Source organism: Lycium barbarum, chromosome 9, assembly GCF_019175385.1.
Source record: "Lycium barbarum isolate Lr01 chromosome 9, ASM1917538v2, whole genome shotgun sequence".
In the NCBI taxonomy this organism is placed as follows: domain Eukaryota; kingdom Viridiplantae; phylum Streptophyta; class Magnoliopsida; order Solanales; family Solanaceae; genus Lycium; species Lycium barbarum.
Genome location: NC_083345.1, coordinates 30,867,123 through 31,011,301, shown reverse-complemented (window position 1 = coordinate 31,011,301; position 144,179 = coordinate 30,867,123). Strand labels below are relative to the sequence as shown.

At 35.6% G+C, this 144,179-nt stretch overlaps 8 protein-coding genes, 2 long non-coding RNA genes and 1 other non-coding gene across 31 annotated transcripts; 6 read left to right on the top strand and 5 right to left on the bottom strand.

Annotated features, from left to right (window-relative positions):
* Positions 1 to 1,086: 1,086 nt before the first annotated feature.
* LOC132611011 (uncharacterized) lies at positions 1,087 to 19,029 on the bottom strand. 3 transcript variants are annotated; one of them, XR_009571428.1, is made up of 17 exons: positions 15,313 to 15,469; positions 13,154 to 13,305; positions 12,178 to 12,261; positions 12,036 to 12,098; positions 11,776 to 11,898; positions 11,544 to 11,693; positions 7,660 to 7,779; positions 7,269 to 7,318; positions 4,835 to 4,997; positions 4,588 to 4,725; positions 3,995 to 4,117; positions 3,814 to 3,912; positions 2,650 to 2,739; positions 2,399 to 2,483; positions 1,992 to 2,122; positions 1,662 to 1,914; positions 1,087 to 1,579 (listed from the first exon to the last, which is right to left on the bottom strand). XR_009571428.1 is itself a non-coding variant. In XM_060325423.1 (16 exons), the coding sequence occupies exons 1-16, from the start codon at positions 18,787 to 18,789 to the stop codon at positions 1,777 to 1,779; spliced, it is 1,803 nt and encodes a 600-aa protein (XP_060181406.1). In that variant the 5' UTR covers positions 18,790 to 19,029; the 3' UTR covers positions 1,087 to 1,776. The 3 variants fall into 3 exon arrangements, 2 of the variants coding, with proteins under 2 accessions (XP_060181406.1, XP_060181405.1); XM_060325423.1 differs by lacking the exon at positions 15,313 to 15,469 and adding an exon at positions 18,696 to 19,029 and having other exon boundaries at positions 1,087 to 1,914; XM_060325422.1 differs by having other exon boundaries at positions 1,087 to 1,914.
* A 1,638-nt stretch (positions 19,030 to 20,667) lies between these two features.
* LOC132611009 (uncharacterized) lies at positions 20,668 to 39,056 on the top strand. Of its 17 annotated transcripts, none has more exons than XR_009571419.1 (8): positions 20,669 to 20,845; positions 28,727 to 30,689; positions 30,791 to 31,241; positions 33,851 to 34,134; positions 34,218 to 34,579; positions 34,762 to 35,346; positions 37,478 to 37,623; positions 38,345 to 39,056. It is a non-coding gene; the product is annotated as an uncharacterized LOC132611009 (long non-coding RNA). The 17 variants fall into 17 exon arrangements; XR_009571416.1 differs by lacking the exon at positions 38,345 to 39,056 and having other exon boundaries at positions 33,851 to 33,929; positions 34,005 to 34,134; positions 37,478 to 37,791; XR_009571415.1 differs by lacking the exon at positions 38,345 to 39,056 and having other exon boundaries at positions 34,218 to 34,347; positions 34,489 to 34,579; positions 37,478 to 37,791.
* Positions 39,057 to 40,279: 1,223 nt separating this feature from the next.
* Positions 40,280 to 40,385, bottom strand: LOC132612471 (small nucleolar RNA R71). Its single transcript, XR_009571829.1, has one exon. It is a non-coding gene; the product is annotated as a small nucleolar RNA R71 (small nucleolar RNA).
* Positions 40,386 to 61,931: 21,546 nt separating this feature from the next.
* On the top strand, positions 61,932 to 64,600 carry LOC132611826 (uncharacterized). Its single transcript, XM_060326194.1, has 5 exons — positions 61,932 to 62,341; positions 62,666 to 63,216; positions 63,320 to 63,520; positions 63,641 to 63,930; positions 64,160 to 64,600. The coding sequence occupies exons 1-5, from the start codon at positions 61,932 to 61,934 to the stop codon at positions 64,598 to 64,600; spliced, it is 1,893 nt and encodes a 630-aa protein (XP_060182177.1).
* A 943-nt stretch (positions 64,601 to 65,543) lies between these two features.
* Positions 65,544 to 69,751, bottom strand: LOC132611825 (uncharacterized). Its single transcript, XM_060326193.1, has 12 exons — positions 69,551 to 69,751; positions 68,911 to 69,366; positions 68,712 to 68,825; positions 68,020 to 68,208; positions 67,526 to 67,711; positions 67,252 to 67,425; positions 67,032 to 67,106; positions 66,809 to 66,926; positions 66,646 to 66,698; positions 66,265 to 66,563; positions 65,942 to 66,172; positions 65,544 to 65,766 (listed from the first exon to the last, which is right to left on the bottom strand). Exons 1-12 carry the CDS (start codon positions 69,749 to 69,751, stop codon positions 65,544 to 65,546), a joined length of 2,319 nt encoding a protein of 772 aa, XP_060182176.1.
* A 2,201-nt stretch (positions 69,752 to 71,952) lies between these two features.
* LOC132611007 (small nuclear ribonucleoprotein SmD1b-like) lies at positions 71,953 to 78,127 on the top strand. The gene is made up of 4 exons (XM_060325417.1): positions 71,953 to 72,094; positions 72,174 to 72,250; positions 77,586 to 77,777; positions 77,903 to 78,127. Exons 1-4 carry the CDS (start codon positions 72,081 to 72,083, stop codon positions 77,962 to 77,964), a joined length of 345 nt encoding a protein of 114 aa, XP_060181400.1. The 5' UTR covers positions 71,953 to 72,080; the 3' UTR covers positions 77,965 to 78,127.
* Positions 78,128 to 88,262: 10,135 nt separating this feature from the next.
* LOC132611004 (probable F-box protein At2g36090) lies at positions 88,263 to 94,159 on the top strand. Of its 3 annotated transcripts, none has more exons than XM_060325412.1 (2): positions 88,263 to 88,527; positions 90,478 to 94,159. In XM_060325412.1, the coding sequence occupies exon 2, from the start codon at positions 92,862 to 92,864 to the stop codon at positions 93,990 to 93,992; it is 1,131 nt and encodes a 376-aa protein (XP_060181395.1). In that variant the 5' UTR covers positions 88,263 to 88,527; positions 90,478 to 92,861; the 3' UTR covers positions 93,993 to 94,159. The 3 variants fall into 3 exon arrangements, with proteins under 3 accessions (XP_060181395.1, XP_060181396.1, XP_060181394.1); XM_060325413.1 differs by having other exon boundaries at positions 90,464 to 94,159; XM_060325411.1 differs by having other exon boundaries at positions 88,264 to 88,527; positions 92,847 to 94,159.
* Positions 94,160 to 98,516: 4,357 nt separating this feature from the next.
* LOC132611002 (protein trichome birefringence-like 10) lies at positions 98,517 to 103,812 on the top strand. Its single transcript, XM_060325410.1, has 4 exons — positions 98,517 to 99,380; positions 99,936 to 100,325; positions 101,545 to 101,703; positions 102,663 to 103,812. Exons 1-4 carry the CDS (start codon positions 98,917 to 98,919, stop codon positions 103,039 to 103,041), a joined length of 1,392 nt encoding a protein of 463 aa, XP_060181393.1. The 5' UTR covers positions 98,517 to 98,916; the 3' UTR covers positions 103,042 to 103,812.
* Positions 103,813 to 109,197: 5,385 nt separating this feature from the next.
* Positions 109,198 to 113,140, bottom strand: LOC132610606 (aluminum-activated malate transporter 13-like). Its single transcript, XM_060324921.1, has 6 exons — positions 112,839 to 113,140; positions 112,583 to 112,723; positions 111,656 to 111,925; positions 111,124 to 111,233; positions 110,842 to 110,985; positions 109,198 to 109,882 (listed from the first exon to the last, which is right to left on the bottom strand). The coding sequence occupies exons 1-6, from the start codon at positions 113,113 to 113,115 to the stop codon at positions 109,550 to 109,552; spliced, it is 1,275 nt and encodes a 424-aa protein (XP_060180904.1). The 5' UTR covers positions 113,116 to 113,140; the 3' UTR covers positions 109,198 to 109,549.
* A 6,352-nt stretch (positions 113,141 to 119,492) lies between these two features.
* LOC132609028 (uncharacterized) lies at positions 119,493 to 119,968 on the bottom strand. Its single transcript, XR_009570650.1, has 3 exons — positions 119,874 to 119,968; positions 119,679 to 119,786; positions 119,493 to 119,601 (listed from the first exon to the last, which is right to left on the bottom strand). It is a non-coding gene; the product is annotated as an uncharacterized LOC132609028 (long non-coding RNA).
* A 10,606-nt stretch (positions 119,969 to 130,574) lies between these two features.
* LOC132611824 (uncharacterized) lies at positions 130,575 to 130,940 on the top strand. The gene has a single exon (XM_060326192.1). It carries the CDS (start codon positions 130,575 to 130,577, stop codon positions 130,938 to 130,940), a length of 366 nt encoding a protein of 121 aa, XP_060182175.1.
* The last annotated feature ends 13,239 nt before the right edge of the window (positions 130,941 to 144,179 follow it).

Genomic DNA, 144,179 nt, shown 5'->3' with positions numbered 1-144,179 from the left:
TTTACATAAAGGCCTAACTTTTGTACGAATAGGCCTAATTTTGCCACGAAATTCTGCCTTGCGATTTTTTTTAACTGAGCCGGATTCGAACCCAGAGTCTCGGGGTATTAGGTGACGGCCAAAAATTAAAGACTAGCAATTTGAGGGACAAAAATAAAAGACCACCTCCGAATAAGGACAATCATGCAAATTCCCCTATTTTCATCAAATAAGCAACAGGAACAAAAATTAAAAATTAAAAATTAAAAATCAAAAATCACAAATATGAGGGACAAAATTAAAGACCAGTCCGTACAAAAATTTGCCTAAAAATCTAATACAAACATACACTCCACTTTTCATCCACATTGTGAGAACTGCTGGAATTTTCATCCGAGTAAAATCCACTTAGAGAAGTGACATTGTATTCTCCCTGAAGTTAGATTGGGGAAGAAGTTATTTCATGATTAAAATATGAGAATTAAATGATGACAAAATTATTTAATGAATATATTTTTATTTGTAGAGGTTTGAGTTATTGGATTAAAATAAAATATATGATGCATTACACAAAATACATGGTTGCTTTAAAGTGAATAAAATTGGGATAGACATTTATTTCCAATTTTAACGTTGTCTTTCTTAGAGACCCTTAGCAGAAAAGCTTTAGAAAAGGTCTAGTGTATTATTCTATTATTTTATTTCAGCATTGTCATCACACGGTGGTATAGAAATTACACCACAATTGCAATATAAATAATGGAGTAAAAAACTGTATCAAATATAGAATAAACCAATTCCACATTTGATCAAAGAACTATAATCCCTTGTCCCACCAAGGCACCAACCAAACGAACTATAATCCCTTATCCCACCAACAAACAATACGTAACACTAAAGGCAATGGAATAACAAACGCATTGTCAATCCTTGCACTGTTAGCAAGAGAGAACCTTCTGCAGTTCTAGGATTCAGCTCTAGCATCTATGCTCTTAGTAAATCATTTTTTTAAATTTAACTGTTTTCTATTATTCTACTGATTTGTACCAAAAAAAAAAAACTAGTTAGGAGCATTATGACATAGCATCCCTGCGCCTGAATAAGCTAGGTTACAGAAGTTAATATTTCTTTACAAGATCACAGCTCCAACATGTGACTGCTATTAATAGCATCCCTGCGCCTGAATAAGCTAGGTTACAGAAGTCAATATTTCTTTACAAGATCACAGCTCCAACATGTGGCAATCATTGTACAATATCCTTTCCTTTTGCGGCATCTTACAATAGATACATGAAATCACAACAAGGGTCGACTTTGAGCAATAAATGTAAAAGGAAAAAGAAAGAATAACGAGAAAATGTGTTGCACTATTTTGCGCTAACTTTTCCTAGTATACTTTGCAAACACCACCTAGACCTCTTATTTGTTATTGCCTTAACATTCCCAGAGCTCTGATGGATTGAGCAAACAAAAATTTTATGCCCAATACTTGCCTCCATTATAACACAGATACAGCCTACATTTATCACTCGTTCAACTTGGCAAATCCGAATATGAGAAGAAAAATCCCCCGGAATGATGAATGACGACCGCAAAGAACCTGCAGTCTGTTTTAATTAGACTAAATTGTTACTCTTTCAACTTGGAAAAACACCGAATGACGAATGACAACCGCAAAGAACCTGCATTTTTAACTAGATTATGACCTCCTCCTCCGCCTCCCACCTCACCCTCAATGGTGAAAAAGAAAAGATAAATTGGAGAACAAGCATATCGCAACAAACAGCAGCAAATCCCTCACTGCCTTCTCCAGACATTCCTAAAAGATCCACTGCGATGCTTTACCCAGTCAGCGTATATAGGTAGACTTGCAACTTTATCAATCTCATCCAACAAGATATCCTCTGTAAGATTGCCCTCTATGTTGTGCTTTGCCTGTCCATAAAATGTTTCTTCAGTCAATAATAGTTGGAAAAGCTGTAAACGAAGGATGATATTGCTATATGACAAACCTCCTCATAGACACTAATATAATCTGGGTTTGATTTGTCTGTTTGGATCTGCACAAAGATCCAAGCATTTTCATGAGAGTTCCAGGAGCACTCAATTATCCTACCCGAGTACAACGATAAATCTGATCCATCTGCACGAGAAAGTACCAATCAGACCAAACTTAGTTTCAAGAAAACCCGAGACAGCAGCCATATTATCACCACCTTATTTTTAAGAACAATTAAGCAAAGAAATCTGCTAAATATTTCCCAAGAGAATTCAAGGGATAGATCGTCACATTCTTACTGCCAGCTGGAACAGACGAGCCTTGCCAATAAAGGGAAGAAAAGGAGAGATCTTTTTGCAAATGGAAACTCTATACGGAGATTGAGTTCAGAGAAGGGAGATGAAGAGCAGATAATCAAACCTTTAAACATCACTCTGCAACCTTCAATTGGTTTCTTGTTTCCGTGTTCTTGCAGATAAAACAAATTGTTGCCGTCAACTCCCACCTGCCAATGCCAACTTGTTAATCAGATTACCCCGGTACTAAAGTTATCACAGCCATTATGTGATGTTATCTCCTACTGTTAATGTGCAGACAGGAAAAAGCTTGAGCATATGTACACTACAATAAACAGCAGTTTGAGAGCTAAAGATGACAGAAAATATAACCACCTCAAAGAGAAAATCAACAGTATTTGTTCCAGGATATTTCCATTTCAAACGTCCATCATGTTCCCGAGGCACATAAGTTGCATTCCAGGCCTGTGTTACAAAACCATCAGCAGCCAGATAAGCAAAGTTACAAGCAATTTGCTGTCTAAACTCTACAGCACATATTAGTTTCAGAATGTACCAACCATAGCAAAGTGATTTTGCTGGGTCCAACAACTTCACATAAAACAAAAACACACACGCAGACACCTCAAGAGGGGGCAACAAGCATGTAAGTGAAGGTAATTACACTAAATTGTGGTGGATAAAATTAGTCCTGTCGAGTCAGACCTATGAGAGTGAATCACTTGAGTGCATTTGCAGAAGAAATCATTCCAATTTCTCTTCAAAATATCATTCTCTTACAATTTCTCCCTTTTTCTTTAGCTCCAGATCCTATCAGGTTTTGATTCTTTCTTTAGATTTTGATTATCTCTCTGTTCTCTATTCATTATATTCCATTAAAGACCACAACTGGGTCTCCTTTTTTCCTATTCTTTTCCTTGCTATCTTAGAATTTTCATGTGATCCAGATTCAGCTTCTTTGCATATAAGTCAAGTTCTGCATTCCAGCATGTGTCCTTGAAAAATTGTTTTAAGTAGCTCCCTTATCTGAATTGACTTCACACACACACACACACTCTCACACAGTGAGCAGTTCTAATGAGCTAAATCTCTGTCAATGAAATTAATTGATCTCCAATATTATCGACTCCATTCAGTTCATTAAATTGAATTATTTAGCTAAAGTAACAGAATACTGCAGGCCTGAAGCCCAACAGATTTTCCCAGGCCAAATGACAAGCTTGATCTATCAAATTCCAGCTAAATGTCCCTATGTCTCACTGTCCTCATACTTGGATGAATGAAATTGCAGAGCTCACTAGCACAATTTTAAATGCACTGGTATCTAATGAGATACAAACATGCTGGCAGATTATGTTAAGAAAAATTAAAAATAAATTAAAAAAAGACTCTTGACACTTCTGATAAAGGTTGTGCCAAGATTTCTTTAAGCTCCAGTAGGGGATACTAAACGTCACAATTTAAGTTGTATCAAAATGATCTTGATATGACAAACTTGCTTGTTAATGTTAAAGCAGACACAAGTAGCTTCCATAGCACCTGAAAGATAAGACCATCAGCTGAATGTGGAAGATTTGGCATTATATCTTTGATGAGCTTAGAAGCTGCAGACAGCAAATAGAAATCCTTCCTCCTCACCTGGCATGCACAAAACAATCATCAACACAGAAAGGATCATAAACTTACATAAACGTAGAGTCTTTATTGAGATCATACATACTTCAAATGGTTCCAGGCCATATTGGTAGTACGGATTTACACATGTGAATAAAAATTCACGTTCATAGTTACGGGGCCGGATCACCTCGTCTTCAATTAGCATTAATCGATGATGGAAAGGTAGCTGCAAAAGTATTTGGATGCACAAGTCATAAACTAAGCAACTTTTCAGGAAAACCCAACCAAATTAAAAATTCCAATATGTGCCAAAGTGCTGACTGTTGAAAGAAAAAATTAAGGAGCTTGCCACAGAAGGCAAATCTGCACATAAATGAAGGAAAAGATGAAAATGCCTGTGAAAGAATAGTTCACATATCTAATACCATAAAACTACCCCCAGTAAACCTGTATTCTTGAACACTATTGATTGACTGCAGAAGTCTGAGGATTGATGATCCTCATGACATTCTCAAAATAGATAAATTACAATCTAAAAAGAAACTATTATTCAACACTCTTTTGGAAATGTTGATTGTGGCCACAGCACTATCCATATTTGCATCTCATCCTGGTATCATACGAGGAATGCAAATATAAATCACGAAAGATTAGTTCAAGTCATTTTGGCCAATAAATATGTAAGCCAAGACATACCTCTGTAATAGAGACTTCATTAATTGATATCATATCATGAATGAGGAAAGTATTCCTCTTCACTTGTGTCTCTGGCTGAGTCTCGGTTATCAATTCACCATCAAGCAACGTGTAGTGATGAGTAATGTCAGCTCTACCCTACAGGAAACTTGTAAATCTTCTACAGCAGAAAAAGACTGAAATCCTAAAGCTGCAGAATCAGTATCCCTCATGATGGAGCACAAGAGGTCCTAAATGGATAAAGTACCTCATAGATATATTTGCAAGGAAACCGCAATTGGACCTTCCTGAAATAGAACTGTGGATCAATCAAATAACAATTCTCCCTATCTATTAGCATCATGTATCGTGGCCCCTCAGCACTCCAGGTGACATGGTAGAGTTGTCGGCTTAGAAGATGCAATTTGTCCCTACAATTTGAAGTAAAGCATCAAATTCCAGAAAATGAAATCAAGAAACGGGTAAATACTGTTTGACACATACCCAAATTTATGCTTTCAGTACCCTGGAAATCTAATACTCTACTTCAGACAACAACAACAACAACATACCCAATGTATTCCCACAAGTGGAGTCCGGGGAGGGTGGAGTGTACGCAGACCTTACCCCTACCTGGGCAGATAGAGAGGCTGTTTCCGATAGACCTTTGATGTGCCGCGGATTTGTGGCACATTCGACGCCTTTTTACTGTGAATTTTGGTTGTTTTCAAGTAAGTCTGGTTCTCGTTAATATGTTTTTGTTGTGTTTTAGGAAAACAATGGCCCAAAAGCAAAAAGCAAAAAGCAAAGAACAAAAGAAAAATTGGCCAGAAATGAAGAATCGACGGTCCGTCGATCAGCCGACGAACCGTCCTTTGAAGCGTCGATAAGCTCGATTTTCCAGTGATGACAAAGTTGAAGACGACGAAGGACGGAAGCATCGACGAAGCGTTGAACTGATCGACGATTCGTCGTTTGTGTCGTCAAGCAGGATCTCTCAACAAGAGGAGAAAAAGACGGAATACTCGACGGAGCGTCGAACTGGTCGACGACACCGTCAAATGGAACACATTGCTGAAGGTACAAAGGACGGAGAAATCGACGGATCGTTGAACGATCGACGGTCTGTCGATCTCGCTATCGGGGGCAATTTTGTCAGTTTCTGCTGTGCGTTTTTGGAGCCTATTTAAAGAACATTTTAGGTTTTTCTTTGCATCCAGATTTTATTATAACCACTTAAAAAGTTCCTTTGGTGGGTGAGCATTGAATACTCCCCTTTTGGAGCTTAGTGAAGACAACAAGATTCTATTTTCCATCATCTTTATTACACTTTGTAAGCTTTATGTCTCATTTATTGCTTACTACTTTTGAGACCATAATGTGTGAGTAGTTTCTTTAATCAAAGTTGTGGACCCAAAATGATGGGTGCTATGTAATGGGTATCTAACATTGTATATATATATAATGGGTTGTGATGTGTTTTATTATTTCTCGCATTCATTGTTCTATAAGTGGTTGCAAACACTTGTTCATGCACAAACCCTAGTTTATTTGGAAAGATGAACTAGGGTGTGATTTGAAATAATATAACAAGGACTCGGGGTGCTAACCCTCGTTTAATGAACTCGCTTAGGGATAAGATGAGTTCTACTTGGCATATTTAATCAACCTTATTTATAACTTTTCTGCATTTGGGAAAATCATGAAAAGAAATACTTTCTAACTATTGGAAAATATTAGAAAGTGTATTAGAGATTAAGTGCATACATAACCTCGACCCATTAGAAATATATCATATTGACACCCATAGCATAACATTTAATCATCGCGGGGACACAACTTTGGTTCTCAAAATCTAAACAAATTCTAAACACTTCAAAATAGCTATTCCAAACCAAATCTCTTTTTAAAATATTCGGAATAGGATTAAAAGTATCGCATACAATTAGTACCCTTTTCTCTCCATATTCCCTGTGGGATTCGACCCCAACCTTGTTTGGGTTACTATATTTGACAACGTCCGCTTTACGCCATTAATAGGTGTAATTTGAGCGTATCAACTTTCGGCTCAGGCACAAAAGTACATTAATTTCTTAATAAGAAATAAATGTTATCATGTCCAAAAGGCAACAAACCATAACACTACGACACTCACCCTTTGCCACCTAAATCGTAATAATATATTATGAGAACAAAGAACCAAAAATGAAAAATAATTCTTGAATAGCATCTTAACCATGCTCAAAATATCCCTTTCCCAGTGCAATTAGTAAAATCACTGATCTATGCTTCAACATTATATAAAGCATGCACAGTTTTTGTGACGGGCACATGCAGATGAAACTACTTGCCAATCCTAACGCGTACAGCTCAGCAGTAGATCAATCTTCCAGTCAATTGAAGACTTTCCAGATCTTTTGCACCGCATGCGATTTTTTTACTTCAAGGGATGCTTTAAAATGCTTAATAACGAGATTCTCTAATCTAGAAAATGCTGTTATTCGCATGAAGATGACATTCAATCAGAAAGGAGATGTCATCAAATCCTAAATTATCATCTATCTTTGGAGTACATCGTGTAGCTATTTCAAGCCGGTGTAAAGTATTGCCGATATATTATAATAAAGGCAGGTATAAGACGCACGGTTTGCCAAATTAGTCTCTTGTTAAAATATATCCAAAAAGAAGAATTTATAATCAACCTGTCGAGAGAGACCGGGTGAGATCCTGGTATTCCGGTATTTCTTCTGGCCTAAGGACCAAAAAAATTCAGTTATGCACCAAAAGAAATAGTAATAATAAACATTATACCAAAACGCATATCAACCGCCTAAAGCAAAGAGGATAATACTTGGACAGTGCAAAGCAAGAACATGACTATCATTCAGGAATTGTATGTGATTTGTTTCATCTGGGATTTGGAGTAAATATCTGGAAGAATGTTCAAAATTAAAATCGATACTACAGCTCTACAAGCAGGCAAATGTTCCACGAGTACAAGCAAACAAGATCTTTCCAATTCATTTAAGATATAGTTAAGTATTTAAAATAGAGATGTTATGATGTGAAAATGAGCTTTTCAATAACTCGAACCTGTACATCCAAATTGAGCACTTGATTGCAGAAGTTCCTCATCATCTGAACCTCAGCAAATGGGATACATTCGTCCCTAAAATCTGCATCTGACACCGCTCCTGCTCTTGTAAGATTCCCCTGCAATAATGAGGTTTTGGCACTTTGAACAAAGATGAGGAACAAAAAGAAAGAAAACAATGGGTACATACATAAATACTGATTGGTGAGCAAATACAGCATGCTGTTTAATAGGCAGATTATATTTTAATTAACCAGATCAATCTAAAAGAGAACTATCAGCAGAACAACGAGAAAGCCAATCCAAGCAATACAATCAGCAATACAAGGTGAATGATTAAGGGACACATAATCCTTATTAAAGCCATTTTCCTTCAAGGAGTAACAAAAGTCAGCACAAGAATGAAAACGTGATTGTTTGAAGAAGCAGCTTCACAATACCTTATCACAAATTTTAGGTTTCCACCAAATCCAAAAAACTTTTTACTCCGTGATCTGCCTAAACAAATTAAGCAGTGGGATACTTGTTTCATTATGTCAAGCTTTTGTTAAGAATATTATGCATATTAGTCAGTATCAACTTAGGAAGATAATGTTTCTTGTAATTAAGTCTTGATTTCTTTTCTAGTTTTGAATAAGTGTGTGCGCTATTTAAACACCCAATATCTTGCGAGGATAATCAATATTACAATCTTCAGTTTTTTCTTCCGTGTTATATTTCTCACATGGTATCAAAGCCAGGTTAAGGATTAGTCATTCTGCAATTACCAGCGACTTCGGAAAGAAAAAAGATCTTTGTCGTGCAATTTTTCAGCAACCGTAAGTGATGGTTCAGTGTTTCCATTCTTTATGTGTGTTCTGCATAAACCAGCATCACCATGAAGTCAAGCTTATTTCTGCGAGCAAAGCCTAGCCATCCCCACAGGAAAAAGAGCTCTCATGAGCTCCAACATGCGCCAGTAGAAAAGGAATTTTCCGGCAAGATCTCTCCCACGCGTGCCAACTTCTGCCAATTTTAAGACTTGCAGCTTTGGTCCTTGGGAGCCACTCAGCCATTCTGATGCTACACATCACTTTTTATGTTGTGTCCAATCATCATAAGTACTTTTTCTAGCAGTAATGACATCTCTCCCTTTCTTTTGCACTCTGTGGTTCAATTAGAGCATGTGGTTCACCACATTCACATGTGGTTCACCATATTCAACCTTCATATTTTCCTATGAACTTCCAGCAAATTTTTCAACATCAACAGCATATTCTGGGTGATGCAAGAAGTCGAATAATTTCTGTGTCTGATTAAAAGGTGTTTCTTAAGTACAAAGAGGAAACAAGCATCATCACAAATCACAGCGGTTGTTTAAACTTGTAATTTGTAGCTTATGTTTCTCATTGTTCTAACCTTGGACCTTGCAGCATTAACTCAGGAGCCTCAGATCATATTTCTGCAGCGAATGTCTTTTCTCTTATATTTCATATTCTCCATCTCCTTACTACTGTCACATTGACCAATAGCTCACCAATCATGGCAACTGGAGTCGGCCCAAGTTATCCTATTTCCATCTATTACTTTAGACTCACTTTTTTATGTTCTTGGTTGCCCTTTCAATGTTAATGATAAGCTGGAGGTCTGGAGACGGAGCCTAGAGTCTAAAGGGTTTAGGTTGAGTGGGACTAAGACGGAGTACTTGGAGTGCAAGTTCAGTGACGTAACTCACGAGGCTGATGTGGAAGTGAGGATTGATACTCAGGAGGAAGTTTCAAGTATCTCAGGTCAATAATCCAAGAAATGGAGAGACTAACGATGATGCTACACATCGTATTGGAGTAGGGTGGTTGAAAGGAGGCTCACATCCAGTGCCTTGTGTGATAAGAATGTGTCACCAAGACTTAAAGGTAAGTTCTATAAAGTGGTTGTTAGATCGGCTATGCTGTACAGGGCGGAGTGTTGGCCGGTCAAGAACTCGCACATCTAAAAGATAAAAGTAGCGGAAATGAGGATGCTGAAATGGATGTGTGGGCCTACAAGTAGAATTAGGAGTAGGAGTGGCTTTATGGAGGACAAGATAAGGGAAGCGAGGCTGAGATGATTCGGCCATGTGATTCGGCCAAGTTATCCTATTCCCCACTATAACTTTAGACTCACTCCATTAGTCTCTTGTCTTAATCACTTAACTGTTTTGTAATGTTTCTCAATAACTCTGTAGTTATAGGGGAATCTAGTAGGGGACGAGTCATTGGGTACCGAGCGTGAGTTAAATGGATTTTACTACCTTAATCCGTTAAGGTCATCCACCACAACCTATCCCATTATCGACTCTCCTGAGTTGCTTCAGAAACTACTAAGACATCCCAATTTCTAAACTCTAGAAAATGTTCCATGGTTTGTCTCAGTTGTCTACCTTAGAATGTCAGTCATGTCAACTTGGTAAGCATACTCGTGTTTTCTTCCCTAGTTGTACTGATAACTGTGTTGAGTATCCTTTCTCTTTGGCTCACTCATGCCAGAAGTCCCATTTGAGTCAACTCTACTTTGGGATTCCATTATTCGTCAGTTTCATTGATAATTGTTCAAGATATACTTCAATTTTCTTAAGTGAAGGATTTTTCAGAGTTATTTTCCATTTTTCAAACCTTTTGCGCTGAAATACAGCTCAATTTGGGGTTACCAATCAAATCTTTCGTAGTGACAATGCACCAAAACATTATCCTCCCAAATTTATCAGTTTATGAACTCTAGTAAGACAACATTACCATTCTCAAAAATGAAGTATCTTGAAAAGCAAGAAACTTAATATGGTTTATGGGTCCAGTGCAAAGGCAAAATCTCGGGCAATGGCTATGGCAACTTGGGAAATGTAACTGGTTTGGATCAAACAGTTGCTCAAAGAATTGAAGTTTGAACAAATTAGTCAGATGAAACTTGTGTGTGATAATCAATCGCTCATGATGCTTCCAATCTGATGATCAATGAGAGAACTAAACACATAGAGATAGATTGACACTTTGTTAGAGAAACAATATTCTCTGTAGACATTGTCACAAAGTCTTGATGTCAAATTATCAGCTTGCATATATTATCACTCAGTCCCTTACTGGTCCACGAATTAGTTACATTTGTAACAAGCTTGGTAATCAACTCAGATGGACCAGCTTGAGGGGAGAGAATATTAGTTATTGTCAATTAGGAAAATATTGTTTATTTTGTAATTATGTAGCCTTGACTTCTTCAGAGTTAGGTGTATGTACTAAAACACCCAATAGCTAGGGAGAATTATCAAGACATACATTCTTCATTTATTTTTTCCATGTTATATTTCTCACAGCCTAATACAAAATGTTGGAAGCATAGAGTTCATGTTCCTGTCAGACTTGGCAGATATGAGTGCAAGACAAATAGTGGTGCTAGCTTGTTTTCAAAAACTTCCTGTAGTCTTTAAATATAAACCGCAATATCCTGAGGAATCAGTTCTTTTGGTAATCATCAAACTTATAGAATGATAGTAAATTATGAAAAGTGAATCAAATTTCTGCAAATAATAGCAAACAAAATGTGGCATTTCCCTAGTTAACCTGCAGCCTTAGGAAAGACAACTCAAGTAAAAACCTCAAGCAACAAACTTCATTAGTTCCTGGAGTTTGATATGCCAGACCGCCCAAACAATTGCGACTCATAACTTATGCAGTGTGTGATTGTAATGTCGTACTAATTTATGTACCACATTCACATCTATAAGCAGATTCCTCTTCGCAGTAACTAATAATTGCTTCACGCACGATCTTTCATCATTTCAAAGTGCACTAAGTGCTCCGCTGTTGAACCTTTGAGAATTTTCGGATATCAATGCAGCAATTGTTCACCAAATGATCTCAAAAGAACTACTTACATTATCTTGATCAGAGTCTCTCTTCCATTCGGGAGTTTGGGGACAAACAAAAAGTTCAGGCTTCGATTGGTGGTAGAAGTCATATAATGCTTCCACATACTTTGGTCTGTATATTCCAGGAGGGCGTGCTTGGGCAAATTTTGCTATTGCCTGAAGATAACACAAATTTTCTAGATTATGTTGGAATCATAAGAAGAGTAAGATTTGGTGTAAGATGAATAAGATCACTAACCTCACTAACACTGAGTGACTGATTACGTACAAGAAGATGTACAATCATGTAGCCAGTTCGGTTGTGGCCATGAGTGCAGTGGACAACAGCATATTTACTTGCTTGAGATGTCAATTGCATGACCTGCAATCAATATAAGTTCTGAAGATGAGAAACTCAAAGTAAAAAGTAATTATCACACTGCCATATGCACCCTTCCCAGATATGTAGAGCATGACGAAAGATAGATGACATGCATGTGACAGCAGAATGAGAATTACCTCAGAAATAAATCTATCTACAGACTCAGCATCAGGTACAGAGTCCTGCCCCGGGCATCGAATCTGAATAAATAGAACATAACATATAACGGGCCACTTAACCATGAGATCGAATAGGATATATAAAACTGCTCATATTTACCTTAACATGTCTAATACCATGACTGGTCCAATCTGATTCTGGATAGTAACGATCAGTGTTTGTTAAATCAACCACCAGTCCGATCTGCAATAGAGTGTTAGTAATTCCAGACATGGATGGCGGCTATTCAGCTAAAAATAAGATGATAATTAAATATATAGGACAAACATTGAAAATCCAACTAGTAAGAAGATTAGTTGTGGGAAAGACTAAGAGGTGATGACACAAAGAAAAACTGATATAGATGCACATTCCTTCTTTTTTCTGTTTCTTATTTTGCTAACCGGAAAATCCCCGCAGGCCAGTGGCGAACGGTTAGTAAAATGGTGGATAATAGGCCCCCCTCCACCCTTCTCCACTTAAATACCAAGGTTTTTGCCTGTGGAAGGATTCAAATCTGTGACGTACGCCTAACCCACACATTATGTATTGCAATCTTACCACTAGACCAAAGCCGTGAGGCGATGTAGATGCACTGTCAAAGGAAATAGTGAGTTGGCAAACATATGAGCTCCCCTCCCCTCCCCTCCCCAAAATATAAAAAACAAAAAGCAAAGCTAATAAAAGTAAACATACAGAAATACATATTACCCATTGTCAAAGCAGATCAAAATAAAATCAGTTTGAATTTCTCAAGAATTAACCAACTTAGAAACAAAATGCCACTAAATAAAGCATGACTAAAACAAAAAGCAACAGAAGCGGTTAAGGCGTATGTTAAAAGAGTGTAACAGATAAGAGAGAGACGGAAGAGAGAACTACAATGTAATGACTCTTCCAATGGCAATTAAGGAGACAAATTGGTGCAGAAAGATATCGTTTATACATACAATAAATCAGCACAGATAGTCTGTCAACTGTCAAGATAATTATCACCAAGTTAACCTTATTTGTAAGTGTCAAGGGTGGGGAGGGACAAATGAAGCAAATAGTAAATGTGATAACCAGAAGAAAATCTTGTCACCACACCACTTACTTCTCTCCCTAAACTTCTTTGCTTGTCGATTAGTTCTTTTGGGGTGTATCTTTCTCCAGGAGGGATATTCTTATTGAATGATTCACTTAGAGGCACTTTTGATGGGATAATAAAGCCTATGTTATCACCGTATGGAGGGCAATATAACCAACCTGTAAAAAACACTCCTATCAGGATAACGTTAAAGAAAGGTTTATGTGAATGGAAAAGATGTTTCTCTTTTGAAAAAATTAAAACTAAGCAAATGCAACCATTCATGGAACAAAACAAGATGAGAGCTTATGAACACAAAAGACCCCAAGCTTATCACACGGTAACAAGTTATTGGACATGCATGCTTGTGGAAACAATCAGATGACTGAAGATGAAATTAAAGAACTACACCCCTTCCGTCTTAAGACAGAAACAGCTGGCATAAAATGACATGGAAGGAAAAAGGGACGAAGTTATCAGATGGGTGTTTAATTTTTACACACCAACAGTGGAACATCTTTTATTTACAACTACATAGAAAGTAAAACTATCTAATTGTAAATACTAAATACTTGATGTTCATAAGCTATCATCATGTTGTTGACAACTACAGGTAAACCTAGAAAAGAAGTAAATAACCTACTATAATTGGTGAAACTATACTTTTATCCAATAACCATTGTGTCCAGGCCTGCATGCACGCACCTCGACTAATTCCACGGGGTACCTGCTACCTCCCACCAATACAGGTACTGGGTAACTCTGTCCACTAAGGCGTAGCTAAGCTTAGACAGATGGGAAGAAATCACCAAGGATTTTTATCTCCTCTGAAGTTTGAACATAAGACCTCATGATTCTCCAACTTTATTAACCACTAGGTTACACCCTTGGGTGCTTAAACTATATTGCTACAAACTATAATACAAAAACTTTTTACATGTTAATAAAAAACACTATACTGTAAAACTTTTTACGCTGTCAAACAAGTCGTTGTCGTATAGTGGTAACTTGATTAAAAAAAAAATGACACTATCAATGTACACTTAAATCCGCTCATAAACTTTTGAAGCTACAAAACTACCTACCACTAACAGCTTACTTGGAGAAGCAAAATTTAAGCTGGAGCTTAAGACACAAACTAAATGTGATCAGAAGTAAAACTGATGGATAATGTCTTTAGTACTCAAATCAAAACCAGAGAACATGTATATAGGGAGTTCATCCGAATTGAGCATCTTCACGTATCAGTGGAAGCCAAATAAAACTTAGATTATATGAAAAGACAATTTTCAATATCTATTATGCTCGTCTGGTATAGATGCTAACTTACGGGAGTGCCATAGAATGCACTTCCACAACATGAAGTACTCGGAATGCAATACTTGAATTCCACAACCTAAATTTAGAAATACTTGGCTATCATCCAGAAAGATGTATTGGGGAAGAATTAAGATATATAACATGTTATTTACTTTTTTCTAGCTATATATACTATCTCTAGTTCCTTTAAAGCAACCTGATTGTAATACAAGGACCCGTTTGGCCATGAGAATTATTCATTTTTTTCCGGAATTTTAATTCACTTTATTCGAAAAGCAGCGTTTGGCCATGAAAATTCTGTTTGGAATTTGGAAAACACCTAAAATCCTGTTTTCACTTTTTTCACTTTCAGTTCATTCAAACAACCAAATATTCTTTGCAAAAACTATAACCAAACGCAACTCCATCTCCAACTTCAAAAATTCCAAATAAAGTGATAATTATCTCATTTCTATGGCCAAACGTCCACTTAAACTCTGCAATTGGTCAACAGCCTGAGGGTTCACATTGAGTAATAGTAGTAATAAATAGCAAAATTGACAAAATTTATGGAAGGCAAATGTGAACTGAATGTAAATCTGAGAAGTTAACCTGCAACTATATGTTGGTCCTTGTACCACAATTATCGTATTTATCTGTGGTAGCTACTGTTTCTGTTTTTTCATACTGCTTTATCATGGCTTTTTCGCTCTCGTTAGTTTCATTTTCGTATGGCTTTGAACTGTTTCTTCTTATCTGACCTTTTCTCATCATGTTTTCTCTTGAGCCGAGGGTCTTCCGGAAACAGCCTCCCTATCGTCTGAGATGGGGGTAAGGTCTGCGTACATTTTACTGGGTATGTTGTTGTTGTTGTTGTAGAAGTTAACCTGCGGGTAGGCTGTAACGGTCGAAAAATTTGCGAGGTTTATTATTGCTGGATCGCCAATGATCTATATATGAGGACGAGACGTGCATTGAATCTTGGCCAAGTTGCTTCCTTTTATTCAATTGTTGTCCTTCCACTTCCATTTATGCCTTTAGCGGAGTATGTGGAAATCGCCACCGTCAAGGACAAAGTGCAAACCTGCTAGGTTTTATTGCAAGTTTGCAACACGAGGGAAAGCAGAATGAAGCTCGATGAATTTTACTATTTTAGGAGTGAGTAAGGCGTTACTTCCTAGGCCTTGTAAGATCTTTAGTACTTCTTGTGTTACTCCCTTGGTCTCAAATTATAAGTCGTGTTTCTCTCTTACAAGCCTCTTAAGAAAATATTACTCCCTCTAATTCAAAATAAGTGTTCACTTAGCCTTTAACACACCCTTAAGAAAATATTGACTCCTAGGAAAAATAGGCATTTTGACTCAACTACCCTTGATTAATAAGACTCTTGACTACTTATTGCACTGAGTAAATAAGGGCAAATCTGGAAAATTAAAGTTAACCCCTTCTTGATTATGTAAGTGGACACTTATTTTGAACCGGAGGGAGTAGTAATTAGGAAGATTTCAACTATTTTATCTATATTTATGTCTTAAGCTATAATCTCTCTTCAATTAATATTCACTTTATTTATGTGTCATCTCACCAGTATTGAGGTGTTTGTAGTCTTCAAGAACAATTACTACTAAGGCTAAAATGGAAAAAAAAAAAAAAAGTTTGTCTTGAAGTTCTAAAGTGACAAATTAAATGAGAAAACTATTTTTAGAATGTACGATAGATAATTTGGGGGGGTGGGGGGGGAGGGGTGGGGGGTAAAGTATTACTACTCACTCTGTTTGAATTTGTTTGTCTTAATCTCTTTCCTCCTTTGGCTACTCTTTAATTTCAACATCCCAAGTGGTGTATTTAAGGCCCCGTTTGGACATGATTTGAAATCGGGTTGATTTGAACTTGAAGTTTTGTTTGGACATGTAATTTGAATTTCTTAAGTTGTATCTTTCTCATAAACATGAAAACCCCACAAGTTGGAAAAACTATGAAAACTTCCCCAGTTCTTATACAATCTTACCAAATGAGCAAACCATCATTCATAACAAAGTTAATAAGCTACCAGAAGGCCTTTCTAAGAAATTTAACATCTATTGATCGAACTTTAGTTCAATAAAAAAGAAAGTTGAACATGAGTTGTAGTGTAACTACTCTTCCACATGGTACGGACAATCTCTTCACGTTGAGCATGTATTTTTTTATTTTTTTTTTGAGAAGGTAACATAGTTGAGCATGCATTTTCCCGAACAGATGACCGAGAATACGAACCACCATTTTTACTTTAAGTCAAGTTTTACATTTAAAGAATATATTTACCACTTATGGATATTTTATAAAAAATCGAAATCATAATTAGGAATCACAAATCCTAGTTTTTGGAGAATTTGTGATTTGAAATCATGATATGAAGTTGAAGTTGAAATCTTGTGCAGCAAATTTCATAAACGAACACTGATTTTTGAAATCAAAATATGAAATCATGTTCCCAAATCCTATGGCCAAACGCCTACTAAGACCACAAGATTAAAGGGCATTTTTATATATTATACATATCTTTACTTTAAGAACATAGGATTCAAAAATCTCCTTTACTTTCTTAAAGTCCGTATCAAGTCAAACTAAGACAAATAAATAATCGGCCCTTTTGTTGGGCACATTCATCCCTCTCACATTCCAACTAATGATTTTGCAATCTATCAACATACTTCTTTCTTCCCTCCCCCCAGGCCCCTACCCTACCCTCAATATCCCCGCTCGCTTCCTTATTTCTCCATTCATACACCACAATTTCCCTCACTTTTGTTCTTCAACAGGTAGCTTCTTCTTCCCCGCCACTTCTTTAGCATCGCCTTTAGCCTCATGATCAATGCAACACAACAAATCAATTACTTTATCCTCCATCCCCTAATAGAAACCCCCCAAGAACTTCCCAAATTTGATATATTTTTCTTCCGCACATTTCGAAAGCTTCTGTTCCCCCTCCAAAATGGCCCATGGTTGAGGCTCATCCACTGCTAACCCTGACTGTAAGACTTTTTACACTATCAACAAAAACTTAAAAGACTCAAAAACTTTTGAAGCTACATAACTACCAACCAGTAATAGTTTACTTAAAGAAGCAAAATTTAAGCTGGAGGTTACGACACAAACTATATGTGATCAGAAGTAAACTTATTGGATAATGTCTTTAGCACTCGAAACAGAGAGCATACACATAGGGAGTTCATCTGAATTGAGCATCTTCATTTATCAGTGGACGCTAAATAGAGCTTAAGTGCTTAACCCTGTAGTGACAGATAGATCATACGAAAGGACAATTCTCAATATCTATTGTGCTCATCCAGGATAGATGCTAACATACTGAAGTTCGGAAAAAAAATGCACTTCCCCATATGCCCCACAAAGGGAGGGGTAAGGTTTGCATACATCTAACCCGCCCCAAACCCCACTTGTAGGTTTACATTGGGTATGTTATTGTTGTTCTTCCGCATATGCTTATAGTTTTTCAACATTTGTCATGAACTGCTCGGGATGCAAAACTTGAATTCCACAACCTAACTTTTGAAATACTTGGCAATCATCCAGAGAGTTAGATTGGGGAAGAATTATGCTATATATCCTGACAATATTAAATAAGGGTAGCTTAACTGCTTTTGACATGTCGTTTACTTTTTTCTAGTTCTATACTAGTTCCTTTCAAGCAACTTGATTGTAATATTAAGCCCTGTAATTGGTCAACGGAATGGGGGTTCACACTGAGTGCATAAAATAGTAAAACAACAACAACACAACCAGTGAAATCCCACACAGTGGAGTCTAGGCAGAGTAGAGCGTACGCAAACATTACTCCTACCTCGTGGAAGTAGAGAGGTTGTTTCCGAGAGACCCTCGGCTCCAGTGGCGTATCTAGCCTTATAAGTGGGGGTTCAATTAACTTTCGACGGGGAGTATAAATTTATGTGTAAAATATTATTAAAATTGTAATATATAGTAGAGACGAACTCATAACTTTTAAAATATAATGAGTTTCAATACTAAAAATGAAGCAATAGAATTTAAATCCTGGATCTGCCCTCTGCTCGGCTCAAGTAACGCATATCAAAGCAGATTTAAAAGGAGACGTGGCAAATAATAGGGGAAGCATTCAGAGAAAATGCAGAGCAAGCAGAGTGCATAAAATAGTACCTAGCAAAATTGACAAAAAATGATGGAAGGCAAGTGTGAAGTGAATATAAATCTGAGATGTTAAAAAATAAGTACATGAAGTGAAGTTAACTAGTACCTGCGGGTAGGCTGCAACGGTCGAAAAATTTGCGAGGTCTATTATTATTATTATTATTGCGAGATCGCCAATAATCCTTAGATGAGGCGTGCATTGAATCTTGCTTCCTTTTCTCTAATGGCTTCAAAAGGAGTTCTTCTCCGGTTAACTGCCGCCGTCAAAGACAAGAGCAAAGTTTGCTGGGTTTTATTGACAGTTAGCAACACGAGGGAAAGGAACGCGTTGAATTTTTTACTTTACGAGTAATCGTTGCTCTGGGTTTTTACCCTTTTTCTTTTACTTTTAATTCTTCGCCTAGTTTCTTGTTAGGCCTGTAAGATATTTTGTACTTCGCATCACTTTAACATTTTACCCTCTCAATTTGTTTGTCTTACTTTCTCTTTAGCATACTTCATAAATAATAGGCCTAAATAATAACTCCTCACACTTTAGTATGCTTCGTAAATAATAACCCCTCAATTTATGTGATACAGTTTAATTAGGTATGAATTTTTTTTAAAAAAAACTTTTAAAACTTATGGTCTAAAATAATTTATAGATATTTATGTGGTTGTAAATCATTTTATTAAGGGTAAACGGGAAAGTTTCAAGTTAAATTATTTCTAAATATAGAAATGTTTCATTCTTTTAGAGACAGACTAAAAAAAAAGTGTATCACATAAATTGGGACAGAGGGAGTATCACTTTCTATATTAATTAACTTCTTACACAACATCCAACCTAACATATTTAAGATTACAAGATTGAAAACATATTTTGGTACACTATACACATTTTAAGTTTAAGATTACACGATTTTAAATTTTATATATTTTTTAGAAAAGAAATTGTGTCGAGTCAAACTAAAACAAACAAATTGAAATGGAGAAAGTAATAAGAAAAATTGAATCTTATAATTTAGATATGTATAATACACTAAAATATTCTTTGAATCTCATAGTTTTACGTATCATGTAGGAAGTGTTATTAAGGATAAAACGTGAATGCTAAAATTAAACAATTATAATAAAAAGAGATTATTTTTAACAGACTTAAAAGGTAAGTAAACCACATAAATTACAATGGATAAATTAAATAAATGTGAGGAGTTAGTAATACCCGAGATTACAACATTACAAGGTATGATTCTCTTATCAAAGAAATTTAATTCTCTTCTTAGTTCCTAGATAATCCAAAACAGTTTTATTCATATCAAACATACTTTTAATTGTCTACGCTTTTCTACTATTTAGAAAGAGAAAATAAGATTTATGTTCAACATGTCCGTTAAATGTCAATAAAATTTCGATAGAAGGATAATTTTAAAATTTCAAACACTTTGCAGGATTACCTTGCTTATAAAGTTGTCCTCTCTGCTTTGTTATTTGAATCTTATCAACAACTTCAGAAAAAGTCTACTCTTTGATCATGTCATCATTACATTTCTCCAAGACAATCAGTCCACATAGGGTCTATTTGTCCGACTATTTTATATCTTCGTTATTTTCCAAAATACTAGTTTTTTGACATGTGAATTGTACGTGTATATTAATTCATGTAATAAATAATTTTATAAAATAAAATCAATATAATTAAATCCTCTACCTATCATTCTTGTACCATTACATACAAGTCATTTGAGGGTCCACATTTTTAATTAGCATTATAGGTGCCTTTCTTAAAAACTAACATGTTCAATATGATAAATATATTTAATATCTTGCTGGTGTTTGTAGACACAAACATAAGCATGAGAACTTCAAAAAGGTTGATTGAGATGTCCCTGAACAACAACAATAGCCGCCGAACTCATCTGTTAACTAAGGGAGATGAGACCAAAAATCATATTTACTTTTACTTTTATTATTATTTTACTATATAAAAATGGGAGTTTAGGAGACCAACAGGGACGAACAGGGGTATAAAAGAAATTACAAATATTTATCAAGGACAATTTTATATTTAACCCTTTCATTCCATTCAATTTCCTTACACGTGTGGCTTCTTTAGACTCAGTTAGAAGCTTCCACTTTCTTCTCAGCAATTGTATATCAGTGATTAGAATGAAACTCTGGAACGATCCGCATTTCTTTTTCATCTCTAACCAGAAAAAAAAAAAATAACACATGCAAGCAACTCTCTCGTCTTCTTATCCTCATCGGTGACGCCAGGTATGGTTTCTTTTTAATTTTTGCCCAAATTTCTTTCCGTGGTCTTCAGTCTTTTCAAGTTTTATTTTACCTTTGTTAAACCTGTTTTGTTTTTGCCCTATGTTTTCTTACTATCTCTGTTCAAACAAAATTAACAAGCACTCAAGTCTTATTGCTTCCATCTCATTCTATAAGTGCTTTTCTGGTAAGTTTCTCTGTACGCTCTTTGAATTTCTCCGATGTTTCTACTAATTGCGATGATAAAAAATCCTCTTTTTTTTGTTGGGTATTTTATTCCACTATTTTTTATGAGTATATGATAGGTTTTTTGGTGGTTTGGTAGTTTATTGTATAACTTTGTACTTGCATGTTCCTAATTTGGCTATTATGCTGATTTTCAGTAAGTTGGGGTTCATAGCAATCTTAGGTTTCTTCCAATTTTTCAGTTTATGAAGAAAAAGAAAGGGCAACACCAGTTTAAGAAATTGGATTTTTTTCCTTTGTTCAAGATTTTTTCTGAATATGTTGATATTAAAACTTTCCTTGCTTTTATTAAATGACACTCCTTTTAAATTCAATCTGTTAGTTTGATGTCATTAGCTTATACTCCAACTTCTTCTTTTTTGTGACTAATTTAACTGATTATGATAAAAAAAAAAAAAAAAAAACCTGTTTTCCTTATTGGGTATATTATTCCACTACTTTTGATGGGTATATGATAGGTTTCCTGGTGGTTTAGTAGTTTATTGTAGAATTTTGTACTTGCATGTTCCTAATTTGGCTAGGTTTACTCATGGATGTTTGAAAATTGGTTTTTCCCCTTCTTATTTTGCTTGCCTTTTCCCCCGGGTTCTATTTGCTTATTTTTGGTGAATCCTTCTCCACTTCTTATTTGTTTGTTTCACTGATCTGCTAATAATGAAAATTGGGTGAACTTTCCTTAGGTGTCTTCCAGTTACAAAAAGGAAAACCTTAGACATTAATATAGTGTTTAGTTAGATTCTTAACTCAATGTCTGTATGATTTTCAAAGTTATGTGATTGGATAATCGAATGGATACATTAGTGTGAAGATACAAAACAGCTTAAAGTTAAACTTCTCTAGATTGATCTACAGATATTGATGCTGAGGCAAAGGATACTCAAGAATAACATAAAATAAGTCTTTGTAAGCATCAAACATAAGTGTTACTGTATTAGCTTTTCATTAGTAAGTACCTTTTTTTTCCCCAGTCCATATTTCATTAGTAATTGCTACTGTAAACACAACCGACCAACCCTGTATTTTTCTAACTATTTAGAAGAGTGAGTGGGCACTTTTTCGTTGTCCACCCACCATTTTTTCGTCATCCGTTTGTGGGCCCAAAAAAAATTGTGGGCTCACATAGTTTAAACAACTACTAATATTTAAGGAAAATTTACTTATCATAGCTACTTCTAAGACCTATTTATGAATAGTAACTACCTTTTATTTTATTTATTGTTCATAACTAAAATATTTTCTTAAATTACACATCATAACTAGTGTCCTGTATTTCACAAATTTCTCTTTTAAATTGGTTTTCTCTCACCTCTCAAATCTATTTCTCCCTCACCGTTCTCTTTCTCTCTCTCCATTTCCTCTCCTGCCTCAGATCTTTTCTCTTTACACAAATCCCTATGAGAGAAAGATTTTATTCGACCCTCCATGTTTTTTTCTCTCAATTTTATCATTAATCAATACCCAAATGAAGGTCTCTTACGCAATTTTGTTTTCTAACGGGAACGGAAGTTAGGTCTGTGTTGTTTCACAATGTTGATAACCCGGTCCGATCCATTCCCAAAATTTCATCTTTCACCTGCTCTTGTGGTGGCCAATGGTAGTTCCAGGTGCCTGAGCCAAAAAAGTCGACCACCTGCTCTTGTGGTGGCAAATGCTTTGGTTCGAATGTGTTTTTTTATGGAGAGAGATGAAGTGGGTATTCCGTAATTAAGATGGTTGATGCCTTTTGAAGTGGAGAGAGGTTGAACAACCATTTTTTGTTGTAAGACTCTCTGCTCCAATTTTGAGAAAATGGGTTGAAAGTTTGCAACTTTTTGGTTGGGACGATGAGAAGATGATAAGAAACGACGACGTTGCGTTACATTAGCCTCTCATTGATAACCCGGTCCGATCCATTCCCAAATTTTCGTCTTCTGCTCTTGTGGTGGCCAATGGCAGTTCTAGGTGCCTGAGCCAAAAAAGTCGACCACCGGAAAGAGGGATTGGAGCCATTTCCAGTGGGATTGGAGCAAGAAAAATCTAAACTTGAATTTTAGAATTTGAATAATTTGTTGCATGAACTTGCCGGCTCAGACCAATCCCTTTACCGATGAATTTCTGGCGATAAAAGACCCATCAATCAGCTTGAATCAAAGAAATTAGGAAAAATTACAAACAAAGACAAAGAAAAAGAAAGAAGTACCAGAAACCTCCAGGTCTGGAACCACACCATCGTCTTCATCTTCGGGAAAATACCACCATGACCGCCACCCCGAAAACTCAAAGCTAGGTCGGAAGCCCATTAAAATCAGTACTTTCTGTGTTGTTTCACAATGTTGAATCTCTTCTCTCATTGATAACAGCGCAATTCTACCGCCCCTCCGGCATGAATCCAACGCATACTCCACCGATGAGAGTTGTGGAGCTTCATGCTCACCAAGTGTTTGATAAAACGTTTCAGTATATTTCAGTGTACTGTTTCAGTATATTTCGTTGTATTTCAACGTATTTCTAATTTATGAAACAGTTTCTGATATATTTCATTATATTCCATTGTATATACGCAAACTACAATTTTATATTTCTTAAACAATCAGCCATATTTTATTGTATTTCAGTGTATATTTTTCTGTATTTGGAAGTATTTCTAAAAGTTTGGAATGGAGTAATTTGGAGAGAGAAACGTGGGTTGTTATGGAACTTCAACAGTTATGCGTGATACATGGTTGATTTAATTTGACTTACCATTTAAAATGAAAGAAGAGAAATCGTTCCATAAATACAGCCTATTTTTACTCTGCCAGATTTTGTATTTCAGTGTATTTCAAAAATACGAACTCTGCCGGATTTTATATTTTCGTGTATTTCCCCGTATTTCACTATATTTCAAAAAAATGAAATACACGCGTTTTAACTGAAAAATCAGCTATGCTTAGTAAATAACAATTTTATAGCTATTTCTTGTTACAAGCTACTAAAAGGTAGCTATTTATGTAAGTTTACCAATATTTAAAAAGAAAAATTGTGGCCCACATATTTTAAACAACTACTAATATTTAGAAATTTAGAAGAGTGAGTGGGCACTTTTTCGTCGTCCACCCGCCACTTTTTCGTCATCCGTTTGTGGGCCCAAAAAAAATTATGGGCCCACATATTTTAAACAACTACTAATATTTAAAAAGAAAAATTGTGGCCCACATATTTTAAACAACTATTAATATTTAAAAAAAAATTGTGGGCCCCATATTAAACACCAACCAATAATAAAAAAAAGTGGATCCCATATTAACAAAATCAAACAATATTAAAAAAAAAAAAAGTTAATCCCATATTAAAAAAATGAACAATGTTAAAAAAAAGTGCTTAGAAAATCAAACAATTAAATCAATAATGATGGATTCATTGACACATGCGTATCAACCCATTAGAGGGAGCAAATGAAATTATTGTACAGTAACATACTTAAAATACAAAAATGCTTAGAAAATCAAACAATTAAATCAATAATGATGGATTTATTGCCACATGCGTATCAACCCATTAGTGGGAGCAAATGAAATTATTATACAGCAACATACTTAAAATACTTATATATATATCCGTTTTCCAATTTTTGAAAAAAATATTGTGGGCCCATATAGCCTGATGGATTCATTGACACATGCATATCAACCCATTAGAGGGAGCAAATGGAATTATTGTACAGCAACATACTTAAAATACAAAAGTGCTTAGAAAATCAAACAATTAAATCAATAATGATGGATTTATTGCCACATGCGTATCAACCCATTAGTGGGAGCAAATGAAATTATTGTACAGCAACATACTTAAAATACTTTAAAAAAAAGTGTGGTCCCCATATTAAACACCAACCAATATTAAAAAATTCAAAAAAACACCAACCAATTAAGCATTTAAAAAAAAAGTGTGGTCCCCATATTAAACACCAACCAATATTAAAAAATAAAAAAACACCAACCAATATTTTATTTTATTTTAAAAAGAAGTAAATAAAGTGGAACCCACCATCTCCAAACTCACGGGAACAAAAAAGGTGGACTCCATATTAACAAAATCAAGCAATATAAAAAAAAAGTGAATCCCATATTAAAAAAACAAACAATGTCAAAAAAAAAAAGAGTACAGACTTTGTATTCGTAGCAAACACTAATATAATAAAATTTTAGATACGGAGCACAAACTACAATGTTATATTAATTGTGTTTTGAACATAGTATCTCATATTAACAAAATCAAGCAATATAAAAAAAAAGTGAATCCCATATTAAAAAAACAAACAATGTCAAAAAAAAAAGTGCAGACGGGGTGGGGCTCATACTAAATAACACCGAGCAATAAAAAATAAAAGCAAGAAAAAAAATAGAACTCACCATCTCCAAACTCATGGGGAAAAAAAAAAAGTGGACCCTATATTATCAAAATCAAGCAATATCAAAAAAAAAAAAAAAAGTGAACCCCGTATTAAAAAAAATATAATGTTAAAAAAAAGTGCAGACTTTATATTCGTAGCAAACACTAATATAATAAAGTTTTAGATACGGAGCACAAACTACAATGTTATAGTAATCGTGTTTTGAACATAGTATATATATATATGCATAAAAATAGTGCAAATTAATAATGTCCAAAAAAAAAAAGTGCACCCCCTATTAAAAAATCAAACAATATTCATGTAATTTCCAATGTATCTCATTAAGTCAATAATGATGAATTCATTACCACGTGCGTGTCAATCCATGAAATTGCTTTTCTTCAAAAGGTTAAGTAGTCAAACCATACAATGTTCTTTCTTTTTTTATATTAGCCTGAGATCTAATCTAGATATTAAACTGTTGTATTTGCTATTCCGCCATGTCATTTATTTGTTATGTTTACTAAAATAAATATACTTAAAATATTTATAATTTAAAATAAGATAGAATTTAATTACTTTTTTATTTTTATTCTTACTCTAATAAATGTGAAAAGAAATTAATGTCGTAAAAAAAATATATCAAATGCAGATCAAATAATGAATAAGGTAAATTAGTCAAATTATAATTCTAATCGACGTTTTCCTAAAAAACCATGCAAAAGACGACATGACAAGTAAAATGAGCTAAACCGAGAATATTTACTAAAAATTAAAAAATAGTATTTCTTCGTTTAAATAAAAAATCAATTTCTACTTTGTTTTGTTTTAAACATGTAAAATTAATTTAATAATTTGAATTAGAATTGTCCAAATAAAAATTTGATAAAAAATAATAAGTATTTTATACCTTTAAATTAATCAAATTAAAATTAAAAGTATCAACTGGTGCTTAAATATTGCTATTGTTTTATCTCAAAGAGAAGAAAATAGTTTCCTTTTAAACAAGTCTTCTCTTTTAAAATATATTAATAAATTTGTCGATTTTGTGTTCATAGCAAACATTAATATAATAAAATTTTAGATACGGAGCACAAACTACAATGTTATATTAATCATGTTTTGAACACTATTAAAAAACAACTACATACACATAAATGCACTATAATCTAAAGTGTTGGGCCCGTGCGCAGCACGGGCATAGGCCGTCTAGTGGCTACATAACAAGCAATTTGAAATTAATATATTCCTATACCAAACCAAACCAAGTCTAGAATCGTAATGATGACTCATAACAAAAGCTATAACGACTTATAATGATGTATGCTTCACATTCTGTCCAAGTATAATTTGCTAAAATAATATATGTGTTATAAAATGAAGCTAAAAGAGTAATAATATTAAAGGATGAAAACTATAAACATAGAGTGAAAGAGGAGAGATTTTATTATTCTTCCAAAATGTGTTCCAAGTACATTACATATGAAAACTTATGCCTCTATTTATAGTGCTACATATGCATTCAATATATGAGATAATGGAAGAACCATTAATATGCTGGAAGATAATGGAAGAGGCATTATATTTGTGTAGTGGACATCCATTCTATATTTCATAACACTCCCCCTTGGATGTACATAGATGATGTGTATCGTTAAAAACCTTATTAGGAAAAACCCTGTGGGAAAAAGCCTCAATGAAGGAAAAAGAGTACACATATCTAGTAATACGCTTTGAGAGCTGCCTCATTAAAAACCTTACCAAGAAAACCCAATGGGACAAAACTTGGTTAAGGAAAAAAGAGTACAACGCGTATTTCACTCCCCCTGACGAAGACCAATATTCAGATGTCGGAGCCTTCGCATTCCAATCTTGAATATCATCTTCTCAAGAGTTGAAGTTGGCAAAGATTTGGTGAACAAATCTGCAGGATTGTCACTTGAACGAATTTGTTGCACATAAATATTACCTTTCTTCTGGAGATCATGTGTGAAAAATAACTTTGGTGAGATGTGCTTCGTTCTATCTCCTTTTATAAACCCTCCTTTTAATTGAGCTATGCATGCAGCATTATCTTCATATAATACTGTGGGTAATTTTGTATCACACTTCAAGCCACAACTTTCTCTGATGAAATGTATCACTGATCTCAACCACACACATTCTCTACTTGCTTCATGAATAGCTAGTATCTCAGCATGATTCGAAGAAGTAGCAACAATGGACTGCTTTGTAGATCGCCATGATATAGCAGTACCTCCGCATGTAAACAGATAGCCTTTGTTAGTATAAAACAGACCCATATCGCTAGTTCCCTTCAGATATCGCAATATATGCTTAACTCCGTTCCAATGTCTTCGTGTAGAAGAAGAGCTATATCTTGCTAGCAAATTAACAGAGAACGCTATGTCAGGTCTTGTAGCGTTAGCAAGATACATAAGTGCACCAATTGCACTAAGATATGGTACTTCAGGACCAAGAAGCTCTTCATATCTTCTTGAGGTCGGAACGGATCTTTACTCACTTCAAATGAGCGAACAACCATTGGAGTACTTAAAGGATGCGCATTGTCCATGTAAAATCGTTTTAAAACCTTTTCGGTATAAGCAGATTGATGGATAAAGATCCTATCTGTCAAATGTTCAATCTGCAAACCAAGACAGTTTTGTTTTTCCTAGATCTTTCATCTCAAATTCTTTCTTTAAATATTCAATCGCCTTTTAGAGCTCTTCTGGAGTTCCAATTAGGTTTATGTCATCAACATAAACAACAATTATAACAAACTCTGATTTTGTTTTCTTAATAAAAACACATGGACAAATGGCATCATTTATGTAACCTTCATTTACCAAGTACTCACTGAGGCGATTGTACCACATGCGCCCTGATTGTTTTAGACCATACAACGATCTTTTTAATCTGATTGAATACATCTCTCGAGACTTTGAGCTAATTACTTCAGGCATTTTAAATCCTTCAGGGATTTTCATATAAATTTTGTCAAGTAAGCCATATAGGCTGTGACAACTTCCATCATTATAAATAATGTGACATTTTCTGATGTTTGGACTGCTGGCCCAATAAACATTACGTTTACCAAGATGCATCATTTTACTTGGTAATTATTTCTACATCAACATGCTTTCAGAGACGTAGAAATCAAATCCTCACAACCTTATACAATATTGCGCGTTATATTGTATCAAAATATTGTCGACAAGATATCATGTTGTATCGGTTCGCAATTCGACATAACTTACTGAGATCTCATCATTCATTATTTTCAGGTACCTGAACCTCGCATAAGGTTTAATGAAGTGTTATGTCGTAGGCTCTTCAAGAGCACTTTGTTTCCTTATTATGATCATTTGATCCTCCCTTTTTTCAAGGATTATTATATTTGGAACCGATTGGTCTACCATGCTCCATGCATGTTGTAGACTCTGTCCTTCAGGGACATTAGGAGCATTTTGCAGATAAAATATGAAATAGTTGGGTCAACAAATGCTTCCAGCATTTGACTTGAATTATCTGAGGATCATACTGATGATAATTCACAACATATTTCTTAGCTGCTTATTCTCTCCCCCTTATTTTAGTGACATATGTCTCCATTTTCTTTGGGAAAATCCATCTGTGTGCATCATGGTATATCCATTAATCATGTACCGCACATCAAATGCAAAAAGATGGAAATATCTAGTTCCTGACCCTGAACCAAATTTGAGGGGAGAATTTATCAAAATTTATTGATCTGAAGCATACAAGTGTTGTTGTATGCAATATATCATATCTCAGACCAACATCTGAAACTTTGTTCTCATAAGCAATGGTTTAGCTGTATTATGGAGTCATCTAATGCCAAACCAACTTAGATATAAACCAGCATTATCAAGATGATTGTCTTGATTACATATTCTGAAAATTGTGCTTCCAACTCAATCATTTTGAGCAAGCAACTTCGTAAATGTCAAACTGCCAGTTGACAATAAACATACATGTGACCGTCTCATAGATGCATCTATTTAAGACATTATATAAACGGTAGAATTTTATATAAATATAACAAATTGGTACTACTTACCTTAGGAAGATCATGGCTCTAGCTTTGCTGGAATAGTTCCAAACAATCTTATAAAGCCACCATATCATCAACATTAAAGGACATTAATGATAACATCTTAGCATCTGTTTAAAGGACATGCTCAAGGTGGCAGAGTCTTTTAAAGTATTTGCTCGAGATGGCAGAGTCTCGTGCTGATAACGTGTTATAAAATGAAGCTAAAAGAGTAATAATATTAAAGGATGAAAACTATAAACATAGAGTGACAAAGAGGAGAAATTTTATTATTCTTCCAAAATGTGTTCCAAGTACATTACATATAAAAACTTATGCGTCTATTTATAGTGCTACATATGCATTCAATATATGAGATAATGGAAGAACCATTAATATGGTGGAAGATAATGGAAGAGGCATTATATTTGTGTAGTGGACATCCATTCTATATTTCATAACAATATGGTCTTTTTCCTCCTTTTCACTACAAGTATATAAGGCTAGCTACTGTTTTATGTCAACCAACCTACTTGAGAATTGAGATGGATTATACAAAATTGTGCATTTTTAGTGATCCTAGTTCAGTTGGTTTGCATAAAAATTAATATAAGAAGATGAGGAAAGAAGATAGTAATAACTAATCACTGGTGGAAGCTGCCAGAGATTCTTGCTAGATCACATAAACTCTTAGGACTAATTTACTTGATGGAAATGGATAATTAGTTCATAAATATGTTTTAGATGAAATGATGGATACAAAAAAAAATGGTAGATGAAAAGATAAGTACATATTCAGAATAAGGTTCTGGAGTGATGTTAGAATCTTTTTTAAGCCGAAGTTGGATAGCTAAAGATGCTTTATGTTATTCTACCAGAGTAGTAGTATATATAGATGTAAGATACCTCCAATATTTCTGAAAGTTTCCTTTTTTTCCTACCCAGGACTTCTTACTTTATCACACTGAAAAATAAGAACTCTCTTTGGTATAGACATGCGATATTAATTATTTGTATAACTTTTCCTGATAGTACTATTGTAAAGTTATACATTTGACAGACACATGGCACCAAGATTAACATCGATTGAATAACAACTGACACGCCAAATTGGACTTCCAAAGTCCAAATCGTGGACATGAGCCGTGAGCGAAAAAGTCCTGAGAAGAAAATCAGATTTTGGGGATGAAGAGGTAATTTTATCTATAGCATTATCATTTAATTTGCTTTATATGGAAGTATAATTTACGTGCATCTGAGACACATACTGAACTCTACATGAGCAACAAATTAGGGCCGTTGTGTATGGTGATGATATTGGGCATTATGCAGAGAAGCTTTAAATCTCGAAGACATCTGATTTCCACCGCAAGAGTTCGAGTTTCGCTCACTTTATACGGCAAACCAATACACAAGTTTTATTGGATACTCGACAAAGAAACTATAGTTGAACATATCAAGCCAACTGACGAGCATGAGAAACCACTTCTATCATCAACTAAGCTGGATATCACAACTTTTGACCTCATTGCTTATATGACTTCTCATTCTTCTGTAGAAATTGTTATACCACTCCTATCAATTACTAGCATGCTTAATTATATATGCTTATACATGTACGCACTCATTATATTCCCTTATATCTTACTAGCAGACATACTAGGAGTCGTCCTACGTTGTGGCCCTCCAAAATATGCAGGTCACAATCAAAGCAGGTGTCGAGAGATTATTGTAGTTGACAATCAGTAAGTACAACATTCATTTCAGATTATATGTCTGTCATGCCCCAAACCCCCCTCCCCCCCCCCCCCCCCTCCTAGACGTGACCGGCATCTAACGTCATGAACAACATCGGAAGAACCTAATAGATGCAATAACAACACTTGAACCCACCAGGTTCAATATTCACCTCCAACAGTTTATAAAATAAATACAATCAAATCATGATATATGAATTAAATCAGTGGAAGTCTTTAATATTATAAAACTTAATCAAAATGTGACAAATACCCAAGAGTTAAACAAAACTCAACTACTACCCACAAAAATGTGTACTATGGAGCTTCTAAGATAAGAGAGTAATTGTCTGACACATCGGGACGCAACCCGAAAAAACTAGAATAGTAAATAAATATGATAAAGGGTGTCCCACGAATGCACATGTGGGCTCACCAAGTCAGCAGCAACAACAAGTCCTTCCTAAGCATTTTGAGTATCAAGAACCTGCTCTTTTCCGTTACCTAACATACCATCAAAAACAACGTATGCCTGAGTACTTTGTACTTAGTGAGTGCCTCGGGGATAACAAGTAATATAAAAATAAAGTACAATAATACTTAAAGAAATCAATTCTGAGGATAGAATGAGACAACGTGAAATCAGTTATTCAGCTTGTGTATCTCAATAAAAATTATCAAAACTGATTATAAAGCCTTTTGTCAAGTTACAACTTTCCAATATGCTTTTTAAATTGATCATGATTATCAACAACAGTTCCATAAAAGGATAAAGATATCACACTTGCCAATACAGGCCCAAGAATCAATTACATCAAAGGGATGACCTTAGAGGTTCCCTAAACACAGCGCACCATACCGGAATATGTAATTTTCGATGGCTATCCTTCTTCCCGAATAGCTAGGCATAAACCGCACCCCAGGTGGCGAACCCGGCAGTGACCACTCTTCTTCCCGAATGGCTAGGCATTACCACACTAGGATCCATAGTGACTACCCTTCCTCCCAAGTAGCTAGGCCAACACAACAACCACTTTCATAGCATAGAAGCCAATTCTTTATTCGTTTCAAGGTAGTCACATCATCAATGGTCATTAAGGTTCATTATGCCATATCGTAAAGATAAATCATTTCAAAGAATGTCTTGAAAACATTTACACTTTTTTAACCAAGATTTCAATGTCACAATCCAACATGAAAACATCATTACCAACCCTTAGCCATCATTATTGATCATCTCTTATAGAGGAAAAACATTTATAAACTTATATACATACGTAGAGCATGATACAAACTAAGTTTAATGTGGGCTTGTCCCCTCACGCACATTAACCACAATCAAAGCAGGAAATAGAGTTTCAAAAGTATGGAAAGTTCAATTTTTTATTCAATAAAGAACTTTTGGGAAAAGAGACATACATTCCAGAATAAGGTTTTCAAAAAGAGACAAACAAATCACCTTCATAGTCAAAAATGATTTTTAAAAGAGACATGCCTTAATTATGTTTTACGTATCTTAACAATTCACCTTCTTAGCGAAGAACACCCAAAACCCTAGCTTTGAATCACTTGGGAAGGATTTACCTTGGAAATCCTATGTTTTGGTCGAAGAATCATGTTACTAATCATGAATAATTGTTGGAATTATTTAGGAATCGTTAGAGTGATCTTATCGTGACGTGGGAGGATGAGGAGAGGAGGAAAACAACTGCTTATGGCTTCAGAATGAAGTTGTAATGTCCAATAACTGACATTTCGAGTTAAGTGTTCAATTTATACCATGGGGCATTTTGGACCCCCTGGCTCGCCGAGCGCGGTCTATGGCTTGCCCCTGCCTCACTTTGGGGTGAACTCGGCGAGCTCCGTTGTCCATTTTACACTTAGACGATTTTCATGAATTTTTTCCACTTTTGGACCCCTACCTCGCTGAGCACGATCCAAGGCGAGCCCTTGCCTCGCTTTGGGGCGAGCTCTCATGTCACTCTTATACTCAGTCAACAACGTTCGATAAAATGGGCATAACTTCTAGCACAGAGCTCTGTTCGGGATCCACAATATACCGTTGGGAAGCTATTTCAAAGGGCTACAACTTTTATGTTTTAAGTTTTCTCAAATTCCTAACCTATTTTCACGAAACTGGCTTAGAAGTTAGAAATATTGAAATTTAGACGAGTTTGAGAACTTTTACGAACTTCACTATTTGAGTTGACTTCAAAACGATTGCTTATCAACCAAATTCATCCCGAATGGATTAATATAGCTAAAATATCAACTTAATACTGGTTTTTATACATTCACACCTAACTCGGATTTACGGGATGTTACAATGCCTTTATTTTCCTTTGGAAGTATATGCATATCCTTACGATAGATGCTCAAAAAATTAGTATTATATTCCCCGCACTCTCAAGAAAAAACAGTTTCTACTCATTTTATGGGAGGAGTTCAGAGAAATTGATGGAACTGAGCTCCAAGCTAAAATGGGAAAGGATGAAGAGTTCCCTATAATCCTTGGAAAGAGTATAGGAATATCTTCTTATCAGGTTATGCACATATTAAAATATTTTACACACATATTTTTATTTAAAACCACATTACACATATATTGTGCCATACAGATTTATCGCTACAAACTAGATTCAACTCAACAAAATACATATATCCTGCTTACCCACAGGCGTTGGAGCTCATCAACTGGTACTAACTTTTCAGCCTTACTTTTTAACTTGCCCTTGAACAGCATATTGAATACTTTATTTGGTGTGACAATAGAGCAAAAACAAACAAACACATGCTTTCAAGTTATGCATCAGCCAATTTCTTTGCGTCATCAACGTCTCTTGTAGTAACTTCTATTCAGCAGCAAATTAGCCCCATTGCAGAAATTTCAACACAAACTTTGGTAAGTGTTTCACTTATCTAGATGTGAATAGGTTTATTCATGAAACAGAGTAATATACATGTGCGTTTTATCTTCCTTGACAGATAGGAGTTTTCTATGTTGAGGCAGAAATGTTTATTTCAAATGAGCTGCAGAAATTTTGCGTGCTTGAATGTTCAGGATACAAACAAAAAAAGCGCACGAAAGAAAAAAGAGAATTTGAATGCACAAAGTGTAATCGACAAACAACATTAGTGCCTTAGTATTACGTTTTCACCATACATATAAATTTCCACAAAATATAGCATATGTGTACAAATATTAAACTCAATATGGTTCCAGGTGTACCATCTAAATTGATCTTATTGATGGCAGTGGGTCGATTACGACAGTAATTTCTGGAGATATACCTGAGAAGATCCTCTCCATGACAGCATAACATATATTTGAAACAACTTTGGTCAAGGTTGCCCCTTATTTATATGTAGTAGTATACTTCATATATGTTTTTGATTTGCTATTTCTGCAAAAATCAGCCATATCTAAATCGTTTTAGCATGCAAATCACTATCTATATAAGCGTTCACATCAGATTCATGCTTATTAGATATTTTGTTAAATCTAAGATATGACTCTTCCCGCTTGCAGAATCAACTCCTGCCCATTGACCATGTTCATAAGATGTTGTCGGACAGACTGTTCCGAATTCAATTAAGTAAGTCATCCTGGAGAAGCTCGAACGACACACAGTTATCAATTCTGTCCTACGTAGAAAGGGAACCAATATTTCCATCTAGCATTAATCACTGGAACACCAAAAAATGAAGCCTATAAGCGCAAGTAAGGTAGACATGAAGGAAGCAGTTATTGCATCTGACTCTTCAAGCACAAGGCTGAAAGGTCAACCACCCACACCGGCAAAAAAGCTGTAAAAGGTCAATCTATTCAAATACTTACAGTTTAGTTTGATCAGACTTTTGAATTGACATGCTTGAGATATAATATATATTATATTTTCCTTTTGACTGTCTTTATGTCATTTAATATCTGGAAGTGTCGTCCTTATTTTTGTGACTTTTGCTTACTGGAAAAAAGATGTTTTTGGAATCAAATTTGTACAACTTTGCTCGATAGGGAAGGACTGATCATTAGGAATCAAGGAGGATGAAGTAACAAAGATGATATGCAGGTTATTCAGATTTTTTTGGCAGCCTCAATGTTGCACATTCACACGTAAGTAGATATGTAGCCTTCTGTTAAATTTTTATGCTGAAACCAGAAAAGCCAAACGTCAAACTGCAAATATGGATTAAGTTAAAAATTCAAGCTTGGAGAGTAGAATGGATGAATGCTTGAGAATATGTTTTAATTTAAAGCTAACAAATATATGTTTTGTTATGGTCTTTTCTTGAGATAGGACATAAAAATCCAAAAGATAGATTCTCACAAATCCTACCCTTCCCCTTTTCTATGATTATGTGTAACTTATCTTCCTGTTGTGAGGTGGTTTCTTACGTTCATCATTTCCAGTGCAATTTTTAATTTGGGTGGGGGTACCTTAAAATTTTATTAAAATCTTCATCATCTTAAACAAGATCATTTTACAAGACTAAATGAGGGATGGGTTGACGTACACGACCGTAACTGTTTGATGGTTGAGCAGGCTTAGAATGTTGTTTCAGACAGAGAGTTAGGCTAATAAATTTCTTTACAATAAGGCTCTCTTTGTCACGTTCATGTTTATGATAGGGTTCAGGTATGTTGTCTTGAAATGAAGGTTGTGAGTCGTAGCTCTCATATATTCTATTGTACTTTTTTCTATTTTCGGGCAAGCTCTCATATCTGAGTAACTGTATTTGAGAGATGGTTAAAACTATATCGGGAAAGTTGAGATGTTAAATATATCAGGACACATGGCTGCTTAAATGCCTTTTGTTCCTTTATGCTCTAATGCTAATTAAAATAAGTGGATTAGGAGCATAAGGGAATATAATGATTTCCTTAGCAAGGCCTTGTTGTTTGAAATAGGTCCACTATATTTGGTTAATGCAAACATAGGAGAAAAATACACTTTTACATATTCTTATGGTTCATCACTTTGTATTGTACATGATTAAAAAATTTCATACTTACCTATCTTCCCTATAGGCACATGTTCTGCCCTGTGTTAAAGACGTGTACTATTTTCTGAAAACAAATCACATGTATCTTCAGATTTTCTAAGAATATAGGCTGCTTTAAGTCTCCTCTCTTGAGCCGAGGGTCTTTCGAAAACAGTCGCCCTACCTTTCAAGGTGGGGGTTAGGTCTGTGTACACTCTACCCTCCCAAGACCCCACATGGTGGGATTATATTGGGCTTGTTGTTGTTGTATAGGTTGCTTTAAGTCAATGACTTACCCTGTTTCAATTGGGAATATAGCTGCTGGCTATAGTGGGCAGAGCTAATATTATCGTGTTTAATGTCCTTGTATATTTGAATGAAAGTACAAGCTTAATTAAGTGAAGTTCGGGTGTGGGGAATTCTGATTTGACTGAGGATTAAATGGAAGTGTGCAGAAGCTAGAGAGGAACATTATGTGAAATTAGGTGAAGAGTATTGGCTTTGAATAAAATACTACACAATGTATTGACCTTTTCATTTTCACCCCAACATAAATGGATTTTGGTTAACACACTTTCACTACTTTCTCTATTTTTTCCCATTAGAAGTTGTCCGAAAATTTAAAATTAAACTATATGAGGGTCTACTTGTTAAAATTTTGCCTAGGTGCGAAGAAAGTGTATTTTTATTGAAAGTCAACTGTCTACTATGCTGAAAGAAACAATTTCATTTTCTTAGATGGAACATAACCTTCTGTCCTGCATCAGTAAAGTGTAGACAGAAAATACCATCATAGCTAAAGGTTTTCCAGAATTTCACAAGAAATTTTCTAACTGACACCATTGAAAAAAGTTTAATCTTCAAACAAGAATTTGAAACAATAAGAAATAACCAATTACTTTGTTAATTTTGAATATGAATTATATGTCCTCGCATCTTCATTATTTGGATGTTGGTTTGAAAGTTTAGATAATTAAGCATCACTGTCTACTTTTTTTTCGTATCCTGATCCTACTCTGTAGGTTGAATCCTAAAAGGATAGGTGGTGACTTCAAGCAAGAAGTTCAGGAGGCATTGAAATTCTTACTTTTCTATCTTATTGCTTGAATTGTGAATGTACTCTACTTATATTTATAATCCTTCTCATTATCAGAACCAGAGGTTATTTTTGTAGGTTCACATAGGCTGAGATCTCTATTTATGCATTCCTTTCAATTTCAACTTCCTTAGTCGATGATTGATGTTTTACCTTTTTTTTTCAGGTACTTCAAAATACCTCCCTGCTATGTGATTTTTGCAATAGCAAAGGTTGACTACTAAAATTAGGGGATTGTAGCTCCTGCTCATATGAAATGATAAATGAAGATGTACTTGAAGATGTTATTTGAATATAGTTATGCTAAACAATGTACTTATCTTTTCTTATGGTATCTGATTTTCATATATAACAAATCATGGCTTCCTGATAATATCTATTGCATAAGTGTGAAGGTTGTTGCTACTATTTTTGTTTTTTCCCAAATTAACTATCGCTACTTTGCTACCTAACGAGTCGATATATATATTAAATTATCTACTGACCATCAACTGCTACATTAACAGCAATCAGTAGCACCAATGTCTGTACTGCAAATTGTAAAGAAGCACCAATGTCTGTACTGCAAATTGTAAAGAGCATTACTATACGTAAAATTGATGCCTAAGAGTTGGGCCCATGCTCAGCACGGGCCTTGCCCATCTAGTATATATAAAGAGAGAGAAAGAGAGTAAGGGAATAAGAGAAACATAAATAACATAATAAACTTTACTAAGTACATGTTTTTCTTGATCGTAGTTGTTAGTATCATTGACCGAGTTACTAAAGAACAACGAGACGTGGGTTTGGACAAAACAATACCAAAAGGCATTTGAAGACTTAAGGTAGTTGCGATTGAGGGACCTGTTGTCACGCTCCGAACCTGGGCCTGGACGTAACACGGCACCTGATGCCTGACTGCATGTGACTAAGCGAACCAACTGGCTTGTGATGTGCCGTGAATTTCGGCACATTTTATGTCTTTTTTACTAGAAGTGTTGCTTGTTTTTAAGTGTTTTTACATCGTTTCTTATGTTATTTTGGTGTTTTGTAGGTTTGGTTGGCTAAGGAATGGAAATGATAAGAAATGCTGAAAAAAGGACAACTTGGAGCAAAAGGACGGTCCGTAACTCGAGTTACGGACCGTAACGTGGTTCGTACCCTGAGAGGAAGATCCAGATACGTGCCGCTCAAAAGGACGGTCCGTAACTCATGTTACGGGCCGTAACATGTACCGTAATATGAAGGAAATTTCCAGTAAGAAGCCTAAGTATTGACATATGTTACGCCCAGAAGGACGGCCCGTAACGCAGGTTACGGGGCGTAACGTCATGGCGTAACACATTGGCCACTGAAGACTGAAGCCATGATCGGCTGGAAGATACAGACTGTAACCTGTGTTACGGTCCGTCGAAAGAAGTCGTAACGGTTGACCTAATATCAAGCTGACAAAGGACGGAACCGAAGGACGAACCGTAAACTGTGTTACAATCCGTAACGATGCCGCGAAGGGTGTTTTTGTCCAGAACTTTAGCGCGATTTTTGGCCCTATAAATACTTAAAGTTAGGTTTTTAATATTGATTCAGATCGTTTGGGAGCATTAACTTTAAGCCTTGGATATTTGTGAAGTTGTTGGAGTATTTAAAGCATCAATTTCACCCTCATTCCATATTGTATTAGTATTGTAAGTACATTATGTTAACTTTTAAGCTTTCTTTGCTAAACAAAATGATGAGTAGCTAATTTTAGTTCTAAGGTTGTGGACTCTATGATGGTTATTATGTGAATGGGTTTCTACTATTGATATATGCATAATGGTTGGTGGTATTTATTCAATCTTTGTGTTTTAGCGTTGGGTAATGATTGCAAGCATAAGCCTAAGCCATTATACTAACTTTTCTTGGGAAAGAGAGTTAGCATTGGTAAGATTGAATAACAATGACTCGGGGCGTTAACCCTCGTTTAATAGACTAACTTAGGAATAAGAACAAGTCTAATTGGCATTATTGGTCGCTCTTCGATTTCAACTCTTTCGCATTTGGAAAAATCATAAAGAGGAAATACGACCTAACTGTTGGGAAACATTAGGAAGTCCTTAAGAGATCGAGTGCATACTCTTAGAACAACCATTAGAAGTATATCACATTGAAACCTGAAACATAATATCTAATCAAAGTTGGGAACACAACCTTAATCTCTCTCTCGCATTAATTATAATTCAAGTCAAAGTGTTCGTTTACATATTACACAACCAATATTTCAAACTATTCGGAATAGGATTAAAGTCTTTAAAGACTAGTATCGCATACAATTAGTACCCTTTTCTCTCCATATTCCCTGTGGGATTCGACCCCAACCTTGTTTGGGTTATTATATTTGACAACGACCGTTTTACGCCACTCATAGGTGTAATTTGAGCGTAGCAAATTTTGGCACCATTGCCGGGGAATACGGTTTTGAAATTACTGATTATTGTGTATTTTTCTTTAAAACTTTTTCTATTCCATCACACCTTGTTTGCTGTTTTGGTGAACCAGGTGAACATGGCAGGAAGACATAATCGAAATCAAGGAAACCAAGGTGGACTCCAAGTGAACCCACCTGCACAAGAAGAGGAGGAAGATGAGAATATATTTCTGGAATTCATCAATGAAGCTGATTACGCTTCTGTTGTGGTCCCTTCTAGGACTGGAAATGCTACTTTTAAAATTGATAGTTCTATCTATCAGCTGCTGAAACTTGAAGGTTATTTCCGAAATTCTTCGGAGGACTGTCCACTCCGACATTTGAAGAACTTCCTGCACGTATGTGCTCAATAATCTCAAGGTGTTGTTTTTGCTGATGCACTTCGGTTACGGGTCTTCAAATATTCCTTGGCTGGCCAAGCAAAGGAATGGTATGAAAAGCTTCCCAGCAATTCTATTCACACCTGGAGCGAGCTAGCCAATACATTTATGAAGAAATGGTTTCCACCGAGCAAAAAGGCTGAACTTCGAGATAAGATCTTTGAGTTCAAACAGTTCCCGGGGGAACAATTATATTCGGCATGGGAGCGGTTCAAGTACTATCTAGCTCAATCTCTAACTCACGGGTTTCGAATGCTATTCTCACCGAGAAATTCTACAAGGGCTTAGATACAATGAATCAGATTGCTGTCAATACTGCCGCGGGAGGATGCTTCATGGACAAGTCATTTGTCAACATCACCCGTTTGCTTGATAAACTCACCACCCATAATCAAGCTTGGCATTCAACTGATAATGAGAGTCTTTCTTATGGTAGTCCGTCACTAGCCGTTGTTGCAAAAGGAAACCACGAGAGGGATCATGCCTTTGCTCAATTGCAAATCACGGTGGATCTATTATCAAAGAAGTTGGCAGAAAAGGATCCACTGGGGGTAAATGCTATTGAGGAGCTACCACCTCATCCACAGGGTATGTATCAAGTCCCTGAGGGGACGTACCAAGATGGACAACAACATTATGAAGATGCTAATTATGTCAACAACTCCCAAGGGGGTTATCAAAGGAAAAAATTATCAAGGTCCGGGCCATCACCCGTGGCAAAATCCTCAACACCAATTGCAAGGGAACAATTATAGCAGAAATGATCAGGGAAATCCAAATCAGGGGAATTACAATAACAACAATTATGGCAACAAGAGCTCTAACCCTTATATTCCACCGAGGGAGCAAGCATCAAAATCCTAATAGTGGAGAGACAATTCAGCTAGCAACTCTGCTAGCAATGCTGCTAATGATTCTGCGGAGCTGAAAAGTATGATGCAGAAAATGCTAATGAACTAGGACAGAGCTGAAAGTACAATAAAGGGAATGTCTCAGGTTCAGCTATCTCATTCAGCTGCCATTCAGAAGCTTGAATCGCAATTCAGAGACCTTTCCAGAGAAGTGCATACTTCTCAGCGTGGACAACTACCAAGTGATATAGTTCCAAATTCGAAAGGTAGTGGGGTGAAATCTGTAGAGCATGTAGTTGCTATTAGCAACCGAAGGGGAAAATTACTTCAAGGTGCTGATAAAAAGGTGATTGATCTTGAGCCAATTGTTGAAGAAGAGGCACAGCCTGATGTGTCTGATGTTATTGTGGAGGAAGAAACAGAGGAGGAAGTCCCTATTATAGCTGAAGAGGAACAAAATCTTGAAAATCTTAAGGCACAAGGAGAAAAACATGAAAAGGGGAAGGCAAAACTTTCTGGCGCTCTACGCCCTTTGACTCAATTGTTTAAATCTTCGCCGCCTCTTCCTCAAAGGCTAGTGAGAAAAACAGAAGATGACAAGTGTTTGCGATTTTATGATCAACTTAAGCAATTGACGATGAACATTCCTTTCATGGACGCTGTCCAAGAAATGTCTGGGTTTGCTAAGTATTTGAAGGATCTCTTAACAAAGAAGAAGAAGCCATTGAAACACGACACTGTGGGTATCACTCATCACGTCAGTGCTATTATTTCCAATCACAGTGCAAAAAAGGGAAGATCCTAGAGCATTGACCATACCATGCACCATAGGGCAGTAGGATTTTGCCAAGGCTTTGTGTGATAACGGGGCCAGCATAAATCTTATGCCCCTTCAGATTTTCAAAAGATCAGGATTAGGGATGCCAAGGCCTACTACCATGAGGTTGCAGATGGCTGACAGATCGATCAAAAGGCCAGTTGGGGTAGTTGATGATGTTATTGTTCAAATTGAGGAATTCTTACTACCGACATATTTCGTGATTCTTGACTGTGTTGTTGATCAAGAAATTCCTATTATTCTGGGGAGACCTTTCCTTACTACAGGGAGGGCTCTTATGGATTCAGAAAAGAATGAAATCAAGTTCCGGGTTAACGATGAGGAGGTGCTTTTCACGCCAGCAAGGGTATGAAATTGCCTAGTCTTTATCAAAGTATTTCAGTCATTAATTCTTTTGATGTGGTGGATGAAGTGGTAGAATTCAATATGGAAGAAGAATGATTGGGTGAAGTATTATCGGCCATCTTGGTCAATTTTGATGCATAAGAAATGGAGGGATATATTGAGACGGTGAACTCACTCACCGGTCTAGGGTCTTACTCTTATGAGCCCAAGAAATTGTCTCTTGATCTAGAGAAGCGAACAACTCCTCCAGCAAAACCTTCAATTATTGAGCCGCCGAAGTTGGGCAAAACTCAAAGACTCATCGCAGTTTTGAGGAAACATTTGAGAGCTTTGGGTTGGACTATTGCAGACATCCGGGGGATTCCTTCCGAAATTTGTGAGCATCGAATTCAGTTGGAAGAGGAAAGTTCACCAAGTATTGAGCATCAGAGAAGATTGAATCCACTGATGCAAGAGGTGGTAAAGAAAGAGATTATTAAGTGGCTAGATGTTGGGGTGGTTTACCCGATTGGCAATAGTCCATGGGCGAGTCCAGTCCAATGTGTGCCAAAGAAGGGGGCCATCACTGTTGTCCCTAATTCTAAAAATGAGTTGATTCCTACAAGAACTTTCACCGGTTGGAGGGTTTGTATGGACTACATAAAGATGAACACTGCATCTTGCAAGGATCATTTCCTTATGCCTTTTATTGATCAAATGCTTGATCGTCTAGCTGGAAGGTATTATTATTGTTTCTTGGATGGGTACTCAGGTTACAACCAAATCAACATTGCATTGGAAAACCAAGAAAAGACTACTTTCACTTGTCCCAATGGGACATTCGCTTTCAGCCGAATGCCATTTGGTCTTTGCAATGCCCCAGCTATTTTCCAGCGATGCATGATGTCCATATTCTCTGACATGGTTAAAAACTTTCTTGAAGTCTTCATGGATGATTTCTCTGTGGTGGGAGATTTATTCGATGAATGTTTAGACCATCTTGATCGGTGCTACAAAGGTGTGAGAAGACAAACCTCGTTCTCAACTGGGAAGAGTGTCATTTTATGGTAAAGGAGGGAATTGTCCTTGGCCATAAGATTTCCGAAAGGGGGATTGAAGTTGACCAAGCCAAAATCGAGGTGATTTTAAAACTCCCTCCACCCATCTCAGTAAAAAGGGTTCGGTGTTTCTTGGGGCACGCCGGATTCTATAGAAGATTTATCAAAGACTTCCCCAAAATTGCAAATCCAATGTGCAAACTTTTGGAAAAGGAGTCCAAATTCAATTTTGATAAGAAGTGCATCAAGGTGTTTGACGAGTTGAAGTTAAAATTGACCTCAGCCCCTATTGTTGTGTCCTCAGATTGGTCTTTACCTTTTGAATTGATGTTTGATGCCAGCGGTCTTGCGATTGGCGCTGTGCTTGGTCAACGACTCAACAAAATCTTGCACCCAATTTATTATGCAAGCAAAACACTAAATGGAGCTCAAATGAACTATACAGTAACAGAGCAGGAGCTACTTGCTATTGTTTATGCCTTTGAAAAGTTCTGGGCTTATTTATTGGGTGCCAAGGTAGTGTTTCACACTGACCATGCTACCCTGCAGTACTTAATAGCTAAAAAGGATACTATGCCACGGTTGATAAGATGGGTGTTGTTGCTACAAGAATTTAACTTTGAAGTCAAAGACCGAAAAGGGTCAGAAAATCAAGTGGCTGACCATCTCTCTAGACTTGAAACAGCAGGGAGACCGATTGATGTGCTGGATATTGATGAAACTTTTCTGGATGAAAGAGTCTTGGCAGTCTCCAGTGATGTGGCACCATGGTATGCCGACATTGCCAATTATTTGGTAACTGGCATTGTTCCTGAAGATTTGAAGGCATATCAAAAGAAGAAGTTCTTGAGAGATTGCCGACAGTATTATTGGGATGAGCCTTACTTGTTTAGGACTTGTGCAGACAATATGATCAGAAGATGTGTGGCTAAATCCGAGGTGATGGATATTTTGAAGGCTTGTCATGATTCTCCGGTTAGTGGGCATCACAGTGGAAAAAGAACTGCAGCCAAGGTGGTACAGTGTGGCTACTATTGGCCAGCCATCTATCATGATGCGAATATGTTGGCACGTTCTTGTGATAAATGCCAGCGCCAAGGCACAATAGGTCGGAAGCATGAAACACCGATGAATTTTGTGCTTGAGGTGGAGCTCTTTGATGTGTGGGGCATTGATTTTATGGGGCCCTTTGTGAGCTCATATGGCCTTAAATATATTCTTGTTGCGGTGGATTATGTCTCCAAGTGGGTGGAGGCGGTGGCCTTTCCTAACAATGATGGGAGGAGAGTCATTGCCTTTCTAAAGAAGAACATCTTTACTAGATTTGGCACTCCTAGAGCCATTATTAGTGATGATGGTTCTCATTTCTGCAACAAACCATTCACTGATCTTCTTGAAAAATATGGGGTGCATCACAGGGTTGCCGCTCCATATCATCTTCAGACGAGTGGTCAGGTTGAAGTCTCCAACAGAGAGATAAAGAGCATCTTGGCAAAGACGATCAATGTGAATCGCACTGACTGGTCCAAAAAGTTGGATGATGCTCTATTGGCATATCGTACAGCATTCAAAACTCCTATTGGGACTTCACCGTATAAGTTGGTATTTGGGAAGGCATGTCATTTGCCTATTGAGCTGGAGTATAAGGCCCTTTGGGCATTGAAAAAGCTGAACATGGATTGGCATGAAGCAACCAAGCTGAGGTTGTTTCAAATCAACGAGATGGATCAATTTAGGTACAACGCCTATGAAAGTGCAACGTTGTACAAGGAAAAGATGAAATACTATCATGACTCGGAGATCCTCAAAAGGGATTTTCAGCCAAAGGACTTGGTCCTGTTGTACAATTCGCGCCTAAAGTTCTTTCCGGGCAAGCTAAAGTCTCGATAGTCCGGTCCGTTTCAAATTGTAAGTATTTCCCCAAATGGAAGTGTCATTGAGGTGAAAACCGAGGATGACTCTCGGACTTTTAAAGTGAATGCACAAAGAGTGAAACACTATCATTGGTGCATTGATGATGGTAAAGTGGTTGATCGGTATCGTTTGAAATACGGTTCCTGAACTGGCAATTGAGATATCACGTCGAGCCATGATGTTAAACCAAGCGTTGTGTGGGAGGCAACCCACATTTACTGCTTTATGAGTACTTTAAATATCGTATTTCCTTTGTTTTCTTTTATGTTTTTGGTGTTTGCTGATGTGTTAGGATTCTGATGACAGAAGAGCCCAAAAGAAAGTAAGTGCTAAAGTTTGCAATGAAAGGACGCTCCACGTTACGCCCCGTAACTCATGTTACAGTTCGTATAATGGAGCGTAAGAAGATTAAAAAAATGCCGAAATCACTGAAGGATGAGGGACACGTGTTACGATCTAAGTTACGGACCGTCGATTCACGTTACGGACCGTAACGCATGAGCGTAACACTGTCAGAAATCTGGGCAACCACTGGAAAATTTGCACCCGTTACGCCAGGTATTACGGACCGTAACACGATTACGGTTCGTCGGCTGTATTGCCATGTCATTAATGAAGCATGAAAACGGGGTCGTTTGGGTAAACCGTAACACGAGTTACGACCCGTACCTTGGGTTACAGTCCGTAACTCGAAGCGTAACGGTCGAGAACGTTTAAATACATCACCCGACAGTTATATTCCAATTCAAACGACACCCTTTCCCTTTTTTTAACTCTCCCTCTCCCTCATAACCCCTCTCATCCTCTCTTCCTCTCTCCCTAACCATCCCTCCAGTATTACCCTATCTACCGCTCTTAATTTGTTCTCGTGAAGTCCATCGCTGTTTTGGTTTAGTCTCAAGTTTTTCATCCAATTTTCGTCCACAATCAGGTATGACAATGTGTTGACTCTCTCTAGTCTTTCATCTATCGATAGGATTGGTATGATCTTCCATGATTAAATTCGTATACCATGCAATGTACTTATGATTTTGAATGATTTTAAATCCCCATTGAATAATTGCGCGAGATTTGACAAAGGTAGGGGTTGGGTTTGGTATGATTGATGTTTGAGAGACTCGTGGGCACAAGGACATTGTCTCCCACTGAGTCGGAGGGCATCCCGATTGAAAGTTTCATTTGTGAAACTACTAAATTGGTTTGCCCGCCAACTGTTCGATAAAAGGTTTCAAAGAAAACTTTGATAAAACCGGGTGAAGTCTGAGTAACCCGAGGTATGTAAGGGGATCAACTAGTGTTTTATACCATACCCCAAGGAACACAAAGTTGAAAATCTTGGCCTCGTGCTTAAACATAAAACTTTGGCTACGCTGAGAATCTGCGCAATGTTGCCCGACGTTCAGTGTTCCGAGCCGTAACGTGTGTTACGGACCGTAACACCCCATCATAACACTTATAATTTCCATGAAAACTTTCTGGAAGTTTGGGTGACGTTACGGTAAGGTGTTACGGACCGTAACATGTTTAACGGACTGTAACATCATACCGTAACACCTATGATTTCGACAAAAAAAATTGGAAATTTGGGTCACGTTACGGTAAGATGTTACGGACCGTAACACGTTTGACGGTCTGTCGAACGTGTTAAGGTCCCGTTGTTATAAATGAATAAAATGAGTTACGGTTGAAGATACGGCCCGTAACACTGTCGACGGTCCGTCGACCGTGTTACAATACATGAGCTAATTGGAGTCCTGAACTTTAACCAATAAGTTGTATAATTGAAAAAGCTTCTTGTGTATAATAGCTAACTTTGCCTTCACCAGGTATGGGTAACCCAAGGCAAGGAAAGAAGGTTGTACCCAAGATTGTCGGCAGAGGAAAAGGCCACGGTGAAAGCAACGTAACCTCACGGTTGCGCGATGAAGACCAACTCAAAGGCACAAGGGCTACAAAGAAGCCCGTTGTACCTAGCAGGCCAGCCTCACCATCCGAAAGTTCCTCCTCGTCTGATGAGGAGAGTTCTTCTAGTTCGTCGAGCCATAGTAGACCAAGGGAAACTGTCACACCACCACACCGGCCACAACCACCCATTAGACATCCTACTGCGGAGGAGCGCGAACAAGAGCGCGAACAGGAAAGAAGAGAGACTGACATCCGAATGAGGGTTGTATATGAGCAGGACCTCCGGTTTTCTGTGGAGGGGTCTGAAGAATTGTACAACAAAGGGTGTGAGCTAGAAAATCATGAGGGGCAGGGCCCAAAGAGAAGTATTTTCGAGGAACAGAACGTCAGCTTCGATGGTCTCGATGGGTATCCGGGAATACGTGACACTCTCCACTTCCATAAGTTAGAGTTTTTGGAAAACCCTGTGGGGTCTTACATCCCGGCTCTTGTTCGGGAATTCTACGCTTCTTATGGGGCTGCTGTATTCAAAGCATAGAAAAAAGGGCAGTGCGCAACTCAAGTGTCGGCCATGAACGAGGTAGTAGTGCGCAAAAAGAAGATTGATGTTTCTCCGATGGCCATCAATAAAGTACTATTCGGGGAGGATTATAATGCGCCTACAGCGGCGGAAGAAGGAAGTTTGTCTACAAAATTGCACAGAAAGATATATAGTCCCGGTCAAAAAATGGGTGGCCTCAGTGATTGCACGGTCGGCAGATCTCGAATGGGCAATAGTGCCAAAGTTGACAGCCACTACGAGGATTTGGAAAAACACCCTCACACCTGAGGCAAAGTTTTGGTGGCAGATTGTTTTGTTCCGCATCCGTCCTACCCAGGCAGATAATTATTTGACCCCGGACAGAGCTGTTTTTGTGGCTGCCCTTATGTCGAGGTATAAGATCAACATCGGAAGACTGGTAGCCGCAGATCTCCGGGAGAGAGCCACACAACCAGCCACCTCCCTAATTCATCCATGTTTGCTCACGCTCTTATGCTTGTGAGAGGGACCAGAACCCCTCCCCTTTATCGATCATAGTGTGATCGCCAGGAGTATCTATGATATCACAAAGGGCAGAGATGATATGTTGGGCCAAGGTACAATGCCATCTGCCTCGTCTTCTGATATGCTGAAGGGGCCAACGGGATCAGATGTTCTACCTTTAGCTATTATGGGTGCTGAGGCAACTAATGCGAGTCAGCCCACAGATTCTGAGGCTCCACCGATTGACTGTGCTCCACAGCCCATGCCAGCTCCAGTTTCGCCTACTTCAGGTGGTCCCACCTCTTCCACTAGAGCGAGCCCAGCACCGGCTCAGCCCATACCGGGAGTCCCGCCAGAACTTGCAACAAAGATGATTTTAAATCGAGAAAATTTTGGGAAGTGGTCCTGCAAGCAGATAGAACAGATAGGCAAGTCAAACAGATCATGACCGAGCTGAAGTTGTACATAAAAAAGGCTATTGATGCAGCTTTAAGGCCGATAAAAGAGCAGATGGCTGATGACCACCTACAGATCCACTCTCGGATAGATGGTATTGAGAACAGAATGACGGAGCTGACTAAGACACACCCCGCTGTGGAATTGGGGACTGTTCAGAGTGAGTTGCGGATACTAAAGGATGATGTGTAGAAATTGAAGGCACAGGAAGTGGCTGCGAGGACGGACCAGATTTCGAAAGTACACACAAAGCTGGTACAGAGCTTGTATCAGCTGGTTGAGAGTTTACTTGGGGATGATGAGATTGAGGAAACGGTCGATGAGGAGCATGAGCAGGAGTTAGAAGAGGATACCCACTCTTTGGCTAAAGGGAAGCGTGAGAGAGTCGCGCTCGATGATGAAAACCTTGATCCCATTCTCAAGAGTCTTGATCTGTTTGATGCCATGCGCCCACAGAATGAGGAGGAGGAGCGGCGAACATTGAAAAAGATCCGACATGTATCTCGGCTGAGTTCTGACACCACTGGAGCGACTTCTAGCTCAGCCCATCCCATTCAGCCAGCTCACCATACTTCTGCTCCACTGACTGAGACTGGAACTGCGAGTGTTTCCGAGCCTGATATGGTGTCCCCGACCGAGCATACCACTGTTGCCCCTACCTCCGAGGTTATCCAACCTCATGATGCTGCAGCAGATCCAAGCGCCTAGCGCGCTCCAGGGTGGCCCTACATTCTATTGATGGATTATATGGATGCCTTAAGGGCAATGCATATTTCTAAGTTGGGGGTGTAGGGTAATTGTTGGTATTTTTGGTATTTTTTTGGTATCGGATATTATTTTTGTTTTAAATTATGATATTAAGTATGTGTTTAGGACCCTCCTCGGCTGTTCTTTGCCATGTGTTCTTTTTCCGAAGGGTGTTATTTTATGTTGAACCTGGCATGTTTAGGCTGTGTAGTTAAAGTAAAGTAAGGATGACTTAAGTGGTGGTGGTCCGTGTTTTCTAGCATATATAAAAATGTTTTACAAGTCAATGATATCCCTCCGGAAAAAAAAATTGTGATGTGCATCACGAATGGGTTGTTGATATTGACATGTATGGTTCTTTTAATGACATTGCAAATAAAGGGTGTCCATGTGTGTGAAATCTTCAAACGGAAGTCAAGTCAGAGTATTAAAACAATCCTTATGCTATTGTGTTGTGAGTTCTTAGTTTCTATTTGTGTATGATGCTTGTAATCTAGAACTTGCCCGGTTGGTCGTGCGTGAATTCTAAGGAGAGTTTGATTGTGAAGTGATCTTAGGCTTTCTTTGTATTGACTCCAGAGCCTGTTTATCTTAAATGAGCCCAGCCTGTACAGAAAATGATCCCTAGTCTCCCATTTTGAGCCTATAGACTTTTTCTTTGATTAGCCGTTAACTAACCTCCATCCCTTCTGTGATTAAACCCATTTGGCACCAAGTCCCTCTTTGACACTAAAGAATTACAAAAGAGGCTAAAAGCCTAAGTTGGGGGTGATAAACGAAAGATGCAGAAAATGAGGCTAAAAGCCTATGTTGGGGGTAATAAGCGAAAGATGCAGAAAAAAAGGCCAAAAGCCTGTTGGGGGTGATCGTGAGTATTGCGGAGCATGATTCGGTGTGGTTAGAATAAAAATATATATATATATATATATATATAGTTATATAAGTCCTAAATAAATCCACACCGGAGCTGTAGGGTCAACAACAAAAAGAAGAAAGGTGAATGAAGTCAAAATGTAGTGTCAAGGAGGATGAGTCACCACTATCCAAATATTTATCCTACCCGTCCCTAAGCCAACGTTACAAGCCGAAAAGGTCCTAATGTGATCACAATCGAACTGTTTAAAGTTGAAGGCATTGAAAATAAAGGCAAGCCTATGGTATGTGCAAGTATGGTATGCAAATTTCGTTGTGAGTGTCCTTTTGTCTCTGTAGTATCTTGTCCTATTTATTTTGTAACTATGTTATTGGGACATTCTTTGGTCTATGTCAGGGCGTAAGGATTGTAGATTGCGAAGTAACTGGCTTTTCGGAAGTTGAAGTTCATGTGCATAGAGACTCCCACACTATAAGTGTGTCATTAATTGAGGTTGCATAGTGAATTGCAATTGTTCTAAAATGTGCGTCTTGTTTCACAAATAGGACGTGGATAAGAGCCCAATATTTTTCTTGGATTGAAGAGTCTGTGCTAGAAATACGTGCCAAAACCACCGTAGACATTCTTATTTTGCTAGATGTCGTGTGTTAGTAGTGAGTCTTGTTGTAGTTGATTGAGGACAAGCAAAAGCTTAAGTTGGGGGTGCTGATGTGCCGTGAATTTCGGCACATTTTATGTCTTTTTCATTAGAAGTGTTTCTTTTTACATCGTTTCTTATGTTATTTTGGTGTTTTGTAGGGTTGGTTGGCTAAGTAACGGAAATGATAAGAAATGCTGAAAAACGGACAACTTGGAGAAAAAGGACGGTCTGTAACGTGGTCCGTACCCTGAGAGGAAGATCCAGATACGTGCCGCTCAAAAGGACGGTCCGTAACTCATGTTACGGGCCGTAACGTGTACCATAATCTGAAGGAAATTTCCAGTAAGAAGTCTAAGTATTGACATATGTTACGCCCAGAAGGACGGCCCGTAACGCAGGTTACGGGGCGTAACGTCATGGCGTAACACATTGGCCACTGAAGACTGAAGCCATGATCGGCTGGAAGATACGGACCGTAACCTGTGTTGCGGTCCGTCGAAAGAAGTCGTAACGGTTGACCTAATATCAAGCTGACAAAGGACGGAACCGAAGGACGGACCGTAAACTGTGTTACGATCCGTAACGATGCCGCGAAGGGTGTTTTTGTCCAGAACTTTGGCGCGATTTTTGGCCCTATAAATACTTAAAGTTAGGTTTTTAACATTGATTCAGATCTTTTGGGAGCATTAACTTTAAGCCTTGGATATTTGTGAAGTTGTTGGAGTATTTAAAGCATCAACTTCACCCTCATTCCATATTGTATTAGTATTGTATGTACATTATGTTAACTTTTAAGCTTTCTTTGCTAAACAAAATGATGAGTAGCTAATTTTAGTTCTAAGGTTGTGAACCCTATGATGGGTATTATGTGAATGGGTTTCTACTATTGATATATGCAAAATGGTTGGTGGTATTTATTCAATCTTTGTGTTTTAGCGTTGGGTAATGATTGCAAGCATTAGCCTAAGCCATTATACTAACTTTTCTTGGGAAAGAGAGTTAGCATTAGTAAGATTGAATAACAATGACTCGGGGCGTTAACCCTCGTTTAATAGACTAACTTAGGAATAAGAACAAGTCTAATTGGCATTATTGGTCGCTCTACGATTTCAACTCTTTCGCATTTGGAAAAATCATAAAGAGGAAATACGGCCTAACTGTTGGGAAACATTAGGAAGTCCTTAAGAGATCGAGTGCATACTCTTAGAACAACCATTAGAAGTATATCACATTGAAACCTGAAACATAATATCTAATCAAAGCTGGAAACACAACCTTAATCTCTCTCTCGCATTAATTACAATTCAAGTCAAAGTGTTCGTTTACATATTATACACAACCAATATTTCAAACTATTCGGAATAGGACTAAAGCCTTTAAAGACTAGTATCGCATATAATTAGTACCCTTTTCTCTTCATATTCCCTGTGGGATTCGACCCCAACCTTGTTTGGGTTATTATATTTGACAACGACCGTTTTACGCCACTTATAGGTGTAATTTGAGCGTATCAGCTTGCTGAATCAACATGTGATACCAAAACATAACTGATTTATAAAATAAAACTAACAAATGCTGAGTAATTAAAAGTCTGACTGAAATATCATAATGCGGAAATACTTAGACAATCTGAACATATCTGAAAGTAGCCAACACGGCTAAACCAAAACAACTGAACAACTGAGTATAACTTTCTACAAGGCAAACATAACAAGTATCTGACTGTCTGGACTGTGTCTATGAAGCCTCTAAGAATACTAAATAATAGAGATGTCTATAAACTAAAATAACTGGATAGTTGACAATGCCCCGAAGGAATTTGGGGCTCACCAATAGCTGATACGTGCACTCCTAAATAGCTGAGTCATCAACTTGTATATCGTTGCCTGCATCGCGAGATGCAAGCCCCCAAGCAATGAAAAAGGGACATCAGCACATTTGAATTGTACTGGTATGTAAAGCAACTGAAGCAATAAAGTACTGAAACTGATAACTGTAACTGTAATAGCAAGGAAGTAGAGATATGAATACTCCTTGCTCTGTATCTGAATCATCTGTATTATCTGTGTTTGTATATGTGGGGCCTTGGCCCAATAATAAATGCACGTTATGGCCTCGGCCTAGTAGTGGGTCAGTCAATGGCCTCGGCCATATATACGTATACACAAGACTGTGCTATGCCCTTGGGAAAAATCACATATGTTTAATTATGGTTAATTAATAAGGACTGAGACCATAATAACAATGAACAATGCTAAACTAAACTAGACATGCTGGACTGAATTGAAAACACTGATTGTTTCTGAGCATACTGAATTTCTAGACTGAGACTCATGTGGTCACAATACATAAGTCTATAAAGATCACGTGCTGAGTTCATGATATTCAAACTGACAACCATGAACGAATTCTGTAACTGCAACCCTAGAAGATAACAGTTCTACAACATATCATGAAACTAGGGCTAAACTGTATTTTGAGTCAAATTACTAACAAGTATGAAAAATGAGGCGTAGAGAGAATCATGAACATTCCCTAATGTAGATAGTTAGCCTCACATACCTTAATTCCAGCCTTTGAGCATAATACAACGTTCTTCAACCCTTTCAACTTTGATCTATATCAATACAAGTCAAAGGGATTGTATATTAGCAATAATATCCATGTTTTGGTCATCTAAGCATTTTATCAAACACTTGGTGGGCATAAAGCCCACAATCTCCATTAATGGTGTTTCTTCACCCAATTCCCATTCTATTACTTCTAGGTGATTCTACAATCTCAATTTGATGAAAGTAACATCATTCTTCATCACCCATATGACTACAACAATCCTAAGCTAATAATCCAAAACCCTAGCATAGTTCACATGATACTCTCTATCAAACCCATTTACGATTCTTCCAAGAACTCATCAATTCACAACCATAAGTGATTAGAGAGTAGATATATTACCTATTCGAAGTTCAATCCTATTGAATTCGGATTCTAGGGTTCCTTTGTCTAAGACGAAGATTCAATCTATAATCTATGGAATATATTGGGATTCTAGCTTTAATTTTTGTTAGATTGATGTAATAATCAATGGGGTTTGAGTAGGAACTCGCCTTGTATGCTTTGTGGAAGCCCCAGAGTGTTTTTCTCTCCAAAAAGACGGTTTAGAAAGAAGTGGGAAAAGCTTTTCGGAGTTGGGTACATATAAAATTTGAAAGGGATGTTTCAGGCATAATTTGGCCTGGTGCGTCACCCAAGGCGGGGCACTAGGCTTATACTACAGGCCCTGATAAAAATTACATTTTTATGCAAATTTTGGCTTGGGGTGGCGCCCTAGGCCATTCTAACAACGTTCGGTAACATAGGTATAACTCCTAGCACAAAATTCCGTTTTGGCTCCATAATATACTGTTGGAAAGATATTTCAAAGGGTTACAACTTTTATGTTTTAAGTTTTCTCAAATTCCCAACGAATATTCACGAAATTTGGCTGGAAGGCAGACGTATCGAAAACTTAGCCGATTCTATCGAATCTGAGCACCCCTCTATTAGCCATTTTGAGACGATCATATCTTCTTTATCCAAACCCCGATTGGCCTGATCCTTATATGCTTGGAAAGGTATTTCTACGTACTACAACTTTCATTTAGGGTACTTTCCCAAGTTCCCAACTAATAAAGGGTTTATGGTTTCCCGAAGTAGGCTTGTCAACCATTTTCGGAAAACTTTCAAACCTTTAGTTTTTCCACTAGAACTCTAACGATACGGGGTGTTACACCTATCTTTGCGTTTCCTAGCTTTTCCAAAATGTTCGAGATGAATATAGATGCTTCAGATTTTTCTATTGGGGGTGTCTTGATGCAGGATAGATATCCCATAACATTAGAGAACTACAAGTTGAACAACACATAGTGGCTTCATACGGCGCAAGAAATAGAGATCACTGTCATTGTACATTGCCTTGACATATGGCTACATTACTTGCTCGGTTCGGAGTTCGTAATCAAGTCCAACAATGTATCCACTAGTTACTTTCAGACGTAGACGTAGCTTGCACCGAAGCGAGCTAGGTGGTAAATCTCTTATCAGAGTTCAATTATGTGTTGGACTACAAGCTAGTCAAGGATAACCTTGTGGATGACACGTTATATCAGAAAATTGAGTTCTACTATCACTTCAACAAGTTGTAACATTTACGAGGCTATAAAGGAGGGCATGCAACATGATCCAACAATTAAACGACTTACAGAGTTAGCCATCCAAAGAAGGACGAGGCGTTTTTGGGTGAAAGATGGCTTTTTGCACCACAAGCCGGAGGATTTACGTGCACACCTTTAGAGATATTAGACCATCATGAAAGAGTCATGACACTATATGGGCCAGTCATCTAGGACAATGTTGCACTAGGGCGATCGTTGAGTCGGTATACTATTAACCGCATATGCGGGATGATATAAAGCGCTACATACATACTTGTTTTGTGTGTCAATGGGACAAGGTTGAGCAGCAACAACCTGAAGGACTTTTGGAACCATTACTAGTTGAAAACATCCATGGGAGAGCATGAGTGTGGACTTTATCACTTCATTTCTGAAGTCCGACGGTGATGGAATCATTTTGATGGTTGTGGAATTTTTTTTTAAGTATGTTACTTTCATGCCCGTCTCGCTATAGTGCACAGTTAAGGAAGCTACAAGCTATACTTTAAAAACGTGGTGGACTTTTAGAGCTTGCCAAGACATATCAATAGTGACCGAGACGTCATTTTACTGAGAACTTTTGGAGGGAGTTGTTCGACATGTTTGGTATGGAGCTGCACTTTCTATTAGCATCCACCCACAAAAGGATGGATAGATATTGTGGGTCAATGTATTGTCGGGGTGCTACTTGATGCATTATGTGAGTATGCAGATGAAGGATTGGGTACGACTCTTGAACATAGCCCAATTCTCTTATAACTTGCAGATGATGATTCTATGAGGTGGCCAACCATTCGACCTAGCAATACAATAGAATGGAAATGCTGTCACTAGAACGGACCACACAAATAACATCTTTCTAGCCGCCTAAAGGAATTATTCAAAGATAAGATAAGATAAGGCTATGAGCACACAAGCTAACTTCAGGTATGCAGTTAGTTCTCAAGCGATTCCTTCGGATCTTAGGTGCGACCTTAGGGAGCTTGTTTTGGCAGCTACTCTCTTATAGTTATGTGTCCTGGTTTCCGAGTTCTAGTTCAAGGCAGGGCAGGACGGGACTCACGGCACACGGCAACAACCACAAATTCCACATCCACTACCTGCAACGTCCAAGGGAAAGAATTTAGTAGCACATCATACGACTAAAAGATGGCCGGAGGAGTAACTTAACATTGATAAGTCCTACTTGGAGAAGGTAACTAGGCGGATGAACAAGTTTTCGGACCGTAAGCAGCGTCCACAAACTATAGATTTTGCGACATGTATGGACATGGTGAAGTTTATTACGAGATAGTTCAAGGCACCACGAGACATGCACTAAAATTGTTGATTTGCAAGTACAAGGGAAAATTCAGGATCACTGTCAAAGTGGGAAAGATATCATACAAGCTTCACATGACATCACACCTTAAGATCTACCATGTCTTTCATGCCAGCATGCTTAAGTCGTACCACTAGACATGGATGATCCGAGTAGGGCCCAATCAAGTAGCGCGCTTATTACCATCATCGTCTCGCATGATTGAAAGTTTGAGACTATTATTGATTAGCTGACTAGGTTAAAACGATGTTCCTCGTCCACTAGAAGAGAAAGCACCGCAAGGGCCATATGAAAACGATACAAAAACTTATGGCAATTTAAGGACAATATTAAAGCGTTCAAGGAGAAGCATTGACCCGCGGTAGTCACAAAATTAGGTGGGGGAGAGTGTGACAACCTGTCATGGCATCATGACACTCAGGGTGCACTAGGAGCCAATATTGCCATGTAAGAAGCTAATGCGTGCAAATAGGCTAACACTTACGGAATGGTTTTAGAGAAATATGGAGATTTTTCTTGAAAGCACCTAGATCCATATGGATTTTCTAGGAAAGTCTTTGGAGCCTTCTAACCTTACTAAGACTTTTTGAGAAAACCCTTATATTGTAAATATGAAGTACTTGTACCCAAATATTATTTGCACTCGAACCCTTAGGAGTAAGTGCATTGTACAACGCTTAACAGTTCGCTCACGATCTTGCACGATTTGCTCACACTATGCCAAGTTCAGCCTTAGTACCATGTCGGAACAAAAAAAAAATCCATGTGGCCACCCGCGTGTCACATTTCTATGAGTTGAGATCGTCTTGGTGGTCGAAAATAATGATATATCTTGTTCAAGAGATAATTAAGCCAATGTAAAATCTATATCTATATATAATGTAAAGCTAGACATAAACAAGGTGATGTGGCACCTCTCTATGGCCTCCATTCATATTTATCTTTTTCCTCAATTTTTTGACCATTTTCCAATTTTCAAAATCTATGTGCTATTTTAAAAAGTGCAAATCTGAAAAGTCATTTAACTGAAAAATAACTTTTAAATCCATCTTAATTGCCCATTTTAACCGTGCCACAATGTTTCATTCACCGCCTCTTCATTCCTGCACATGTAACTCTTTATTTCACGCACGTTAAAATACGACTATAATGAGTGTTCAAAGCATTAGTATTAATTTGTCTCCTCTTTTTTTTTTTTTTTTTTTTGGTTTCTCCATTTCTCTCCTTCAGTCTATTTAATTTGCTCTTTAATTTTCAACTTAATTTTCCTTAAAAGTCTTCCTCATAGTAACAGCGAGACATCATCAAAATACCTCAACGTTTGCCAAGTAGAATAAGGGATACTAAAAGGGCATTAAATACTAAAACAACTAAAAAACTTCTCAGAGGTTGAAACTATACTATAAAATGTGATCTTCCAATTATTTCTACGCGTGAACATGGAGTTCCAGACAAGGAATTCCATGTACATGAACCGATAAAAAAATTGGTGTTACGTTTCAGCTTGTGCAAATGCAGTAGCGTACGTCGGATTTTTTGTTAGCAGTGTTGACATTTAAAGAAGTAAAAAAATGAATAAATTATTTTAATGTCATGTTAAAAGAATATTTAAATCATATTAATAAAACACAACTCACATAAAAAAATATTTAAATCATATTAATAAAACGTAACTCACATAAGAAAAGAATTTATAAAAAAAATAGTAGCAAATAGTACGCTCTCCCAGAAATTGAAAAGGAGAATGGGTAATTTGTCTTCAAAGTTAGAATTTAAGTGACTAAATTATCATGAAAATTGGTCCTAGCTCGGCTGGTATGTGGTAACTGGTAAGTTTTTATCTTTTTAAAGTTAAGAATGATCAAGTCTCGCACTGTTTAGCAGATTTAAAAGAGTGAGGCAATTAAAAAAGTTAAATATATCAAACAAACGTCCAGCAGGGAATCGAGCTCAAGACTCTAGTGTATAAAGCAAGATGCTAGAAAAGCGAGCTAGGTTAGTAATGGCAAAATTGTGTCACTTATATATTTATATAAGTTTTTAGACATGTTACACATATGTGTTTACTAAAATTTCCGAACGAAGCAGTGTCAGATGACGCCTCTCGACATAACGTGGGTCCGCCCTTGTGCAAATAGCCTCTTCTCTCTCCAAAATGAAAGAACCTATCCTTAACCATTGTATTTGTTGGCACAAAATTCTTAAGAAAGTAATACAAAATTAGGCGTCGGTGATATTTCCATCATTTAGAAGCCGGCGAATCGGTGGAATACGGAAGTGGCTGCGCGGCTCCTTCCGGTGGAAGTGGCGGAGTAGGTGAGGATAAGATAGTAAGATCAAGAACAATGACATCTAGGACATTTTACAATAGTTATGAGAGACAAGTCACGAAAACATACATTTCTTTTATGTATATACAACATTTAAGATGATTCTTGGTAATAGTAATGCTTACCAAAATCTGAATTTAATTGATCATTATGCGATTGATTATGAAATGGTTATTTTTCTATTTCTTCTTTTTTTAGTTTTGTTTTCAATTAACAACACCCTATTTAGTAGTAATTCTTTTCACTTGAATTGATGCTTAAATTGTTGAATGTCGCAGGTAGTAAGAAGTTATGTTATTACTGATATTTTCGTAGGAGCTCTTTGGGGCACTACAATATAACAATATTAATTTTTTTTCCCCTCAAGTTTCTTTTTTGCAGGCAACTGTCACGGAGGGGGTTGAAAAAAACGTTATTACTCATTATGTGAATATGGTGAATTGCTATTCATCCTTTCCACCCTCATTTTTTAAATATTTTTCTGAAGTTTTATTAGATGCATTACTTTAAAAAAAATAGCTCAATGATACCTTTATTCTCTTTGATATGTTACCTTTCTATACCTTTATCTTTGTTTTTCTACATAGAGCCCGTTTGGATTGGCTTATAAGCTGTTTTCAGTTTTTTTGGGTGTTTGACTAGCCAGCTTAAATTCATTTTGTGCTTAAAATAAGCTCAAAAAAATAATTGGGCCCATTTGACTTAGCTTATCTAAAGCAGCTTATAAGCCAAAAAAAAAAATTAGACTATCCCAACTTATTTTTTTTAGCTTATAAGCTCATCCAAACAGGCTCATATACAATTGGGATTTGGAAAGAAAAAAGGAGATTTTACATTTTATTTTATTTTTGGAAACTGAAGGGCTGAAAGGTAAGAGACACGGAGTAAAGGAAAAAGTTAAAGACATAAATTACAGAAGAAACGTGTGCAGCTTTATTTTATGGATTCAATTTTCCCTTTTTCATGCTTCTTTATTTTTGTTTTTTGTGTTAAACTTATTTTAGTTTTAAACAACGACTGTGAATTTACTTGATTAAAAAAAACTAAGTAACAACAATAATAATTGTGCCTCAAATACAAACAAATTGTGATCGACTATATGAGTTTCCACAATTCATGTAACTCTTTCTAAGTTCATCTTAATCCAATATTTTACATAAATAAAACAAGAGAATGCACTAAAACTAAACTCCCTGATGAAAAGAAAATATATGTTAGAATAATACACATACAATAGAAAAATCATATAAAATTTGTTAAATATGTGCGAGAAAATTGACCTATTTGATGGCTCTTCGGATATCAGAAATAATTTTTTTTGTAAATTCGCGCGGGCATGTGCATTAGTTCAGGTACACAACGAACAAATCTCGATATATTGTACCTCTTTTAATCAGAGCTCCCACTATAACGCCTAAAAAGTATATAACTATAAAAGGGCAATTTGCATGATTACCCTTCACTGGGGGTGGTCTTTCATTTTTTCCCCTCAGATTGGTGGTATTTAACTTTTGCCCTTAGCTAAAAATCTCTTGGTTTCGGGTTCGAACATCCGCTCAGTCAAAAATTAAAAAAAAAATTCACAAGGTAGAGTTTGGATTCGCAACAAAACTCTGCCTTAAGGCAGAATTTGCATGGCTAGAATTTTACATAATTCTACCTTGCGAATTTTTATTTTTTACTAAGCTGAGATTTGAATTCACAATATCAAAGTATTAGGCGAAAGACAAAACTTAAAGACTACCAATCTGAAGGAAAAAATTAAAGACCACCCAAATGAAGGACAATCGGCGCAAAAAAATGACTAGAAAACTCTATTTGGGCCTTATTTCTGCAATCGCATGATGGCCCATGGCAAATCAAAATGAGGAGAGGAGGGAAAAGAGTTAGGTAAAATTTCTCAAATGACTACCTTATTGTAGCTTCCTACCATTTGTAGCTACCCTTTTTAATATTACCATTCGTAGCTAAAAATCATCTTATTTGTGTATGTTTTCGGATGTATTTGTTGTCAGCAAATACATGACCATATGGTAAAAAAGGGGACAACTTCCTTTATTTTAGCCTGTAACCGTGGTGATATTAAATGAGAAAATAATATATTTTTTACCTTCTTTTCCACAAAATTAGCTGTAATATTCCCTTTCCTTACACGTATCTCTCCTTCCATGCATTCTTCAACAGCCAAAACGTAAAAATTCAAATTTCAAATTAAATCTTCAACACATCTGAAAATACAGTAACAAACACAAACACGTCAATCATCAGGTAATTCGTGCAAAAACACCATTTTTGATTTCACAAATTTCGTCTATTGAAATTGTATTTATGTGATTTCATTTTTTTTCTTGGATCATACTGTCAGAGTTGTTTTATTATTCTGATTTTTTTTTATTTCTGTCTTCATCACTAATATTCGAAAATAATGATGTAATCTCATTGTAAGCGTGTCAATGAATGAATAATGCTTTTGAAAATTTCGGTTGAAAGTATGTTAATGTACATGAATGGTTAGGAATCGAAAAAAAAAAGGATCCTGTTCATATCTTTTATTTTTCTGAAGCTGAACTATGTTTTTCTGAACTATCTTTCATATCAGTAGCAATTTATGCTAAAACTAAGTATTTCTGAAGTGTAACAATATGTGTATGTTATATTCCAATGTGTTTTCTCTTTTACACGTTCCAATGATTTTTCGAAGTTTTCATCAATAACTTTGCGAAGATCCAGTTCATATCTTTTTTGTTTCTTAATCAAAACTATATATTTCTGAAGTGTAATTCAATATCTAAACCATGTATCTCTGAACAATGTAAACTGAACTATCTAAACTATGTATTTTTAAAATATCTAAACTATGTATTTCTGCACTGTCTAAACTATGTATTTCTAAACTATGTATTTCTGAACTATCTAAACCCTGTATTTGTGAACTATTTTTCATATCAGTTGCAATTTATGCTAAACTATGTATTTCTGAAGTGTAATTCAATATGTGTATGTTGTATTTGAATTATTAGTGAGTAATTCTAATTTGTATAAATTATTCAAATTTGAACGTGAATCTTATGTAGGGCATACATATTACAGGTTTTATGTTGACACAGTGATTGAAGGATTTTTTATTATTTTTTTATAAAATGGCCAATATTTCATCGTTGATTAGACACTCTGGTATGTGGAACGACGAGAATAAATACGTCATTACAAAATCGATGCTGTGACTTTCAAGGAGTATTCGACGTATGAGGAATTGTTACAAACAGTTGCAACCCAATTGAATTTGGACAAGAAAATGAAAAACATAAGCATAAAATACATGGTTGAAGGTGATTATATTCCAATGGAAATTCACAATGACATGGGTGTTAGGGTGTATGTGGAACTGAAGAAAGAGAACAAAGCATTACCAATGTACCCATTATGTATCATTACAACTGATAGAAGCATGGAGATATGTATATCGGATGAGAGTTGTGTTGAAGGTGATTATTTGCAAATCGGATACACGAGTCAAACAGTTGGTTCCAATGATTTTGCATCATCAAGTTGTGGAAAGGCTGATTTGTTATTCGAAAACAACAAGGGTATGGTTATTGATGACAAGAACCAAAAAGTAGTTGCCGTCGATCAAGTATACAACGATAAAGATACATTAAAATCTGTGATGGTGAATTACGCAATTACGAACAGGTTCAACTATCGGACAGAAAGGAGCAATGCAATAAGGTACTAAATGTGCATTTGTTTATGTATTTTCAACTGTGTGTTGTTATGTATTTGAACCGTGGCAGTGTATGTTTGTTAATTTGTCCGAGTGGTAGTATTTCTCAACATGTGTATGTTTATTATAAAGTAGAATCAAAACTGATTTTTATGTATTTGTACTCATAAATAATGTATTTGGTCTGGGTTGAATTTGATTAACAACTTTACATATGGTAAAGCTACTTATCTGTCCTTTGTATTAATAAAACAAGAATAAATACATTAATGATGTATTTTACATTAATGTGTTTTTTTGTATTTATTTCTTTTGTTTTTTTGTTGTAGCTACACTCTTGTATGCATAGCAGGAGAGTGTGATTGGAAATTCAGGGCGTCAAGTGTCGGTAAGTCAGGAATGTTTAGAGTTAGGGAGTTTCAAGACAAACATACATGTCCATTGAAGGAAAAGGTTTATTCCCAATGCCAAGCTACAAGTCGGTTGATAAGTGGGATTGTCAAACCAAAAATATCAAATCATAAGAGGAAATATACGCCTAAAGACATTGCGGAGGACGTCAAAAATGATTTCGGAATGGATGTGTCGTACATGGTTGCTTGGCGGGCCAAAGAAAGGGCGATGAACGATTTAATGGGTGAACCGGCTGATTCTTATGAAAGACTACCTGGATATCTATACATATTGGATAAGACTTACCCGGGTTCACATATCAGAATGCGTAAAACCCGCGAAAATGAATTTCTGTATGTTTTTATAGCACTATATGCATTTATCAAAGGCTTTGATTATTGTCAGCCAATTGTGGTGGTTGATGGAAGCCACTTAAAAACACCATACAATGGAACATTTGTCTCAGCAAGCACATTAGACGGTGCAGGTATGTCAAAAAAATACATATTAATTTATTACCTCAATATATATTTTATATGTTTTGGACAAATACAAAATGTATTTTTTTTTATTCTTAACTGTATCTCCAGGCAACATACTTCCCTTAGCATATGGTGTGATTGATTCTGAGAATGACAGATCATGGACGTGGTTTTTTGAGCGTTTCAGAGAATCATATGGAATCAGAGAGAATATGTGTATCGTATCAGATAGGCATGAAAGTATAAACAAGGCTGTTTGTCGAATTTATCCAGAAGTTGCACATTATGCATGTATTTGGCATTTGTGGGGTAATGTATGTAAAAAATACAAGAAGAGCCATGATGTGCTGAGTCCTGTTTTTTATTCCATGGCAAAGGCGTACACGTAGGATGATTTCGAAGAGTTAATTGGAAAGGTTCAAAATGTAGATATGCGCGTGGCAGAGTATTTGGAATCGGCTGGTAGAGACAAGTGGGCTAGATTGTATGCATCTGTTAACCGAGGGTGGACAATGACTTCTAACATAGCAGAGTGCATTAACCGACATCTTCTAGCAGCTAGAGAACTGCCTATATATGACTTTCTCGAAGAAGTTAGAAGGATGTTTGGGAGATGGAATTACAATAACCGGAGAAATGGAACATACACATTCACTACACTCGGTAAAAAGTTTCAGGAGATGCTATCAATGAACGAGTATCTATGTCTACGAATGACGGTATGTTTCAGTTTAATGTGTGTTATAATTTATTTGACAAACTTGTGCTTGTACTAATCTGGTGTTTCTACACATTATACAGTTGTGTATTTGGTATCCATGAACAGTTAGTGTTCATGTAAATTATATGAATCTTTGAAAATTGATATGTATTTGTTTAATGATTTGTTCATTTATTTTAAAATTCTGATTGGTTCAATAACAAATACATGTAATATTTATTTTTCAGGTAGAATCGTCAACCGAATTCGTGTACACAGTACATGATGGAGGACGACGATTCATTCTTAATTTGAATAGCAAAACTTGCAGTTGTCGTATGTTTCAACTAGATGAAATCCCCTGCCCGCATGCATGGGCTGTTATCAAAAAGAAAAATCTGGTTGCTGAGGATTATTGCTCTGATTTGTTCAAACCGGCGACCGTGTTGAAGACATATGATGTACCTGTGGATCCTCTACCCGACGAGCGTGAATGGAACATTGCCAAAAACATCTTGGAGGATGTGGTTTTGCCCCCAAGATACAAGAGACCGCCTGGTAGGCCAAAGAAGAGGCGTGACAAGCATTTAAGTGAATTGTTGTTTGGAAAGGGCAGACATGCTTGCAGTACTTGTGGACAACTTGGGCACAACAGACGTTCATGTAGTTTTGAGCCTCAGAGGAAGTGAATTTTTCTTGTGTTCCTATCCATTTAACTTTATTACCGAAGATAGATTGGTTATTTAAGTATTTGAACACTTGTGTCAAAAACTTCTATTGACACATGTTGTAGTATTATAAAATTTTTTGCAATGAAATGAATGTCCCATTCAAAATGATCTTAATTGAATGTTTTTTCTCGATACGTATGGTGTTTTTTTCAACTTCAATAAATAATGCGTACTTGGTAAAATAACATACATATTATATCTGTAAAAATGATAAATTTGTTTTTATTTTGGATTTTTTTTTGGATTGGAGGCTCGTAGTTGTGCGGGTAATGTCAACTAAAAATTATGTATTTGTTGGCCTTCTGAAAATTGTATAAACTGCAATAGAACATACATGGTTTTTGTGATCATGGTGTCTGAAAATTACACGGTAATGTTCATGTATTTTTAACACAAAAAAAAAAAAAAGGCAACCCATGTTCCGGTATGAAAATGGTGTTGTCTATTCAACCTCATAGCACAGCATATGTGGTATAAAAACATACGTATTGTTTTCGAAACTGATGAAGATGGTTTATTTGAAGTAATTTTTTTTTTATTGAAATCATATAGTTGTGTTGGTCATGTCAAATACGCAAGATGTGTTTATTAACCTAAAACATATCTAAAACATACATATTTTGTGAACCTGGTGAATTAAACGTACATATTTTGTGAACCTGGTGAATGAATGTATTTGTGGATTCATGATGTCACATTTTACTGTATTTTTTTCAAACAACAGATTTATTTGACAATATATGGAACTATGTACATCAAACATATGGAACATAAAACCACTGAGATTTCTTTGGTTAAATGATAATTATCCCACATAAGTCAAAATACATCTAAAAAACATCAAATTGTTTGCTGTAATGAAAAAAAGGATAAAAAACATCGAATGCACGAATAGTATTTATCAAACATCAATTGTATCTACAGTGTCGTAATCGATTGCTGGCCTAATCGGTCTTGGTGGAACTTCATTATCACTCTCTGCTTTGTCAGCAACCTTGCCTTCAGCGTAGTCCCATAAGAGTGCATCGTATCTCATACGCTGCATGTGTGCATCAATGACATCTGGAATCCTTTCACCCGATGCCAAATAATCAGCATACGCTGCCACAAAGACACCACAATCCCTAAAAAAAAATAAAAAAAAAAAAGAACTTGTATTAGAAAATATATGTTTCATGTTCTAAATAAGGTATCTCAAGTTCAAACAACTCATGTATTTTAGAAGAATAATAAATTGATATGATATATCATGTATTTGATACACTATGATATTTTTAAAAATGTATGTCTACAACTTACGTGCTACCAGCAGTTTGATGCGGCAGATTATCAACATAGACAACTTCAAGGACATCGATCTGTCCCTTATCCGCATATGCTGGGTCTTTCACCAAATCTATGCTTTTTTTATTTACATAGAATCCAGCCAGATGCAGGAAATGTGGCAGAAGTGTAGCAAGCTTTTTTATTTCATTCCTAACAATTGCGTTGTGCCCGGCTGATTGATACGAGTTGTAAACATACAGACGACTGTACATTTAATAAAATAAAAAAAAGAATTCAGCGGTAAAATAATGAATGAAACACTAATGATAAAATATTTAATTCATCATTAAAAATACCTGTCCTTGAATGAAAGGAGTACCAATAACCAATGATTTTCTTCTTGTATATTCACCGGTATTAGCACGTTGTTAACCGTATGCCACGGAACATTGGCAATAAGCCTGTGGCCCTTGACATACTCAATCAATACTTGCTCTTCATTTGCCACATTTGTCTGGGTTTCAACATTGCGATATGCGTGGTGGACCACATCAATTCTCTGCTTGAATAGGCAGTCAACAGTGGTGAAGCTGAAATTGTTCCTTTTATCATACTTTCCTTTCTTCCGAAAGTAATAGAAAATGACGTCAATGTGCTGGATTTGTCAAAAATACATCAATTAGATCACATTTAAATACATAAAAACATTGTATTAGCAAAAATGTGGATTTCAGAACCTCTCTGTATTTTACAAAAACACAGCATACCGAATGTTCTGAAAAATAGCTCTCTGTATTTTACAAATACACAGCAGCTAGACTACACAAAATGCACGTGTAAAAAACTAGTTGATAAGCATATCATTGCTGATAAAAATCACCTCGTCATTCCAAAGCTGACCATCCATCGATAACAGGTAAAACCAGTTCTTATCATTGACAGTTGTGATGCCAAAATTGAATTTGACTCCATTGTCAAAAACTGCCATTTTTTTTTGTAATGGTCTTCGTAGTTTTTTCTGCGGCAACAAAAAAACCAAATACATCAACTTATTCACAAAAATCATGCGGAATCACTATATGTAAAACTGGGAGAAAAACACATACTTGCTATCGTGCCTCACAAGCAGACCGTTCCGAAGCCAAGTACGGTATTCATCCACCATCTGTACATCAAGTGGACCAGTAATGGGATCTATCTGGAATGGATATTTTTATCAAACCCATGAACATGGTCCTTGCCCGAACTACTACCTGTGTATTTGGTCTTTAAACATTAACAGTTGCGTATGAAAAAAAATAAACAAGTAAATTAAAAATTAGATATATACCAAAATCTGTCACAAACGGTGAAGACTTGTATTTACTGGGGCGTGTAGCTCGTGTGACTGATGGATGTAACATGATTTCTTTCCCTGGGGTTTGGCTAGGTAAATACTCATCAGGCAACAACCACTGAGACAACGGCTGCGCGTTACAAACTGCTGCCTGGGGTTCCTCTAGCACCTGTGCGATCATCTACTCAAAAAAATGCAAAAAAGAGACATTATTCAATCACTTGTACGATACATTTTAAAATCGAAAAAAATGGCTGAATCAGAATTCGTTGTTATCGAACCTCAGAATTATTTGAATCATCAGAACATTTTTGCTCTTCCACAGTATGTTTCCCCGAACGTTCAACTGAATTCTTCGGTTCTCCTGAAAGATCACCTCCTTCTGCAATCTCTTCGGTTGAAGCTTCCATTGTATCGCCGCTCTCATTGCCAATATCAACTTGAATATCCGGTGCAAGACCCTTTTCCTTAAAAAAAACACAGGCCAACAGTCTATAAAATACATGAATCTAATAGATAAAAAAAACTATATAAAATACATAAATACATGAAAAAGTATTTGTTGATGATGGCAAAAAGCAGTAAACAAATACATAAGGAAAACAGTGAACAGTCACGCTGTCAAACAAACAGTACACAAAAAAATACATGACACTATTGTTTTTCATTTTAATATCAAATACATAATATTTTAAATGCCAGTAGATCCCAAATTTTCATCATACCTGAATTATATTTTTTTTAAAATAACATATAAAAATGAGTAAAAATATACCTCTGTTTGATCCACCGAACGTTCAACCGAAGTCTTCGGTTCTCCTGAATGATCACCTCCTTCCGCAATCTCTTCGGTTGAAGCTTTCAGCGTATCGCCGCTATCATTGCCAATACCGACTTGAATATCCGGTGCAAGACCCTTCTCCTTATAAAAAACACAGGCCAAAGTATGTAAAAATACATGAATCTAATAGATAAAAAACAATATTAAATACATAAATACATAGAAACTATTTGTTGATGATGTCCAAAAGCAGTAAACAAATACATAAGGAAAACAGTGAACAGTCATGCTGTCAAACAAACAATACACAAAAATAAATACATGACACTACTGTTTTTCATATCAATATCAAATACATAATATTTTAAAGTCTAGTAGATCCCAAATTTTCATCATGCCTGCATTATGTTTTATTAAAAATAACATATAAAAATGAGTAAAAAATGATAAATACATTAAAAAAAAATACCTCTGTTGGATGCATATTACCCGTATCAGTCTCCATGTGAATATCGTCACCATGGTCCATGTAATCATCAGCTTGTTGATGTATGTTGCCATCATGTAGAGGAACATGGGTTTCACTGTCATCATCTTAAAAAAAAATGATGTATTTGTTAGATACATATGCTTCCTACTTCACACTGAAGGCAATCGTTTGAATATGTATTTATTGATTTTTTTACCTTTTCTGAGTTTTGTTTCCCTTTGACATGTTCCAAAACCTTTTCGAAATTTTTATCAATAATTTTGCGAAGATCCTTGAGCTCAGTAAAAACAACCTTGAATTCAGTAAGCACCTAAATGGTAAAAACAACAAATTCATCATAAAAATCCTCATTTGTTGTAGTTTGATGAATATCAAAATAAAATTAGAAAACTTACTTCCTGCTTAAATTGATTAAGTTCCTGCCACAAACTTGTGAGTTCAACTGATTTGCTGGTGGATACGTCGTCAACAGGAACGCGGTGGACACTTGGAGCAGCTTTTTCTTTTTCCTTTGATTGAACCGACTTATCTACCACCGAAGCAGATTTTTTAGATGATTGTCCAACTGTAGGTTTTTTTGGGATTGTGGTTGGTGACTTCTGAACAAGCAATGCTGCCGTCGACATCTTCCTGGGCTTCTTGTGCGGTGGAGATTTTGAAGCATCGTTCTTTTGAGTTTTCTTGGCAGCGGCAACATGGGGAGGTGTTGTGGTAAAATCTGCATATTCATTTTCCTCCTCTTGGTGTGTTTGGGGTGGTGGTGCAGGTCTGTTGATCAGGTATGCACGCAGACCAAGCTTCTCAACCTTTGACATGGTCGGAACAATGTTGTTGAATTTACAACAAATGTCCTGCACATAAAAATATATTGTGAACTGTCAGTTTAGAACCTCTCTGTATTTTACAAATACACAGCAGACCGAAAATCCTGGAAAATACCTCTCTGTATTTTACAAATACACAGCAGCAAAAAATACGCAAAATGCACGTGTAAAAAACTAGTTGATAGGCATATATTTAATGTAAGTATTTTACCTCACCGTCCTTAAACATGCCCAACATCAAGTAGTTAACAGATGGCTTTGGGTTCACTGTTCTCCAATTAAACATTCTTGGGATTCGGCTTCCGATTTTAACCATTAAATTAGGGTCAACGTTAGAGCAACACTCATATATCCACACTTGCATAGCAAAAGGGAAACCCCGTAGACAATAAAACTGCTTCGGCTTGTCCATCTTGTGGTGAATACTCTTAATCAAATCATCAAATGCTTCCTTACCCCAAGTATATTCATTGTACTGTTCACTCTCCACCAAGTCAAAATGATGTCTTGGGACTGTGACGTTCCTCTTTTCACTTGAAAGTATGTAATTATGAATGAAATACAAGATCGCAATCTTTACAGCATCTTCATCTACGTTATCACCAACACCTCAATCCTTTTCTTCAAAGCACTTATTTAAAGTCATCTTTAAAACACTATTATCAGAACCACCGAAATATTGATCCAACAATCTGTTAGGACCCTCGTCAAAAACAACTTCATCCCCGTAACACTTCAAACCAGTAATTAAAGTAAATTCAAAAAGACCGAATGTGAATTCCGTCCCATTAATATCGATAACAAAAGCATCGCTATTACTACGCTTCAACTCCCTAACCATAAAACACCTAAATAACTGACCCTGCACCTCGGTGTCAACTTGCATATACGTATATTGTCCAAAAACAGTTTTGGAAAATAGCTTGAATTGTCTATCGGTCCGTTTTTCCTTCAACTCATCTTTAATGTTATGGTTCATATATGAAGCATAACGTATCGGTTGAGTGGGGGGACGTTTAACCAGCAATTTGGAGGCCTGAAAGTTTTAATACAATGGCAACACATGAGATACAAAAAATACATACGAATGCTATCCCATATGAATTGTTCAGATCAATAAATACATGCAAATAAAAAACAGTTATTAAGATGTTTAGCTGACAAAAGTTGAACAAATACACCTTTTATCTGACACATACTCATGCCTGCTTTTTAAAACATACATAACCTGTTACTAATTTGAAAAAATGCACAAATGTGAGGAATTACAAATACATGATACATAATTTGATATTTTGATAACAAAAATGGTTAGTGACATACATGACACATTTGTATGTATGTTTCATATACAAAACTAATTCAAAACAAATACAAAAATACATACGAATGCTATCCCATATGAATTGTTCAGATCAATAAATACATGCAAACAAAAACACAGTTATTAAGATGTTTAGCTGACAAAAGTTGAACAAATACCCCTTTTATCTGACACTTACACATGCTTGCTTTTTAAAACATACATAACCTGTTATTAAATTGAAAAAATACAAAAATGTGAGGAATTACAAATACATGATACATAGTTTGATATTTTGATAACAAAAATGGTTAGTGAAATACATGACACAGTGGTATGTATGTTTCATATACAAACTAATTCAAACAATACAAAAATACATACGAATGCTATCCCCTCTACTAATGAATTGTTCAGATCAATAAATACATACAACTATACTTACGGATGCGGTCAAAAATACATGAATCATTAACTGAATTTGGGCAACATGTACAATACAATTTTATTCACAATATATATATATATATATATATATATATATAACAAATGAAAAAATACCTTCTTGTTCATAGTTAATTGTTGTTCTCCGGTATCTGTCTGTACAACATTCTTCCCTTTGCTACTATAAGCAACATCAGATGTTTTTCTCCTCTTTGTGGCAGAATCAAAATCATTTTTTTTTCCAAATTAACAGTTCAGCAACAAATTTCTCAGCAGAAGCCGCATCAATATCATGTTGTTGCTGAGAAATACCCAAATCAAAAGAAGGGGAATCTAAATTTTGAAGAGTATGTGGGATACCTCTTGTAACCCTACCAGATATGCTTTCATCCGCCATTAATTGATGTTTTTCACTACTCAAAGTGGGAAACCCTAAGCATTGAAAGTTAAATTTTTTGCAAAAAGTAAAGAATATTGAATTAAATTGACTAAAATACACAAAATAATGAAAACTTACACAAATACACAGCCACCCACGAATCTCGGCACAATAAATTGTAGTGGAATCGTGCTTGATGGTAATGGATAGATTCTGAGGAGAAAAAAACGGCTAAAATTAATGGAAAGGGGGAGAGAAACTAACGTATATTACGTGCGTTTCAAAAATAGGAAGTTGGGATAGTGTTTATCTTTATTTACGGTGTTTTTTGAGAACTGATAAGTGGAAGTTACTGTTGTATCTAGAATGGATAATTTAGAAAATTAATTAGCTATTATTATTAATTTTAATAAAAGATAGTTATTAACATTAAATAGTAGTAAAAGTAGCTATAACAAGTAAATTTTCGAAAGAGTTACTACTTATTACGGCAAGCTTTTAAGTTTTAACCCCCACAGCTCCCCGTGCCCTTAAAACCGACAATTGGAAATAAGCAATTCGCTCTCTGCTTTTGCTAAAACCCTAAGCCTTTCTTCTTCATCTGTCTCTTCAACAATGAAGCTCGTTAGGTCCGTTTTCATTCTTCAAATTTTTTATATTTCCGTTAAATTTAGTTACGGGTATTAACTTTTATTTTCGGCTGTGCAGATTTTTGATGAAGTTGAACAATGAGACTGTCTCTATTGAGCTCAAAAACGGCACTGTTGTTCATGGAACTATAACAGGTATCTTTTTTTTTTCTTTTCTATTTTCCTTTAAGTTTTAGTCATTGTACAGTTTGCATTTTGTTCTGAATAACTCCATAGGAGCAGTGGCGGATCCAAGATTTTCATTTAGGGGGTTTGGAAAAAATAATAAAAGCTAAATATATAAAAATAATGTTGTTGATGGGAATCGAACCTAGGATGCTGGAGACAATTTTGAACACCCCAGACCGCTTGAGCTAACCTTTTGCATATGTTCAGGGTGTTCAAAAGTTAATATATGTAAATCTACCCTATATATACATTGTAATTTTTTGCCGAGGGTGTTCGGGTGAACACTCTCACCTCCACTTAAATCCGCCCCTGCATAGGAGAAGGGCGTCAAATTTAACACTTTGTTTGGATGGTTGTTTGTGTGGCACTCTATTGTTTTGATTGATTATATCTTTCCCGTAGTTACATAATGGTCGCACATCAGCAATTTGGAGGATAAACCTACAAGATAAGTAGGGGTGCAGGGTAGAGCTACTATATATATATAGGTAGGGTAAAGAATAAAAATCAAATTATTATATAAAAAGTACAGACAAACTGATAAAAAAAAAAGGTATTGACTTGACGTGATCACACCAAATAGATCGTTACACAAATGGGACTTTTCGTCGTTACATAACAATGAATTTAACGATAAAATATAATAAAATTCAAGTAACAATCAAAACAAACTCATGTTTTTTCTGTGGCACTATAACAGGTAAATCTTCTTTTTCTCTCCGTCCCTCCAAAGAGCTTAAACGGCGTCATTTTTTCAAGTTTTATTCAGTGTACGGTTTGCACTTCGTTCTCAATAGTTCCATAGCAGAAGGGTGTCAAACGTAAGTGATTGAGAAAAACTATGACTGTTTTGTGGACTCACATTCATGTTTTTTCCTGTTGTTTCTGTCTTCTGTTGTGACTACTTGGGTTTTATTTGATGATTGTCATATGCTAGTTACTTGACAAAGGTAGCAGCTGACATATACGATTGGCTTTGCAGTTACAATTGCTAATTGTATATTTATTTACGGAGGTGTCCAGTAGGTGTCTAAGTAAAAATATTTCTTTTTCTTAAAAATATACTTTTTACCACCGCAAACAGTAATGCTTCTTCGAATTTCTAGTGATTTTAGTTGGATTAATATATGCACACCACTCCAAATAACGGTTAGCAATTTAAACAATATGTGAATGTAGTGATGATTACGTGGTTTGAGTTGAATTATTATTTTATCTATATCTGTGAATTCACTCGTCTCAAAATCTATGCTACATAAAAAGGCCTATGGTAACACGCTTCTTTTGGTTCTAAAGCCTTATTTTTTTTCATGTAGAATTCAGAGTACTGTAATCTTCACGGTTTTGCACTAGATGTGCCCAAGTTGCTTAATATTCTAATCTCCCATGACAAGAAATTAAACTTATGCAAATTCATCCAATCTCAAGCAGCATGTTCAAGACAATCTAGAATATCTTTTATACCTTTTTTGATAAGTCAGTATCTTCTATACCTTAGGGGTCATTTGGTAGACAGTATAAGGCAGGATATACCGGTATTAAATTTTTCGGTTAAATTTGTACCATGTTTGGTTTGAGTTACTAATTAGTCCCGGTATAAAACTATACTACAATCTTGGATAATATTATCCCATTTCCTAGGTGGTATAACTAATACCAAGCACATGCTTTGGATTATACACGGTATATCCCACCTTTAATCCAATGAACCAAACAAAGAACAAGTACAAAATAATCAAGAGATTATTTAGTCCCAGGATTATAATCCGAGGACTATAATCCCAGCATAACTTTGTCCGCGTACCAAACGACCACTTAGTGCTTGGACGTGGCATTGATGATATAAACCATAGGTGTTATGCATTGACCAGCAGTAATCCTTGTTGTTTGCAAACCCTGAGTAAGCCATTCTTTCCTAACTTCAAGCTTAAGAACTAAGTTCTTTATCTTAGAAATTACAGTACTAAGTTCTTTATCTTAGAAATTACAGTCAACCAGCTGTCTACTCCAGTCATGAACTTGGCTTCCGGACGTTGATGTTTGGATAGGTACATCAAATGAGCACTAAGTAACGTCACATATAGTAATTCCATCTACTGGGAGTCCCTTCTGGAATCTGATGTTTACCAATCATTTTCTGAAGTTGACCACGAGCTGAAGCCTGTCAATCTGTGGGCTTAGTGAGCGGACGTGAGAGTTCTTTTACACTGTACACAGGTTGTGATATTAAGAAAATAGTTACCATCATTGTGTATTTGCTAAGGAAATACTCGCATTGTCACTTCTTTGACTAGAAGTAGAGAACTAATCTCGTTTTCAAGGACCAAACCTTGATAAAAAGTAAAGTATGAATTAAATTTTGGATTAGGAATTACTATTTTATCCAATGTAGTTAGCTCTAATCCCTGACCTTGAAGGAAGTCCTTCAAATTCATTTACGCTCAGATTACTAATCGTGGGTTTTAAAAAAATCAAATTGTGCCTTCCCACCAAACTTAAATTGACCTTTTATGATAGGTAGGAGTGTTTTTTTTTTTATGTGATTCCTTGCAAGTGGCACATGCAACCCCAAGGATTGACATACAAACCTTAGGTAGATTCCACATCAACAGAACACGGTATAAATGTTAAGTATTTGAGGAAGCAAGTCCTAGACCTTAGATTTTTTTTTTAAAGCAACTCGAGCCTAGGCTAATGCGGACAATATCACTAGTAGATTGGACTGCTACCTACATATGATGTTGGAGTTGCTCCACATGTAGCCTTAGGCAAAGAGATGATGAATCTAAAAAAAGACACTAAGTCTCCAAGGAAAGAGTTTGTAATATCTTAAGGAAATCCCACATCGGTAATACATAGGAGAATTGTTAGGGTATTTAAAGAAGCAAGTTCTAGACCTTTTGTGATGCGTTTTGAAGTTGTGCAGGCGTAGGCTCAAAACTGATAATATTATTTGCGGACTGGGTTTTTACCTTTAGCATAAAGGAAAGGAGTTTCGGGTGGTTTAGACTTTGGAGAGGGAATCATGATGTTTCATCATGAACCCCTACTATGTGAAATTTACTGAAAGGGGCAATATTCCAAAGCATGAAAGCGCCAGAGCAAGTTGCTTTATTGACCTTGTGCAGCCCGGACTGCAATTTTGCAGCTTTTCTGCGGAATAGGAGGAGAATTATGGTGAATTGGCGTGTATGTGCAAAGAGAGCAAGGAAAATGAGGTATCTCGTTTAAGTTCCCGTCTATAGCATCTCATTTTAGGTTCTTCCAAGAACATCGGTGGAAACAGTTTCAAGTCGTAGAGTAGATTGAGCTTGGAAGGAAAGAAAAGTAGCTTGGGAGATGACACCACTATGTCTTTTCTGGACAATATACATAGAGAAAGGGACAGCAGTTGTTTAGTAGATCAGGATGTGGGAATACTTTTCTGTTCCATCTAACTTTTGGTAGGATGACAGGAGGAAAATAGGCAATAAATCCACATTTCACATAGTTTTGACACCATCTAGGTTTATCGTTAAGGAAATTATGTGACTTTTTTTTTAGTTTAAAAGAAGGATCAGCATACCGTATGAAGGTGATTTTTTTGATGAAGACCGTATGAAGGGGACTAAAGAGGAACAAAGGGTTGTAATAAATCTGGATGACTAACTAATAGTATTAATACTAGTTGATTCAAATTGAAAATATCAAGTCATCTTATTCTTTGAGTTCGGTTAATATGGATCTCTACAACTTATTCTAAATTAGGATAGTAGCTCTGGCTGAGTGTTGGTTCATTGACCGTCTTTAGATCCTAACTGGAAGGTTGCATTTTCTTGAGTCGGCTTCTCATCTGCTATAAGAGCTTTTCCCATCCCTTTTTGTGTAATATCAAGATTCCTTGGTGCATAGTTTCTGCAGGAACAATATCGCTGTTCTTCTTGATGCCTAATAATTATGTTTCACTTATCAAAAAAATAACAATTATACTCACCTTATCTGACCCCCTTTTTATGCTTCTATTGAGCCGAGGGTCTCTCGGAAACAGCCATCCTACCTTGGTAGGAGTAAGGTCTGCGTACATTATACCCTCCCCAGACCCCAAGATGTGGGATTTCACTGGGCTGTTGTTGTTGTTGTTGTACTCACTTATTTCATCAAAAAAAAAAAAAAAAATCTTATGGAAACAATGTGAATAGGCTACACAGTTACTTTTCTTTTTTCCCAATGAACATTTACCTTGACTAGAGTGCAAATTACAGAGGAGGAAGAGGAGAATCTGAACAATGCTGTATTACCAGCACTTGGGACAAGGGTTATATCTGCAGCAGAGAGCTCTGCTGCAGACTAAGTGACTGTTTGGCTGGCTTTCCTAACGTATACTAGATGACCATCTGTGCTTTCTTAGACTCTATGTGGATTACTTTCTTCCCGTGTATGGCCATTAATGAATATTGCTAGATCTGATTTGCATATACAAACTGTTTTTAAGTACATCACTTGGTTTTTATCAAATAAATAAATAGTACATCTAGGGGTGTCCATGGGTCGGTTTGGGGTTAAAACCAAAACCAAACCAATCTAGTCGATTTTTAAAATTATTAAAACCATACCAAACCAAATATAATACATATCCATCGGTTTGGTTCGGTTTGGGTTGGTTTTTTGATTTTGAAGAAAATTAACGGTAGTTCTCTGTTTCATGTTTTTTTCCTATAATTAGGATAGAATTTTTTAGCCTTTTCAACTTATAATCTGTTATTATCCTTTTATTGTGGTAGCTATAGTTTCTTGCATTATGGAGAAAATGTCTTAGGATTTGCGTTTTTAATTTAGTGAATAAGTGTATAAGAAATAAATCTAGGTAAATCTCATATAGTTGTTTCTCTGAATAAATGAGTTTGAATTTATGGATTTCTTTTATAAAATTGGCTTAAGGTATTAAGTTCATTAGCCTATTAGAGATAAATAAAAAAATTCTTAAAAAGTATATAAATTATTTCAAAGTATTTATAAAATTAATATATTGTGTATATATATAATTTTAAAAATTATGTATAAACTTTGTCGGTTCGGTTCGGTTTTTTCTTCTGTTTGCTTTTAGCAAACCAAAACCAAGCCAAATATTATCGGTTTTTAAAAATTCAAAACCAAACCAAACCTAACCCAAGTAAATATCGGTTTACTTAATCGGTTTGGTTTTGATTTTCGGTTTGGATCGGTTTTTAACCAAGCCGTGAACAACCCTAAGTTCACCTTCTTTGGCTTTGATGATGGCTGAGAGTGAAGAAGAGGTGCTGAAGCTACTTTATGAATTTTACAGGTGTGGATGTCAGCATGAACACACACCTGAAAGCCGTCAAAATCACACTAAAAGGAAAGAATCCAGTGACATTGGATCACCTGAGCGTGAGGGGTAACAACATCCGCTATTATATCCTCCCTGACAGCTTGAATCTTGAGACGCTGCTGGTGGAAGAAACACCTAGGGTGAAGCCTAAGAAGCCAACTGCTGGTATGATTACAATGTTATGTCTGCATTTAAAAGCCTCTATCATCTTTTGTAACTCCATCACATATTCTCCCACATTGTTATTACATACCTTTAATGACTTTTTAACTAGCAATGTCCTCCCTCAGGAAAACCCTTGGGGCGTGGTCGCGGACGTGGACGTGGACGTGGACGCGGTCGAGGCCGCTAAAATGCGTTCTAGTACTAATTTTTGTGATGTTGTCTATGTAAACATGTTTGTATTGATAGAGATATTTACTCTTAGTATTCTAGCGCAAGTATATTGTGATCTCATGCAACTAGTTGTCCTGAATCATTTAGCATGAGCCTTGGAGCTGTTATTCTGTTCGGAACTGTGGGGGTTAGTTGCTTATAGCTCCTTCCAACTGCATCGAGTTCTGTCTGTTCTGATCCGGCTGGTCGAGTCACGGAGCCATACAAGGCACACATCCATTCCCCGCCCCCAACCCCAAAACTATTTGGCTGCTAAGTTGAACTCATTTAACATTTTTAATTGAGTGCTGTGATGGATAATCCTTGAGAAGAATGGTAGAGGGGTTTTAATGTCAGAGTGCAGCTACCGGGTGAATGGGAAAAGGTCAAGAATGGTTTTGTCTATACTCCATGGTGTTGCCAGTTAATAAGACCATTAGGATTCTTTGATTTAAGATTTTGCTGTCAATGGCAGTTAACATGATGCCAGACTATTCATCCCCACGGTCTTCGGTGAAGAGTGCATATGATCTAACTATGATTAACATAGATGTATCTTGCACGTGATGTTTTTTTAAGCAAGTTTAACAATATGCGTTCCAATATTCCACGTAAATACAGCGGTCTCCACGCATTGCTCTGTTCATAGAACATACAAAAAAAATAGCAAATTTGAAATATTGCAATATCAGATACAAGGATTTAGAACTTCTGGCAAAGATACGTGATTAAGGAACGAAATTAAAGATGAAAGAAGCTTAACTGACTTGAATTTGTTACTAATGCTTCTCCTACCGTTAAGCTAATTAAAATCGTTTCTTCACAATCACACATCGTCCAAGTAAAGCTTTCCTCGGATTTTAGAGTGCTAGAGTTAGAAGTAGGACTATGAAATTAGACGAGCTGTTGAACAAGGACATGTCTATATCAGGGGGTCAACAATTCAGATGCGTGCAAATTGCAGTTTTATTGTGTACATTATATGTTAAGCCAGATATTAGTAGGCTTAGTTTGTGTATAAACGTGTACAAATTAAAGGTTGAATAACACTTTGAAGTTTGACACTTCCCCCACCCTCCCGATAATTGGTGGTTACAGTGAGTTGAAAGTGAATGAATTGGATCCTGTATAACTTAAAGGCGGAATGACAGGGAAACCCTTATACTTGTTTCGATTTTATCATTTCAATCCTTGTACTTCACGAAAATTTATTCGGAAAAAGGTCAAATATACCCCTTCGTTATACTTTAGGTTTAAATATACCCTTAACGTTATACTTTGGGCACAAATATACCCCTTCACCGTTAAAATTGACCAAAGTGAAGGTCAATCTCACATGACATTAATATTTTAATAAAGTAAATACTATGTGGCATGGCACCTTACTAACTAACCCAATTTTATCCCTCCCTTCCCTCTCTTCTTCCACCACACCTGCCCCTCTACTACTACTACCGTCTTTATGCGCACCACCATTTTCACACAGTCTCAACTCTTACATCTCACCGTGAAAAACCAATTTGCAAATTGCAATTACAAAATATTTCTAAAAAGCATCAGCTAAATGATAAAAAGGAAGAGAAAAAAGGAAGGGGATCTTGAACTGCTACTAAGCTAAAAATACAGAACAAAACATGTATTGAGCATCACTGCACGTATAGTTCATACACATCTAACTCAGTTTATTGCTCATTTGCCATGACATTGAGGACACATTAGATCCACCTAGATAAATTAATGCCATATCATTATTTATTTTTATAAAAATTACCTTTTATGAAAACAAATTAAATTTATCCCTTTTTCTTATAGAATAATTCAAATAGAAGAAATTAACATTGCAAATTAGATTTTGGGGCCCTAATGAATCGAACCCAATTAGATTCCCCTATTTCTCATCTTTTCTTAGGGCATAAGCCACGCTCCTAGTAGTCTTAATGCCCAAGCTACCAATTTCCCAACACTCACACTATAAGTAATTCCCACAATAACAACTCAAAACCTCATCTCTAAACCCCCCAAAAAATCAATCAATCACATCCCACTTCTTTATAATGGCAAAAACAACTTCATTGAAATCAACAGCAGTAGTAGTAGGTGTCCTAGCTTTTGGTTGGCTAGCCATAGAGTTTGCATTCAAGCCATTGCTCGAAAAAGTTCGTGCCCCCTTCAACAAATCTGACCCTGATGATAAAGATGATAAGAATCCCTTCGAGATTAACCCTTCCCATGAAAGCTGCTGAATGTCAATTTTGATAGAGAAATTTTGTTGAATTAGATATATTCTAAAGAGTAGTAGTACTAGTTTCAAAGTTGTTCAGTCCCATGTCATAGTAAATTTTAGTAATACAGTTGTTTATTATTTCAATAATTTTTTATAATAAATACTCCATATTTCCTTATTAGCCTGTGCGAAAAAGAATGACATCTTTTTATATTTGAAAATAATTTATCTTTATGCAGCAATTTATGGCCATAAAATTTATGTGACTCATTTGATACCATAAGTTATATTCTTAAGCTTCATGCCCAGTAAAATAGTTTCACGGAAATTGAAACGGAATACTCCCTCCGTCTCAGTTTATACGAGAGTTTTACTAGTTTGGGAGTCGAACAACTCAATTTGATTACGATTTTCTCCAATTCGATTACTAATTATTATGTAGTTTTCAAATATGTAAATTTTATTATGTATAAAAATTCTCGAGGGATCTATGTTTGAAATTGAGTTAAAGATTAACTGCTTTGACCTCGTATTCCGAACAACCTTTTATAAATAAATTGAGACAATTGGAGTAATTGATAATTTGATGTAACATTAATTAATCTGCAATATTCGTCAATTCTTGTATAGTAATAGTAGTTGAATCCAAATTTTAGTTACAGTTGCGTGTCAAATTATAATATGGAGCCGAAGCAAAATTGTACAGTTTACTTGTGATTTTTGTTTCTGTACATTGTAAATTCGGTCACCTAAACTCAGTTGTGACTTGTTTTAATTAATTATTGGTACGTTATGTAGCTTAGACGCATCAGTACGTACAGACAATAGTTTATAAATTGATTGACCATCTAGCTTTTGTTATAACTCTTCCGATCCGTTGAGAAATAGAGTGGCTGTGGAAAGTAGTACTTTATGTTTCCGGAACTGTACATAGAAGTTGAGTTGGTTATCCTATCACTCACTAGTTTTACAATTGAGTTCAATAAGTAGTGTATTTTATTTCCCCTGATTTTCTTTTATTTTACTTTGATCTCTAGGTCTTATTTTCTCTATATGTATAGAGTTTGCCATTTTTGGATGCTATCAATGAAAATTTATCTTTTAACTCTCTCTTAATATAGTTTTATCTTACTCATAGTTAGCTTCTTCTTTCTTGAGATTCAGTATTTGTATCATCCACCGTTTCTCACATTGCTCGTGCAATATATTCAGATTATTATTAGCCTATAATTCTAGAAAATGAACTATTTGAGCTACTTATTTGTGTACTGAAAATAAAAAGATGAACGGATGAAGTGAGTTTTTAGTTATAACGATCCATTTTTGTTTTAAGGACTAAGATAGTATATTTAGATCTAGGTACTGCGATTAAGATTGTTTGTTTGCTAAACATACTTAAATGATCTCTTTAAGAAAATCAATATGTATAAAATCTAATTAAAATAATCTAATATTATATCCATAAATTATTAGGGCGCTAATACTGGTGGTTGATGACGGTAACAGTACGCGATGAGTATGATGGTGGTTGACAATGTTGGTAGTGGTGGAGATGATTGACGTGTTAGTAACTGCAATCATTATTATTTCGTGATAGGGGTGGTGGTGGAGGTGGTTAAGCGGGGATGGTGTGGTTGGTGGCGATGGTTAGTACTGGTAGTGTGCTGGCGAATAGTGATGGCTGATAGAGGTGAAAGGGCATCTTTGTAGTAATATTTGAATTCTGAATAGTCTCTTAATAATTTTTAAGACAAACTCCATTAGTTTACTTTTACCTGTTTAGTTTGGACTTTGTAAATTTTTTAAGAAATAATAACTGATGAGTATTTTACCAAAATCCTTATATTTTATCAAAATACTCATATTAATTTATGTTTAGTTAAGTCTTGAAAAATGATTTGAGAAATAAGTGATTAATAATGACAAGTAAAAGTGAACGAAGGGTGTATTCTAGATCCGAATCACACATTCAGATTTATTCAAATTAATTAACTGGTTAAATCTTACTCCCTTTGTCTCAAATAAATGTCTCTTTAGCAAAACTTGTCCAAAAATAATTATCGCTTTAGGAATTTATGACAAAAAAGAGTAATTGTTTCCAACTGTATCGTTATATTAAAAAACTACTTCTTCTTAATAGTTCTCAATTCTCAAGAAACATCTAAATAAAAAATATTTTTTTTGATGGGCGTGAATGACCCGAAGCAACACTTATTTTGGGACGGAGAGCATAAAATAATGTATTTAATGATTGAGACCTAAACCATTCAAATTGAACTTTCATTAAATACAATTAAATGAGGTTTTAATCATAGAAAACGTCCTCCCCAATAATATTTTCTATTCCCTCCGTCCATCTTTGCTTGTCCTGTTTACTAAAAATAGATCTTCATTTTTACTTTTTCAGTTTGGAAAATCAAGATATAATTTACATTTTATACCTATTTTACTCCTTTTATTAATTATTGAGTTAAAAACTTTAAAAAATTATTAGTGGTTGCACAACTTTTAAAATAAGTTTTATTAATTTAAACCATTAGATGACATAGTAATAATTAGGAGTGATATAGTAAAATTATCATTTTATTTGTGGCTTCTTAAGAGGTGTGTCAAATCAATACAGGACAAGTAAAAATGGATGGAGGGAGTATGACTTCTTCATTTCACTAATTTCAGTAAAAAGTTACAACTATATATTAACTAGATGGCCTATGCCCGTGCTGCTCACGGGCCCAACATTTTGGATTATAGTGTATCTATGTATACGTAGTTGTGTTTAGATAATATATATATATATATATATATATATATATATACTATGTTCAAAATACGATTAAATATAACATTGTAGTTTGTGCTCCGTATCTAGAACTTTATTTTATTCGTGTTTGCGACGAAAATTTATTAATACTTTTTAAAAGAGAACGGACGATGTAAACCCATGCTTTATATAGTTTCTTCTTTTTTTATTTTTATTTTTTATATTGCTTGGTGTCGTTTAGTATGGGGTCCACCCTTTTGGACATTATTAGTTTGCACTATTTTTATGCATATAATATATATATATATATATATATATATATACCAAAACACGGTTGGTATAACATTGTAATTTGTGCTCCGTATCTAGAACTTTATTTTATTCGTGTTTGCGACGAAAATTTATTAATACTTTTTTAAAAGAGGACGGACGATGTAAACCCATGCTTTATATAGTTTCTTCTTTTTTTATTTTTATTTTTTATATTGCTTGGTGTCGTTTAGTATGGGGTCCACCCTTTTGGACATTATTAGTTTGCACTATTTTTATGCATATAATATATATATATATATATATATATATATATACATATACCAAAACACGGTTGGTATAACATTGTAATTTGTGCTCCGTATCTAAAACTTTATTATATTAGTGTTTGCTAAGAATACAAAGTCTGCATTTTTTTTTTTTTGACATTGTTTATTTTTTTAATATGGGATTCACTTTTTTTTATATATATATATATTGCTTGATTTTGTCAATATGGGATACTATGTTCAAAACACGATTAATATAACATTATAGTTTGTGTTCCGTATTTAAAACTTTATTATATTAGTGTTTGCTACGAATACGCATGGTGTTTAATATGGGGCCCACAATTATTTTCACATTTATTAGAGTAAGGAAAAAATGAAAAAGTAATTAAATTCTATTTTATTTTAATATATAAGTATTATAAGTATGTTAGTGTACAATAATTTCATTTGCTCCCACTAATGGGTTGATACACATGTGGCAATGAGTCTATCATTATTGATTTAATTATTTGATTTTCTAAGCATTTGTTTATTAACATTGTTTGTTTTATTAATATGGTATTCATTTTTTTTTTTTTTTAATTTTGATTGATTCTGTTAATATGGGGTCCACTTTTTTTTTTTCCCGTGAGTTTGAATGTGGCGAGTTCCACTTTTTCTTTCTTCCTTTTTTTTTAATTGCTTGATGTTATTTAGTATGGGGCTCACCCTTTTTTTTAAGGGACAATGGACGATGAAGCATGGGAAACCCATGCTTCATATAGTTACTTCTTTTTTTATTTTTTATTTTTTATATTGCTTGGTGTTGTTTAGTAGGACATTATTAGTTTGTACTATTTTTATGCATATAATATATATATATACTATGTTCAAAACACGATTGATATAACATTGTAATTTGTGCTCCGTATCTAAAACTTTATTATATTAGTGTTTGCTAAGAATACAAAGTCTGCATTTTTTTTTGACATTGTTTAATTTTTTAATATGGGATTCATTTTTTTTTATATATATTGCTTGATTTTGTCAATATGGGATACTATGTTCAAAACACGATTGATATAAAATTGTAATTTGTGCTCCGTATCTAAAACTTTATTATATTAGTGTTTGCTAAGAATACAAAGTCTGCATTTTTTTTTTTGACATTGTTTAATTTTTTAATATGGGATTCATTTTTTTTTTATATATATTGCTTGATTTTGTCAATATGGGATACTATGTTCAAAACACGATTAATATAACATTGTACTTTGTGCTCCGTATTTAAAACTTTATTATATTAGTGCTTGCTACGAATACGCATGGTGTTTAATATGGGGCCCACATTTTTTTTAACATTGTTTGTTTTTTAAATATGAGATTCACTTTTTTTTTTCAATATTGCTTGATTTTGTTAATATGAGGTCTACTTTTTTTTTCTCGTGAGTTTGGATGTGGTGGGTTCCACTTTTTTTTTTTTAATACTGGATGGTGTTTAATATGAGGCTCACAATTTTTTTTAATATTAATTATTGTTTAATATATATGGGGCTCACAATTATTTTTTTTACAATTTTTTTTAATGGGAGGTTCACAACTGACGACGAAAAAGGAGCACCAACCGGTGCTTCTTAATCGTAGTAATGACAAAGAGCCCGTTTGGATTGGCTTATAAGTTGGCTTATAAGCTGTTTTCAGTTTTTTTGAGTGTTTGGCTGGCCAGCTTAAAGTCATTTTATGCTTAAAATAAGCTCAAAAAAATAATTGGACCCATTTGACTTAGTTTATCTAAAGCAGCTTATAAGCTGAAAACAGCTTATAAGCCAAAAAAAATAAGTTGGACTACCCCAACTTATTTTTTTCAGCTTATAAGCTGCAAACAGCTTTAAGCTGTAAGCCAATCCAAACGGGCTCAAAGGATATCGTCAGAACACTAATCTGATACATTATCTCACGTAATGTATGATTATAATATGCCACCAACTTTCATATCCAACCAAAACACTACAAAATGATTTTCTTAAAAATGTAACATATTTTCAATGGAAACTATTTTTCTTCTACACCTAACGCAATTGATTTGATTCTAAAATGTGTATAATAAGGAGAAAAAATAGAAGGTAAATCAATTTATCGGAAAAAAAGTGTGAATTAGATACAACATCAAGATCAACATTAATGGATGAAGATGCAAAGTCATAGTCACATTGAAATTCAATAAATTGGCCAAATGCTTCCTTCTAATGTCTCGATTAATATTTTCGGGGCTTGTCCCCATGGAGTTTAGACCAACTGATCAAGTCATCTAGATAACTAGTCCCATCACTTGTTTAATCTTCTTCAATTCCACATTACCATATGTAAGAAGGGAAAAAACAAAGTTTAGTACTCCCTTCATCTTAAAATATTTGTTGTGGTTACTAAAAATAATTGTCTCAATTTATTTATTGTTTTCAGAGTTCAAGGCAAAATTGAACATCTTTTCCCTATTTTACCCTTGGTAGAATTTTTCTTGAAGACTACAAGCTCCTTGATTATGGGGAGTTATTACTCTTGTGCAAGTACCAACAACAAGAAAATATTGTTTCTTAACCACTTCATCACGTTTTACAAAATGCAATTACTATAGTTAAAAACTTCTACCATTGTATTATGAGTATAACAAAATTTGTTCATTAACACATAAATTGATTTGATCATTTGATGTAGAGAGATGATAGCTAGATATAAATAAGGTTAAAATAGTAAAAATTTCTTTTAATCATTGTTTCTTATAGGACATGTAAACCAAAAAAGTGACAAACATTTTGAGATGTTGGGAGTATCGTTAGAACAAAACTAATCGTGCAACACTACGTTGGATTGCATTTACAAAAAGAAAAAGAAAAATAAAAAGAAAAAAAAAAAAAAAGAAACTAATCTGGTGATCCTCGTAGGCCCCTTGTATGAAAAGTAAAAGTTTTTATAATTTTGGACAATTATAGACAAAGATTTGGGCATGATAAGGTGTTGCAAATTCACAATATATTGTTATTATTTGATCAAATTTAATATTTCGATTTGAGATTAACTTTTTTCAACAAACCATATTTATTTCTCAAAAAATAAACCTTTCAATTTGATTATTATCACAAAGTTTTTATTTGATCTTTCATCAACTAAAGAGAAGACACAAGATCAATATGGCAGCTACTCATCGCTAAGGTCATCGTAGTCCGTAGATCGAGAATAATTCTCAGCTGACGATTATACTGAAATAATACTGCCTCCGGTTATTAAGTGGTGTTTTTGGCTTGGGCAAGATTTTTAAAAATTTGTTCGCTAGTTAGAAGTAAAAATATTTTCACTAACTCACTCTTAATTAAATGTAATACTCATTTAATATAATTTCTTGATTACATAAAAACACACTTATCTAAATATGAATAAATTTGAAAGAAAATAATTAATACTTCCTCTGTTCACTTTTTCTTGTCAACTATATTAAAAGTAGATTTTCACTTTTTACTTTTCCAACTTAGCACATACATGAGAAAAATATTCTTTTTACTATTTTACCCATAACATTAATTATTCATTTCACATAATTTTTTAAGTCATTAAACTATGCACCAATTAATATGTGAATCATGATAAATTATGTACTTCATTTATTATTTCTTAAGGTGTGCTTATAGTCCATAGTGGACAAGTAAAAGTAAACCAAGGAAGTAACTTTTTGCACCATTGAATTTAGACCAATATGAAAAAAATAAAAATAACACTCAAGACGTACATATTTACTTGTTTATGTTTAACTTGACACACCTCTTAAGAAGCGATAAATAAAATGATAGTTTTACTATTTTTACCCCTAATTGTTACTCCATTCGCCTCAAAATATTTATCGTGATTACTAAAAATAGTTGTCTCAAATTATTTGTCGTTTTAGAAGTTCTAGGCACAATTATTTATTTTTCTCCATTTTACCCTTAGTTGAATTTTGTCATTGATGAAGATGACACATAAATAAAGTAAATATTTAATGAAGAGAGATTATCACTTAGACATAAATAAGGGTAAAGTAGTCAAATATCATTCCTAATTAATTTCTTAAGGAACGTGTAAAACAAAAAACGACAAATAATATGGGACGGAGGGAGTATATGCCATCTCACTCATTGAGAAGTGAATTGGAAATAACTACTACTAATACTTAATAATAAGGGCAAAATAGGTATAAAATGGTAAATTAATTTTTTAATTTTTTAAATTAAACAAGTAAAAATGAACATATTTTTTAATATAGTGAACACGTAAAAGTAGACGGTTAGAGTAAGATATTATATTTATTTATAGGAGTTTCTGGTAGCATTACTTTTCTAATTTTAGAAAAGAATAACATTATTACTCCGTTTTTTTCAATTTACGTGACATATTTTTTTTTAGTCTTTCTAAAAAAAAATCATACATTTTTTTATTTATTAATAATTTAATTTTAAACTTTACCTTTTATCCGTAACAAGATAATTTATGTTATTTTATTTTTAAAATTTCGTGCCTGTATGATTTATGATTTCAGAAGTCAATAGGTTTAATAGACTTTTGTTTTCCCGTAATACGATTAATATGTGAATAATTCAAGGAATAATAATTATGTTTGCATAGTAAAATTCGTCGGTGGGCCCAAATAAGCTGTTCTTGTTGTTGACCAATACGTGGCAGAACAGTGGAGTTCTTGAAAGCCATCTGATATGGTCAGCAACATAACAGTGTATTTTATTGTGTTCTACAAACTTTTGAGATTCATTATATTTTTGGATTACTATCCACAATAATTACAAAGGGCCCCTATAACAATCTTGTTACACTTTTAAATAAGGTTGCCCCATCTTCATTTACGTACAAATTATTTCTCTCTTTTCTATTTCAATTTTTGAGTACTATTACCCCACTTGACAGAACTGGAAAATTGCCCAAGATATTTTCTTTATCCTTGTTCCTCATGTTTCTCCCATAACCATCAGTTTTTTTTAGCTTCCCAGTTTCCAGGTGTGTTTACTCTTCATTTGTATGCATTTTGTAGTTTTTCTTTCAAGTTTTCGTGCTTTTTTACTTGGGATAAATTTGTGTGATACCGTTCAGATTTCAAGAGTCAAATAATTTTTTTTTAATCGCTATTTATTCGTATGCCCTTTAAATATTTCAATTTGTTAATTATTTTGATTTATAGTAATTTTTTTTTTATGTAGTTTGTAAATATGTAAATTATTTTTTGAAAAACTTAGAATTGTATGTCCGACTGCTGTCTAAGTAAAGAAGTTTAACTCTCGAAATTCAAACTTTATCACATAAATCTGTCGGACAGAGGGAGTAATTGTCTGATTTCTGAGAATAGTTTCTGGTTAATTTTGTTAATTTGTTGGTGGAAAAATCTGTATCAACTAAACTTGGTGAATTCCCCGGTTATTTGTTTAGTTTCTTTCCTTGTAGAATGTAAACCCAACAAACTGATAAAGGAATTTGATTGGGAAATTTGTTCAAAGTTTCAGTTTTTTTTTTTTTCTTCCCTAAATGTTTCTTGGATGTTGAGCGCTTAGAATGGTCCTTTCTGCCACTAAGGCCAGAGGCGGAGCCAGGATTCAAAACTTGTGGGTTCGAAGTTCTAATTCTTTAAAGTTACTGGGTTCTTAATTAATAATTTGTACATATTTGACAAAAAATTTAATACAAATACATGGTTCGGATAAAAGCTACTGGGTTCGGCCGAACCCACATCCGATGGGCTGGCTCCGCCCCTGACTAAGGGGTCGTTTAGTAGCTGGATAGAGTTATGCGGGTATAAGTAATACAGTGATTAGTTATTAGGAAATTTATGTATTATTTTATGCAGGGATTAGTTATGCACGATTTAATTATTCATGTATTAGTTTTTTCATCTTCTATCCTGCATAAAATCATACATAGATTCCCGCATAACTTATACATGTATTAGTTATTAATTATGCGGGTTTCTAAATTGCAAACCAAACACCATATTAGGTGTGTTGAATTTTATACATAGTGAAAGAATGCTACCAAACATGATATTACTTATGCAGGATTTAGTACGTGAATAACTTAGCTCCTAGCCAATTACTAAACAATTTTGTACTTTATGGTTTTTTATTCCTTGTCATGATTACATGATACTTTTACATGTTTTCAGGAGATTTTTGGTATTAATAATATTGTATTATTGGGGTGGGGGTGTGGAAGAAAGAGTTGTTTGTACTGATAGTTCTGTTTTCCTTTGGTTATGAGGAACATAAGCGAGTTTGGCCTAGATTTAAACTATTTTCATTGCATAGTGGACCATATGTTGCTCAATTTGCCTATCATACAATGTCGGACCATATCATGACTTCTTAGTCTCAGGTGGTTTCGGCTTAACTTTGATCATAGTCGATTTGCAACCATTTTCCTGGCTCTAGATTAGGATGGAACATAATTTGTCGCCATCTGCACCTCAGGTGTTGCACAAACTATTCTAGAAGGGCTTATAATAATGCTCTTAATATTTGAAAAAAAAGAGAAAGAAATTGAAAGGAAAGTGGGGAGAATAATGTTGGGGCTTGGGTGGGTCGTGGTGGAAATTGGACTTTAGCAAAAACAAATCTAAATCTCCCCTTCACCGACCATGAGCAATAATCAGCGTCAAAGCTTTTGATTTAACATCTTGAGATTTGGCTATAAAATTCCTTACCATGTTGGACTGCTATAGATCTTCCTTCATTTACTTGAGTCAATGAAACAAACATATATTGCCACTAGCTAGCTTATGACTGGCTGGCTTAATGAAGAATAAGATCTTGAAAACTAAGATTTCCTTCACTAACTAAAACTTAGGGATCTAGTATATCTATTAACCAGCCAGAAGCCTTGAAATTATGTCAGTTTTTTACTGAAGTTGTACCCAGTTCTCGGACAAGTTTTAAGTCATTAACAGGTACTTGATTTCAGGAGTTGCTAGCTGTCAAAGAGAGCTTAAAATAGAGGACAGCAAAACAATCAGAGTTTCCCTGAGAATAGTGTGATATACAGGAAAGTTTTACTCTAATCAACTTTTAGGTCAATCATTGAAATTCCTCCTCTTATAACATCTTACTAAATATGGTCGGAATTGGATTTCCATAACTACAAGTGCAGCATCATTTGTTATCAATAAGCTTTTGCTCAAGATTGCTATTTATATTAGAGATAACCTTCTAATATAATTACCAACGTGACTTATCAAAAATAATATAATATATAATTGCCAATTGTGATCTAGAATTAAGAGGAGTTGGATACCAGTTACAGGGTCAATTAAGCTGCTATTATCATAACTAACATCTCGGTATTTATATTTGATGTAACCTTCAATTATAATTGCGAATGTAGATTTTGAAACAAGAAGTGTCTGATTGGTTCATGCAAGATGAGTCTGATTTGGTCACAAGTGTATTACATCCTTATAGAGGAGTTGGATACCCATTAGAGGGTCAATTAAGCTCCTAGGACCTTTACCATAAGCTCATACTAGTGAGAATATGAAATTTCTCGTCCAATCTGAAGGGTAAAATTATCGCTTTTACTAATGTAGTGCTTTTTGAATTTGGGTAGAAGTTAACAATGCAGAACCACAGTCTCTTGCCTTTTGTCGCCTAGAATAGACACTAGGATGGTTTTATGATTTTGAAAGTGAAAAGGCATACAAAATCTCTCTCTCTCTCTCCTCTTTTCTTTGATGATGTAATATTTTTAGCAGCACTAGTTCAAAGTCATGGTAAGATGTGGATTCTTGAGGTTCATAGGTTTCTTAGGACTATGATATTCAAGGACTTCGTTTGGGCACTGTAAATAAGTTACAATGTAAATAAGCGAACAATGTCATAAAATGCTCTTAGAACATGGAGTTCATGGCATGAAGGAGAACTTTTAGGAAAGAAAGTGCAAATATGGATCTTTCCTGTTACTTATGGTGTATCACTCAGTTGGCAAAATCATAGTTGTCAATTTTGTGAATCTTGTATATATCATAAGTTATCCTAAGATACATGTCATTATTAAAAAAGAAATTGAGATGACCTTTTTGTGGATAACCAACCATGCCTTATTGATAGCTCACTTAAACACCTTTTTGACAAAGATTAATGTGGCAAGGTCAAAGATATAATAGTACAATAGTAGGAATTATGACAAATGGACCCAAAAATCTTTGAACTAAGTTTATTGCCTTTCTTTCAATATCAATATCAGCATTGTCGCATCATGAGGCAACATTTTTTTTGATTAAGCACCGGGTGTCCGGGTCTCTTTGAGCCCCGACTAATCCCGGGGGTGCACAGGCCCTCGGCACATCATGAGGCAACATGAATATTGTGTTACTCAAGAAAATTCAGGATCACAAACATCTCATATAAATTATAGGATACTGCCAGAAATTTAAGATACGGATGAGATCCACACATGAATAGTTACGGTTGAGTGCTTGTATCGGACTTCAGTATGGTGCTTCATAGGATTCCAACAGCTATAATTTTGCATTTTTATGAATTGAAACTAATCCGTAGTTTTAAAAACACATAATAGGGTTCCCTCTAATTCTATTGTTAAGTATCAAGAAATATCCTTTTCACAAAAATGATCATTGTTTCGCGCAAGAAGAAAGAGGAAAGAAATCTATTTTTTTCCTTCAGAGCTTATTTTGTCCTATCTAGGATTACTCGAGAGTCTAACCGGACCTGAAGTAAAACTTGTGAAATTACATTTATATTAGATTCTAAAGTACTATTGGCTTCCCAGATCTACAATTGTTTACGCAATCATATTCTAAAAGTTGTTCTATCTTGAGCTTCTGGTAAGCTAGTAAGCTACATCACCTATTTCTAATTGGTAAGTGAAAAGCTTCATGAATCATTTTTAATACATATTAAGCTTCAAGTTTGTCTACTTCTTTTGATGCACAAATAGACTGGAAGTGGGAAGTCAAAAGACAATTGAAATAATATTTTCCTCTGATATATGTTCTAGGATGTATATACCCTTTCTTTTTCTTGATAACCTGTGGTCGTAGCTTCTTTCTCCCTCTATTTTGAAAATAACCCCTGAATAGCCAAGGGAACCATGGCAAACCATAATGCCTTGTATATAGTGGACAATTTGGAAAGAGAGAAAAAACTTAAGATGTTTTGAGAATACGAAAGAGCAGATTAGCAAAATTAATTTTTAGTGGGAAAAGTTGGAGGCGTCTCTGCCTTTACAAGTATGAGCCGGGATGGACTACTTGGCGTTAATTAAGATCGCCTGCCTTTTTCTATCTGAATCTTTGCTATCTGGTTTCCTTTCAGATGACCTGAGAAATTATGGCTACATCAGTTGCAGCTGTTGAAAGCACGGGATCCTTAAGTAGTGATCTATTCTATGACATACTTAGGCGTCTTGATGGTGCAACTTTGGCTAGTGCCGCCTGTGCCTGCGAGGCGTTCTGCTCGATATCTAAGGAAGAGAAGCTATGGGAAAATGTTTGCTCTTCTATGTGGCCTTCAACCAACAGGGATGACGTCAAAAGTTTAATATCTTCTATTGGTGGATTTAAAAAATTCTATGCTGATTGCTTCCCCCTTATTGTGAACAAAGAAGTGCCTGAATTTCGATGGAACGAATATCTCGAGTATCCTGAAGAATTGACCGAAGCAGAATACTACGGTGACATGGATGAATGTGAAATTGTTGCTCCATCAGATTTTGTCTCTATTGTCGATATAAGATACAATGATAAAACAATATGCTCAAAAATCCTTTGGGGAATCCCTAATGCAAACGGGTTCCCACGTTGGTTTTACAGCTGTCCATTTCGAATCGATCTTTTCACGTACCCTACTAGAGATGATGAACATGCAGGTGAAGAGGTTACTCTATCAGTTTCTGATGGGTTGCCTCCAATTACATCGATGGAGAAAGAAAGGAAAGATGGTAAGCTCTGGCAAGAGCTCAGGGACGGAATACGCCTCAGTTGGATCGTTGTGAATACCAAAATAAAACAAGCTGCTAATCTCTCGAGCTGGAGTCCCCTTGAAGGCAAAAGACATTGGCCAACAGATAAGGACTTTTTGCTTCGTTTCGGTTCAGTTCTTCCTGCAAAGGACATTCTTCCTTGTCAAGCTGTGGAGTGTATCGTCCTGATGAAGTTCAGAGTGATTTATACAGAAGAGGGAGGTGTACCCACAACTCTAAAACTGACAGAACTAAGTATGCAATTGGGGGACATGGAAGGTGCTCATCTAAATGGTAGAAACAGTTTGCTTGTTCTCAAGGAAGCGTTGAGCTGTAAAAGGAGCAAGAATTACAACGAGGCGCTCGAATCATGTCAACTGTATTCAAAGGTGCAAAGTGAGCTAAGGGAGGAGAAAATGAGAAATGAGAGCAGGTTAGATAGACTTTATATATTAGGAGGCATTGTGACCTGCATCACGGTTTGTTTCTATTTGTGGTGACTCGAGTTTTTATGTTTTCCTTTTCTCAATGTCGTTTATGTGTGTATTTTTGGTCATCTAGACAGTTCTTTCCACCCTGATGTTGATGTAAATGCAATTTTGACCAGCAAATGACCTGCTGATTTTTCCAACCTCCGTTGCTTCATAAATATTTTTTATTTTCTCAATTTGTGCATGTCATTCTTGCATATGTGTCAACTGTCATGCTATCTTCTTTGTATCGTTCTAATATAATTTATCAGATGTCCCCGAAAGGACTAATTGTTACCGTTTATGCTGGCATGAAACTAGAAGGCGAGCCGAGGAATCTTTTAACACCATCTCCCCCTTCTTTATTTTCAAATTCATTGAGAGCAGTCTTGACATTCTTGGTATCTCAAGAGTCAATATGGCGGTTATGTTCACGGTGAAAGTCAACAAAATAGAAATAACAATTAGTTATGGCTCTTGCCCAAGATAATATCCTAACTCTTTTTAAGTGTAAGAGAGATAGCAGCAACATGGAACATTAGACAATCCTTTCTAGTCATGGATTGCAGTAAGTAGATTGAGAGGAAAATCAATTTTAGGTGATCATTATTATCAGAAATTCGCTCTTTTATTTTTATTTTAATATGACGTTGAAAAAGAGGCGAGTTCAAAATTTTAAAATAAATAGGTGAACCTGTTTAGGGTATCTATGAACACTATAGATGTGGGACAAACGGGCACGTTGAGGAGTTGGGGGCTATAAAGATAGTGTTATCATGGTACGATGTCACAAACTTCGATATCGGCTGTTTGGATGGCTCTAATTCACTGTGATGATATCCGGAAAAAAAAAATGTTATTTGCTTTTTCTTCTTTTAAATTTAAAAATATTAGTGTGATCATTGACGTTGGAGAAGCAAAAAAGATAAAAAGGAGGAGAAACTTGGGCATCTAGTCCACAATTCTTGCCCACTAACGTCATTTTCCAATTGTCTAGTCTTAATAATTATCATTCATCCCCTTAATATCTCCTTTATGCATAAGAAAATGTTTTTGACTCTCTTTTTGTGCACTATATCATAGTGCACTAGAATTTGAATATTGAGCTATAATTGGGCGATAAATAAACTTTTAACACACAACTTTATAAAGCAAGACTTATATGTCACAGCGGTGGATCCAAATTGTGTGCAAAACGCTTGCAGCTATTTCTTTTATTATTTTATTTTATTTTATTTTTGGTGATCAATTTACACACAACTCTACTATTTCATTGAATTCCTATGACCAGTGTTTAAAAAGGCAGGGGCGTAAGGTGAGGCATTTTACATATGCCTCGGTGAGGCGTAAGCCCCAAGGCATGAGGCGTAAGCCCCATGGGTATTTAATTTTTTGTATTTCATAAAATAATATAATTATAATAAATATTTTTAAATAGGTAAAATTACATAAAAAATAAAATAAAAGTATATATATATATATATATATATATATATATATATATATATATATATATATATATATATATATATATAACCTTACAAGTATAAACAATACAATGAAATAAAAGCTATTATGAAATGCAAATCAACTCTAACATCTCAACTTTCAAACAATGAAAAAATCACAATTTGTTAAAACAATATTACTATCATACTATTCATTGTATCTCCCTATAAATAACTTTATCAGTATTATAATTGAAACGTAACTCCTTCATGAATAAAAATAAAATTCCTTTCAAAAAGAGAAATAAGAAAATGTGATAATTTTGATACATAGGACAAAAGACCAATGACAAGTGAAAATTCACAATTCGGTTATGTATTCTTAAAAGAAATACTAAGTGATATTCACCCTCACGATGTTCTCATAGTAAATATGCAATACTACGACTTGTTATTTGAGTTATGCCCTATCTTCTTATTTCGGTAAATGAAAAATTATTAAGTATCAATCATTTGTTAAAGAATTATGAGGGTCGACGGTTTTAATTAAGGAATTTAACATATAATTGTGTAAGAACTGTTAGGCGAGCCCCGAGCGTTGGGCGTTAGGCGTGTTTAGGGCGTACAATCGGGCGCTTAAGGCGTAAGCCTCGCAGGAATTAAGCCCCGCACGTGAGCCCTGGGGCATTTTGCTAGTGCCTCGCCCCCGGGGCGAGTCCCAAAACTGCCTTTTAAAACACTGCCTATGACCTCCTATTCTTACCGGCACAGTTATCGAGTAACTCTACGCGTCAAAACTTAGACAAATTTTCAAAATTTACTTGTTGTTTTTTGCCACTGTTGAATATGAACTTGATATCTCATGATTATCCTCTTCATTTCATTGAACACACCCTTGGATGCAATTAGCTATTGATTGGGTTGATCAACTTCTCTACTATAGCTAATGATTCTTGAAATACGCGTTTTAGTTCGACACCTATTGTTACGAAGGAATAGATTATCTACCTACCAAAGTGTGTCGACTTAAAATCTGTATTTGTTGCTAACATGTTATGATCGTTCCATGATAGTGTAAAAGTTAAGTTGAATTATGTTCATTTGTAGATCACACTTGTTACATGTTATCCATTTGTAAGTTTATTTATATAAAATAATACAACAATCATTAAAGAAGATTGGTTCTAGTGGACACAGTGAAATGAAAGGGACTGATACAGAGTTGGAATATTTTGTTGATATTTAAAGGATATATATGATATAGATAGCAAACACGTAGTCGTGTCATTAAATTAATATATTGATTAATTTATTTGGTGTAAATTTCATGAGACAACCTATTTGGACCCTCCAATTTAATTTATAACTAATTATTCCAATCCAGCACATCTTCATCTTAATTATTGTACAATAATATATTTTGAATCTATTATACATTTAATGAAGTATGATGGTTAAATCAAAGCCTATCAAAAATTTTAAAAAGAACATGAATATATAATAAAAATACTTTACCAATGGAATGAAGCCCCTAGTATAAATCGAAAAGAATCGAAACAATAGTGCACCTGTCAGAAGATTGTATGCTTTGTTCTCGGATTCTAGAGATGTGGTATACTGAATAGGAAACAATTACAAGAATCTCGAGTTGACCAAGTAATTCTTTAATCAAGTCAAGTAATTTTATAATTTATGTACATTCTATAGGTTTCTGGATTCTAAAATTCAAAGACAACTCAGTTTTTATAATCAGAGTATAAAGACTTGTACATTTAAAAGTTATGATAATATAATATTTATCATATTTTTCAGGTAAATAATTTATAATGAAAATATTGTTTAATTATTTTTGAGGTGAGTAGATAATACGAACTTTTTTTTCCACTTCCCGTGTATAGAAATATCGGTTGACCCCACTTTTGTCGCCACGACCCCACGCAAAGGGCTACACCCTACACGTTCCCTCCGTTTGCCACCCGTGTCTTTTCGGCTTTTTAATTCTTCCAAAAAGACAAAAAATAAAATTAGCAAAATGAATTATTTGAAATGACAACGGAACGGTCCTATAATTCCATTTATTTTTGCTACTTGAGTTAATTCTCAAGGAGCAACTAACAAAAATGATAGTTTATGTTTGAGGGTAAGTTTAAAAAAGACTTTTTAAGTTAGGTAACAGAGTAATATTTTTAGTTTTCGTAAGTATTTAATAATTATGTCCATTAAATTTGATGAAAATACTGAAAAAAAGATTTAACCATAACTATCAAGAAATGCTTATCAAATTTCAAAATATGCAACATAAAAAACTGCACATGAATGCGAGAACCTGTAGGAGACTAGCAAAAATTATACCTCAAAAAGCTTCTAGAACTTTAACAAATAAATAGAAATAAGAAAAACTCCAAATTTTTTAAGTACCTCTATATTGCTAATTTTTTCCCTTCATATTTCCTGTCAAATTTAACAGATAGAGTTGGATAAATATTTAATGGATAATAAAAGTGTTAACTTTTGATTAATTTAAACGACAAAATTAAACAACAACAACAACCCAGTGAAATCCCACATCGTGGGGTCTGGGGAGGGTAAAGTGTACGCAGACCTTACTCCTACCAAGGTAGGACGGCTATTTCCGAAAGACCCTCGGCTCAATAAAAGCATAAAAATAAGTCAGATAAGGTTAAAAGATTCGGATAAGAGATTCAAAGCGATATGAAAATAAAATAATGCAAGCGACACAGATAACACAGGATAATCAAAGCACAGAAAATAACATATAATAGCAGAAATGCAAAATTAAACATACGCTCAAATTAAAGGGGCCATTTTTATCATTTCTCTAATTCTCAATAGCAGAAATAAAAATATTTCAAAATTCTAAAAATGTTCACAAAATATGATGAGAGCAAAATCTACTAAAAAAAACCCACTTACAAAATATTAAGCAATAGCCAATAAGGGGGGAATAAAATCCGGCTTTTCGGCATAAATGCCAGTTTCTTGCAGTTTTTAATTGAATGTTTGTCTCTGTTTTTGCTGACGACCCCACACCTATCATTATCAGGAACTTCTGTCCGCTCTTTCTATTTCAGCTCCACATTTCTGTACTCAATTCAAACATCCCAAATTTGACATTAACGAAGTTGTAAAATTTATTATAGGGGTTGCACTGAAGTACAAGTTTCTTTATTGATTTAAAAAATTGGATTGTTTCTTCTTTAATCTTCTCTCCTTTTTAGACTCTTGTCACTTTCTTGAATTTTACTTATCTGGGATCATTTTCTTGAGTTCTGTATGAACACATCCCCATTTAACATTAACAAAGTTTTGCACTAAAGTACAAGTGTCTTTATTAATTTTAAGGATTGGATTGTTTCTTCTTCAATCTTCTCTTCTTTTTAGACTTAAGTTTCTTAAATTTTACTTATCTGGGGGTCATTTTCGTGAGTTCTTTAGTCCTTTAATTTGCTTCCAGAGGTGTTATTTTTCTCTACTCAAAAACAGAAATGAATGGAAACCCATCTCCAAGATTCTTAAACTCAATGAACCACTTTGATTTTTTCAAGAAATTCAAACGTTTGAAGTCTCTTGAACCATCACTGGCAATTCTTGGTTTCTTCTTTTTCATCTTTTGCTTATACTTGTGTCTATTCTTGTTGGATTTTAGAATAGTGAATAACAACAGTGGTTCTCAGTTGGGTGGGCCCTCTTTTTTTGTTACGTGGTTTGGTCTTAACGACTCTCTTTTAGTAAATAGTAGTAGAAATGATGAAAAAGTGGGGTTTCTTGAAAATGGTGGTGATGGTTGTGATATATTTGACGGGAATTGGGTGTGGGATGAGAGTTATCCACTTTATAAATCAAAAGATTGTATGTTCTTGGATGAAGGATTTCGTTGTTCTGAAAATGGCAGGCCTGATAATTTCTATACTAAATGGCGTTGGCAGCCTAAAGATTGCAACTTGCCCAGGTTTATTTCTTCTTTCTTTGTTTCAAACAACTGAATATTGTTTCATTATAATACTCTTTGTCCTGTGTATTCATGTTTTGCTGGTAGTGTCTTTTTTTGGCAGAATTTTCATTTTTCTTGCGTACCTTCTCATAGTTGATAAAAGTACTAAATTTTGCAATTGTTTTGTGGACTCTCTAGTGGAATTAACTAAACTGGGGCTTTTTTCATTTTTGGCCCACCGGTCAAAATTAATTACAGGCGCTATACACTGACAATATGTATATTATATGTATATTTTATGCGAATTTATACTTAATACACAAAACATATACATTTTGCCGGCTATTATTTTCTGGGTGATCCAAAAATGTAATTATCCCTTGTTTTTATTGTTCTTTATTTTGAGAGGATTACTATGATTAGCTGTAGAAGGATTTTCATAGTCATTTATCATTAATTTTGTTTTTCTATATTCTGAGAGCATTGCTGTGATTCACTGTAGAATGATTTTTCATAATCTGATTGAACCTGGAAAAAACAGAATTTAATGCTATTACTTACCTTTTGGGACAGATTTGATGCAAAATATATGCTAGAAAAGCTGAGGAATCGACGGGTAGTGTTTGTTGGGGATTCAATAGGAAGAAACCAGTGGGAGTCTCTTCTCTGCTTGTTGTCTTCTGCAGTTTCTGATAACAGCTCGATATATGAAGTTAATGGTAGTCCAATTACAAAGCATATGGGTTCTTTAATTTTTAAGTTCAGGGAATTCAACTGCACGGTCGAATACTACCGAGCTCCATTCTTAGTGCTGCAGAGTCGTCCGCCTGCTGGGGCTTCAAGAAATGTTAAATTGACCTTGAAGTTGGATCAGATGGATTGGAGCTCTGTTCAGTGGAAAGGTGCAGATTTTTTGGTTTTCAACAGTGGTCACTGGTGGAATTATGAGAAAACCGTTAGAGGGTAAAATCTTTTCTTTCCTATCATCAATAGCCATTGTTTTCTTTGGTTGATGTCTGATAAACAGCATATGATATAGTACTTGAATTATTTCTTAAGTAGAATAGGCAAATCTATTAGAGTGGCTAGAAATAGGGCTGATATATTTCTTTGATGACCGGGAAACCCCCCCCCCCCCCCCCCCCCCCATGGCAACTCTGTGTATAATATGCCCACTCCTCTACCTTGTCCAATTAAATTCCACGGTTTTGTCTGTGGCAAGGTTCAAACCCCTGCACCTAATCCACACGTCACATATTGCGCTCTTAGCACTAGACCAAAGCTCTGGGGGCAAATAGGCCTGGTATTGTTAGCATCTTCTATTGATGTCTAATGTAGCTAATAGCTCTACCTGATACCTTTGTCTTTCTGTTATTAGTATCTACATCTCCCTTCCAGAGAAGCTAGAAGTAGGAATTAGAGCCGCTTAATAACTATTCAACCATATAAGGACCGTGTTATAATAAAAAATTTGCTAAAGTTTGGTATCCATAAAGAGAGTAGTTTACACGACCATGAAATATACAGTTGTTTGAGAATGCTAGCAATCAAAATTGTACAGTTTTAGAATCCTCAATAGCCACTGAAATACTAAATAGCAGAAAGTTCCCTGTAAATCGATATTATGCTTCAATATACCAGTAAGCGTTAAGAGCATTTCCAAGTACTGGATCTCTTCTTTGCTCAATGTTGAAAGATTAAATGAACTGATGGTTGGGTTGAGTACTGAAAAGTTCGAGTTCCAATTTCCCTTTAAAATGTCCCCATGCATTAATCGTGCCTTTTGAGCCCCTTCGCTTTGCTTTCTTGTCTTAGCCATTAGATTGACCTACTTATTGAAATGAAATGGGCCAGATGAGGTTAGGTGATACAGACCTGTTGACTTCTTGTGGATTAACTTAATGAGCATAGAAGTGCTTCTAGTTCTATTATTTAGTTGCCATGATGATTTTGTTAGGATCAAATTGCCCTTTTTTTTTTTTTTTGCCTCCTTTTTTTTCCCTTTCCTTTTTCTTGGGATTAACTAACCTAATACGGCTGTGCACAGGAGCTTAGTTCTCTCTAATCTTGATTGAAGCTCAAATTATTGTACAAATGTTAAGCATTTAACGTGTCTATCAAGATTCGTTCTTTTAGTGGAGTACAATTACTTGACAATCTCTGCATTCCTTTCCGTTGACAGGGGATGCTACTTCCAAGAAGGCAGAGAGATCAACATGACAATGAGTGTGGAGACAGCATTTCAGAAGTCAATTGTGACATTGGTTGATTGGATAGGTCGTGAAGTGAACATGTCCAAGACTAAAATCTTCTTTCGTACTTATGCTCCTGTACACTTCAGGTAATTCTTCTCTCCTTTTTTTCTTCTTTTTGTTATGTTTACACTTTACGTAATCTCACTTCTGATCTATCAAATAAAGTGGACTTACATAATGAAACACAATCAATCACTTTTGCCTCAACCAAACCTTGAATAAATCACGAGGTCTTTCTTTGTAGTGTATCATATTAGAAGTGTGAAACTGAGATTAGCTGAGGCTCATCTAAGGTTCCAGATTCTTTCCATACTTACCCATTGTTGTATTATGTGAGCCTTGAGAGGATGAATGCATTTGTTGGTCACTGTGATTATACTTCATTAATCTTCTATAGAGATGGAATGTGTTGAAGCTTTGTGGTAAAAGGGAAAATTTTATGTTCTTGGGTAACTTGGTGGCGGTATTCACGTTCATCTGATACTCTGGTACACCATGATGGGGACAAGGGGTAGGCTATTTAAACGGAAGGATACACAGGCATAGACAATAGATATACAGCTTATATGACTAATAAAAAAGTGGGGCGGGGTTTATAGAGTTTATTGTTTAGTGAAGTAAAAGTTTGTGCATGCATGTATATACAAATATCCCACTCCATCCTACCCATATGGTCACTCTCCTTTACTTTTTCAGTTGGTATAAAAAAAATTCCCGGAAGTGCCTTCCAACAACTTTGCTAGGACTCAACTAACCTTGCAGTCGTTTTAATTACAACCAACAACATAGCCACTCCCATTGCATAGGTTGTTTCGAAGATCAAATGGTGTATGCTTGCATCTTAATGTGTGAAAGGGTTTCCTGGGATAAGTTGATTTGGTACTTTCTGTGATTTCACCATTGCTTTGTACTGATGAATGGTTGCAAATTGTTATTCTGATTATGAGCTAATAAGCCATGCAAATCAGCCTAATACTTTGTTTCAGTAGAGATTTAGTTTTTCTTCTCACTCAATAAGCAATTAATCAATCACTATGATGAACAGAGGTGGAGATTGGAAGACTGGTGGTAGCTGTCACCTTGAGACTTTACCTGACTTAGGATCATCCCAAGAGTCATTGAAGAACTTGTTTGAATATAAAACAGTCATTCAAGTGCTATCGCAGCTCTCTAACAAATCAAAGGCTTCGAATATGGGCTTACTAAATGTAACAGGAATGTCCTCTAGGAGAAGAGATGGTCACTTGTCTTTGTACTATTTAGGCCCTAAGGTGGGACCGGTTCCTCTCCACAAGCAAGACTGCAGTCACTGGTGTCTTCCCGGTGTCCCTGATTCATGGAACGAGCTTTTCTATGCAATCCTCCTCAAACAGGAGTTTGCTCAGGAAAAATTCTCCAAATCCACTTCTGAATCCCCGAAATGACAGCAGAGAGGTCGTCTCAACATGTTTCCCCCAACATTCAAGTGGTGCTCCTCGCCTCAAATGTAAGGCAAACTGATTTCATTTGAGTTGAAGGATTCGCTCATCCAGGTACTCTTGCAGCTCATAAGTATTAGAAGCTGTACCTTGGAAAGGAAACTTGAGCCAGAGCAACCAATATTCCAATTCTATTATACCAAATGAATATGTCCTCCTTCGAGATCAATTTGGAAGTACAGAAAAGGGCATCCTTAGTTGAGCTGTTGAGATACTATTTAGGTTCCAGTTGCAGTTGTGTATCATAGGATTATTTTCCTGAGTCCTTTTTAATCGGTCAGGACTCGGGAGTGAAATTTAGGTCTTTAGTTCACGGATATTGTTAAGGGTAACTCGCCGTGAACTGTATAGATGAAGAGACATTATCCAGTTTGATAAATTCTGCGTCTTAATACCAGCAGCCAGCCATTGTAACATTGTAAATACTGATCCTTTTTGATAGTTCACAGAACAGCAGCAACAACAATGCTCTATCCCAAGCAAGTTGGAGTCGTCTCCATGAAGGATGACGAAAAACTGTGGTGAAAATGCTGCTTCTTCGGTGTAAAATGTTTATTCAAATAGCAATGATAATTGTATAGCCAAAAGTGTAACAGGTGTTAGAGGTAGTTTTGTAATTGATTAAATATTCATGAATATAGAAAAGAGGGTTAAGAGTTGAAACAAATTTGTGACTTACCCGATTACAATGTGTTAGTTGCTACTGCATCTTTCTTTTATCAAATGTCATGGAATCAATCAAATCATGAGAATTTATTTTAGGGAAAAGGGTCAAATATAATTCTCTACTTTCTTTTATTAGCTAACTTTGCTCTCCGTTAGCGATAGTGTTCAAATGTACTCCTGCCGTCAACAAACTTCACACATTTGCCCCTCAATTGGACGGATTCCCCAAATCGATCAAATTACCCAATTTCACTTAAATTACCCGATTTTAACCCGACCTGACCTAATCCACCTAATTAATTTTAACCCATACAAAATAACACCCAAATACAATCCCATAATTAGGGATTAAGATCGTTGATTAATCTTGAGTTAAAGAAGAAAAAGGGTAAATAAAATATATGTCGCCGAGATTGTTATTGACCGGCGCAGTTTTCTGTTTTTCGTCGAAGTGGGTTTTGACCCAAAGTAATGAATCTGTTGGTCTTGTCCATCCAATACACGCTGGAAAAAAACAATACCATTAAAGTTACATTTGTAGAGGGGTATATTTGACCCTTTTCCCTTTATTTTATATCGCGAGTTCCTATGTGTTTTTCTTTGTTACCTACAAAGTTATAGACAATTCTCTTCTGTGGTAAATCAGTAAAATTGCAGTAATCAAATTATTACACATTAAGGGACGAGACGGGAAATCAAAAGAAACATGATAACGTTGTTGTCTAGTACATATTGGATCCCATTTTTCAGACAGCTTAATCGTCAAAAGGGTATTGCTCATACCTCATTGTACAATCAACAAGCACAACACGACCTCCAATTCTAGCATTACAACTAGTAAGCAAATTATCTTTAGCTGAAGCCAAACAAGTCTTACAATCTTGTTTGGTTAGAGAAGTTGTAGTATTGTTGTTGTTGCAAGCAGCATGTCCATATGCAAAAGCGTTGGGATAGGGAGAAATGTTGTGGTAGTCATATCTGTGGCGCGACGGCGTGGTGCTCACTAGTTCTTCAAGAACATAGGCTAGGCTTACTGCAAATGGATCATCTTTGAAGAATTTTCTACCATTGCACAGGACGTTTGTCAAATTGGTGTTGGGAATGCCTTTCACTACTTCAAAAGATAGTCCCAGATTGATTATTGTCACAACTAGTATTAAGGGTGTCCTCATTTTTATTATCTTTGGGGAAAAGTGATAAAAGTTCTGATTTTTTCTGAAAACTTGGAATAACGTAGATCTATGTAAGTTTGATTAGAGGATGATGAATTATTGAGTCCTCCGCCTGTTTGGATAAGGACAAGAAGTCACTTTCTTGACTTTTTGTTTGTTTCAATTTTGGTTTAGTGAAGGCTGGTCCTAGCAATTGTCATTAAGTTTTTGTTTGGCCATTGGTGGCTGAGATTCCAATATCTAGTACGTAGACAATGTGTGCTTTTACTAATATAGTATGTTAAACATGTATATTATCTTTTGTATTCACTGAGACTGTAAAGAGTTTTCAGTCAGCATAGCTTGATTAGTTCATTTCAATAAGTCATTATTATTCTCTCTTTTTTTGAGATTTTTCATCCTTTAAATTTATCAGTAAATAAAAATTAAAGTCCTTGCTTATAACATCATGATCTTACAATAATCTAAAACAATTAATAAAAGACAAGAATTTAGAGTCTTGTAGATAGTTGAAACATTAAAATTTCTCGAGAAAAGGTTGGTTTGTTGGAAAAATCTTGTTTAATACTGTCCTGAGATTTTCATGTACATTAAGTTTGGTGTCTCAAGTTTTGTCGAACTTATGAATTGGCGTTTCATATGATTGGTCTCTTGACTACTTAATTGTTCTCGTGAGAACTGAGTTGAATACTTAAAAATTAAAATGTTTTATCACTAAATACTCCACTACCGGCATTCCTAATTAGAAGATTAATGACCTGTTCTAAAGGCATATTTTATTACTAGAGCTCATTATGAACAAATGACGAACGAGATCCGTTAGAAATTACAATTTTCTTGTTTAAACCACATCAAATGCTATATAAATTCATAATTAAAATTATTCATCTCTTTAAATGGCCATCTCTTGCTACACACACTATATATATATATATATATATTGTAAATATTATACTGTATGTCCATTTTACTTGGCCACAAAGTTAGTTTGGTCATTAAGTTTTTATGGCTTGTCCTAGAAGCCTTTTCCCTTTTATATATATAGATGAGCTTGTTTGTATTAGAAAGACATAGAAAGGAATACACATTCAGTCTTTCTCTATATACTTGTCTCTGGTGTGTTTACTTTATAGTCTTTATTTTACAACACGTTATCAGCTCGAGACTCTACCTTATTGAGCAAATATTTTAAAAGATGAAGATAATGCTGCATGCATAGCTCGATTAAAAGGAGGTTTCATAAAAGGAGATAGAACAAAGCACATTTCACCAAAGTTATTTTTCACACATGATCTCCAGAAGAATGATGATATTGATGTGCAACAAATCCGTTCAAGTGACAATCCTGCAGATTTGTTCACCAAATCTTTGCCAACTTCAACTCTTGAGAAGATGATATTCAAGATTGGAATGCGAAGACTCCGACATCTGAATCTTGGTTTTCGTCAGGGGGAGTGAAATACGCGTTGTACTCTTTTTTCCTTAACCAAGTTTTGTCCCATTGGGTTTTCTTGATAAGGTTTTTAATGAGGCAGCTCTCAAAGCGTATTACTAGATATGTGTACTCTTTTTCCTTCATTAGGATTTTTTCCCACAGGGTTTTTCCTAATAAGGTTTTAATGAGGCACATCATGTATTAATGGACATCCAAGGGGGAGTGTTGTAAATATTATATTGTATGTCCATTTTACTTGGCCACAAAGTTAGTTTGGTCATTAAGTTTTTATGGCTAGTCCTAGAAGTCTTTTCCCTTTTATATTTATAGATGAGCTTGTTTGTATTAGAAAGACATAGAAAGGAATACACATTCAGTCTTTCTCTATATACTTGTCTCTGGTGTATTTACTTTATAGTCTTTATTTTACAACAATATATATATATAAAGTGTTACATGTTGGCAGAGCTATTTTAAAGATGGGGCCTAACGTGAGCTTTGCCAATATTGGATCCGCATTAACCCATGAGGAAAGGACATAATTGGCCGGCCGGGTGAAACTAATTCCACCCGGTAGCAAATGTTCTTCTACATCCAAATTATACCTACTAAACTAATCCCATCCATTAGCCAATACTTTATAAACTGTATCATTCTTATATAAAAAGTGTATCATACGTCTAAACAATGTATCGTACATATAAAATATATAAACTGTATCATTATTGCATAGAAAGTGTATATATAATTATAGCATATGTATATAAACTGTATCATTCTTGTATAGAAAGTGTATCATTAGTATAAAAAATGTATCATACATATACGTATAGAAACCATATCATTTTTGTATATAATATGTATCACTACCGTATATGTATAGAAAATATATCATACGTATAGAAATTGTATCATTATTGTATAATATGTGTATAATAAATGTATAATTAACGTATAATTTATGTATAATAAATGGATAATTAATTTCAACATATGTATACAAAGTGTATCATTCTTGTATAGAAAGTGTATATATAATTCGAGCATATGTATATAAACTGTATCATTCTTGTATATACTTACTAAATATACACATATTATACATATTTTGAGATATTTCTTACTAAATATACACATATTATACATGTTTTGAGATTATTTGAATAAAAAGCCCAAAACACAAGGGAAGGGGAAAAGGCACCAAATCTGGCTGTTGCCTTGAGCTAGGCCGGCTAGCGCTTGGCATTATTTTGGGTCGGCCAGCCAACTGGCGGTATTAGGCTCAAATGTTGCATTACTTTGGGCCGTTGGACACACAGTGTCCTTTTGCCTTAGAGAAAATTACACCATTGGTCACACTTTTAAATTTAAGCACGTAATTAGCATCTTAAAAAAGAACATGTTTTATTACATTTACGACACACACAAAAAATCCTAGACGAAAAGGATATCCTCCAAATTAGGGATTCACACACATTTTCCTTATTTCTCTCTCTTCTTTAACTAACACCCTCTATTTTCCTCACTTCTCTATCTTCTTCAACCAATAAAACCCATTATTTTCTGGCTAACACTTGAATGTATTTTAATTTGTTATTTGTTTTAGTTTAAATATAAAAATTACATTATACCATTAATATTCAATGTATATAACATGTATTTTTAATTTATACTCTATGAAAACATGCTTAAATACAAATTATACCGGGTATAATTCATTTTCAAAGGTATAATATGTAGACCAATGTTTCAATATACATAGTATAATTTAAATGTATTTTAATAGTATTGAGGTATAACAATATATACTTGGTATAATATTTTCTTGAGAAATACTTTGTATATAAAAGTAACAATATACGTGATTTTTTATGTTGTCTAATGCTATGGACCCCCAATCAAAATAGAAAGGCCGAAGACTATATAATGGAAAAACTGTGTAGGGAGGAAATGTTAGAATATATGGAGAAAGTGTAAAACGAAAATATCCTAAAGAAAAACAGTTATAGAGTCCACAATAAATGGGGAGCAGTTTCTTTATACAAAGCAATTTATTTTACTATAAAACTCTTAACCTGTCATGAAATGTTGATAGCATTTACTTGCTATGAATATTTTAATATTTTTATATTTTTGTCTACTTATGTTTTTATCCCTTTGCCTTAACATATCGACTCACGGGGAACCCAATTTGTGTAGTTTTAATTGGGCCATTTTCATTTATGTTTTGTTCTTTTTGGTTTTGACTGAAGGTATCGAAGACCCCTAATGTACAGAATTCCAATATGTTCAGTTCAGCAAAGAGAAGTGTCTATACACCCTCCAATTTTAGCTCTATACATTAATCTCCTTCTCTCACCAAGGATTAATTAGCATTCTGTTGGACAAATATTAAATATCTAATTTCCTCATTTTACAAAAGGAGAGAGATAGAATATCCTCGAAACATGATGATCAAATGTAATAAGTAACAGGGATCTAGTAGCTCAGTTGGTTGGCTACCTCAACTTTCACCTTGTTGGTGAGGGTTCGAATCACCACATTGTAATCCCCTTCCCCTGCTCCCTCCCCCCTTCCCCCTCCCCATCAATTGTAATATTTTTATTTTTTTAAAAAAAATGTAATAACCAATACCTTAAATCTATTGTTGCTGCTTGCTGGATGGACGAGATTTGGTCAATTTATTTGCGGGGGTGCTATTATATATGTACACTTCTAAAGGGAAAGACAAATTTCAGTTGGAAAGTTAAAGAAAAGAAATCCCCTTTTGGCATCTGCATTATAAATATTGGATGCTTTTCATTGTTATACATCTTCTTTTACATTGCCTCAAGGGAAGGATTCAAAATACTCTTCCCATATTTCTATTTAAGTTATACACATCATCATTATGATAATAAATGTATACTATAAGAATTTCTTATATTAAGGATGTAGGTCACTTAAACTCTTTCAGTTACAGAGCACCATCACTATATCTGATGTTATATATACATTGCCATTACACCATCAAGTCATCTTTACCTCTTGCAGTCAGGTAGTACCCTGTTTTATTTTCAATAGTAGCATATTTTATATTTTAAGAAAGCTTACTCTAAGATATTTTTTTGAATGACTTGATAGTGTAAAAAAGTTATTTACATGAACATGTATATAACTTAATTAAGTAGAAACATTACAGTTAAACATCAAGTTTCTTGTTGGGAAAGCGAGCAATTTCACCAAGTTCTTCCACCCTTGTAGCCAACAATTCCACTTTCTCCACCATCTCCAGAATTTGAAATATAAAGCTGGCCAACCCAAGACTTTCAGTCGAATTATTCTCTAAAGTGTTCGAGCTTACGAGGAGGCTTAGCTCTTGTCTCATGCATTGTATTCTAGGACTTATCGAAATTTTAGCAAGACATAATTTCATATCCCTTATGCTCTCTCCAAGCTCAGTCAAAATCGTTGCTAGTGACAATCCTATTGTTTCACATGGCTCTCTTATGCTGTCTCTTTGTGTTGGGGATGGCTGTTCATTAAGAAAGAGAAAGTAACTAAAATTGAACTTGAAAGTATAAATTTAAGAAATGTGATAAACTTGAAACAAAAAACAAATGGTTATCTTATCTGACTTGTCAGATTTATTAAACAAAATACTACATCTGTCCAATTTATGTCTTTTTCCTTTTTAATCAGTCTAAACTGATACTACATTTCTATATATATAGTAAAAGTTTACCTTTAAACTTCACATTTTACCTTTAATAAATAATTTATAGCTACAAAAATAACTATACCTTAATTATTTAAAACTACATCTTTCAAAATTATTCTTTTTATTCTTAAACTCTGTGTCCAATCAAACACCTTCACATAAATTCGGACCAGAAAGTGTTTATTAGCCTTAATCATAAAACATTTTGTTTATAAACTGTCTTTATATCCCTTAAATGTCTCACTTAGTAGGTGTTAGGCCATGAAAACCATTTTTTTGGCATTTTGAAGATGGAGTTAAAGATGAAGTTGCATTTGGTTATAGTTTTTACGAAGAATTTTTGGTTGTTTGGATGCAGTGAAAGTGAAAAAAGTGAAAACAAGGTTTTAGGTATTTTTCAAATTCCAAATACAGCTTCAAGTTGTATTTGGAATTTTCATGGCCAAAAGCTAATTTCCAAATAAATTGAAAAATTTTCCGGAAAAAAGTGAAAAATTCTCATGGCCAAACACGTCCTTAATTAATGCTCCAATACTATCAATATTCAGAATAAATTAGTACTCCACAAATTTTTTTTCAAACGTCGAATATTTGAAATGAAGTCAAATTGTCAAAACGACTAATATTTGAGACCATAGGAGTATTTATTTCATCCCAAAATGTGTTGTTATTGTACTCCTGAAAGCTCAATTCAATTAAATGTTAACCATGATTTCTTGAACAATGTTTAGTATTTTGAAAGTAAAATAAATTCTATCTTGCAGTATTTTTACCTGTCTGACTGATTGAATACATCCTTTGACTGACAGGACAATTGCTGCAAGCTCCCTTAGAACCTCTCCAATAATCAGATACTTCTCCCATGGATAAAAGAATCCGAATTTTCCATGCCAAGGTTCCCACTTGGAGAAATTTGCCTGATATAGTCAACATTTTACTATTATAATAATATAAAATACATCCAACATAATGGATTTCCTAGTAAGAACTTTCCCCAGAGATTTTAACTTTAGTAGAGTGAGTATATATAGGTAATTGGTAAGTATTATTTATACCAATGACTCATCACTGGACTTCGAGTGCAGCACCGATTTGCATCCACTAACGTCCATTGTTGGCTGTTTTTCCTTATCATTGGCTATCTCAAAATATTCCTCCAAGCACCCTGAAATAATAAGAAGAGACACATTTAAAACGAGTCTATGTTCTATACGGAGAATATAACAATTATTGTACTATGATATCATTCAATTAAAAATAACTACAAATAACTGTCTATAATAAGTGGAACTAATAACATGAAAAATAAAACGGGATACCTTCAACGGATTAAACTAAACTAGTAGTATAAAAGTGCTTTAATACTGTTATACAAGTTAAATAGTTTAAAAAACCACTAGCAAATGATTAAGATACAATTGGGAAAATTATATTAGATTTTGTCATTAGTTAGAGCATTGTATTCCTTCTTCTTTTTCTTTTTCTTTTATTTTAAGGAAATGATAAGATTAAAGTTGGCTATAAAGTATGAAGTTTACATGTATCTTTACATAAAATTTTCTCGGAAGAATTAATATGTTTTAGTACCTTGGATAGAAGAGGCAAGTTTATCAAACTTAGAAGCAGTGGAGGAATGAAGTTCATCGCTAGCCCGAATGGGGTAGATGAAACTTGTAAATATGCAGACAGCAAAGCCCATTCCAATGTTGGAGAGCCTCTCTCCAGCCAACTTCATGATTTTGTCAGCTCGAACACCCGATACTACCACCAAACTGAATGTTAATATGAATATCATAACTCCATAGTCATATCTCTTCTTCACACTTGGTATCAACCTTGCGTACGTTGCACCCCCACCTGTTCATCACATCACCTTTGTTACATGCCTTTGTTATTGATAGAAATGTTTTGTTAGCCCTTTACAATTTTTTATTTTTATTTTATAACCCTTTTACAAGAGATCTTCGTTTTTTACATGTAAGAGATCTGAAAAATTCATTTTCTTCTATTCAAATTGTAAGATGACAAGAGATCTTATTTCCTCTTTATTATTATAGTATTGTATAGTGTTAAAAAAATCACCATCAGTGTAATTTAACTGTCATACTAGGTTGTCTGCAGAAGCGGATCCAAAATTTGAACTTTATGGGTTCAAATTCGAAATTCTACCACTTTCATCGAATTTACTGGGTTTAAAATCTTTATTTTCTTTTTACTTATTTAATCGATGTTTTAAAACATATAGTACATAGCCTAAGCCAAAATCTGTGGGTTCATCTGAACCCATCAGTAATACACTATGTACGCTTCTGATTGTCTGCTTTATTTTTCAGGCTACTAATTCAAATAATTATGGTCAGTTACATGTAAATGTTTTTCAGCTTACCTGATAAATAGACAACCACATGTAATACATGTCCATTATAAGTGAAATTAGTAACTTGAAAAATAAAGCCGGCTAACCTCATACAGTAAACTAAACTAGTAGTGTGAGGGTCATGCATGTATTGTCACCTATGACAATCACAGAGATTCCAACAACTAAGGCGCCACCAATTTTTCCACTATTGTCAGCTAAAATTGCAGCCAAACAACCCAATCCTCCTCCCAATACGGTACCAATAGCTCGGTTTATGCCTTTGCTTAGTGTAGCACCTGCTTGGTGGTACATTATTAATTAGATGAATTCAGTTTATGTATACAAACAGTTTAAATAATTTTTACACTATCAGAATATACTAACGAGTAAAGAAATGAATAAATGAAAAACCTGCGAAGAACTCGAAGAGAACTACAACAGTCATAACAGCCCACATGGCATTTTGTCCTACTTTCTGAAAGAGAGGATCCAGGAGATACAAAAGCGATACCAATACTAAAGCTATACCAACTTTGACACTATGTATTACTTTCTTCGTATCCAATTTGCCTGTCCTTTCCTTGAGAGATGAAACAATATCAATTAAGGAAAGTTTGGCTTTCTGCTTGTTTTGGTCATTATGAGAAATATTTTCTCTATTTGGAAGAGGTACAACGTTAGAACTCATGTTTAATCCTTAATATTTCTTCCAAATCTTGTGGAGCATGTGATAGAGGGAATCAAAGAAGTGAATATTGTCTATATATAGGACTTAATCAGAGGAGTTAAACTTATAATGCAGCTCTGATGTGGACACTAGTAAAACCTTTTGCACGCTTGGCCCCAATTGGATTGGCCAAAACAAGCCAGGTATCAGATATGAAATTTCCATGGGCTTTCCATGTTTCGCTATTTCTAGTAGTTTACTATTCAATTGCGCCACCAACTTATATAAAAGCTTAATCTGTTAGAAAGAATACATGTGTTCGTCTCCTTTTTTTTGGTGATGATGAGATTTGAGTTAGATATTAAATTGAATTGTGCAAGAAATTCATCAAAAAGTTTAAATTGCTGGAGAGAATCCACTTTTGATCTCTTTCATTTTAATTTGTGTTTACTTTCATGGTTAGCCTGTTTCTAAAAGAATTTCACTTATTAATTCAAAACATTCTCATTTTATCCTTACTATCTTATTGGGAATAAATGATATGTTTAAGACCACGAGATTTAAAATGATATTTTTGATATATTTTACACGTCTTTAGTATAATACCATAAGACAGTTTTTAACTTTTTATGATGTTTTTAAACTTCATGCGCAACCAAGTGAAAACGTATAAAATTGAAAGTAATTAATAATATTATATCTCAACATTAATTATTTACATAGTGTGTGGATACGCGTTTTTTCTAAAACTTTTTATGAGCTACAATGACCTTAAGTGGCTTACGTACGCACGTGTCCAGTATCATCGTAAGCTTTGGTACTTTTTGTTCATGGTGCAAATTAAATGTCTTGCTACAATTATCCTTCTTAAATCACTTGGAAATCACAACACGTCCAGTCTTATAAGTTGTGGTATCTAAATTCTAAGGGTTAATAGTATTTGTTTTTTTTAATGAATTTACCCAAAGAGAGCGGAGGATGGGTTTTGACCATTGAATTTCGTACTTTTTGTACATAACGTTTTGGCAATAGTGTACTTCTATCATTGGTCAATTTATATTTTATCTCTTTATTAACTTGATTGAGCATATTAAAAATTCTATATATTTTTATCAACAACGTAACGTAAGTTATTAGGATACTGCGAAAAAGTAAAGGCAATAAGGCTATGAGCGGCACATGTTCATAAATCAACATGCTGTAAAAGATATGGACACCTATGAAATAACATTGGAGTATTTCTTGTTCATTATCAAGAGTTGCAGTACTAGACCTAGGAAACGCACCAACATGCTACATAACCTGTCTAAATCAACAAAGAACATTATATTTATGCAAACAGGAAGAAGATCGATCGTAGCACGTAGCTGATAAAGGAAGTTCAATTTTAGTTTGTCGAATGTTAATTAATACACTAGGTAGTCATCGCTCAAAATTCAAAAAGCCTATGGTCTTACAACTGAATAGAATTAATCTTAATTATTAGAGGCAAATCGAGGATTTAATGGATTTCGATTCCACATATAAACTTATGGTATACATTGAAAATAATTGGTTCTATTGAACCTACTCCTATCATTCTAGGTCCGTCATGAGGTTCCAAGTTTGGATCTTTTTTAGCGGATCTTCACATTTTTAGCTAGACGGTTAAAAGAAGTTCAGCTTCTTAGCCGTCATCGTTTATAGATGTTATTGAAATATAATGTATTATTTCAAGTGTATAATAAGTGAACGTATAATATGTGTAAAATGTATATGCACTAATTATTCACATATTATATAGTGATTTTACTAACTAATTTTTGTCAGAAAATGAAGATTAAGGTTATTTTTTGTTGTGAACTTTATTGGGCTGTTATGTAAGTTGTATACAGCCCCTTTACTATTATATATGCAGTTAGCATGCAGGTACATTATATTGTTCAAGTACATATATTGCAAATCAGATCAATTTGAAAGGAATTAGAGGGTCTGCTCGGCGCGAATTTAGTTTGAATAGTTGGGCTGGTGAGCTTCAAGTAGATGGTTAAAACAAAAACTAATTCCCTAGTTAGACTTCCACTCATATTTTAAGCTCTCCAAACATGTTAGTTGTTACTGCCACACTTCTCAAATATGGGTTCAAGGACCTAAATTGTTAAGGTGCCCTAAATTTAGAAGCTGTTAATATAAAAATGATGTACTAACTATTGAAGAGTACTCATCATGCTTATCAATTTTTTACCAAATATGTGTTGTTGCTGCCACACTTAAATATGGGTTCAAGGACCTAAATAGTTAAGGTGCCCCAAATTGAGAAGCTGTTAATATAAAAATGATGATGGTAATAACTATTGAAGAATACTCATCATGCTTATCAATTTTTTACCAAATATGTGTGTGTTTATATATATATATATATATATAAGTGTGTGTTCAAATTAAATTTGTATGGTGCTTCTACTTGAATCTTTTGTCGTAAGAATAAGAAAGAAGATGAACAAAAAAATTATCTACTCTATAGAGCAAAAAAAATAACGGAAAAGGGCCAAATATACTCTGTACTATTGGAAAATATCAAATATATTCTTCATTATAGTTTGAGTCCAAATATACCTTTACCATTATACTATTGGTTAAAATATACCACTTCTCCGTTAAAGCTGCCCAAAGTAGACATTCTATCCTACGTGGCACTGACATTTGATGAGGTGAATACCACGTGGCATTGCCATCTCATCACCTCTAACCATATTACACCTCCCCTCATTCACCACTAAAATTTTCTCCCCCTCCGCCATCATTGTCACCATTACCACCATATTTTTTTATATTTTCCATACCGATGCACAAAAACTCTCTGCCTCGGGTCACATGAAGATAACAAAGGAACTTCAAAAGGATGAGCATACAGATCACAACTGTGGGCGAACATCATAAAAGAACATAACAAACACATTTGCAGTTACATATAGAACATAAACACATATATCTACGCTATTAAAACGAATTGTTTCAGACAATAGATTAGAAAAACCCAGAGCCAACCCCCAATATTAGATGGCCAGAAAAAATGCCAGTTTTTTTTGGTTGAATGCAACAATTTACTTCCCAAGCAGCCAGTCTCAAACTAAACTAGCTCATAAAGCGCAAAACACACACAATAGAACTGTTAAATAAATTAAGCAAAAAAGAGGGTTTTTGGAGATGAATTTACTTAGATAAAGGTGACAATGGTGGTGGAGGGGAGGAAAATTTAGTAGTGGAAGAGGGGAGGTGTAAAAAGGGTTAGGGGAGATCAGGTAGCAATACCACGTGACATTCACCTTATCAAATGTCAGTGTCAGGATAGAATGTTCAGCTTGGATAATTTTAACGGAGAAGAATATATTTGAACCAATAAATATTTAGACTCAAAATATAATGAAGAATATATTTGACCTTTTTCATTAGTAAAGGGGTATATTTGACCCTTTGCCGAAAAAATAATGACTCTCGAAGTCGGTGAAGGAAAACGAGTCAAAAAGGAGGGATCATTTGAACTAGTGGAGATTGATATGATATCTGACTAATTGGAAAAAAGAGTACTTCTCCTAGAATGTCGTGCATTTGCTTAATGTTAGAACCACTACGAATTGTCCATCATTATTCAATTTATTGTTGTCACTTTCTGAATGGCACAGCCTTGTTTCATTCCTCGTCCGTTTAATTACTACTAGTATGTTATAGGAACGATTTTATTTGTGCTTATTATATAAAAAAGAAATATCTAGTCAATTATTTTTAGCCCAAGCATAATGACATTCACGTTAGTACTGTATCATTTAATTAGGAAATTCGCGACTTAAGTAGTAAAAAAAAAAAAATTGAACCAAATTAGTATATATATAAAAAAAAAGATAGAAGTAGTTTTCACGCACGAAATTCGTGCGTTAAATGACCTTTCTTTTTTCCTTATTTTTTTTCAGTGTTACCTTTCAAATCACATTTTTTCCATACTTTGGGCAAAGATTAGTCATGTTTCAAAACCCCAAAATATCAATATTTTATATAAAACTTAATATCTTTTTTTGCGTACAATAATGTTGGCTCATTACATCAAGTCCACCTAAACGTTTGGATCGTCGTTTTAGGGGTTCTAAGGTGCCCCGAAGTTAGTTTTGAAACTTGTTATATTTATAGGGTTTTGATTTAAGTGTTTTATTATATTTGATAATTCATCCAATACGAGAGGTTTACACTAATTAAAACGTAATTCAATTCATTTAATTACAATACTAATTAAAAGCAATACAATAATAAATTACACTAATAGTACAATCTTCAAGTTCTAGAGGCTCTATTACTTCGAGACGTGCTTGTACTACCACGGCCTTGTTGCCCACACGAACGCTTGTCCTGGCCATATTGCTTACATGTAGAGCACTTGCGAGAATAAGTTCTTTCACTAACATCCATTTGATTGGGTCTACGACTCCGTGAGTTAATGCCCAATTTCCTAATGTAATCCTTGTTAGAAACCATCGAAAACGGCTCGTTTGGCCAATAAGCTTCATTACCAAGTGGGTGGAATTGGCCGGAATATGCTCTAAGGTAACTGTGGACCTTGTATTCCCCCGCCACATAACTTGTTACCGTTTTTCTCATTCTCTCGAAGCACTTAACAGCATGAGAACACAACATGTGGTACGTTTGCCACTTACCGCAAGTGCATGTTCTTGTTGCCTCATAAACGGTATGCACGTTTCCACCCTTACCGTTGTGATAACCCGTCCTAACTTCATACACATGTTGAATTGGGTCATACTCGATCATTTGGTGATGCTCACATTTTTTTCTATAATCCTCCATCTTTTTGAAGGGCTTTGGCATCCATGTACCGCCATCGGCTAATATCGCTCTAGCCTGCCTTGTCCTAACAACAAATCGCTCCACAACCTGCTTGAAAGTCATTCTCACCATTGCGGTGACAGGTAGTCCTCAAGCAGATTTCAGCAAGCCATTGAAAGACTCTGAGCTGTTTGTTGTGAGCATGCCCCATCTTTTGCCTCCATCATCATGAAGCGTCTATTTTTCAACTTCGAGCTTCATCAACCAAACATATGCGGGTTCACTCACTGCCCTGATCAGATCCATTTTTGCAGCCCATTTTCGTTGTTGATGCTCCATCGCAGCCCCCCACATCAATTTGTTTAGAGTGCCATTGTGAAACGTTGATTGCAAATTTGCCTTCAAGTGCCTTAAACAATAGCGATGGTAAACAAAGGGAGGCTGCCACCCCGGTAAATTAGTCATATTGTGCAATATGCCTTTATGACGATCAGGCAACACGCATATGCCGGTACAATCCTTAATAACATGAGTTTTCAAATGGGTCAAAAAGATCCCCCATGTGTCGTTGCTCTCGTTAGCGGCAATTGCGAAAGGAAGAGGAAATATTGACCCATTGGCATCCATTCCTATTGCAATTAGGAGCTTGATGTCGTAGGCACCATATACATGCGTACCATCTATGGATATCACTAGTCGGCAGTGAGCAAAACCATCAATGCATGGTTTGAATGTCCAAAATACGAAGTTGAAGATTTTACCCTCTATAAGCCACCACTCTACAACAGTACCATTATTAAAATGTTGTAGATCTGCCATATACCTTGACAGCGATTGAAAAGAAGTATGCCAATTTCCGAAGACCATCTCAAAAGCGCGTCTACGCCCGAGAAATCCCTTTCTGTTTCTTATAGTTTTACTATATACGGTTTGAACATTTCTAATACAATCTTTGATGGGGATCCTGCACAAGTTTAAACAAACAACATTTAGTAATGATTTTTTAATCGATATAAGACATATAATGTACTAGGTAGGATAAGTTACCTTGGCGTTTCAGCAACGTCTTTAAGTAATACTTGAGCAATCATGTTTATATCTAAATTATAATGATCTGCTCAATTTTCTTCCATATCACAAGTGTATCTTTCGCGGAATTTTGTGATAGCCCACATACCATCAGGCTTAACAATTCCCCGAAGCAACCACTCACAGCCTTGATACCGTCGTTTACAAACCAGTCTCCATATCTTTGAGGTTGACTGATCAACCTTAAACTCCCTCATGTCCTTAAAACAATAAATTTTGACAGCCCGTTGCAACGCCTTTTTGGATGCGAACAATATTCCCTTTGCAAGGTAGCATCGATCTTTGTTGAGATCCTTTGGTTCAATCCAGGTTTTTTGGCGACTATCATCATCTTCTCTTGTGAAGACAAATGCATCATCACGACTCTGCAGGCTATCAAGATAAGGGATATTGTTAGAATGCCACTGAATTGGGCTTTCAGAAGCTGGGTTTTCAGCCATCGATGGTGGTACATGGTGGTGCATTGGTTCTTGTTGGTTTTGGCTTTGAGGAACATCATCATCATCTTCATCATCGGTTACCTCTGCATTATTAGCTATTTCATCGTCATCACTTGATGATGACTCATAATAATTAGGAAAATCTTCATTATCAAGTGCATTCATCCTCCTACATGAAAAGTAACATATTTTAAATACCAACATCATATATATACAGATAATTTAATACCAAGGTGATGAACTTACTGTCGTTCATAAGCACTGTCATGGTGTGGAGAATGATCAACTCCACCGAACTGAGAGGATTGACCAACATCCATATTTGGTACCACTGGCGAGTTTTGAGAATAGTTCCTATAAAGATTTGAAAACTGGTTATTTACCAATTCATACAACAAACACGTGCTACTACACATAATAATATGAAAAATCCATATTTACCAATTTTCATTGTAAGCTTGATTAAATTGCTGGCTTAGATTTTCCAGCGGCACTTGACCACTCAAAATGTCTCCATAAGAACTAAAGTCCCCATAAGTGTTACCATGAATAGGCTGGACTTGAAGGACTTCTTCTCGAGGTATCTTTTCAATATACATCTCAAGAACATTAATGAATACTAAATCACGATATTCTTCCGGCGATCCCAAATAATCACTCAAAGATTCATCATCGTTGATATTGTGCATGCCATAACGCACTACACCATTTCATATTGTTTGTGGATATCTGCCAGTTATTGAGATTCCAAACTCAGTGGGTGTAGTTTTCATTCTTTTGTGCATGTAACAGACAAGTGTTTCATAATTTAAAGTTGTTGGAAATTTAGCATGGGCTTTTGGTTTGATACTATAACGAATGGAGTAATTGTCCTCGACGATATCTCCATCCCAAAATAGTGAAACCTTAACAGTTGAAGCATTTTGAGACATTTTTTCTATGAAGTTTGATTTTTTTTTTGAATGACTTGTAAGACTTAGACTATTGAAGTTGATGAGTTTTTCACTCGTCAAGCCTTCAAGTTAAATAGACCACTCAAAATTGTAATGCGTGGTGTGTTGTCAAATCAACACTTAGATTGCGCATTAAAATGGTGCGCAATACAAGTCGTGTTAAAACGGTCAAATAATGCAGCAATGTATTGTCAAATCAAGGCTTTATGTGTCATAGATTTCTGAAATTGTCATGCGTGGTGTTACATTGTGCATTAAAATGGTGCGCAATACAAGTCGTGTTAAAACGGTCAAATAATGCAATAACGTATTGTCAAATCAAGGCTTTATGTGTCATAGATTCCTGAAATTGTCATGCGTGATGTGTTGTCAAATCAATACTTACAGTGAGCATTAAAATGGTGCGCAATACAAGTCGTGTTAAAACGGTCAAATAAAATGCAATAACGTATTGTCAAATCAAGGCTTTATGTGTCATATATTCCTGAAATTGTCATGCGTAGTGTGTTGTCAAATCAATGTTTACAGTGCGCATTAAAATGGTGCGCAATACAAGTCGTGTTAAAACGGTCAAATAATGCATTGTCAAATCAAGGTGAAGGGGAAGGGAGGCCTTTCGCGCGCAGTTTATGTGCGTGAAAGGTTAATTCAGACATGCGTGCAAGGCCAAAGCTGATTTTTGAGTCTTGGTCCTTTAACGCACGAATTTCGTGCGTGAAAGGCAGAAGCTGCAATTTTGCAGTTTGGTCCTTTCACACACGAAATTCGTGCGTGAAAACTACTTCTATTTTTTTTTTTTGTACTAGTTTGGTTCAACTTTTTTTTTGTACTACTTAAGTCGCGAATTGTTTAATAAGGTGACAGTTTGCACACAGATATAGTGCAATGGCTTCTCTTCTAATGGATCCAAATTTTTTAAAAAGAAGCAGTAATATTTCCACCACTAATGTCATCATAATATATTGGTTGTACTTGGTCCGTACTCTTTCTGTGGTGGCATCAACCCACTAGCTAGTTGCAAAAAGTGAAAAGGAAATTAATGGAAGAGAGAAGCCTAATAATCTCGGTGATTATGATACAATAACAACCCAGTGAAATCTCATAATGTGGGGTCTGCAAAGGGTAGAATGTACGTAAACCTTACTTCTATCAAAGTAGGACGACTGTTTACGAGAGACCCTCAGCTCATGAAAAACATGTGCTTTAGTCATATTTTATTGCGAGTTTATTCGGTTTTGGAGTTTATAGGATGGGATAATCTTTAATGTTTTTCTTAAATCATATAAAAGTTAATAAGAAATAGGAAAATACTAGGAGTGGAGGATATATATCCATATATATATCGCAGTTTAAAAAAAGATGGCATATCGATCCTCCTTTTAAGAAGTCCTTTAATATTGAAATCGAATAGATAACCTGTTGGAACTTATTAAGCTACACCGAACTTATAAAAAATCTATTCATTTTTAGTGAATACAAATTGTTTTTTCTCATGGAAGATGCGTAAGTAACTAAGGGACAACAAAGGCGGTGGTTTGACGATGCACCACACGCATCGAACACGGCAAAACTAAGAAAAAATGAAGAAATTAACGGAATGAGGTAGAATAAGAAAAAGGTATTTTGTTTTCATGACTTGCCAAAGCCAATTAAAAAGTATAATATCATTTCGTGGTGCATTTACACGTATCGTACATCACCTTACTATATTCTGGGTAAGGTCTTAAATGGACGAGTTGATTTGAATTTGAGCAGAAAATGAATCGATTTAAAAAATAAATCAATCATTAACCGTCTCAAATGTTACTTGGTTGAGATGAGGTTAGTAAACATGGACTATACATTGGGGATAGTGCAAACCTTCCTTCTTACCAATTCTTTTTTTTTTATTGGTTTTCTTATAATTTTATTATCTACATATAGTTTAAATTTAGGCATATTCTTTTAAGCGGAAAAGGGAAAATATGCCGTTAAATTATTCGAAATTGAGCAGATATATCATTTGTTAATAGTTTAGCTCACATATGTCTTTAATGTTTGGTAATTGGTCCAAATATGCGCTTAATTTAACTGGAGCCCCCAATTAAAATAATTAACTAATTAATGAGCGAAAAAGGACTAAATATGCCCTTAAATTATGTGCAATTGAGCAGAAATGTCCTACGTTAAAGTTTAACATTTCTTTAACATGTGTGCATAATCAACATTTCTTTTCAACTCATGTTTATGTAACAACCAAAGCCAAAACACCAATTTCTAAATGTAAAAGTTTAGCTAAAGTTAATATTTTCTTTTTACATACTAATTATGTAAATAATATATCTATGTAATAGACGTTTCATATCTTTAGTGATGAAAATTGTAGTTTATAAATATATTTTTGGTTTTAGTATCCTGAATTTTCATACAATCGATTCACGTTTTGTCTACACTACACTTGTGTCCTAAAAAAAAACAGTGGAACTTTTATCAGAAGTTTAATTACAGTGTCAAAATCAATAATTTTTCTAAATAACAATAATCCTAAAAAGTCGATTTTCAGCGGAGAAACATTGTTAAAAAAATTGGTGCGGCTAGGAGGGGGTTGTCAGCCCAAAAATAACTATTCTTTTAACATGGTTAAATTTGAGAAAATCTAATTGATTATCATTCATGATTATTGTCAACGAAGGACATATCTGCTTAATTTTCTCATACTTTAATGTCAATTTTGGCTCCTTTTCGCTTATTAATCAACTAATTGGCTTAATTGGAAGTTCTAATTAAATTAAAGGCATATTTAGAGCAACTATTAAATGATAAGGGCAATATATGTGAGATAAATGATATTTGGCACAAAATCTATGTTTTCTGTCATTTTACATCCCATTCTTATGACTTTTATCGCTTAATCTATGATGATATCATCGTATTTGAGCTTATGTCATTATATTTCATGTGTCTAGGTACGATGAAGACAAACGATGAAACCAAGCAGTTTTGGTTGATTCTGGAGGTGATCTTGTGTGCACGAGTAAACGAGATGAGCTTGCGACACTGCGAAGATTTTCTGGAAAGAATTGGAGGCAATTGTGCTAGCCCCGCATTGGGGTTGTAACTAGGGCTGGGCATAAATACCGAAAATCGAAAAACCGAATTGAACCGAACCGAAACTTCAACAAACCGAATCGAACCGAACTAGTTTGGTTCGGTGTCCATCGTCAAAAAACCGAAACCGAAATAGCCGAACCGAAGTTTGATAAAACCGAACCAAAACATCGAATGCGCACCGAAATTTAATACATTACCCAAAAAAATTAAAATAGTCCAGGCCCATTAAGTTTAAAACAAAAAAAAAAACCAATTGTAATAAGTCCTCCTTTGCATTTGTATCCCTAATTTTCCACTTCAATTGTAAAAATCAAATATCCTTAACAAATAAAGGTAACTAGGATGTCTCTTTAGGATTAATGTATGTCCTTTATGTGTTTTCTTAATTATTCTTACGGTATGTATATAACACCTATTAATCCTATGTCATGATTATAGTTTTCTGTTCTTGTATATCTTGTTTGTTTGATTTTGATTTTAATTTATCACTTTTATGTTTTATTACTTTTGAGAATATGAATTAGTGTCAATGGAATCGCTTTTAATATTATATTAAAAAAACCGAATTGAAAAAACCGAAACCGAAAGAATCGAACCGAACTAGTTTGGTTCAGTGTTTGGTGTCCACCTTCAAAAAACCGAACCCGAAATAGCCAAACCGAACCTAAAAACCGAACGCCCACCCCTAGTTGTAACGCCACCATGACGGAAAAAGCAAGCTGCAGAATCTTTGACAATCCGTGTTACGCCCGCGTCGCGGGCTCAGCACAAATGAGGGCTAAAATCATTGAAGACGCAGCTTGCGTTGGACCCGCGACAAGTGACCACCGTGGGAATGCCTAGTTTTGTCCGATTTTAATTAGGATTAGGACCCTTTTATTTGATTAACAACCCTAAACTATTAATAGATGTTTTGTTCGTTATTAATGACATGCTGGGATTATTCCAAAACTTGTAAGCCGTCATATTACTTTCTCTCTAGATTTTATTTTATTTTATTTTCATCTTTTTCAACCCTAGTTTCTTCATGAATTTTTGTTGTTCATTGAGAATATGAGTAGCTAAACTCCTTAATTCTAGGGTTGTGGCGAAAGACATGATAGTTGGTTTGGCGACAATTTCTATCAATTCAATTTCCATATTTTGGGTTGCTTATTTATTCTTGATCTTAATTGTTTGATTATCTGGCCAATAGTTGAATACTATCTGTGGCGTGTGAATTGAACTAGGGATAGGCAATTTGCATGCGTAATAAGAATAAATTGGGCTTGTTCGATATAATCGTTTATTTAATGAGGATAGGATTATACCCTTTAGCCTTGCTTAGTTGAATACAGAGTAATAAATGCGTTCTTGTTACCTCTGGCGACCATAGGGATTTAAGCGTTATAGTAACATCTATAGGCTTGTGAGCAACTCGGAAGATACTCATAAAGTTATAATTAACCCATCAACTAGTAACCCAGGAAATAAGATCGGTAGAATTGTCAGAAGATCAACTGGATTGTCGAAAGCCATGACCCTGGAGCTCTCCATCATCTGATAACCCTTACAATCTTTGTCGAAATATTTTCAGTCACAAAAACGCCCATCATAAATTGTTTATTTTTCAGTTTTAGTTTGGTTACAACAAACACTTTGATTTTCACTTTCTTAAATAGTTTTATTCGAATTTGAATTAGTTTGATAGTAGAATCTAAGTCTCTGTGGGATCGATATCTGAACTTAAAAGTCAATATTACTTATATGACCGTGTATACTTGCGTGTGCGTTTGGGGGCAACAAGTTCTTGGCGCCGTTGCAAGGGGCTTAGAAAAATTTACTGTTTTTCTAATTTGAGTTTGTTTTTTTCTATTCAAGTCTTTACTTTTTTTTTTTCCGTTGTTCTATTTGTGTCACTTCAGCTTTCTCTGGTATATGCCAAGCACTAGAAGTTTAGGAAATTCGTTAGTTGATCTTGATCCCGAAATCGAAAGAACTTTACACAGACAGAGAAAAATGGCTGACGAAGCAGCAAGGCTTGCTGTTAAAGAAACAGAAAGGGATAGAAACAGAAACGGGAATGAACAGGGTGCAAGAGCGGTTGTGAGGGCACAAGAACAACATATCCTTTTGTCTAGTTATGATAGACCTAGTATAGAACCTATTGCTAAGGCTATCATTAGGCCTGACATTACTGGAAATTTTGAGCTGGAAGAAGGAACAGTGCGGCTGGTGTAGCATACGTGCCAGTATATGGGTAAGTCTAGTAAAGACCCGCATAAGCACTTGATGCAGTTCGTGGAGTTGAGCGAGAATTTCCAATGATGATGTGAAGCTGTCCTTATTTCCCTTCTCATTGATTGGTAAAGCGAGGGAATGGTTGATGAATCTGCTTGCAGGTTCTATCACTTCTTGGGAGGTATTATCGAATAAGTTCATTGAAAGGTTTTTCTCACCCAAGAAAACAAAGGAGCTGCGAGGAAGAATTTCTAGCTTCAACCAGAGAGATTCTGAATCTCTGCCACATGCTTGGGAAAGGTATAAGGGCTATTTGCGAGATTGCCCATATCACATGCAGCCAAATGAGATCATTGGAAACTATTTTGTTGAAGGACTGAACCATGAATCAAGGGCCTTTTTGAATGCTTCAGCTTAAGGGCAGATCTTAAACAACACATATGAGGAGATGGAAGCTCTTCTTGAGATGATGTTCGAAGGGCATCATGAGTATCACGAAACTAGCCGGGGGTCACCACAGAAAGCTGTTGGGGTTCTTCAAGTTGATGATGTTGCAGCTATTCGGGCTGATGTAAGTACTCTTACTAATGTGATGTTAAGGGCGTTTCCTCAAGCTCAGCAGATCCAACCAGTTCAACATATTCAGCAGGCAACGTGTGTAAGTTGTGGTGAGCCTCATGATTATAGCAATTGCCCATTAAATCCAGAGTCAATCTATTGTGTGGGGCAGCAGAACCGTGGTATTAGAAATCATGAGAAATACTATGGAAACAATTACAACACTCCATTCGGGAAGCAGGACTTGCATAAGCTGAACAATTATCAGCTGCCCCAGGCTCAGCCAACTAGCAATTCTGAGGAGATGATGAAGCAGCTTATAGCTTAAACACAAGTCACACAGTAGCAAAATCAGAAAATTCAGAGCGAGATGCAGAAATCTATTCATGAGCTTGAGCGTCAAATGGGGCAGATAGATATTATGCAGAATGTCAGACCACCAGGTTCTCTTCCTAATGATACCGAGAAGAATCCAAAGGAGTGCAAGGCAGTCGCCTTGAGGAATGGCAGAGAACTCGAAGAAGTTCCTCCAAAAAAGAATAACATAGCAAAAGCAGAACTCATCCTTGCTAAGTGAGCTGAGCCAAAGCAGACAGTCGCAGAGCAACACGTATAGGAAATGGTTCGACCACCCCTCCATTTTCACAGCGACTTCAAAAACAGAAAGCAGATTCGGCTTGCAAGAAATTTCTTGAACTCTTAAAATAGGTACACATCAACATACTTTTGGTGGATATTTTGCAAGAAGTTCCAAAATATGCTAAGTATATCAAAGATGTGGTTGCGAACAAAAGGCGTTGGATAGAGTTTGAGACTTTTATACTTACTGAGGAGTGCAGTTCTAGAGTGAGGAGTAAAATTCCTCCAAAGTTGAAAGATTCGAGCAACTTCACTATTTTTATTACTATTGGCAACATGGAAGTTGGGCTAGCATTGTGTGACTTGGGTGCTAGTATTAATCTGATGCTCACTTCTGTGTTCCGAACGTTGGGCTTGGGTGAGCCTAGGCCAACAACTATTATGTTGCAGCTGGCTGATCGATCTCTTGCTTATCCTGATGTATTATTGAGGATGTTTTTGTGAAGGTAGGATGGTTGATTTTTCCGGTTGATTTTGTGATACTTGATTATGAGGTAGATAAGAGTGTTCCTCTCATCACGGGGAGAGGATTCTTGGCTACTGTTGATTCTGTGATCCGAGTGAGAGAGGGGAAGATGTCCATGATAGTTGATGGACAAGAGATGACTTTTGATATGTTTAAAGCCACCAAGCTTCCATGTCATTATGAGGATTTGAAGATGATTACCGTGGTGGAACCCGAGCTTACTAATGCAGAGTTAGATCACTTTCTAGCTTTGCGAGATCCTTTGGAGACGGCTTTGATGTATAGGGAAGGCTTGATGATTGATGCTGAAGTCGAGGAGTGTCTTAGCATCCTTGACACTTCGTGTGGTTATTTACGAGCAAACACACCATTTGAGGAGCTAGACAAACCAGAGTCATGGAAGAAGCTGAAACCATCTATTGAAGAGGCTCCAATTTTTGAGTTGAAGCCATTACCTCCTCATCTTCGCTACGTTTTTTTGGGTAGTGGATACACATTTCGTGTGATCCTCTCTGCTTATTTGACTGATGTGCAGGTTGAACGTGTATTATGAGTGCTAAGAGATCGAATTTGAGCCCTTAGGTGGTCGATAGCTGATATTCAAGGTATTAGTAGTTCATTTTGCATGTACAAAATATTATTGGAGGAAGACAACCAGCCCAGTATTGAGTGCCAGAAACGACTGAACCCGACCATGAAGGAGGTGGTGAAGAAAGAGGTAATTAAGTGGCTTGACAACTGTATTATTTATCCCATCTCTGACAGCAAATGGGTAAGTCCTGTACAATGTGTCCCGAAGAAAGGGAGCATGACTGTGGTAGACAGGGCCGGAGCTACCCTTGCCCGAGTGGTGTCAAGCGACACCCCTTCGCCGAAAAATTATATTGTATAGATAGGTGAAATTTTGTTTTATAAGTATATATACCAGTGTTGACACCCCTTGACACAAGTTAAAGGTTTAGTTCAGTGGTTAAGGTGTTGCAAAAATTTCCTAAGGTGCTGTGTTCGAACCTGGGTCGTGACATATTTATATTTTTTGACACCCCTTAATATAAATCCTGGCTCCGCCACTGGTGGTAGAGAACGAGAAGAATGAGTTGGTGCCTCAGCGAACTATTACTAGTTGGAGGATATGTATTGACTATCGCAAGTTGAACAACGCCACCAGAAAAGATCACTTTCCTTTTCCCTTCATGGATCAGATGCTGGATATATTGGCTGGGCATGAATATTATTGCTTTCTGGATGGCTACTCGGGATACAACCAGATCATGATTGCACCAGAGGATCAAGAGATGACCATATTCATATGTCCATATGGCACGTTTGTATTCCAGAGGATGCCTTTCGGTTTGAGCAATGCTCCAGGTACTTTCCGGCGATGCATGATGGCTATTTTCATCGATATAGTGGAAAACTATGTGGAGGTATTTATGGATGACTTCTCTGTTTTTGGGGATTCTTTTGATGACTGTTTGAACTATCTTGATGCCGTGTTAGCTCGTTGTGAAGATACAAACATGGTACTTAACTGGGAAAAATGCCATTTCATGGTTTGAGAGGGCATTGTTGTTGGGAACAAGGTATCAAGCAAGGGAATAAAAGTTGACAAGGCGAATATTGAAGCAATTGAAAAATTGCCACCACCCGTTTCAGTTCAGAGAATGTGTAGTTTTCTTGGGCATGCAGGTTTCTATCGACGGTTCATCAAAGCCTTTTCTAAAGTCGCGAATCCAATGTGCAAGATGTTAGACAGATATGTGAAGTATGTATTTAATGAAGCCTGTCTGACAGCTTTTGATGAGTTGAAAAAGAGGTTAGTGTCTGCTCCTATAATCACTGCACCCGATTGGTCTATGCCGTTAATTTTGATGTGTGATGCAACTGATTTTGTTATGGGAGCTATCATTAGTCAGAAAAGGGATAAGATTTTTCATCCTATTTATTCTGCCAGCACGACACTGGATGCAGCCCAGGTGAACTATACAGTCATAGAGAAGGAGTTATTGGCGGTTTTTTACGCCTTTGACAAATTCCGGTCATATCTTGTAAGCACGAAGGTAATTGCTTATACTGATCACACTGTAGTTCGCTACCTATTTGCAAAGAAGGATGCGAAGCTGAGGCTTATTCGTTGGGTATTGCTGCTGCAAGAGTTTGACATTGAGATTCTTGATTGGAAGGGCACATAAAATCAAGTAGCAGATCACTTATCGAGATTGGAAGATCAGGAACATGTAGATGAAGCAGTGGTAATTAAGGAGACTTTTCCCGTTGAATAACTTTTTACTCTTCAATCAGCTGAGGTGGCATGGTATGCAGACATGGTGAATTTTATAATAAATAATATTTACCCCCTGGTGCTAATCACGAGAAGAAGAAGCGGATTTTGCATGATAGTCGTTTCTATGTATGGGATGAGCCCTATCTTTATAGGGTTGGCACATATCAGCTGATTAGAAGGTGTTTTACAGAAGAAGAGGTCCCCGCGATTCTTGAGAAGTGTCACTCATCACCCTATGGGGGACATCACGCTAGTGACAGAATAGCTGCTAAGGTACTTCAGTCCGGGTTCTATTGGCCCACCTTGTTCAATCATGCTCATGAATTTGTGAGAGCCTGCGATAACTGCCAGAGAACCGAAAATATCTCCAAGCGTCATGAAATGCCTTTGAAGGGCGTCTTCGAGATCGAACTATTTGATGTGTGGGGTATCGACTTCATGGGTCCCTTTATATCGTCCAAGGGGAATAAGTACGTATTGGTTGCTATAGACTATATCTCAAAATGGGTGGAGGCCATTGCACTTCCCACCAATGATGTTAGTGTGGTGGCAAGATTTCTGAAGAAGAACATTTTTACAAGGTTTAGGACCCCTCGAGCGATCGTCAGCGATCAAGGTACGCACTTTTGCAATCGGCTCTTTGATAAATTGTTGCTCAAGTATGGGGCGAAACATAAGATAGCGACTACTTATCATCCTCAGACGAGTGGTCAAGTGGAGGTATCGAATCGAGAAATTAAGAGGATTTTGGAGAAGACTGTGAGTAGGAAACATTGGTCGCTGAAGCTCGATGATGCTCTGTGGGCATACAAAACAGCCTAAAAACTCCTATTAGCACATCTCCCTATAAGCTCGTCTTTGGTGAGGCATGTCATCTATCAATTGAGCTTGAGCATAGAGCATATTGGGCGATAAAGAAGCTGAATTTAGACATGGTTCAAGCTAGAGAAAAGAGACTGTTGTATCTGCACGAGTTGGAGGAATTTCTCTATCATGCTTATAATAGCGCGAAAATGTATAAGGAGCGAACAATTCATGACAAGAGCATCCAACCTCGTGACTTTGAGCCTGGGCAGTTAGTCTTGTTGTATAACTCTAGGCTGAAGATTTTCGGAGGGAAGTTGAAAAGCAAGTGGTCTGGTCCGTTTGAAGTTGTTCGGGTCATTGCATATGGGGCGGTTGAGCAAAAACTGCTGAATGCCGAGCGAACATTCTTGGTAAATGGGCAGAGGGTCAAGCACTATTTTGGGGAGGTCATCAATCCAGAGAAGACCTCAATGGATCTAAAAAAGGCTTGAGTAAAGCCTACATTGTGCCGCAATGTTAAATCAAGCGCTTCTCGGGAGGCAACCCGTGTTTGTAAAATTAGCATAAAGAAAAAAAATGAGAAAAATACAAAAAGAGTCGTGGCACGACCTTAACTAAGGCACTGGTTGGGAGGCAACCCAATATTTTTGTGCATATAGGTCACGTTTGTTCATGTTGCAGGGCTAGAAAAGGAGAATGACCACAAAACACGCAAAAAAAAAATTAAAATTCGTTCCAAGTTTGATGTATGAGTTGGACCTGCGACGTGGGGTCAACGCTTAAACAAAAATTTCCTGCAGCTGATTTTTTTGGGTTGCACCCGCGACGCGAGTGTGACTCCTGCACAAATTTTTTTCGAAAATATAAATTTTCCGCGTTAGACTCGCGACGCAGGTTCAACGCGGATGAGGCGGTTCATTGTTTTTTAAACGTTTAAAAGGGCAAATCCGCCCTTCCCATTCCCTTTCCCTCTCAAACTCATGACACCTCTCCCTCTCCCCTCCCCCCTCCCCCCTCAAAAAACGTTTTCTCCACCTTCCTTTTCCCCAAAATCCATAGATAACCCACATACAACTTCAAGAACTTGTGATTTCATCTTATAACATCAAGAGGTAAGCACAATTTTTTTTTTCCACTTGTTCTTGGAGATTGAAGTTGTGAAACTAGGGTTATTGGGTTTGGACGAAATTGGGGTGGGGATTGGTATTGCTTGTTTGTTATTGATGTCTAGGGCTAGAAGATGACTCCCATTGTAGGAGGAAGGGTTTCAAAGCCACCATTGTTTCTTAAAATTCAAAGGGATGATTCTATGCCCCCAAGGTGTTCGTAAAAATGCTTGAATGAATTTTTATGTGGAATTGTGAAGTCTTGAGTAGCAATATGACATTAAATAGTTGTACGAACCCTTGGTCATTGATTGTGCGTCACTAATTGGGAATCGGGTTGAGAAAAATCATGGACCACCAACCCAAATTCCTAAAACATGAAATTAGTTTAGGTTCTTGATTTTTTTATATTTTTATTAAATTCTAGTCCAACTTAGTTAACTTTTTTGTTTTCCTCTTTTATAAGTAGTTTGAAGTAAGTGTGGGGTCGGTTCAGCCCCAACTTAGGTGTTAATCATGAAAAGGCGCGGAAGAAAACAAATCAAAAAGATGGGCCACACAACTCTAAACTTGAAAACATGGAAAAGACTTAAGTGTGGGGTCGTTTCACGACTCCATTGGTTATTTAAATTGGATTCGTTGTTTGGTATTATGTTGTTTTGCAGGAAAAAATGGCTCACACCAAAGGTAAGGGCAAATTGGCTACCACTTCCATCTCCTAAGGCACAAAACAGGGGAGAGCAAACCCTCCCAAAGCTAAAAAGATAGTCAAATCGCTATGGGGGGGGGGGGGGGGGGGTAAGCAACCAATCGTCCCTATCCCTCGTGCTTCATCATCCAGACCCAGGCCAAATATCTGTGTATTCGGAGAATATTGGTACGACACATTCAACCCCGCAGTGGGGTATATCCATGAGTGTACCATCAATGACACCCTATTACAGTGCTGCTTCAGGAATGTGTACAATCGGCTTGTAGACATGAGGTGGGTGTCCATCTTTGAGACATTGGTGCTAGTTAACATCGATCTTGTCCTTGAGTTCTACGCCAACATTACTTTCACTTGACATGGCACATGGGAGCCGACTATCTATTGCAAGGAAGGGGATGTACCTATCTCACCATCCCTCTAGTGTGCACACTTAGGAGTCCCTGATTATCCTGCCCAACCGCTGCTGGACTTCATTTACCGACCTGATTACAAGGCCATTCGGGAAACCTTATGTGGTATTGATTGCAAAGCCTTATGAGCCCGTTATGCCAAAAAATATCGGAAGCACAAATACATGAAGATGAGTAATTTCAATCAGAAGGCGTGGGTATGGTTGCGTTTGTTAAATTAACGAATCTGGCCATTGGAGCACTATTCTGATGTGCAAAAGGACCGGGTCTACATTGTATTCTTCCTTAGGATGGGGCAACCCGTTAACATAGGGTACTTGATGATGGAGGAGATGAATAAGGCCCGACTACACACCCTGCCGAGGTTGAGTTTCGGCAGCACTCTCACGGCCTACTTGATGAACTTGAATGACAGATTAGCCCAGCCGTATGATAGCGTGTTACCACCTCCTGAGGATGCCCTTGACATTTGAAATGCCAAGGCACTAGAGTTGAGCAAGAAGCAACAGGTCACCCCCGCCGAGGAGAGAGCCGCCCAATCCACAGTGTTGGCCTAAATTTACCAAGGGATGACGGTGGCCGCTGAGCACTTCAACATTGATCTTTCCAGTGTGTTCGCTGCGGTCCCGCACACCCCGTACTCTCGACCTCATATGGGAGAAGAGGCTATGTTAACTGCCGATGAGGATGTGAACTCGACAGACTTGATTGAGGCCGATATAGCAGCCGGTGAGGAGGTAGAGTCCCAGATGGGGGAGAAGAATGAAGAAGATGCTGAGATGGAAGCCGACCCTCAGGATGGCGATACTTCCCCAGGAAGTATCTCTCACCTTACTTTTGTTTTTATTTTTTTCATATGCATTGAGGGCAGTGCATGAAAGTAAGTGTGGGGTGGGAGTACGTCTCGAGATAGAGGATGCTTATGCCTTAGGATTTGTTTTTTGGTAGGATCTAATTTGAGCTTAATCTTTTTGTTTTTTTTCTTTTTAATTAGGATTACTTAAAAAAAGATTTTGTTTTTTAGATTAGGCCTCAGTAGTAGCATGAGTCATCCGTTAAGGATTTCTATTTTTTTTTTGTTTTTATATCTTAGTCATAGAAAGGGCTTTTCCTGATGACGGGTGGATGACAACCCGCTTGAGGGAAAATTATTCCTTAGGATAGGCGTATTCAAATGCTAGGTGCACGGGTTAGGTGAAGTATTGGCCTATGAGTCATCTTAATTTTTTTTTTGTGAAAGCATGCCTTGATATTGTATCACCTTTCTTGAAAGCACTTGCAAATTGTTTTTGTTTGACTCGCTATGTCCCACTTGACATTGTGATTTCTATTGTTGTTTGATTCTAGGGACAACCGGATCCCTCTTGCGTTGATTGTGTGTCATGTGTGTGTAAGGTTTTGCATTTGTATCCATGCTTGGTATTGACATCTAGAACTTTCGCGAAGCGAAATGAAGTTCGGTTGAGCCTAGGAAATGTTAGAGGCATTTCTTGGATTAGTCACTAAAAAGCCTAAAATGTTATCCTACCAACTTGTAAATAGCACCCTAGTTAACCCCTTTGAGCCTTTAGCGTTTTCGTTGATAGCTGTAATTAGCCTTTACCCTTTCGTTCTATAAAACTTGATTTTTTAATCCAAATACTCTATGAGCACTTTAATCATTTACATAATCATTTGCATATATAATGGGAGTTGGGATGTGAATGAAAGTGGGGAAGCGGTTGGTAATTGTAATCTTGGAAGACTATGGAAGCATCGAATGAAAAGAACTAATTCACTTGTTAGTTGGGAATTGAAAAAAAAAAATCTGAAAAATACAAGATAAAAAATGTAGCAAAGAAGTTTCTCTTCTAACTTGTGTTACTTTTAAAAGAGTGGTGCTTAAACAAAGAAAAATTGGGTGAATTGGGAGAAATTTAAAGGTTGGTTGGTATTGAATAAGGGCTAATGAAGAAATTGTGCAAGAATGATAGAAGTATATGTATTAAAGTGCTTAGGGGGGTTAGTCACTATTATCCAAATAATTCCTACCTGTCCCTTAGCCTACATTACAACCCTCGAAGGCCTACTTAATTCTAGGCTCGTCTTAGTTCTATTAGCGGAGTGGTTACACTACGGGCAAGCCTATGGAACATAGTACTTTGCATATGATATTCTTTATGAGAGTGAGCGTAATTATTGATTTCAAGTCCATTGATTTAAACATATGTGATTCTTGAGAGATATAGACTACTTTCTTTTGGTGAGGGCACATAATTAGCAATAGAGTGGTGAAGTGTTGATTTCTTGATCATAAGGATGCCTACATGCTTTAAAGTGGTGTTCAATTGGTTTTAAAAGTGAAGTGTTTTTCAGGAAGATGGTCATTATTGCTAAAAATGAGGTTTTAAATCTTTCGTGTGGTTTTCGTAACTTGGCTCATTGTTTTGGTTTTGAAATCTTTCTTTGGAAATAGACATACTAGCCGAATTCCATTGCAGACCTGTTTGAATGAGTTGAGCTAGAAGTGTAGTTTGGTGTTGGTTTGTGTTTGCTCGAGGGCGAGCAAAGTCTAAGTGGGGGTGGTGATATTTGGCACAAATATCTATGTTTCGTGTCATTTTACATCCCATTCTTATGACTTTTATCACTTAATCTATGATGAAATCGTCGTACTTGAGCTTATGTCGTTATATTTCATGTGTCAAGATACGATGAAGACAAACGATGGGAAACCGAGCAGTTTTGGTTGATTCTAGAGGTGATCTTGTGTGCACGAGTAAACGAGAGGAGCTTGCGACACTTAGAAGATTTTCTGGAAAGAATTGGAAGCAATTGTACCAGCCCCGCGTCGCGGATGCAACGCGAGGTGACACTCAGGCTTTAGGTCCACATCGCGGGACCATGACGGAAAAAGCAAGCTGCAGAATATTTGACAATCAGTGTCACGCCCGCGTCGCGAGCTCAACACAAATGAGGGCTAAAATCATTGAAGACCTCGCATTGGACCCGCTACGCGTGGCCAACGCAGGAATGCCCAGTTTTGTCCGATTTTAATTAGAATTAGGATCCTTTTATTTGATTAACAACCCTAAACTGTAAATAGATGTTTTGTTCGTTATTAATGACGTGCTGGGATTATTCCAAGACTTGTAAGCCGTCATATTACTTGCTCTCTAGATTTGTAAGCCGTCATATTACTTGCTCTCTAGATTTTATTTTATTTTCATCTTTTTCAACCCTAGTTTCTTCATGAATTCTTGTTGTTCATTGAGAATCATGAGTAGCTAAACTCCTTAATTCTAGGGTTGTGGCGAAAGACACGATAGTTGGTTTGGCGACAATTTCTATCAATTCAATTTCCATATTTTGGGTTGTTTATTTATTCTCGATCTTAATTGTTTGATTATCTGGCCAATAGTTGAACACTATCTGTGGCGTGTGAATTGAACTAGGGATAGGCAACTTCCATGCATAATAAGAATAAATAGGGCTTGTTCGATATAATCGTTTCGCTAATGATGATAGGAATATACCCGTTAGCCCTGCTTAGTTGAATACGGAGAAATAAATGCGCTGTTGTTACCTCTGGCAACTATAGAGATATAGGCGTTATAGTAGCATCTACAGGCTTGTGAGCAACTCGGAAGATACTCATAAAGTTATAATTAACCCATCAACTAGTAACCCAGGAAATAAGATCGGTAGAATTGTCAGAAAATCAACTGGATTGTCGAAAGCCATGACCCTGGAGCTCTCCATCATCTGATAAACCTTACAATCTTTGTCGAAATATTCTCTGTCACAAAAACACCCCATCACAAATTTTTTACTTTTCAGTTTAGTTTAGTTACATAAAACACTTTGATTTTCACTTTCTTGAATAGTTTTATTCGAATTTGAATCAGTTTGACAGTAGAATCCAAGTCTCTGTGGGATCGATATCTGGACTTAAAAGTCTATATTACTTGTACGACCATGTATACTTGCGTGTGCGTTTCGGAGCAACAATAAACTATTACTCTTCTGTTTTTTAAAAGAGAGAGTTACGCACTATTCTTGGTTAAGACAATTTTGCGATAGCAGAAAATCTTTAATAAAATTGTCATTTCATCATACAAAATATTTAGGGAAAAGATTCAAATTTACCTTAAATTTTGTGAAATGGTCTAATGTTTTCTCTGTTAATACTAGGTGTCAAATATGCCCCCATCATTACCAGATTTGTCCAAATATGCTTATTCATTTAAGGTAGAAGTTTTTCCAACACATGAGCCTCTTAAACAAGGTAAAATGGTTAAATATTCGCTTGACTATGCGAAATAATTCAAATTTGCCCTTAAATGATGAATATTTTATTTTTCTTAGCCACCATTCATCATCTATTTAAATAAGTAATTACCATGACGATTGATTCTCTTCACTTTCTAAAATTCACTGTTATATACTCCGCCACCGCTCCAATCCTATGCCACTCATTGAAAGAAGACACAAAAGCTAAGCTTGAGTTCTATTTGGGATAATTTGAGGCTTGCGATATCTGGTTAATTTGAGCTTGAGGAATAAAACATTGTGATTTGAGGTTCTAAGATGTTGCAGCTAGAACAGTGACCCCCTTCTTCAAAGTTCGGGCGAAAATTGGACAAATTCTCATAGTTCAATAGCAAATTTGATCATTTCCCCTGATATAAAAGAGTCGTGCGTTGGAAAGCTTTTATCGTTAGTAAAGTAAGGACATGTTTGGATCACTCTTGTAACATAAAAACATATTTGACACCAACTATTAGCAGAGTCAAGTTTGAATCATTTGAGAAAGTTCAAGAGCAATTATGTGTAAATTAAGGTTTTCTAAAATTACCAATAAAGCAATATAATGCTTCTCTAAAAGATACCGCACTATCAGGTGGGGCACTTGGAGCAAAAAGTGTATTAATGGAACCTTATGTTTAAGTACTACCGTACATAAAATATTAAATAAGGATTACAATTTCTTTTCTTAAAAAAATTCTAATAATGGAACCTTACGTAAGCGAATTGGTAAGATCTTTCGAGAATTCAAATTTATTAAATATAATATGAGGAATAAAAGCAGTAAAATGGAAGGCATTAGAGACGTCTTTGAAGCATAAACAGATAAATAAATAGTGAGAAGGAAAGTGCAAAGATTGAGGAAAGGGCGGGAAAGGTGTCCGTCCGTGCAATGGAGAAACCAGTCGTGCAATGTAAACTTTTGGCAGATGATCACCTCTTATTTCTTTCCTAATAAAAATGTTACTGGATCCAATCCACTTATGATTCAAAGTATGAGGGTTGAACTTTTTTTTTTTTGTCGAAAAAATTTCAAGCCTCAGAAATTAAAAATTGTATATAAGAAATTACATAAAAAGTAGGGAGAAGTTCAAATTCCCTCCACCCCTCACCCCCGTCGTTAATAATTGAGGTGAGATATATCCACCGTTATAAAATTAGTCTAAATATGTCCTTATTTACTAACGATAGAAAACTTCCAACATATGAGCGTTTTTTCTAAGAAAAATGATCAAATTTATTTTTAAACTATACAAAATAATCCATATTTGCCCCTGAACTTTGAACAGGGAGGTCGCTATATATCCCAACATTAGCAACCTACTACTTAAAAGCTCAAAACATCCGACGATGGTGTCTCTACCTCCTCCCAAACTCAAATTAGCAACCCTCAAGCTTCAAATTATCCCAAAAGAATTTCAAACAATGAACAAGTGCGCTGTCAAGTTATATTTCCTCCTCTGTTGGAATTCCATTGACACCACTTCATCACCAATCCTTCTAAAATCATCAATATTGATGCCAAAGCTCCACATCAACCTTCTAATGCTAAAACACTCATAAATAAATAACATTAGCCTCTAAATCATTTGCAGTAATATTATGACGGTCAAGGTGGGGATATAATAGTTGAGGGCCATTGGTCTTATGATAAAGATAAAATGGTGACACGACAAATGGTAAAAATGAGTGCAAGAGATGTTAACTAAATTGGCTGATTTTTGCGTTTTCCCCCATTGAGTATCGTTAGAGGTGAAGTGGTGATGGAATGACAGTGGCGTTCGAATGATGTTTTTGGAAATGGAGAGGATCAACTATTATGGTGGTAATTGATTAGAGCGATGAAGAATGATGGCTCAGAAAAATGAATCTACACAATTTTGCAAATTCGTGGGCAAATTTCAATAGTTCAAGGAGCAAATTTCAATAGTTCATTTTTTTGTTTGTAAAAAATGCACGTGTGAAAATGCTTTCTTCATTAGTGAACAAGAGAATATTTGGATCAGTGTTATTGTAACCACAGGGTTATATTTGACACCAAATATTAACTAAAGTAAAATTAGATTGTTTTACAAAGTTCAAGGCAAATTTAAAATATTTTTCCTAAATAGTATTATAAACCAAGATAAAAAAGTCATATTAATAAGGTAAAATAATTTTTAAGATTATATTATTCTCATCAACTATAAAAATTTGTAATTTGTTCTGCCACATAAGGAAGATATTACGTCTTTAGGTACCATCGTACCTAAAAATGTCGAATAAAGAATAAGTTAATAGTGGAAGCTTACGTGATCGAATTGGTAAATGTCTTTCGAAATTTACTTTACTACTATATATAAGGGCGAATTCCCAATTTTTTGTAGTGCTCACATGAATTTTTTTATCCCTTTTTACCCATACTTGAAATTTTTATGACTATAAATTGTCACACATTTTAGTAAATTTTAAGAACTATTAAGGCATTTTTTATGCCACTAAAAAAGATGATGTCAAGAAAAATGTTATAGTGACCTCCACAAAGCATACTCATATATATTGAAGTTTTTTATGTGAAAATATTATTAAACGTTTTTCAATATATTATTGTTAAATACTTTTAAAATTTATCAAAAATGTAACTAATAGCCCTTCCGTTTCAATCAAAAATTGAAATCCGAAGTATGGTAGTTAAGTAATCAAATTTTACGTGCGCGCACTTTTAACATAAAATTATCTAATAAATTACGATATTAAAAGAGGAACTATATTATTTCTATACATATTCCTAAAAATGTTTGAAGAACATTGTTTTTAAAGAAATATAATTTTTATATAGTAATAATATCGGACAATTGCAAAAAATATATTTTTTACTATTAAAATATTTTGTAAAAAAACAGATACTATGTTTTATATAATTCAGGAGTAAGAATTTTTTTCATGTTAAACTTAACTATTTTGTCCTAAATTATACTCCCTCCGTTCCAAAAAAAAAAAAAAATTGTCTTACTTTCCTTATTAATTTGTCACAAAAAGATTGACGCATTTTTATATTTAGAAACAATTTAACTTGATGAAATGATTTACAGCCACACAAATATTTAAGGTTTGTTTTGGACCACACCTTTCAAAAGTCTTCCTTTATTTCTTAAATTTCGTGCCAAGTCAAACTAAGACAATCTTTTTGGGACGGAGGGAGTATAACGTATTAATTATCCGGTATTTTCCAAAATAGTTTTGGTAAAAAATAAGTTAGCCAATATGAGTTCAATTCAAAGAACTCAAACGAAATTAATTTAACATATGAAAAGCTCAATTTGGATCATCGGGGACTTAATCTCAAAAGAATTAAATTAGAAGAGCTTTCAATTATTGATTTTTTTTCTTAAAAAAAATTAATAATCTAATATATAAACTAAGAAAAAAGTTTTCCATTAACATGCGTTTTATAATTTAATAATTTAGAAGTCTTCTGAAAATATCAAACTGATGTTACAAGAATAAAGAACCAAGAGCAATTGTTTTTAAAAGATATCTATAAATTGAATTTTTAATGTCCGTTTGGGCTCGGACTTAGCACTGGCCAAGTGACACTAGTGTGTGTGTATATATGCATATAATGAGATGATTTACAGCGAGTCCGGAATCAAAATGCCCCCAAAAAAACATTTTGGACCAAAATATCCCAACAAAAAAAATGTTACCAAAATGCCTTTAGCGCAGTAATTTACTGCGCTAAAGCAGTTAATGGGGACGGCTCCGTTAACTGCTATAGCGCAGTAAATTACTGCGCTATAGTCCCTCTTTGTTTTCGGCCCTTTTGGTTAACCCTTCTTCCATTACACTTTTTAACGTACTTTGACCATGGATTAATCATGCTTCGGGACTCCGTAACTTCAATGTTTTATATAGAACCTTACTTATTTTTGTGCGATTAATAAGGTAGGATCAATACATCAAGGATACACAAAAGTTCGGATGGCCGTTTTAGTGGTTGAAAAGTGCTCGAACGCCATTTTCGTTTGAAGTCTTGGTAACATTAGCTTGAAGTTCTTTACGAATACTTAAACTTGTTCATTAATAATTAATCAAAAGTTAGTCAAAATGACAGCATTCATACAAAAAAAAAAAACTTAATTAAATTGCATCATTCATTCATAACCTTGAATAGATGAAAATACTTAACATGCTAATTAATGGACATTATTAGGCGGGCGAATGAGGAAGCCTCAGGAGAAGAAGTTTAACCTGCAGATGGACATTATTAGGCGGGCGAATGAGGAAGCCTCAGGAGAAGAAGTTTAACCTGCAGATGGACATTATTAGGCGGGCGAATGAGGAAGCCTTCCACTGGTTGAATGCAATTGATAAAGACAAATGGACATTACACCAGGATGAAGGTAGGCGATGTAGTACGCTGACAACAAATAACTCTGAGTCATTCAATGGCTTGTTGAAATCTACAAGCGGACTACCCATCACCGCAATGGTGAGAATGACATTTAAGCAGGTTGTGGAGTGGTTCGTCAGTAGATCAAAAGAGGCCAAAGCACATGCAACAGAAGGTCTAAGATGGATGTCAAAACCGTCAAAACTTTTCGAGTACCACAAATATAAGGCTCAGAAACATGACCAGATGGAGTACAACCCTGCAGAGCGCATATTTGAACTCACAACAAGTGTGCACCAAGGTAAAGGAGGTAACGTCCACACAATTTGTGAGATTCCAAGAACATGCACATGTGGCAAGTGGCAATCATATCACATGCCATGTTCTCATGCCTTCAAGTGTTTTATCACAATGGGAAAGAACGCCTCCTCGTACATGGCCGAGGAATATACAGTTGAAAATTATGCAAGAACGTATGCTGGAAGGTTCTACCCACTTGGCAGTGAGAGTTATTGGCCATCGGATTCATTTTCAATGGTTGCAAATAAAGCATTTATCCGTAAATTCAGAAAGAATGCATACTCGCTTATTCATAATGAAATGGATGTTTCACCGGGGAGATACACTCGAAAATGCTCATTTTGCAGTTATGTTGGTCATGATAAGCGCAAGTGTCCCTTACGGCATGGTGGTCAAACTACATCTCGCGGTGGAAGTACCTCTCGTGGTGGAGGAAACTTTCGTGGTGGAAGTACCTCTAGTGGTGGTGACACATCTCGCGGTGGTGGCGGAAGATCAACTCAAGGGCATTAATTGATGAATGTTTTTTAAGTTTTTTTCTTACTTTGATGATTGTATTTTAAAAAGTTTGGCTTTCTTATAAATTAGTATGTTAAGTATTTTCATCTACTCAAGGTTATGAATGAATGATGCAATTTAATTAAGTTTTTTTTTTTTGTACGAATGCTGCCATTTTGACTAACTTTGATTAATTATTAATGAACAAGTTTAAGTATTCGTAAAGAACTTCAAGCTAATGTCACCGAGCCTTCAAACGAAAATGGCGTTCGAGCACGTTTCAACCACTAAAACGGCCATCCGAACTTTTGTGTATCCTTGATGTGTTGATCCTACCTTATTAATTGCACAAAAATAAGTAGGGTTCTATATAAAATATTGAAGTTTCGGAGTCCCGAAGCATGATTAATCTATGGTCAAAGTACGTTAAAAAGTCTAATGGAAGAAGAGTTAACCAAAAGGGACGGAAAAAAAAGGAGGGACTATAGCGCAATAATTTACTGCGCTATAGCAGTTAACGGAGCCGTCCCCGTTAACTGCTTTAGCGCAGTAAATTACTGCGCTAAAGGCATTTTGGTAACATTTTTTTTTTGTTGGGGTATTTTGGTTCAAAATGTTTTTTTTTTTGGGCATTTTGGTTCGGGACCCATTTACAGCCACATAAATATTTAAGGTTTATTTTGGACCACACCTTTCAAAAGTCTTCCTTTATTCTTAAATTTCGTGTCAAGTCAAACTAAGACATTCTTTTTGGACGGAAGGAGTATAACATATTAATTATCCTGTATTTTGCAAAATATTTTTAGTAAAAAAATAAGTTAGTCAATATGAGTTCAATTCAAAGAACTCAAATGAAATTAATTTAACATATGAAAAGCTTAATTTGGATCATCAAGGACTTAATCTCAAAAAATTAAATTAGAAGAGCTTTCAATTATTGATTTTTTTTCTTAAAAAAAGATGTAATATATAAACCAAGAAAAATGTTTTCCGTTATCATGCATTTTTATACTTTAATAGTTTAGAAGTCTTTCGAAAACGTCAAACTGATGTTACAAGAATAAAGAACTAAGAACAATTTTTTTAAAAAGATATCTATAAATTGAATTTTTAATGTCCGTTTGAGCCCGGACTTAGCACGGGCCAAGTGACAACAATATATATATATTTGCTGAATAAAGATGCATTAAAATTAAATAAGGTACGAAATTAAGTACATGATAGGACTGATTGCAAAGATTCAACCCCTAAAAAGTCTTTGCGAAAAGTAAATGAAATAGAATTCGGTGATTCATTCCAAAGATATCCTGCATCAGCATGTTCCTCTTCAAGTGCTTGGCTGCTCTCAAAGTGTACTAGCTGGTGCGCCACTGCATTGCCCTCCCCGTATACGTGGTGTATCATTACTTGGTCTATTGTCTCTATGAGGAACCTGCAGTCAGAAATATAATTAATATGAAGAAGAATAAAGTAGCAAAATGGAAGCCTATTGAAAAAGTCATTAAAGTATAATGAGATAGTGAGGATGGAATTACCAGGATTGAGAAAAAGGTGTCCGTGCAACTGAGAAAAGCAATCGTACAATGTTAACTTGTGGTAGAAACAACATGTACACTTGTTCGTTGTCATCTTTAAGTTAATTAGTAGGCATTTAGACATGTGATTTGAAATCATAAGATAAAATTAGCGTTTGGACATACATTTCATCTCATGATTTCAAATCATGGTTTCAAATTTCAAATCATCCAAAAAAATATAATTTGGGGTTTTAAAAATTTTAAATATAAAACTTGACTCATAAGTTTATATTTTGAAAAAAAAAGACTTATAAGTTGGTAGATATTTTTAACAATTACTCCCACCAATCATTATTTATGTCTACCATTTGGGAGGATTATATTAAAGAGTAGTTACATTACTATTTATATTAAATTTTCTTTTTTATTGAACTAAAGTTTGATCAATTGATGCTATATTTTTTAGAAAGGTTTTCTAGTAGCATATTAATTTTGTTATGAACTATGACTTGCTTATTTGGTAAGACT

What these genes read in the sequence shown, in the direction of transcription:
- LOC132611825 (XM_060326193.1), bottom strand. Translation starts at nt 69,751, where the DNA reads ATGGACAAGCCGAAGCAGTTTTATTGTCTACGGGGTTTCCCTTTTGCT. An exon ending in GTTCGGTGGATCAAACAGAG is followed by an intron (nt 67,712 to 68,019) that starts GTATATTTTTAC and finishes GTTTTTTTTAAG; the next exon opens with GAAAAGGGTCTTGCACCGGA. An exon ending in ATGATTCAAATAATTCTGAG is followed by an intron (nt 67,426 to 67,525) that starts GTTCGATAACAA and finishes TTTTTTGAGTAG; the next exon opens with ATGATCGCACAGGTGCTAGA.
- LOC132611007 (XM_060325417.1), top strand. An exon ending in TGTTCATGGAACTATAACAG is followed by an intron (nt 72,251 to 77,585) that starts GTATCTTTTTTT and finishes TGAATTTTACAG; the next exon opens with GTGTGGATGTCAGCATGAAC. An exon ending in GCCTAAGAAGCCAACTGCTG is followed by an intron (nt 77,778 to 77,902) that starts GTATGATTACAA and finishes GTCCTCCCTCAG; the next exon opens with GAAAACCCTTGGGGCGTGGT.
- LOC132611002 (XM_060325410.1), top strand. Translation starts at nt 98,917, where the DNA reads ATGAATGGAAACCCATCTCCAAGATTCTTAAACTCAATGAACCACTTT. An exon ending in AAAGATTGCAACTTGCCCAG is followed by an intron (nt 99,381 to 99,935) that starts GTTTATTTCTTC and finishes CTTTTGGGACAG; the next exon opens with ATTTGATGCAAAATATATGC. An exon ending in TATGCTCCTGTACACTTCAG is followed by an intron (nt 101,704 to 102,662) that starts GTAATTCTTCTC and finishes TATGATGAACAG; the next exon opens with AGGTGGAGATTGGAAGACTG.
- LOC132611824 (XM_060326192.1), top strand. Translation starts at nt 130,575, where the DNA reads ATGGTTCAAGCTAGAGAAAAGAGACTGTTGTATCTGCACGAGTTGGAG.
- LOC132611011 (XM_060325422.1), bottom strand. Translation starts at nt 15,454, where the DNA reads ATGGAAGTGGAAGGACAACAATTGAATAAAAGGAAGCAACTTGGCCAA. An exon ending in TAGATAGATTTATTTCTGAG is followed by an intron (nt 11,899 to 12,035) that starts GTAATTCTCATT and finishes TATTGATTGCAG; the next exon opens with GTCATGCAATTGACATCTCA. An exon ending in CACCCGGTCTCTCTCGACAG is followed by an intron (nt 4,998 to 7,268) that starts GTTGATTATAAA and finishes TTCAAATTGTAG; the next exon opens with GGACAAATTGCATCTTCTAA.
- LOC132610606 (XM_060324921.1), bottom strand. Translation starts at nt 113,115, where the DNA reads ATGAGTTCTAACGTTGTACCTCTTCCAAATAGAGAAAATATTTCTCAT. An exon ending in ACTTGCCTCTTCTATCCAAG is followed by an intron (nt 111,234 to 111,655) that starts GTACTAAAACAT and finishes TTATTATTTCAG; the next exon opens with GGTGCTTGGAGGAATATTTT. An exon ending in AGTCCAGTGATGAGTCATTG is followed by an intron (nt 110,986 to 111,123) that starts GTATAAATAATA and finishes TGACTATATCAG; the next exon opens with GCAAATTTCTCCAAGTGGGA.
- LOC132611004 (XM_060325412.1), top strand. Translation starts at nt 92,862, where the DNA reads ATGGCTACATCAGTTGCAGCTGTTGAAAGCACGGGATCCTTAAGTAGT.
- LOC132611826 (XM_060326194.1), top strand. Translation starts at nt 61,932, where the DNA reads ATGGTTGAAGGTGATTATATTCCAATGGAAATTCACAATGACATGGGT. An exon ending in GAAAGGAGCAATGCAATAAG is followed by an intron (nt 62,342 to 62,665) that starts GTACTAAATGTG and finishes TTTTTGTTGTAG; the next exon opens with CTACACTCTTGTATGCATAG. An exon ending in ATGTATTTGGCATTTGTGGG is followed by an intron (nt 63,521 to 63,640) that starts GTAATGTATGTA and finishes TTCAAAATGTAG; the next exon opens with ATATGCGCGTGGCAGAGTAT.